Source organism: Xiphophorus couchianus, chromosome 19, assembly GCF_001444195.1.
Source record: "Xiphophorus couchianus chromosome 19, X_couchianus-1.0, whole genome shotgun sequence".
Taxonomy (NCBI): Eukaryota; Metazoa; Chordata; class Actinopteri; order Cyprinodontiformes; family Poeciliidae; genus Xiphophorus; species Xiphophorus couchianus.
In genome coordinates this window covers 17844086-17980438 of record NC_040246.1, presented here as the reverse complement: position 1 = coordinate 17980438, position 136353 = coordinate 17844086, and the positions used below count along the sequence as shown (strand labels likewise).

Sequence of the window (136353 nt, the reverse complement as noted above, 5' to 3'; positions counted from 1 at the left end):
AGGAACACTAGGAGGCAACGAAGGGCCACTAGGGGGCGGAAACTCAGAGAGAGCAGTGGAACCACTACGGGGAGACAGGGAGTCACTGGAAACACCAGGAGGCGGGGACTCGAATGAAGCACTAGGAGTCAGGGACTCGAATGAAGCACTAGAAAGCGATAACCCACTAACTGGGGCAGGCCATGCCACCAACCTGGACGCCTGTCAGCCAGGTGCCAGCCTGGCCACCTGGAAGCCCATAGTCACAGGGACTGAGGCTGGAACGGCGGCTGGAGCAAAGGCAGGAACGGAGGCTGCAGCGGTGGCTGATGCGGGCTCCGGGGGCGTGGGAGCTGCAGGAGCGGCAGCTGTCTCTGGAGCGAGAGGAGGTGCTGGTCCCGGAGACGCTGGAGCTGGGCTGGTGGAGCGGAAGTCCGGCTCTGGAGGCAGAGGGTCTCCAGCCATGAAGGCTAGAGCTGCCTGGAGTTCCTACTCCGCCTCCTGCTGTAGCCTTACCAACCCCAGGGACTGGAGTTGGTCTGACCATCCTTCCAGTACCAGGAGTAGCCTGATGGCTACCCTGAGGCGTCTGGGGGCGAAATATGGCTCTGCAACAATCTCTACAAAGTCTCTGATGTTAAATAATAAATCATCCCAATGCGCTGGGTCCATATTTGAGATGAAATTCTCCGTCAGCGGCATGCCTCACCATAGTTACTTGGTCGGGTCCTACTGTCAGGTTTAGTGGTGTGAGTGGTGGTGAGGCAGAGGCAGCAAACCCAGGGAGAGATAAAATAGATGATTTAATAGGATGCAAATCCAAAATCCAGAAGTTCAGAACACAGAGAAGCGGAGAGCAATGAACAACACAATCCACAACACAACTGGAAACTAGACAGACACGGAGGACCCGACAAAGACACAGAGACACAGGTGACATTAAATACAGTACACAAGAGATAATCGGGGAACGAGACACACCTAGGAATAATCAAGAGGAGACAGGACAACACAGAGGTTCAGAGACAAAGAAACTCAAAAACAAACACACGAAAGACTCAAACCATGACAAGAGGATTATTGTTCCAATTCCTTTCAAGCAAAAATGCCACTGAGATTTATACTGAAGTGGAGCTTTAGCTTATTCACATTTACTCAAATTACTATTTGAACCTTTTCAGGCAAGAGATGATGCATTAAAGACTTATCGACATTCTAAGCCTCATACTCAATTAGTTTGCTGCTGATTTTAGGACTGGAAATGCAATTAGTGATGGATTTCGTCAGGTAAAGGGCCTTAAATAAAGGAGATAAAATGACTACATTTATTCTCTTCTAATCAAAATGAGCAACATACTGAAACTCAGAAGCCAGACTTAAACTAGTTTTTCCTGTTCTGTAAGTCTGGTATTCCCATGGGTTTAACTTTTAAGAGGCTCATTGACAATTTTTTTTTTTTTTTTTTTTACAAATATCACCTTATTGTTTTTAGCTTAACAAAAACTACAACCACTCAGCACATTCAGTAACTTGAGTTATAAGTCCTTAATTCAAAGTTCAGTATAAAACAAAGCAAACTTACTTCAAACAGTCTTAAGCATTGAAAGAGAAGAATAAGAAACTCTCCACTCAAAGTGTGACAGTGAAACAGGTGAGCTGCTTACAGGAATGTCACCTAGAGGTGGGAGGAGGAGCAATGGGAACTTGTTGAGCTATATTCTTGACTAGTAGCCAGGGTTAAGTTGACTTTTTGTTTTTTGCCTGTGTCAAATTTTCTTTCTCTGATCTCTTTTAGGAACTTAGCATAAGTTCAGTTTTTTGCCCCGATTTTTCTCTTATGGCAATCTTAGAACGTTCGGAGTTCTAAGATTGCCACTTGCTATAATCGTAACCGATCCTCCGGTAGTGTGAGGTGTGTCACGACTGATCTGGTCCAGTCGGTAGAACACTAGGTCCACTTCGATCTAAAATCGGGCATATTCAGTCTTGGCCCGATTATCGCAGGATGTGTGGTTTTCCCTGACTGGGAGGGAGAACTCAGCCTGCGGTAGCCAATCAGAAAGCGCGGTGACGTAAGCACTAAGGGGAATCCCAAACTGCTAACATCACGCAACCGAGAGCCCAGTTTAGTGCATAGTGCAGCAAATAGTCTTTTATTCAACACCCTTTCTTTTTGTTACGTCTTTTATTGCTTAAAATGAGTCCAGAGACTTCACTATTGCTTCTACATCGTCATCCGTGTTTGCTTACTCTAAATTCACTGTGTAATTGATTTCACTGTTTAATTCTACAGTCAGTCTCATTGGCTTATTCAAAGCCAATGAGAGCTTAAAATGTATTCGGTCATCTAAATATGTCCATGTTTAATTATATAAGTGGTAACATGATTAACGCTTTCAGCATTATTACAATTCAAAGGAATTAGTACCCTAAAAATATTGCTGCACTTGAGAAATGGGTGGGTTTTTTTCATAGATTTTTATAGATTTAAATTTATTGTTGAATTGTTTTGATTTAACATTTGATGCTGTCACTCCTGATGGGAACTGATGCTGTTCATTGAAGTGGATGCTTTATGGTTGTTTTAAAATAACAAAAGGACACTGGACATGATTACACCAAGGAATGCTTATTGTACGATTTTATGATTTCACGATTTCATCATTTTCAGAATTTGTAATAAAAAGACAGAGTTTGGGGAAGAAAACAGCAGCCGATCCTTCATTCACTGAGGCAATTTATTAATGTTTCCAGGTTTTCCATTCAAAGGAAAGGTGAAGCGGAGACATCACAATAAACATCACTTGTTGCAATTGTTTCGATCCATCTGAAACGTGTAACAGTGATGTCTCCCTCACTTCTGTAGGAGACATCATCAGGTTTTGACTGCAGATGAGTCCTGAATAAAAATGCAAAATATCAGTTATGTAATGTAAAAAGAAACATAGCGTTGGTGAGCCATGTTCTACAAATGATCAGCTTTATGATTCACCATAAACAAATTAGTTAGGTTATTATTATTAGATCCCATTTTGCTATGCTTGCCCATAAGGAAAGCATGAAAATTGACTTGTGCTGCATTTTAGTCTTAAATTCATCTCACTGACTCTTCTTCAACCTCATACATTACAAACCTAGCTGGAGAAAGGATAATCTCCACAAGGCCTTAGTATAGTTTTTAAAAATAATGTTTAAAAAGTATTGTTTGACATTAAGTAGGTGTTTCCTCACTTCCACCTAATATTAGACCAACCTGTTGCCTTTCACTGTCTGTGCTGATTCTTCCTTGGTCGTCCTCTTTTCATGTCTTCTTCAAAGCTGAATGACATGAATTTTGTGTTAAGTAGGTTTAAAAATACAGCAGTCAAACTACAGAGAAAAATGAAACTTTAATTTTAATTGATATCCTTGTTGGATAACAGTTACTGATTGGACACTGCATCTGTTCTGATATATCACAACACCACTGCAGTGATGCTATCCTGAGTAAAGACATTTAAACTCAAGTGTCCCCCTGCCAAGTTCTATAACAAGCATCACCAACCTTTATGAGTCTACAGGCTGTAGTGACACTGTAGACTAATTTGTTTAATACACACATAAACTTAAATATTTATTTTGCTTTTTATTATCTGTTATATTATAAATAGGCCAATAACTACGCAAATAGTTGCAAGACAACAACAGCCATCTGTCATTTTATACTGGCTTAAGCTAACCTGAATATGTCGATAATAACATGACCTACTGTCTATCAACCACTTTGAAAAGCTTTTCTTCATCCCTCTCAACATCTTTATCCCTCTACCATTTTCTATTTTGCTCCCTGGATAGGTTTTTCTTTTTTCCTCTTTAGATCCCTGATGTAAAATAAACATTTCTAATTTAAAAGAAAATAAAAACATGCCTAAGTGTGTTCTTGAAGGGGTGCGTGCCTAAGCGACCTGCGTAGGAGAAGCGACGGGAGAGGAGGTAAAAGAGCGGAGGGGCGCCTAACTAATGCTGTTCCACTGTTGATCATTTCATACATGCAAACAGCTGTTCAATACAGAAAATGCCGACTAGAAAAAAATGTCCCCTCCCACATCGTTTTGGTGCCCACTCTAGTGCAGCGCCCCTATGTGTTGCATACAATGCATACCCACTTTTTGCACCACAAAAAAATCATATTGCAAGAGTAGATCTACTATAAAGTCATTAAAAGATGAGAAAAAAACATAATTTTAATAGCTGGTAACGCTGACGTTACCAGCTCAGCAAGTCTGGTTCCTTGAAATAAACAGTTCTTTGAACAATCAGCTCTAAGTCCTGCGACTTATGATTTAATTCTGATGTGTTAAAAGAGTTAATCTTCATAAAACTAGCTATATTCTTGTATTATTACAACTTTACTGTCATATTTAAAACAAACAAGCAAAAACAACTCTTGGTCTGGCCGTATTCTGTCATAATCAAGTAACTGTAGCTCTCAGAAAAAGGCCAAGACATACTGTAGATGAAACCTTTTTACTGTGATTGTAAAATGATATGCACTTTTCATCTCTTCTGACAAGCTGGAATATATCAATGTTGTTGCAAGTTTTTCACAAAAATATACCTTTTGATAACGGAGCTGAAAAAGTTGTTAAATAATTTTTATAAATTTTAAAACGTTTTACTGTTAGTTTAATAATTTACATGCCAGTGAATCATGTACACTTTTTTTCTGTTGAGAGTCCCACAGACTGAGCAGTCTTGATTAAATGTTACTGATTGAGTTAACAAACTAAACTTGGAAATTGTTTTGAGACTTAAAACAATAAAATGAGCTACTACCACACATTTCAACTGTTTTGATATTTGGGTCATAGAAGGTGGTCGTGATTAGTACAAATAAATTATTAAATATTATGAGTTTTGCAATAGTGCGAACATTGCTGTACAAGAATCTTGCCTCAGATTTAACAAGTTAGTCATCCATCGATGGATTTGTGCATGCCAGTTAGTCTTCCTACAAACATAAAAATTAGCGGATGTAAACTGCTAATTTACATCAGCCAATTAAAACGTTCTTTTTAATTGGCTTCCTCCTCTCAGTTTTTGTTCAAACTTAATCATCAATCACTCCTGATCATAATGGTTGGTGAATTGTGTTACCCTGGACAACTATAGGAACAATAACTGACTGAAAAGAATAGTTCTTTAGGGTCACACACTCATTTGTGAGGCCCGAGATCAACCAGATCAAAAACGTTAAACTTGATGTTGCAGGATTCCTAAAAATTCCTTCATTCTTTACACTTTTACTGTTTGTAGAAAGTTAACACAAAACTATTTCACATAAGAACACAGGGAAGTCTTTTAAAAGAGTCAGCTCATGTGAAAAAACATGCTAGCAAGAAATTACCTGCTAAATCAGCGTACATCAAATTAATTACAACTCACCTCACTGGTGAGGAAGGAACATTTGAACTAAAGTCAGGACTCCTCTCCTTGGAGAAATCTCTTCTGAAGGGCCGAGGGAGAAGTGTCTTATGCATTCTGATTAAAAAAAATGTTGGAACAGGTTATATAAATATCTAAGAACTTAAAAAGAAAAGTTAATGAAGTTAAGCTTGCATCCGAAAATATCTAGCTGTAAAACAACTTCATAATCATCAAAAAAATATATATTTATGCAACCTGGTTTATAACTAAGAACATTTATTCCTCGTTGGATTCTCAATTTTGTTTAAAATAAATCATAAATATGTGACAGAGCCAGAATTTCCAGAAAATAGTAATCCGTGGTCCTTTCATATACAGTACATATACATTACATATACAAAGACTTTTTCTATTTAAATGAAATTGTTTATTTTCTTGTAAAATGTGTCTGAAGAAGTGTTGGGGTAAAGGGTTTAGAAACAGCTCACCTGTTGGAAGGTGAGGGTTAGTTGGTTGGAAAATCACATTGACTCACAGTTAGTAAAAAGGTTTTTGCATGAATACTTATCCATCCATCCATCCATTCATTCATTCATTCATTCATTCATTCATTCATTCATTCATTCATTCATTTTCTTACACTCTTGTCCCTAGTGGGGTCAGGAGGGGTGCTGGTGCCCATCTCCAGCTAACGTTCGGGGCGAGAGGCGGGGTCACCTGGACAGGTCGCCAGTCTGTCGCAGGGCAACACAGAGACAGACAGGACACACAACCATGCACCCCCCCACCCCTCCACACACACCCACATACACCCACACGCACCCACACACACACGTAGGGAGAATTTAGAAAAGACCAATTAACTTGACAGTCATGTTTTTGGACTGTAGGAGGAAAACCAGAGAGAACCCATGCATGCACAGGGAGAACAGAAAGACCCCGGGTTGGGAATCAAACCCAGGACCTTCTTGCTGCAAGGCAACAGTGAAACCAACTGTGCCACTGTGAAGCCCTGAATACTTATATATACTTCAAATATTTTACTGTTCAGTTTATATCAGTTCAGATTAATTATGTAGTGGCAATCCCCTCTTAAGTATTCATACATTTCAGTGCAAATTATATTCAAGTCAGTAAAACTAACTCTAATACAACCCAATCATACAGTCACATCAGATGAACGCTGAAGTTATCATACAATGTAATTAAATTCAGTTGATCATTAAACATCAGTTAGTGATCTGTTAAAGGAATCACGCTGATTGGATCATGTTACACATCCTATGAGGAGACAGTGGACAGACAATCACTTTGAACCGTAAATACTGGTAAATACATTTTATGTAAGATGGTTTAAAAACAGAATAATTGGGAAACTGCCAGAGAACGTTTTTTGAAAGTGTCAAAAAAACATAAAATCCATCAATAAATCAATCAGCCCACAGAGATCCATGTTATTTAAATTTTACACAATCACAATCAGCTCACCTGTCTGAGGATGAAGTTTGTTCTGATCTGTCTTTGGACAAATCACTGCTGAATCCAATGATGTCTCCAGTTGATGGGTTCAGTGATGATTTGGGGTAGAGACATAAACTCAGTGAGGCATCACTGAGTTTAGATTTTGACCGCCGATGAAACCTGAATAAAAAACTAATGTTGAATGAGATTCTATAAATACTGGACAATCAATGTTATTGAAATGTAGAACTTAAAGATAAACTGGAGGTGCAGTACCTCAGATTTAGAAGAGTATCTGAGTCTAAAATATATTTTACTGGTAAAAAAAAAATCTTGTCAGCATTTAAGAATAATTTTATTATTTAAAGAGAGCTCTTTTAATTTCTGGTTTTGGTTCTGTTCTTTTAGGTCTCCAAGTTACTTCCTGTTAGACAACAATCTTCCACCTTTGTTTTCCTTACTGGACTAATACATTTTTACCTTGTTAACTCAAACTAGAGACTTTGTTATCACTAGTTTATAATAGTGATAACATAGCTATGTTGTAGTTCACTGAAACACATTAATGGTTTCAGACATGTAAATGAATCACAGTCATCAGTTGAACACATTTAAAAATAAAAATATGTCCATTAAACAATTTTAATTGTATTCTAAAATTAGAACACTTCTGTGACCTGTTTGTTAAATAAAGATGTAAAAATGTGTTAAATACTGGGAATTTATTGTTTTGTCTTATTTCTTTATATGAACTGTGTATGAAATAAAAGCTGTGAGAAGCCAGAGATGATCATCTGACCTTTCGTTACTTTTCTCATCCATGAGAAAAGTTGAATTCAACTGATGTTGAATTTTCATCCACATCTGCTCACATAGTTTCCTTTTTAATCTGCAGGGGAAACACAAATCAGTTTTCCACATGGCGGCAATAATCATTCTTTGGGTCAGATTTGCTGCAAAAAGTCAGTGTCAGCTGAATTAAGTCAGATAAGAGTTAGGTAGAGGAGACTGCTGTACTTCAACTATCAGTCCACCAGATGGCGCCATGAAACTGCAGGCTGCATTGGCAAACTGTGATACCTATTCCACAATAACTCAGTTCAACATCTGAAAGCACTTTATCCATGTTCACAGTATCAAACTCAAAATTATTCATTAGATTTTAGATGACTTTATAACAGAAAATCTGACTAGAAATAACTTAGATTTCATAGCGCAAAGAGGAGAACACTGTCTAAAGTTTTGTTATGCAATGAATATAAAATACTCAGAATTAAATAAATTATACCTTCAGACTAAACATTTCTTCAAAGGTATCTGTTACCTGGAATCCAGGAACACAAAACTCAATTATGAATCAACATCACCAGAAAATATGGCAGTAAAGTGTGTTTACCACCAAAGCATCATTAAGACACATTTGTCAGACATTTACTTGATATTAGACACTTTGTAAAACTTCATGAATAAATTCATCACAGCCTAAAATCTCTGTAGTCAGTTCCTGGTTATAAAAACACTTTCTGGTGCTGTGATCACAACTTGAAGCTCTTTGTGCATCATAATTCTTGTGGTTAGAGAGTTAGTGCCGACAAGGAAACATTTCAGTTGAAAACTTGTTCCTCCTTTCTGTAGCTGATGCGGTTCTGCAGCATTCTGTTCTCAACGGTTGTTTCCAGGACTCTGTTTTCATTGTTTATCTCAGAGTCATTAACTAAAATTATGTTCTATTTCCTGTATAAAGCTATCATTAACTTTCAGCATATGCAGTATATTTTTAAAAAAGCACATAATAGACCTCTAAAACATCTATTATATTCTCCATTAAAGTGCAAGTAGAATCAAACTAATTTCAACAGAGTCAACAGGAAGTTTTTGTTTTTGAGTTTTATGGTGAAACCAAAGGTTGAGTTCAAGATATTAGAAACATTAATCAGTTTTATGAGAAAACAAAATACTCATGATTTGTTAAGTTATTCCATATTTTAGTCAACCTCTGCATTCCTCTTCAGAATTAAAAAAACAATACAATATGTTAAAATAAGAAAGTGTTTTCTCCTTGAATCAGAAAACAGAATCAAACAAAAAGAGTTTGTTAAAGATAAAGTACAACCTAAAACCAAGCAAACTTACAGTTTGTTCCAACAGTCTTGTGTCAGAGACGACGTTATTGGCCACTCCAGGTGTGAGGCAAACAGATTGTGACACGATGAGCTGCTACAGGAATTTGTTTGTCACCAGTGAAGGAAGAAAACTGGGTAGGAGGAAAAGCAAAGGAAGTTGTTGAACAACATTCCCTAAGTTGTTTTTCTGATGGAAAACATCAGAAAAAACATTAGGCCTTTTGAAATACAACATTGTCTTCTTCATAAAGTGGGCAATAACATTGATTTCCCAACGTTCTTTTGAAAAATGCTCTAAATCTCTTAGACTTCAGGGATATTGTTGTACATAGTCCTTTACACAATTTATAGATTTTAATGCATTGTGGAGGGAAAGGTCTTGGCAGTGTTGCACAAATGTTTCTCTACTTCTTGATGGCATTCTTTGCTGTTCCATGGCAGATATGAAGCTTTGGAAATTGTATCAGTCTCCTGACTACTGGACAGAGAGATCTGTGTGATAGAAGCTCTCCGTGTACCAAGGTTTTGCCGTAGGCTAAGATGTGACTAAGAAAATGTCAGAAAATGCCTTTCTACAACAACTAGGCTTTGTTTGGTGTTCATAAAAAGTATCTTAAATGATGGAAGGTGTGTAATGTCTCCTTTAAGAAATGAGTTTGAATGTTAATTCCAAACACAGACACATTCACAGTTAGGAAAAAATATACATACTTATTCTTTGGTACTAATTAAACCCTTTAAATATCTTTTTTAAAATGATGTACCGGTAGTTGTATAGTTTTTAGATAATAAAGGTGGGAAAAGTTCAACATTGGTTTATCTTGGTGTCTCTGACGGCCACTCTCAAACCTTTCATGCATTTCATTTCACTCAACTCAATTAATTAAACACTTTGCAGTGTGATGCGCTTCCACTGATTTCCACTAGAGGGCAGCCTCAGACTCTGTCAGGCTGATGTCCAAACAGACCTTTATTGTGTCCACATCATGTTAGGTATTTCTAATTTCTATGTACCAACTATTGACAAAGAAACATTTTCCATTTAACAGATAACAGAAAGAAAGCAAACAGCAAGTACGTCGTTTCAAGAACACCAAGTGTGGTGAAAGAGTCGGCATTTTTAGCAGATGAAGGTTTATCATTACACTATTGAGATCAGATGTTCTGTCAGATGGAGCATCAAGCAAAAACCAAGCTGAGTTATTTCCTTTATAGCCTCCCTGTAGCTATGCTTCATCTGAGTAACCTCTGAATTACTGCTGAGCAGTAACTTTTTCTGTGTAAAACTCTACAACACAACAAAGATTCAACAAACATCTTCATTAGGGAACCATCTGAGAAAGATGAGGGATGATGAAGGTCAACAGCAGCAGGACTTTCAGCTTTGTGGTCACATTCCTGAATCTCCCACTCAGTCTGATCAGTAAACTCTGGGTCGGGTCAGAACCTTGATGAGCTGGACCTGCGGTGTGAGATCAGGTGTTTCTCTGAAACCTGTGTGCTGACTAATAAAACCTCAGAAATGACAGAAGGTGACGTTAAATTTTATATGTAACATTTTATGAGCAGCAATAGGAGCTTACGGCCACATGTTGAACTGAAATATAATGTGCTGCATATATTCATTATTAAAATGCTGTTTTATTCATGTTGAGTTGTTCTGATTAAATTGAGGTCACAGATGGACCAGGTAGTCCAAGAAGTGGTTCTGAACCTCAGGTTTTGTTTATACCTTATAGTTTTGAAGCGTGCTGGACCAGGAACAAAGTTTATCTCTACTTTAATTTGCCTTAATAAATAAATAATGTTATCCATATCATTGCTGACAATCTCCCTAAAGAGCAAGTTCTCCTAATATCTTACAGGACACAACAGACTTCAATAGACTTATTTCAGGAGTATTTTTGTTTTTATTTTGGGAAATTGATTTTTCACAAAATGTGGAATTATAACATTAAGTTCCACATTTGAAAATTTGGAAATAAAAGGTACCGTAACAGTTACTGCTAGACACTGAAACCAACAGTTTTTTATTGTAACACATCAGTGTGATACAAACACAGCATCTTTGGACAATGTCTAAACCACCATCTGTGAGATAAAGAGTGAAAATCTTTTACAAATACTTGGTGGAGGAAAAAACATAAAAGACAGTGACTTCTCTTTATGTTTAATATGAAACTTTATGTTTTGGTTTTCCAGGAAATGTGAAGTGGAGATATCACATAATGTCTGTGTGATTATGATCTGGTTCTGGTTGCTCCTCCTTTACCTCTGAGCCGGTCCAACCGAGCTGTGCTGCCATCTGGAGCTCAGTATTTGCCAAAGAAACAGAGAGTTTCCTCTCAGCTTTAGGAGCTGTCATTTTTTACCAATCTGCTACACAACAACTCCATAAATCAGGGGTCTCAAACTCGCGGCCCGCGGGCCAACTGCGGCCCTCGGGACGATAGTTTGTGGCCCCCGCCTTAATATGAAAGTTTAATGTTAGTGCGGCCCGTGAGTTTGATATAATTGGCACTTTTCAGTGTTGTGTGCGGAGCTGAACGAACTTACCAATCACGGTTGAGTATATTGCTCTCGGGGGCGGGACATCGACCAGGCCTATTTGCATTTTCTATTTTAAAGGTTTTATTGATAGTTTGATAGTTAATTGACAGGAAAGTGGGTAATGAGAGAAGGGGGAAGACATGCGGCAAAGGTCGCCAGGCCGGGAGTCGAACCTGCAACAGCCGCGACAGGACTAAGGCCTCCTTGTGTGGGTTGTGCTTAACCCCTGCGCCACCACAGCACATCCCTATTTGCATTTTCTATTTGTCATTATTTGCATGTAGTACATGCGCAATTTCCGCAGCCGCTCCCGCTTCACGTGCTTCAGCATCCAGTCTAGACCCGGAAGTTACTGATCAGTGTAACGTAACTAAGGTTAGGCGCTGTAACGCTTGGGTTGAGTTTAAGGGAGGAGAGGAGGCGGCAGATTCGTCAGGACAGTCAAAAACTCACAACCACACTGGTACTGGGAATTCCCCAGTGTTGTCCTTTAATAAATAAATACACTCTTCACCAACCTTACAAAGCCTGTTGAACGGCTGCTATATTATCAGACATGAAAATTGAGCAGCGTCCAAACAACCCGTAACATTACTAAAAAGTTAGGGAGCTAACATGTCCGTCTAGCACGTTTCTCCCACGCTTTCTACAGAGAAGCCGTGGCGCATACTTCTGACATCATTAGCAATACTAGAGTATCTTAAAGAGACACTACACAATTACGGCTGTTACAGCGCCGGACTACGGCCAAATATGGTAATAGGCAATCAGAAAGGTTCTGCTGAGGAGACCGTGTGTGTGAATGCGGCCCAGCCTCACCCAGACTCTACCTCCAGCGGCCCCCGGGTAAATTGAGTTTGAGACCCCTGCCATAAATGATCTGATGTTACACGTTTTAATATTTGGAGCTTCTTATCAAAAGCATTTATTGTTTGTGTTTGAATTGCTATTGAATGTTTGCACCAGTTACATAAAAAAATGTTTTTGGAGACAGACAATAACAGCAGCAGACAGAAATCTTTCATTCTTATTTTTATTAAACACTGTCACCATGAGACTCCCACTCTTCTACCTCCATTTTGGTCTGATTCCTGCACACAATCAGTATCTTCAGGAAGTACTTTGTATCTAAGCATTTCTGTCATGCAGCTTTTTACTGTAAGTGTAAATTGATTGTTTTGAATTTGTTTTTCCTTCTTCAGTATGCAGATGCTAATGAGATAACTTTTTTATCAGAGTGAAGCGGGTTTCCATATTTACTCAGTCACTTGAGTTAAATGACTTGTTTTATGTTTTGCTGTTTACTTAATTCAGCCTATTTGAGGAAACCTTCAGTCAAAAATAGATCAATTTACTTGGATGTCAGACCTCTTTATAAGTTTGATTCTGTCCTCTGATGGGGATATGTGGAAATGCAATAAAATCTGGAGTTTTGCTTACAGATGGAGCTCTTTGTTTCTTGTCACCAAGAATTAAAGAAGGAACAAAATAGTTCCTCTGATTGGGTGACGTCAAAAATACCTGCTGACACTAAAAACTGTAAGACACAACCAGGAGATTGTGGAATTTAAAACATACAGATACTTTACTGGAGTTTTAATCTCTGCTGTACATTTGAATGTTTTATAGGAAATTGTCTCCTTTAAAGTTACCAGAGAGGTAGACATTTTGAAGCATTTAAAAACTGATATCAATCGATTTCAGTCAGAAGATTTCCAGTGTGTCACTTTGGTTATGTGTTAAATGCATTTAGGAACAGGTAAGCAGAGTGCAGTGAAATTCATTTAATAAAATAAATTACAAAGTTAAATATGACATCTGGAGCATGACAGCAAGGTTATTAGATAATTGGCAGAGATGGGACACAGATATCCAAATCAGACAATGATTATAAGATCTACAATAATAAATATTTACTAACACTAAAGCTCCAAACAATAGACTTAAAGCACAAAAGAAAACAACAAAATTAACAAAAAACACATTATCTCTCTTTTGAGTCCCATGAGTCATGAATAATTGAGAGGTTTTTATGTTCCAACTTTGCTTTGGGCTAAGCTGCTTACAGGTGTGAGAACCAGTACAACCAGTAGGTGCAATTAAAAACCAAGAATCCAGAGATCAAGACTGGTGAGAAAAAGAAAAGTTAAAACTTTTTTTTTAATACAAACTAAACCAAAAGATGGAGCAAATGCTCAAACTAACAAAATATTTTCCTCTGTTACTACCTTTAAGACATTGATAGGGCTGTAACAAAAACCAACACATATCACACTGTTTACAGACAATGTCAAGTAATTAACATATTTGTATATCAACATGAGTACAATAATCTGCAATGACAAAAGGTTCTTGAAAAGTTTACATTCTTAATTAAAAAAAGGGTAAATTAGGGCTACTTGTTTGAATATTATTCATGAACTGTATTAAAAGGTTTCACTGCATCCATCAAGATCTTAAGGTCTAAAATAAAAAGAAATGTGTACATATCCTCTTTGTACACACTCAGGTCAACATTTTATTTATAGTTGCTCCTCAGAACGATGCTAAAACCTATCAGGAAGGGTTTGTAGGTAAACAGGGTAATGTCTGGCTGCACTGAACAATTATCTGGTGTGTTTCCCAACCGTATTCCTCCCCATGAGAACAATATTTGTTTTCAAAAATCAAAAACTCAAAATGCACTGTTCCAAATTATTATGCACAGCAGATTTTCTAAACATTTTATGGATTATAAAGAACTGCAAACGGTCATTCTTTGAATGTGCAGCATAAATAGGTCACATGTACTAAAATTAAAAGCTATTTCAATCAAAAACATCTTAACAGACTGAGTTACATGTTAACATAGGACCTTCTTTGATATCACCTGCACAATTATTAATCCATTGAACTTGTGAGTTTGTGGAGTTTCTGCTTGAATTTCTTTGCAGGATGTCAGAAAACTTTCCCAGAGCTGCTGTTTTGATATGAACTGCATTCCACCCTCAGATCTTCTGCTTGAGGAAACTCCAAAGGTTCTCAATAGGGTTGAGGTCAGAGGAAGATGGTGACCACACCATGAGTTTCTCCCCTTTTATGCCCATAGCAGCCAATGACACAGCAGTATTCCTTGCAGCATGAGATGGTGCATTGTCATGCATGAAGATAATTTTGCTATGGAAGGTCCAGCTCTTCTTTTTGAACCATGAAAGAAAGTGATCAGTCAGAAAGTCCATATACTTTGGTGAGGTCATTTTCACACCTTCATGGACCCTAAAGGGGCCGACCAATGATTCTCACCCCATGATTTTGGCCCAAAAAATGACTCCACCACCTCCTTGCTGACATCACAGCCGTGTTGGGATGTGGTGGCCATCCACCACCAATCCACTACTGCATCCATCTGGACCATCCAGGGTTGCACAGCTGTCATCAGTGAACAAGTCTGTTTGAAAATTAATCTTCCTGTACGGCTGGGCCCACTGCGACTGTTTCTGCTTGTGAGCTCTGGTTAGGGGCCCAATAGTAGGTTCATGCACCACAAGTCTCTGGAGGATCCTCCACCTTGAGGTTCCAGAGGCTCCAGCAGCTTCAAATAACTGTTTGCTGCTTTGTAAGGGCATTTTAACAGCTGCTCTCTTAATCCGATGAATTTGTCTAACAGAAACCTTCCTCATTATGTTTCTATCTGTACAAACCCATCTTTGTTCTGAATCAGCCACAAATCTCTTCACAGTACGATGATAACGCTTCAGTTTTCCTTAAATATCTAATATTTTCATATCTTGTCATACGGCACTACACTATCTGATGATTTTCATCAGCAGAGATCCTCTTTCCCATGTTGCTTGAAACCTGTGGCCTGATTAATAATGTGGAACATCCTTCTTAAGTAGATTTCCTTTAACTGAGCTCACCAGACAAACTAATCAACCAGCTCTCTGAAATTAATTATAGTGATTCAAAGAGCCCTGACACACAATACCATCTATAAATTTAATAGCACAACAAAAAAAATTATCTTTATGACACTTAAGTCCAATTTGCAAAATAATTTGGAATTACAGTGTATATCAGTTCCTCAAGATCCGGATTAGGATTATAAGGGAATTTGATGGATTATCAAAACACTGAGAAGAGAATCTTCTTTAATGGTGAATTAATTTGTTTGGTGGACTAGAATATTGCTGTTTTTCTTTCCCACAAACCAGTCACTGTTGCTATTATTTATTTCACTTTGTTCAAATGCGATTGTTAAATTGGTTCTGGCCTTAAATTTAACCTTGCAGTAACACTCAACAGAGAATCACTGAGGAATTGACTGACCAGAATCCAAACCCTGGATAAAGTTTTTCTCTGAATGTGGTGGAGAAGGTGTGGAGATGGATTAATTTACCAGAGGAGACTTTGTAAAAGGACAGAATGCCAGCAGGATAGTTCACAAATACTGCTACTATCTTTGTAATGGAAGAGGGGATGGAAATTTTGCTGTTATTGTGCCACACAGCGTAACCATCTTGACTCGAGCAGTACAAACTCCAGGATTGATTGTTTTTTCCAAATAAACTGTGTTCATTACTTTCTCCCCTACTGATTCTCTTGTAACTCAGAGAGATATTTACATCTCCACTCCACTGAACTTCCCAGTAACAGCGATCAGTCAGGCCATCTGCACACAGCACCTCAGGGCAACTTAATCTGTCTGAATGATAAGAATGTGTCTGAATCTTTTCCACACAGGTTACCTTCCTCTTGTTGTGAGATAGTTTAAGAAGTCTATTCATAGTCTCTGTGTTGATTGTGAGTTGATGGTAATCTGATGAAGAGCACAAACAAATTCAGCTGCGTTTATCGCATTGTTTATTGATTGTTTCATGATGGCTCAAATGAACAATGGGCTTGAAAATGGTTTAATGTGTACTGTTTTGCTGTCATGAAACAAATTAAAAACACACTTACACTTTTTCAGATCTGGTGTCAACCACCTTTCTGCAGCAGGCTCCAACCTGAAAGAAGGAAGAGAGTCAGACCATCACTCGTTTTGCACGCAAACACAGACCTTCCAGTCTCTGAAAAAGCAACAAAACAATATTTAGATAGATAATCTCTGAAGTCCAATCATGACCTCCTGATGGCAAGGTCAAAAAAGCTTTCTCTCTTTGAACGTGGTTGGATTATTCAGTTCCATAAGCAAAGCCTTTCACTGCATGCCATTGCTGCTGAGGTTGGATGCAGTAAGACAGCCATTTTCAACTTCTTGAAAGATCCTCAGGATTACAGAACAAAAAAAGTCAAGTTGTAGACCCTAAAACATTTCACCAGTTGTGAGCTGGAGGAACCACACGGGACGATCCTTATCCCAAATTAAGCTTGCTACTGGTTGCTACTGGCTCTCATAGATGCCATCTGATGGCATCTATGAGAGAAGAGTTTAAAAAACAAACATCTTCAAAGGCCTCATCTCCTTCAACTGCACAAAATTTCCTGTTTGGAGTTTGTAAGAGAGCACCAAACATGGGGTACTGAAAGGTGGAAGTTTTATTCTCTGATGAGAAGAAATATAACCTTGAAGGTCTTGATGGCTTCCAAAGTTACTGGCATGACAAGGAGATCCCACCTGAGATGTTTTATACATGACACAGTGTACAGGGCACCACCACGATCTGGGGGGGCTTTTTCCTTTCATGGAACAATGGAGATTGAGGTTGCAGAGGGGTCAAATTGCAGCTGACTATGTGGAGATGATGCAGGGGCATCGCTCATGTCTGAAGGCCATCTTATGTGAACTAATTATTGGGTTTGTCAACTGGAAATTCTGCAGTTCACAACGCTTGCCTGACACAGGAATTCTTCCACAGAATTCTCTCTGGAATTCTCTGGAATTCTGTGTTTCAGTGGTGATTAAATGCACCACGGAAACACACTTTTAGATCAGTGTGTTCCTCTGATCTAAATCCAATCAAGAATATTTGGGGCTGGATGGCACAGAACGTTTACAAAAATCTTCCAGACAGGTACACAAAGCCATCTTCACCACTTGGAGCAACATTCCCTCCAGCCCACGGGTGGGCAATCCAGGTCCTTGAGGCCAGTGTCTTGCAAACCTTAGACGTCTCCCTCGTCCAACACACTTCAGTGAAATAGTTGAATCACCTCTTAGGTGCAGTCAAGTTCTCCAGAGTCCTGCTAACAGCCTCATTATTTGACTCAAGTATGTTGAAGTAGGGACACATCTAGAGGTTGCAGGTGACTGGCCCTCGAGGCCCTAACCACATGGAAACACTACCATCAAGAATGCCGAAACAAATTTTTGAAAACAATTAACAATATGAAACTGTTATTTCTATTTTAGGGGGATTTGATTTTTTTTATTTTTTAGATATATAAATTTTTTGATCTGCTGATGAACAGTCTATTTCAGTTTAATGGTTGTTTGCAATACATACAAGTGACACTGGTGTCCTGTATAAAGCAAGGAATGGTGAAGTGCCTTCTGTGAGATATATCTGCAGCAAGATTGCTCATACCTGAGAGTTTCCAGTGTACTACTTTTACATGTTGACAGAATCTTCACTCCTGAGGGTTTGGGATGATTGTAGGCCAGGTCCAACACTTTGAGATGAGAGGGGTTAGTACTCAGAGCTAAGGCAAGAGAAGCACAGCCATCATCTGTGATCAGGCAACCTGAAAGTCTGCAAGCACACAAAAGAATACACATGGACTGATAAGGTTATACTAAACTCAACAATTCAATTAACAGATACTATTTTAATTAAATACGTGAGGGAAGATTATTAGATAAAGAAAAATTCTGAGAACAATAAGTAGATAATTTTTGGATCACCAGTTTAACAGATGGATTTTGTTTTGGACTATGTAATTTCCCTCTTTTGAATATTTCTGCACTTCATCGACATTACAAAAAAATATTACATCTAATAACCCAGATACAATTTATTTTTTAAAATCTTAATATTTTAAACAGATATTCAGCTAGACATGGTCATATTCAATAAATCTGAAATGCGTCTCGATCAGATTAAAAGTACTTTTGCAAAACAATAACCTTTAAGCAGGTATTAAACATACTTTTCATCAATATTTAAATTTTCTTTAAAAGTGTTTTTATTGGTCTGATGTAATATTCTAATCTTAAATGTTGTGTTTTCATTAGCTTCAGGAAATTATCAGGTTAAGAGAAATAAAGATGTTAAAACCTAAGTCTTTGTCTAATTAGCCTACATAATGTGTTACACTAGGGGATGGAGTTACTAAAACAATTTCAATAGCATTATAATTTATAGAATGGGTTTCTAGCTTGACAAAAATTAAAAGTTCGATAAAGGTTCTGAGTCAAACCTGAGAACTTCCAGTTTGCAGTTTGGACTCTTCAGGCCGTCTGACAGATGTTTTACTCCTGAATCATACAGGTTGTTGTCACTCAGGTCCAACTCTTTCAAAGAACAGGACTGAGAGCTGAGCACTAAGGACAGAGCTTCACAGCTTCTTTCTGAAAGGTTACAGCCACTCAGTCTGAAATAGAAAAACAAACACAATAAACACAAAATGTTTAACTTGATTTTTTTTTTTAAATGTGACCTTTGGACAACTGTATTTTTTTTTTTTTACAAAAGATCTTTTAATCTTTTGACTTCTAGAACCTTTCTTAAAGAAGCAGTATGTAAATGTTTTTTTGTTTTTTTTACATGTTTGATAAAACTGTCACTATGTTGTGACAGTACAATATGAGACAATTGGTGAATTTCTCTCTATGGACCTGCTGTCATCTGCACAAATTCATTGCTCTGTCAGAAACAACCAATCAGAGGAAGGAGGAGAGTCTTAATATTGGTATATATTTGAGATTGGGTTTTCTTAGCTTAGTAGAACTGGAAGGTGTTGGATGCAGAGGTGTGAAGCACTTTGTACAGCACCCTGGGACTCTAGAATAGTCCAAACATGTCCTATGAAATAATGAGACACACCTCTCTGTCTGGCAATCCAAGAAAAGTCTTTTGCAAGGAGAACAACTTTGGTGTGAAGGATTATGTATTTGGTGTCATTATCCTCAGGTGTTTGGGTTTCATCTGTGTTTGTACTTTGAGCATTTCCATATTTGGAGGTTCAACTTATTTCTCTCTAAGTGGATTCCTTCATATTTAGTTTATCAGTTATTTTTTACATTTCGTTTGATTAGAGTTTCACTAATCTCGACTTGAAAGCAAACCTTTAAATTTAATTAGGGCAACTATATCAAATTCTATTGTCAAGGACTGGTGTCCTGACCCAGTACACCTGAGTCAAATCCTCTGCATGCAGCCAATTCTGTAAAGTCACACTAATTACCTAAAAATTTGGATCAGGTGTGTTTTTAAAATAGACGCATCTAAAAGTTGCATAATACCAGTCTTCAAGGACTGTTTTTTATGTATTGTGTATGGAAAAGATGGCATTTTTTGCTGAACTGAAGGTTCATTTAGACAAACTCATAAAATGTAACTGGCTAATTAAAGTTCATAAGATTATTCAGAGATTGCTGGTCAAAATCAATTATATGTTTGTGTTTCAGGCTTTGTTAAAAATTAAAACTCTGACTTACTGATCCAGCAGAACTTAGTTTGTTTGGTTTGTTTTTTGTTGTCTTTTTGTAGAGCATCATTAAAGTATCAATATGTAAGTTTTAAAAGTACAACAACATTTATTTATGTATTTGTTAAAACTGTCAACCTGTTAGGATGGTATGAGACAGAGAAACTGTGAAAAGATTAAGCTCCTCCACCTCTTCCCTGAGCTACTATTGCTGCCTGAAGCATGCACATTCATTGGGCCTGGTCAAAAACAATTAAGCTAGGAGGAATGTTTTAGAGCTGTTAATCAACCTCATATATGTGCTGCTAAATGTGCTAATAGCAGAGGAAAACCGTTTATCCACTGCCATTGATATCAGTAACTAGCCTGAGCATTTATGTCAGACTCTTCTGTCAGAAAAAACTGTAGCGTAGCAGATCGAGGGGGAGGGTGTGCACACAAGAGCGATTGGTGGTGCTATTAACTAAAACTATGTAATAAGCACACAATTACAATAATACAAAGAATTCTGCAATTCATATTGTACTGTACATCACTTTTAATATTTACTTAAATGAGAAAAAAAATGTAAATCAACTAAAAATAAAATTTTCCTTGCTGGTGATTTGAATTTGACTGTACTTACAAAGCCTTGCTGGAAGCTTTGACCACAGACAGCAGCCTCAGAAGAGCGTCTTCTGAAGCAGAGTATTTCTTCAGGTCAAACTCATCCAAATATTTGCCTGATGACAATAAGAGGAAAACCAGAGCAGACCACTGAGCATTGGTGAGTTTATCTGTTGTGAGACTTCCTGAACTCAAGGACTGTTGGATCTCCTTCACCAGAGAAAGATCATTTAGTTCGTTCAGACAGTGGAACAGATTGATACTTTGTTCTGCTGACAAATTGTCATTGATCTTCTTCTTGATGTACAAGGGAGTTTCATGATTAATAGGTATGTTCATGACTGGGTTCTGTGACAGAAGGGTTTCGAGGAAAACTTGACTGGTTTCCAGTGAAAGACCCAGAAGGAAGCGGAGGAACAAATCTAGATGTCCATTTGAACTCTGTAGGGCTTTGTCAATAGCACATTCATGGAGATATTTTGGTTTTTGTTTCTTAGCTAGAGAATACCTCTTAGGAGGTTTTTGTTTTTTATCCATTAAATTAACACCAGAGTTGATGAAGGTCAGATGAACATGAAGAGCAGCCAGAAACTCCTGAATGGTCAGATGGACAAAGCAGAAAACCTTGTCCTGGTGTGGTCCTTTGTCTTCTATAAATATCTGTGTGAAGACTCCTGAGTACACTGAGGCTGATCTGATATCTATGCCACACTCTTTCAGGTCTGACTCGTAGAAAATCAGGTTTCCTTTCTGCAGCTGATCAAAAGCCAGTTTTCCAAGAGACTTGATTATTTTTCTGCTCTCTGAACTCCAGTGTGGATCTGTCACAACTCCTCCATCAAACTTGACTTTCTTAACCTTGGTCTGAACTACCAAAAAGTGAATGTACATCTCAGTCAGGGTCTTGGGCAGCTCTCCTCCCTCTTGGGTCTTCAACACATCGTCCAGAACTGTAGCAGTGATCCAGCAGAAGACTGGGATGTGGCACATGATGTGGAGGGTCCGTAATGTCTTAATGTAGGAGATGATATTGCTGGCTTTCTCCTCCTCTCCTCTGAACCTCTTCTTGAAATACTCCTCTTTCTGTGGGTCAGTAAACCCTCTAACCTCTGTCATCATGTCAACGCACTCAGCAGGGATCTGACTGGCTGCTGCAGGTCTTGTAGTTATCCAGAGGCGGGCTGAAGGAAGCAGTTTCCCCCTGATAAGGTTTGTCAGCAGAACATCCACTGAGGCAGACTGTGTAACATCAGTCAGGATCTCATTGCTGTGGAAGTCCAAATGAAATCGACTCTCATCCAGGCCATCAAAGATGAATGTCACTTGGAACTGCTCGAACTGACGGATTCTTTTGGTTTCAGCAAAGAATTGATGAACAAGTTCCACCAAACTGAAGTTTCTATCCTTCAGCACATTCAGCTCTCTGAAAGTGAATGGAAATATGAACTCAACGTCATGGTTGGTTTTTTTTTCAGCCCAGTCCAGAATGAACTTTTGAGTTAAGACTGTTTTCCCAATGCCAGCCACTCCCTGTGTCATCACTGTCTTGATTGGTTCATCTCTTACAGGCAGAGGCTTAAAGATGTCTTCAAGTTTGATTGTTGTTTCTGGGCTCTCTGGTTTCCTGGATGCTGCTTCAATCTGTCTGACCTCATGTTCTTTATTGACCTCTCCAGTTTCTCCTTCTGTGATGTAGAGCTCTGTGTAGATCTGATTAAGAGGAGTTTGGTTTCCTGCTTTAGGAATTCCCTCAAACAGACACTGGAACTTCTTCTTCAGAGACGATTTCAGTTGACGTTTACAAAGTACTTTTAACAGTTCTGAATGGAATGACAAGAAAAACATTAGTAATGGAAATATCATACATTATACACAAGATATAATGTATATACTATGTTATAATGTGCATACATTATGACATAATTTTTTTATACATTATGTGTGTGTATGTGTATATTAAATACGCACACACATATGTATACCCATACATACATATATATGTAATATGGTAAGAGATTGTACCGCAATCTTAAAAGATTTCTGTACAATCTCTTAAGACATAATTTCTAAGTACTGCAATGAAACTACACTGGCCTGCTTTTATGATTTTTTTTAGACAATTCATGCCCAATCTAATTTGTCTTTCTCTACTTGTCAGAAGGAATAGAATTTTTCAGACTTAGAAATTATAGTTGTGAGAATCGCACTTCAAATGTTGATTATTTAATAAGTATGTTTCTCTATGGTGACACAGACAACTCATAGGATTGACACGTCTGTGATTGTTTGCAACTATTAAGACTCCGGTGACTCTTACTGTCATTGTCCAAGCTGTGATCTATGTACATGAATATCTATACCAAGATACACCATCACATTAAATCATTGAAGAAATTTTCTTACTGTTCTCGAGACGATCAGCCAGCTCTATCTGCTTCAGTCCCCTCAGAAATTTCAGAGTTATCCTCATAATTGCCTCTCTGCTTTTCCTCTTCTGCTCCTCATCCGTATGCCCTAAGAGCTCTTCATCCTCAAATTGACTCCCAAATAATTTTGGGTGATCATGTCTCAGAACCTCCTGGATCTTCTTTAGTTCGTTCTTCACAAATTTGACAACATGTGATTCCAACAGCTGAAAAAGAATACAAAGTGCCGGATTTAGAAATGTTTGATTGTATAAAAACAGGTAAAAACCAGGAGAAAATGAGGAGAATAATTGCAGGTCCACTAATTTTAGCGTATATGCCTTCATATGCTGACAAAGCACAGAACACTGGGATAAGGATATGCAAATGTAATGACTTATCTCTGGCTATGCTATTTACTAAACTCAAACAAATTCCTAGATCTGTTTTAGCATCTATATATTTACTCTGTAGAAAAGTTGGTATAAGCTCCAATGCAGTGATGTCTGAGGTCACTGTGCCGAACAGGAGGCATATTTACAATTAGTCATTGTCTGTCAAGTATTTTTAACATTTAAAGAAAATAAAGTAAAAATATTTTTAAAAACTTAGAAACATCCTCCAGCAATGCCTATCTTGAGCTGCTAGATATCACTTTATGGTAGCACACTGTCATGTTTTGATTCTCTGCAGAAGCGTTTCTATAAATCCAAGAAAAGGTGATTATATTTTATCTGCTGCATGTTCCAACAATTCTGGAGGTAAATACGAAGGTTTAGAGCTTTGTTTTGATTAATCGCAAATGTTTTTTCTGTTGCGCTGTACCATGTTGTATACTAATTTAAGTTAATTGAATTCTTCTTCTTTCTGTTTTTATACCTCCAGCATAATGATTTTCTACTTAATTTTTCTTTTATGCCCACTGTGCTCTCCAATATTCTCCATGATGTCAACTTATGACTCACGGAAAATCCTCATTTAAATAGAGTGGTCTCCACCACTGTTGTTCCTGCAATCAATTGCACAGTGAATCTTTGTAAATCACATGCAACACTCTACTTCCTGTGCATACAATTCTCTTTCTTTGAGGAATTTACCATTTCTGATTCGGAACCTTTCCAGATCAGGCCCTAAATATCACATCATGGAACCAAATATCAGATTCAGATTAAATAAACTGAAAATCCACTGGTTCATACAGGGATCAAGAAGAAGATGATTAGAATAGCTGTGAAGTAGCAGATTTCTGCCTATGTAACTTTTACAAATGAGATCTGGATCTAAATGGTGTTTTACTGGGTTAAATAAAGGAAAGAAAGAAAAAGCTGATGTACATGCACAGACCATAAATATGGAGTCAAGCTCTATTTGGCCCTGCAGGACAGGCTGACAACTGGAATCCTCTGATTTCTGCTGGTCCAGTCTGCAAAGTAATCACAAAGCATTAACACATTCTGTCTGTTCACAGAAAGAAAAAAATCACAAGGTGAAGGTTGACAAAGACATATTGGAGTATACATTAAGCTACATAAGAAGATTTACAGGTCCTGGTCATTTTCATTGGAATTAGAAGCTTTCTAAAATGCTCTTATTTAAAAAAATCCCACCCCTTCCTTTTCAAGTGTTGTGGAGCAAAGTACTCAGAGCCATTGTGTTTTATGGACATAAGTTGTCATGCTGTACACAGGGTTTCTCCCAGTGCTTTATAAGTCTGGCAGCCCACCATGCTTTACCAACTCCCCCTTTTTCCTCCCCCGCCAGGCTAAGCGTTGTTTGTTTCATTTTTAGGAAGTTATAATTAAAAAAAAATCTTTTTTTTTTTCTGAGCCGGATTGCAAGCGTCCCTGTTGCTCACTAGGGGGCGCATTTGGACAACTAGTGATCCAGGCACACAATTTGAGAAAGACTGCATTAGGATAATAGCAATGTCTATGAGAAATCCCATTCTTTTCTAACAATCATCATTTTTGTTGCAACAACAGATTTGGAAGCAATTACTGATATGCAAAATCTTAAAGCTACATCACCATATTTAAACACTCACTTGTTTGATTCATATTTGCCCCAACAAACAATATTTAATAACTAACTTTGACCTGCCATGTTTACTTCAATATGGCTATGGTAATAACAGTAGCACAAAATATTTTTTTTACTGTTACAAAACAATAGTTGGTTACTGAAGGCAGCACTCTCACTAATGAGTGAATTTGTTTATACCAAAAGTAAAAAGTTTCCAAAATGGGGTTTACATTTTAGGTTAGCTCTGTTTACCTTAATGTCAACTTTACATGTCCAGTTATTTTTGCAAGGTATTGTCTTCAGGTCCTGTCAGCCAAATAATTATCTTAACATATGAGTCTTTGAGTCGTAAAATGTCTGGTTCTTGATTATCACACCTCACCGACTGTTACTTTATTCTTGGTTTGAGCAATTTCAGATATTCTTTTCCATATCACAAATGGGCTGTGTTGGCTGGACCTTGAACTCTCTTCCAGAACTTGCTTGACAAGTTATTCAAATCAAAGTCCCCAACAGAGTTTCCACCATTTGAGTCAGCACCATTAATGGGCTTAGATCTGCTTGTACCTCAGTGTCTCAAGATTTTATGCTAAGGATCTACAGCTCAAAATGTCAGTGACCTCTCCCATCAGAGCTAAGAACATGGTTTAGATTACTCTAAAGTTTTTAGACATTTTTGAATTATTTTTCAAATATTCTTTTTAAAATTCTGCACTCTCAATTTCAACAATAAAAACCTTAAACAATAAAATTTGTAAAGTTACATTTAATTTACAATAACACAGATCTGTTTGCAATGTTGTTGTTGTTATTTTTTTTTAGAGAATTAGTACCATGTTTGAATGGTCCTTGGGTGAGAGGAGGGTCTTTTTTTCTGTGGTAGTGACCACCAATTGATACTTAACCTCTTCATCTTCTGCAACTCTTCTATCATTTTAAACAAAAATGGCAATGAAATCTGTCTCTGCATTTCAGGAAAAAGACTTTTGCATCTGGTTTTAATTAAAATTGCTTTTGGAATCTGGACCAGCCTGAATTCATTGCATATGTGGACATATTGGACATATTTTCCTAAGCACTAATTTATAGTGTTCAAGTCTTACTAATGTACAGCAGTAACATTAGCCACCATGTCTATCTTACTTTTATTTTGGCACCTCTCAAGCTGATGTTAACCATTTATTGTTCTTCACTGGAGGCTAACTTTCCAAGAAAACTCTCTCCGTATGTTACACTTTATTGTGTTTTCTAACCTTGCTGTAATGTTTTCTATGTGCTTAACTGGGCACCTAAAGACTTTAGGAGAGTGTGGTTTTTGACATGAGTTACATGTTTTGGGTCCTACCCTGTTTTGCATATTTTGTTACTTTTTGTTTTCCCATTAACTGTTCCTTAGCTCAGTATCTTCATTGTGTTGCTTTTTAAATATGCACGGAGACACATTTAATACCAGCCAATTGGTATGGTTTTAAGATTGGACCAAAATGTAGACTGGATCTTGGATTGAATATGATGAAAGAATTTATTGCCAAACAATAGAAGACTTAGTAGAAATAGGTAAAGAACAGCTGGCTAAACCATACAGACAACAAAAGATCAAATAAACAGATAATAATGAAATAACATGGAGAATAATTGAAGAACTTGTGGGGAACAATGTAAACTGGAGAGGAGAGAGCTGTATAGGAACGAGAAGAAATAATCAGAGGAGAGAAAATGCACCTTGGGAAGAGAGCAGGCAGAAGCAAATAGGGAAATGAGAAAAAGCTGAGAAGGGGAGCAATCTGGCAGGAAGCAAGAAAGGTCAAAAACATACAAAGTGGAGAAAACTAAATAGGAAAGAAACCTGAAACTAATGTATTAAATAAATTCAAGAAATCAAGTCCAAAGCACAAACAATTTGAATAAATTAACAATGCTTTGAAAAGTCTTTTACAGTGACTCACTTTACATACTTTAGTTACAGCAGTCAGATTCAGCTTATCTCTTTAATAGAGACTGTGGGTCTGAATTAAAATTCATAATCTCATCCTCTGACTTGTTGCTATTACAAGACATGAGACTAGAAAAAAACATACTCAGAAAAGATAAAAAACAAACAAACTTTAACATCCAAAAAGCAACAAAAACAATAGTCATACTATGCATTTTTTTCTTTAATTTTTTCCAATCTGTTCAAATCTACAGTATATACCAATAATGTTGTGTTAAAAGGCCCTTTAAAAGGTAGAGATTTTGTTCTGTCTGAACAGCTCTCTGAGCATGGTGAATTAAATGTTTCACATATTTATTTCTTTTCATACACTGACTGTCTTTATGCAATATTCACCTTCATGAACAAATATAAAGAATGGAAACTTTGGGTTCAGAGTTTTGAGTGAAAGTAATTTAAAATATGGCACCTGGAAAGCTGAAAGAAACATTTTGGATCTTGTATTGGATGGATGGATGGATGGATTGAGTTTTGATTAGTATGTAGTGTTAATTGTAATGGTTATGTTTAAGGTTAGGAGTACGGTTTGGCTACAGAAATAAATCGAAATCACTGTAAAGTTCCTGCAAAGATAGAGAAACAAGACATGCATACATGTACACACAGACACACACGCCCACACATTGTATGTCTATCTTCACAAGAACTTTGCACTGACTTTCATTCATTTTTCTTTCCCTTCTGATGTCATGTCCCATTTCAGGAGTTTTCCTTTTTCGTCAATAGTCAACATTGAGCTTTTCCCAACCTCAGTTTCAACCACCACTACTACTAAGGTGTGAATTAAGTTTTGGTGAGGCAAGGCGGGTAAAGTGTCTTGCCCAAGGACACAACATCTGAGACGAACAGAACTGGGATTCAAATCGGCAACTCCCCGGTTAGTGGACAAACTCTACCACTGTTGTCATTGTCTGTTTGAGCACACATTAAACACTGGATGGAATACAATACTTTTCAGACTGATTGACTACATAGTTACAATACAACTTACTTGCTTGATGTAGAAGGTTGGTTTGATTCAAAATTTACAACATATTTCTTTGAATTGTGTCTTGAAAAGGACAATTGATTGGCTTCAATATATATCCTAGTTTAAACAGATGAAATGACATAAAGGGAAAAATCAGTTAATCAAGTAAAATTAGATCCATTATTATTGCATTGTGCCCCCTTGGTCACCTCAAGAACAGCAACAACAATAATAAGAATATGTTTGCTATACAGTATGTTCCTATCTACATACCAAGAATACTGTGTGATAATGACTGAGCACAACTATAGTTGGTGATCTCACCTCTGATCTGATCTCTTATGTTCTACAGTCTGTGTGGTAAAAACAGAAGTGGCTCCCTCTTTTCTGTCCTTCCTCTGATCCATGCTGGTAAATTCACAGCTACACCTCACACACTTTCACATTTCACCTGTAAAGGAAACATACATCAATTATTTGCACTGCCTGTCTGTCTGTCTGCCTGCCTTCCTTTTTTCCTTCCTTCATTCCTTCCTCCCTCCCTTCCTTCCTCCCTGTTAACCATGGCAACCCTACATTCTAAGAATTGTTAACATCTCAGGGCCAAATCTTATCTAACTCCTGGGACCTGGAGAATGCCTTCTGCCTCAGTAATGGACAAGCCTCAGCCCAAGTCAAGTTTTATTTGTATAACACATTTCAGCAACAGGGCACTGTTTTTTACATAATAAAATATAACATAATAACCAATTATGAAACAATCAATAAGTATTACATTTTGTCAAATGGTATCATTAAAATCATCAAGTAAATATAAATCAAATACATTGATCAATGTTCCAGTTAGTGTCAGTCAATGGCAAATCTCAACAGCTGGGGTTATAGCCTTGATTTAAAGGGACTCAGTGTTTCAGCTGTTTTGCGATTTTCTGAACCGTGTTCTAGATTTGTGGTGCATAGAAGCTGAATGCTGCTTCTCCTTGTTTGGTTCTGGTTCTGGGGATGCAAAGCAAACCAGAACCGGAAGACCTGAGAGGTCTGGAAGGTTGATATAACAACAGCAGATCTTTAATGCATTGTGGTGCTAAGCCATTCAGTGATTTATAAACTAACAACAGTATTTTAAAATCTATTCTCTGAGCTACAGGGAGCCAGTGTAAAGACTCTAGAACTAAGGTGACGTGCTCTATCATGCTAGTTTTAGTGAGAACGTGAACAGATGGATCAGCTGCAACTAATTGATTTTTAGGCAGATATGTGAAAACACTATTGCAGTAATCAATGCAACTAAAAATAAACACATGGATGAGTTTCTCTAGACCTTTCTGAGACATAGTCTTTTAATCCTAGAAATGTTCTTCAGATGATAGTATGTATGTTTGTTCTTGCATGTGACTGATGCTTCTATCTAAAGTAACTAACAAATGAGCAATTTTACTGCTGTCTACTTTATTGATTTCACATTCACATTTTTCCACTTTGAATTTATTCTGTTTAGTAGTTGAGACAAGTCATGATGCAGCTATTGTGGAAAATTACATAAAGCAGATTACCACCATCGCCTTGCAGCCAGATAAAAATCTGTTTTTTCTAGTTCTGCAAGTTTACTGTTCCTCTGGATCAAACCTTTGAGAGGCTACTGCTACAACTGTGGGATTTGGACATTGTTTTGCAAATGTCACATTGTGTTTTTAGCTTAAAAAGGAACCATAAACATTAAGCACATTCATTAAATTCAGATCAAACTCCTAATTTCAATTGTCAACATAAAACCCAAGCAAGCTTACAGTTTGTCCAATTGGTCTTAAGTGTTGAAAAAGAAGAATAATAAACTCTCCATTCCAGAGATACTCACAGATAAGCTGCACAGAGGAATCTGTCTGTCTCTAGTGATGGACGAAGGTAGTTTAACAACATTCCCAAAGTTGTTTTGCTGAAGGAAGTGCAGAAGGACTATTAAAATTCAAGAATTTCTTCTTCATTCAGTGGATAGTGGCAAAAAAACATAATTAGCTATGTCTAGTGAAAAGTTGGGTAATCTTCGATGCCATTATAACCTGTTGGAAATGTTACCGTGAGAATATTATTAGGACTAATAAACAGTTCATAAGGTGTTCTAAGACACAAGGCTTGAGATATGTATGTGTTATAACTCATAAAGCAAATGTATCAAACCACTGTGTGTTAACCACCAACATGAGTTGGTCAAAAATGACACAGTTTTAGGCTCAGATGAGAGCGTCAGGTGTCACACAAACCACCTGATTGATTTTGACATTTAATCTTTTAGTGAGAACCTCTTTGAATTATTTTTTCTCAAAGTTGCTTTTGTTGCTGTTATCAGTTGCTTTGAGAGTTATTAGTGTAAAGATTATGTATTTGGTTGAGAATCAATTGAGAACCTCAAAACATCCATTCATGCTTAGCTCCAGTGGTCAACAGGAAAGAAGCGAACTACGCCCTGAACAGATAGCCAGTCCATCACAGGGCAACACAGAGACAGACAGGACAAACAATCATCCACCCACACACTCATTCTTGAGAACAATTTAATTAATCAATTGATCAGCAAGTTTAATTTCTATATCTGGCATATAGATGCATAATATTTGCACTTCACACAGTCACAATCAACTCACCTCTCTGAGGATGAAGGTTATGATCAAGTCAATGATCCAAGTCCATATTAGATTATTGATAAATATGGGTTGTTGTTATGTTGTACGATGTTTTAAGATCTTGTTCATGTGTCGGTTTTTATCTTTAAGTGCCTGACACACCAAAAGGTCTCTGTATGACTCTGACCTAAAATGTCAGTGTTTGCCACCAAAGCACCATCCAGACACATTTGTCAGATCATTAGTTGATCTTACACACTTTGTAAAACTTTATGAATAAATGCATCACAGCCTACAGTGTTTGTACTCAGTTCCAAGTTATAAAGTCACTTATTGGTGCTTTGAGCAGAACCTCTCCATTAGAGAGAAAGTTCCAGCATACAAACATTTCAGGTGAAAACTTGTTCGTCCTGTTTGGTAGTTGAATGTGGTTCTGCAACATTTTGTTCTCGACAGTTGTTTCCAGGATGCTATTGCCATCTTGAAAAAACTGTACAATGTTCTTTTCTTCTGCTAAGCCACAATAAACTTTCATCAAATCCAATACTTTTTCAGGAAAACTTTAAAAAGCTATTATATATTCTGTCTATATATAATTACCTAGAAACATTCATTTTTAACACAAAGGAAGTTTTTGTTTGAGTTTTATAGTAAACCAAAGTTTGAGCTCCAGATATTAGAACCATTAATCACTTTAATCAAGGAAAAAAAAAATACCCATGATCGATTAAGTTATTCTAGTAATTCTCTAGACTCCTCTTCAGAATAGAAAAACAACACACTGTTTTAAAATAAGAAGGGAACATCAGAAATGCATCAGAAAACAGAATAAAACTAAAAGAATTAGCTAAATATAAAGTAGAACCTAAAAGAAAGCAAACTTACATTTTGTTCAAGCAGGCTGAAGTGTTTAAGAGGAAGAAATGATCATACACTTGAACTGCTTCATGGAATGAGGCAGAGTTTTACCCATGACTGAGAAAAGGCCGATAGGAGGAGCAGCGACAGGAGCATCAGGTGAGTTCTTACACTGCATTCTTAAAAGGTTTTGCATAACAAACATGTAGTAGGATTCTCTTGATACTTTTGAGTGAAAACATGGACAGGAGCATGCTAACTGCTAGGCTTAGTTAATGCTTGAGATGTTAGCTACCCAGTATACTCACTGAATCAATGTATTCATGGTTTTACAGATTCATTTAAGAAATTAGAATATTGTAGAAAGGTTAATTTATGTCAGCAACTATACATAAAGTTTTAATATTTTCAAGCCTTTATTTCTGTTAATTATGATGTTTTACAACTTACAAATTATGAAAACACATTTAAAATCGAAATATTACATCAGAACTAAAATAACAATAATAATACATAAATGTGGGCTTAATGTAATGTATGTCTAATACCTTCATAAATACTGTTATTTTCAAAAGATACTTATAATCTGACAAACAAGCTTTATGGGAAGGCATATGTTAATTCACTGAATGTGACTTTGTATCTAAAACTAAGGCAGCTCCCAATATTTGGCATTGTCATCTTTTTAAATAATACAACTCCAATCCTGTGAAACCCTGACATAGTCACTTTCTCAAGATGTGTCTGTTATCATTGAACCAAGTCTTTCAGCATGTCAGGCTCCTATAGGTTCTCATGGTTTCTAGGCAGGAATCTATAGGAAATCCAACATGTTTTAGACTTAGATCCTCCGTATTCTTTGTAACCTAAAGCCAACTGCTTGCAAGCCTCTTCCAGCTTCGATTCCTTCTGGGTCACTCCAAGTGTGTATCTTATTACTGAGACCTCGAAATATAATGAAACCCAATGTGTTCTTTATGCCAGTTCACATATAGCTTCTATGATGAGAAAAAGAAAGAGAAAATGTAAAATTGAACCTGGAAATAAGTAGAAGAAAGTAGAGAGAGAAAAAGTGGTCAGTTTGTCTTACAGCAGCCTAACCGGATTATGTTTTCTGTTAAATCTTTGTCAGTGGCTCAGTAGAAAAAGAAAAAGTTTCTTAGATAGAAACTAATTTGAATTTTTTTTTTTTGTGCCTAAAGACATTTGTTATGAACTGGTGCTACATAAAAACTTTATTTAAATTGAAATTTAAATAATACAATAATATCACTGATTTTATTTTTAGAAACTTAAATTAGTTGTCCACTTTTACGTAATATTAATCAGTGTTTAGGGGTTTTAGTCAAGTTGTGATTAATGTCGTAATATTATGCAGACACGATGGCTGTGGAGTTGTCCCAAACAGAACTTTTAATATCTGAATTAATTTGAATATTTCCGCTTGTCTTTAAGAAAAGACCCAACTTTTGACTTTTTCAATGCTTATATACAGCGCTATACAAGTACATTTTCTTTGCCTTCTTTGTACTTAACTGTTAAATGTCAAACCATTGAATTTGAATATTTATTCTCTTGTCACAAAAGCCTGACTTTAATCTGCAATAGTTGAGAAGATTTTGTTCAGTAGGAATACTTTTAATATTTTGTGAATATTAAAAGTATATGACGGGCTGCATTATGTATCTTTTCCATACAAGTGTACTTCCAAACTTTACACTTTTTCAAATGTCCTATAGAGTAAACAAGATTTATCAGCAGTATATAAGTTAAATATTATACATTCTTTAGATGCAGTCACTGATTTTAAAATGTCTCTCAGCGTTTGTTCAATAAACTCCACTTTGCAGTATGTTGCATTTTCACTGATTCCCACTAGAGGGCAGCATCGGACTCTGCCAGACTGATATAGGACAGACCTTTACGGTGTCCACATGAAACTGACTGAATTCATTTACAAAAATGTTAGGCATTTCTAATTTCTATTTACCAACCACCAACAGTGAATCACTAGCATTTTTTTAGATAACAGAAAGAAATCAAACAGCAAGTACGTGAAATCAAGAACACCAAGTATCTTAGGAGCACCTAAAGGAGTTGAAGACTGCATGTTGATTTGAAATATGGATACAGAATAAATAAAATCCTGCATTTACTTCACATGAAGCACAGAAACCTATTTACCTATTTACATTTTGTTTTATTTGATTTATGTTGAGTCACTCTAGTTAAACTAAGGTCACTCAAGGATCGTGTAGTCCAAGAATGGTTCTGAACCTCAGGCTTTGTTTATATATTATAGTTTTGAAGAGTGCTGAACCAGAAACACTCCAACAGATTGCAACAGATTTTATCTCTATTTAAATTTACTTTAATAAATAAAAAAATATATATATTCTCACGGCTGATAATCTCCCTAAAGGGTAAATTCTCCTGATATCTTACGGGACACAACAGACTTAGGCAACAGACTTGTCTCAGGAGCAATTTTAACTTTTCAGCTAAAAATGAAGGATTATTGGAGATAGTCAATCTTGGAGTCAAGAATTTACATATTTTTAATCACACTCATCTATTTCCTAATTATTTAACTAAGCAAACACAAACAAAAACCATAAACTATTGCACATTAAGTAACACTGTTTAAAGAGAATTTTTTTTATGAAGATCTGAACATTTGAGGTCCAGTTCATTAAACTGATAAAAAATGTAACTTTATAAGTCTCTATTAATCTATCTGACATTTTAGGAAATTTATTTTTCACACAATGTGGAGCTCTAACATTAAGTTAAACCTGGGTTGAAAGTTTGGAAAAGGTACTGTAACATTTACTGCCAGACACTGAAACTAACAGTTTTTTTATTTTAACACACCAGTGTGATACAAACACAGCATCTTTGGACTATATCTAAACCATCATCTGTGAGGTAAAGATTGAAAATCTTTTGCAAATTCTGGTGGAAAAATCACATAGAAGACGGTGACTTCTCCTTATGTTTAATAAGTAACTTTTTGTTTTGGTTTAAGTGGAGATATCACATGATGTCTGGTCTCTGTGTGATTATGATCTGGTTCTGGTTGCTCCTCCTTTACCTCTGAGCCGGTCCAACCGAGCTGCGCTGCCATCTGGTGCTCAGTATTTGCCAAAGAAGCAGAGAGTTTCCTCTCAGCTTTAGGAGCTGTCAGTTTTTACCAATCTGCTGCAAAACAGCTCCATAAATGATCTGATATCACACATTTTAATCTTTGGAGCTCCTAATCAAAAACATTTATTGTTTATGTATGAATTGCTACTGAATGTTTGCATCAGCTACATAAAAAAAGTATTTTCTGAGATGGACAACAACAGCAGCAGAGATTCTGGATGTTGTTCATCTATATTTAAAATATTTTTCTCTATGAAGTTAACTTTACAGTGTATCCTCTGTTTTCATGTAAAAACATCTTCAATTAAAGGAAATGACTGAAACCTGTCCAGCAGTTCTGGTCTCAGACCCAGATCGTTGGTTAAATATAGCTGCAGTACCATGTGTGTTCTCACTGCTGATTGGCTGAGAGCCTGCAGGCCGTGATTCTGCCCTACTAACCTGTTTCTGAGCCAGAAGAAACTCCAACCTGCTGAATGTTAACAGGCAAGATGAGGAGATGCAGCTGGAGGAAAAATACACCTAAACTGTTGTTACCCGCAGTTACAGGTTGGAATTTACTACTGTTTGCAACTTGTTGCTTTATTTTGAGCCATATAACCAAAAACATGCATAAAATTCCCCTTATTAGGTGAAAAAAAAGAATAAAGAAAGTATATATATATATACATCCACTTTTATGCTCTGCATTAAAAGAAAAGATTTTGTCCGTCTTTGAGCAACAGGGCACCTCTTGTCTGTCCTATTATGAGGAAATATTCTACATGGAGGAAATGTGAACATATGTAAATAGTTAAGTCTTTATCTGTCTGTGTCTCATTTGTTCAATTACCATCAGCTCCATAACCTAGTCAGCTGACATTTCCCTGATGATCACACAATGTTCTTCTGCAGAGCTGTTAAATCATTCAGAGTCAGAATAACACCAGAAGTCAGTAAGTGATGAATCAGAGACGACTGAGGACAAAACTGGAGCGAAATTCAAGCTGAAAAGAAATGACTGGAACCACTTGATTCTTAGAGACTGAAAACTTCATGAAATTTGACCTTTTTCACTTAAATCTAATTGTTTTCTGGAGCAAAAGCACCAGATGGCTTTAAATCTATTATCTCTGGTAAAGATGATGTTATCTAAATCTATTATCTGTGGTAATGGTGATCTTGTCTAAATCTATTATCTGTGGTAATGGTGATCTTGTCTAAATCTATTATCTGTGGTAATGGTGATCTTGTCTAAATCTATTATCTCTGGTAATGGTGATCTTGTCTAAATCTATTATCTGTGGTAATGGTGATCTTGTCTGTCCCATTGCTCTTTTGGGTTTGTCTCTGATCTGTCCTCTGAAAGATCCATCCCATCAAGACTTATGGTCCCTTTTCCTGACCCTGGTTCTGGTTCTGTTGGAGGTTTTTTCCTTTTAAAAAGGAATGGTTCCTCTCATTCACATGATAAAATCATCTTTATGCAATGAATCAAGCTTTCTTGAATAACTGATTACCAGTTGACATTCAGAGATTGTCTAAAGTTGACTGTATGTAAAATTAACTGGAAATCAATGAATCAAGTCTATTTGCTTAGCACATTTCAGCAACAAGTTAGTTCAAAATGCCTTACATTGTAAAACACAAAACAAAAAACCATAAAAACATAAAAATCATCAAATGGCATCAAATATTTTGGTCAATGTTCCAGTGATTATGGGTTGAAAACAAATCTAAACAGGTGGATTTTTAGCCTTGATTTAAAAGAACTCGGTGTTAAAAAGGTGAAAAACACATTTTTGTTTCATATATTGTGTTGAAGTGATTTATTCTGTGATTTTGCACCATTTAAATAAGTTTAATAGATCTGATAGTCAAGTTTAATTGGTTCTGTCTCTCCTGTGGCGGTACCAGAATGTTCTGGTGAATCTGATCTCCTCTGCTTGCAGCTGTGTGGGCTCAGCTGAACCGGATCCAGTTCTAAAACAGAACACTGTCCAGGAGAGTCTGGAGGCTGATGAGTGTCGATACGAGTCAACAGAACCTCCTTGTGATCTGGTTTATTCAGAGTCTGATAGCTGGTGCGGCTGAAACAGACAGAAATGTCAGAAACAGTTTAAAACCCTCCCAGATGAGCTGAATGGTGGGATGGTAGCTTCATCCTAGATTTAAATATTTTGAATCGTCCTTGACCTGAACAGAACGGGAAAGTTAACTGAAGCAATTTTTTTTGTCACTAATGTGTCATTTTCTTGCAGTAGAGTTCAAAACAGCTTAAACATTTTATTTAAAACACCTTCAAAGCATTAAGATGAAGAAAAATGATGTGGAAAATTCACAAGAACATTGTTTTAACTTAACGTAATCCTTCTGTCCCACCAATATCAGTTCTTTGTTTTTCAGCAGCACATATTGAAGATGGAAAATACTTTGTTTCATTTGCTCTTTTTTTTTACCTCATTCCTCTATATTGAAACAAGATGTGTAACAAGTTTATCAGAGTTTTACACACTGTAATCTGACACAAACTGTTCTCTTTGCTTCATACAAAACCACAGACCAAGACAATGACTCACAGTTTTCTGCCAGAACTTTGGTTTTTTGCATGCATTGTCTAAATCTTATCTGCATTTTTTTTCTTTTACAGAAACTTTACTGAAAGAATTAACACAAGGTGTGATTAATAATGACATTGGTTTTTGTAATTATTCTGATCTTTAGAATTTGTTTTTATACTTAAGGTTTGTTGTTCACTTGCTTGCATGTTCTGACTTTGCATCCAGATCTAAAACATAAAAGCATCAGAGCCTGACGTCATTTCACTGAACCTGCATATTCCCTGAATCACAACAACCTGAAAAGTAATTCTTAACGTTGTGATAACTAATTTTTTATCAGATGGAGCTAAAACCAAATTGGTTAATCTGTGTCAATAAAAGACCTACAAATAAACATATTGTGACCAAACCCTGGCAGCAGAAAGTCTTTAGAGACATAATGAGGTTTTATGCACATCAGCTGAGATACAAACAAACTTTGTGACCACTCTGTGCCTTGCTGTGGTCAGGGGCCTGCAAGAGAAACCGAACGCTTGTAATTCAGACTGACAAATCCAGATGCACACATACTAAGTTAGGCCTTCATATTTTAAAGTTATTTAAACAGAATCATACTTTTAAAGCCTGTGGAATCATATTTCTACTTCTGCTGGGATGGAAAACGTTTAATAGATTGAGCTCAACAGATTTGAGTCACTGAATTCAGAAAGTAAAACTTTTATACCGTTTATCATAGATTTTTTTCTTAGAATGATTGAGGTGTTATTTCTGTTCATTTTGATGGTTATCATAATCTATCAGAATATTAGAACAATAAGATCAATAAAAAGGGATTTTTATAGGACTACTGAAAATTATGTCCATGAACTGTGCAGTATGTGAGCTCAGTACTTTAGTGTGGGCTCCTTCTGCATGAATTACTGCATCAGTGCAGCGTGGCATGGATGCAATCGCTCTGTTGCTCCACTGAGGTGTGACAGAAGCTCAGTTTGCTTTAATAGCTTTTAGCTCATCTGGATTGTTGGCTCTGGTTTCCTCATCTCTTGACAACAATACATAGATTTGCAATAGGAATGTACGTTAGGACAGGACAATCTTCCAGAATCATAAAAACAGAAATTGTTAGGGTTTTCCTTTACTGTTGAAGATCTTATTCTGTTTTGTTCTTCATTCAGGCTTTATTCTCATTCCCTGCAGTGCATACATTTAATTTCCCGCTGTATTATTGAATAATATGATAAAACTGTCACTCAGACAGTAAATGCTGTTTTCTGGATTTGTTTTGTATTCCCATCATGTTTGTTTCACGCTGTAATATTAAACCAGAGCTTAACAATAACTCCATAATTACAGCCCGTGTTGTGTGAAGATCATTAAACCCATTTTGCACTGTTAGACTTTTAAGTTCTCACTATTGGCCCCTGTGTTGTTGCAGGGTCATTAAAATTCGTATTTATTATCCATAAATGCATAATTGAGCCATTGATTTTCCAGAAATGTATTTATGCTGAGTCTCAAACAATGTTTTATTGCTGATGAATCTATTAATTATAATATTTGCTGATCTGATGCTGCAGCTGCAGGTTTGGTTTTGGACTTTTGGACTGATAAATGTCCATTACCTGCTGCAGATAATTTCTTAACTATAACTGCAGCGGTTAGCCCTGTGGGTGTGTGTGAGAGCATCTTATGGTTCAATGCATGTGTACGTGTGGCTCATGCTCCGAGTGTGTGTGGGTGCAGGAAGGCGGAGGTGGATCTGGGGGGCGGGGCCTGGATCAGCTCCATCCCACCTCGGGAACACCAACCAGGTGCAGCGGCTCCTTCCTCCTCCTCCTCCCGGAGCTCGGTGGCTCTGAGCGCGGTGCAGAGACCGAAGAAGCCGCAGTGTGGAGCAGGGATGCGGGTGTGCTGATGTGAGCGGTCCGCTGTGTCTCTGTGGGCCGGCCGGATACCAGACTGCAGCCTCCTGCGGCCGCAGAGCTCCGTGTCCCTCCCGGATCCCTAAAGCGCTGTCCGGATGGCTGGACACCGCTGGGAGGACTGGTTCGAGCGGGAGGAGTTTATCGGACATATCAGCGACATCCGAGTGCAGAACCTGCAAGGTAGGAGGATCTGGGTCGGTACCAGGACAGTGGAAAGCGTGCTTGGGGAAGTTTAGTTCAGGATGGAGCATGGGGACCAAACAAGAGGAGCGGCGGAGCTCCAGGAGCCTCCTCCTCCTCCTGAGGGGCGCGCAGCTCCCCGTGCACAGTGCGTGACAAAGTTTGGAGGTTCGGCCCAGTGATGGAGGAGTTCTGGCCATTCTTCCAGACTGAGCTCCCTCCCCCTGCGGGTCCAGATCAGAGAACCAGGCCGGGACCAGGGCCAAAATAAACCACCAGGGTCCCACAACAGTAATCCGCTGCACGTGACCTGTTTACTAATTTATAAGCTATAGATCGATATGCGACCACCAGTGTGGACTGAAGGTATCCCTCCGCAGCGCATGGGCGGAGGGACTATATTTACATCAGGTTTAGTTTTAGAAAAATAAAATAAAAGCTCAGAGAACAAAAATAATTCAATATTTATAATAAAAGAATAATTTAACAGTTAAAGAAGCAGCAGAAGCTCGCATATATTAAACATCATTATTAATATTCATTTTAACAATACTTTTATGTAATTGACCCATCAGGTTAATACTTTTGTGAAATTTATTTATTATAGTATTTTTGCGTCAGTATAAAGCATAAAATCTTATTTAGATAAGAGTAAATATTTAATCTAGGCCTCATTAACTTCATAAACAATGTCAGGTTCCTTCAAAATAAAGCTGTGGTCCTTTCGGTATAAAATATTTGTCTGGTGATCTGATTTTCAGAGACTTTATTTTTCGGTGCTCAGCTGTCAGGTGCAGCTGACAGGTTTGTTTCTACCGGCTCACTTAACTACTGAACTGCCTTGTTTCGTCACGGTGGTTAATGCAGCTCAACAAACACAAACTGATTTGAAACTTTAATTGGAATCCAGGTTTATCTCTACTCTGTGGCAACTTGAATGTACAAATAAATCCTGATAATTTTAGACGCGTTTAACCTGCAGAGACTCCATCCTTTCTGAGCAGAGCCTCAGTCAGGAGGGGGAAAAACTCAGGAATCTGATTTCTTTATTAAAAAATAACACTCCTACGTTGGCAGGGATGAAGTTTGCTTCAGAGAAAACACAACGTGCTTTGATGAGTGTTTCACTGAGCAACTGTTGCTATGGAAACATACAAACTGAGCTTTCACACAGTCTTGAATCATAGAAAGTTAGATCATCTTAGAGATCAACCTGGAGTCAGACAGCATAACAAAGAGCTTTCTTTGATCCGACGTCTTGTTTGTGGACGTTACCTGAGCCATGCTGCGTGTTGAAGGCTGGAGTTGCACCCCGACCCCAGCACTGCCTCAGACGTCAACCCAGAAAGTTCAAACTATGCAGAAAATCTGCACTGAGGTGTTAAATAATTCTGCTGGACATGTTAGGTGCTTTTCTCTCTCTCCAGGTTAAGAGGATTTATTTCTTCTATCAAAAACAGTTTTTTTTAAATCTGTGTGTAGGTCATAATGTCCTATTTGGTGCAGTCTAGTGTCAGCCAATTGATATTACATCATTTTTGCATCATTGGAATTTGGCCAATTTCCTAATTAAGTGTTTCTCATTCATAAATCTTCCTATGTTAGTCATCAGAACTAAAAAAAAAAGTAGAAAACTCAGGCTGAAACAAAAGCTTTAAAATTTGTCTATAATAAAATTATTCAATTTGAAACAAAATCAGCTGAAGAATGTCCAATTTATATAACTTATAGATATTGTCTGCACTGCTATTTCTGCTGTTCTTACATGTTGGATCACCAGAGAAAAAAGTTTGAAACACGAGAATTAAAAAAACTCAGAGTAAGAAGATGTGGTTGTAACAGCCTGATAGACAACCACATTTAACATTTTGTTAATGTTACAACCATAAAACTCTGTGTACTTTACAGGATTTTAATACTAAGTAGTTCTATAGAGATATGGAATAATAAGAGCAGACCTAATTGGTTTGTTTACCAATTAGGACTTTAGAAAGTCACTGGTTTCAGTGGATTTTACTCTGTGGCGTCACATTAATGACACATCTTTTCGATTTTCTTGTAAAATATTTTGAAAACAGTTCACATAAAATTTGCATAAAATGTTTTGAAGTTTGTGTTTGTAGCATGACAAAAAGGAAAAACGCAGTCAAGGTGTGTGAAGACTTTTTGTCAGGTGTGTAATGTACGACATATTTAGTCAGATTTAGCTGCAAATCCAACATCTGTATTATATGAGCAAAGCTGTACTTCTGAGCCAAACTCGCGCTGCGTCATCCGTTAATCAACCAGCAGTTCCTGTGTTTACTTTGCCGCAACTCTTCAGTAGTCCAGTCTGTGTTCAGTCTGTTGTTCATCTCCTGGTTGATTCAGCACCCACAGAATAAAGATCACTTCTCAGTACTTAAGAACAAAGACTTTTCCATTTCTTATTAAAATCCAAATTACCTCCAGACATTAAATTTGATGCCTCAGTATGTTGTGTGAGTTTTACTTCATAAATAAAGAAGCAGAGTGTACATTTACAATGCTATAAATGTGGATTTGATTCTTTGTGAAGGATTTGCAACAAAGCTTTAGTTTTTCTGCAGTATTGGGTTATTGACTGGTTGATGATGCAGGAATCTGTATATTGATCTCATCACTTGTGCTTTCTCTGCACAGTGATGTGTTAAACAACACCGTGAAGCGATGAAGCAACATCTTTAATTGGTCAGTACCGTTAGGTTATAGCTGTATATAATTTTTGTAGCTTCAAATGAGGGTTTGCCAGGTTACTCAATGTCAGATGAAAATCTGGATCTGGTTTGATGGCTTGGTTGGTTTCAGTGCTGAAGTAAATAGATGCTGCAGTTTGGTTTGTTTCAGATTGAGCTCTGGATGTGTCAGCCCTGTTTGTAATCAGTGTTTTTCAATGGAAAAGCATCAGAATCCCAGGCCCGTTTGATCCAAACATCCCTGATCTGTTCCTGCGAACTCGGGTTTTGACGACTCCTCGCAGTGTGTCTCTGCAGCTCTGTGGGCTGAAGCATCTGATGAGTGGAAGCAGTGAGAACACTGACCGGGGGATTGTTGCATAACACAACGAGTCGAGGAAAAGATCAGAGCTGAACGCATCACACATCCCACACAGATCTGCCTCCCACCTCCAAAGCTGCAGGAACCGGAGGAGAAATCAGTATCCAAACCGAAGCTCACACTACGTAATGTTCAGATAAGAACTATCAGGAGAAACATTTGTGCATTTTAAAATTTTTTCATAAAGATATTAGAGCCATTCATGAATAATTTGATGCTCACAGCATAACCTTGTTTTGCTTGGAGATTATTATCTAGGAGGAAAAAATAACTACAAGTTTTAAGTCTGCAACTAATCACAGGGACAAACTGTTGTTTTTTTCCTTTAAGCAGGCAGTTAAAGCCTGAATCTCATACCAGCTACTTGCTGCCTCATTTCTCTGTGAGCTAACCGATGGTGTATGAAACCGCTTTAATGACTGCCTGGCACTAATTACTCAGGTAGGAGGAAACGATGCTGAAATAAAAAAGCAAAACATAATTAGAAAGAAAACCAAAAACATGATGCAGTAGATGTGCACAGTGGAGTGTGAGTAAACTGTGGCTTCTGAACGCATTGCTCCTCATGTTTCTGTTGAACTTCATGAACTCAAACTGGTTTGGGGTTTTTTTCTGATACTGATCTGTATCTTTTGACCTGTTTTGTTATTACATTTATCAGTACAGTGAATCTGATCCATGAGTTCAGCTGCATGTTTATTTTCAAATCATCTCTAACTGACTTATTGTCTGTATCGTGTCTAAGGTTTAGGGTTAGTATAGCATGGACGCCATTACATTTAGTTCCTTTAAGGATTTTCTTTGCATTATATATTTAGATGAGTTGTTTCATTGTTTTCAAAAAGGATATATTATACTGTTTCTTAAAGGGTTTGTCAGGTTAATACTTGAGAAGTTATTCTGTCAGATTCTTGCATTGTCTCCTCAGAGAAGTTGTCACTATTGTACGTTTTATTTTCTTTTGAGAAGTTGGTGCAGTACTTTATAAAACAGGATGTTTTCTTTGGTCTTGTTTTAAACTTTGATACATTATTTCTTTAAAAAGCTAGATTTTCAGCATAGAGGAGTTCTCACATTGCTTATTTAGTTCTTTAAAGACAGTAATCGATATGCCTTGCTGCTGAAATGTGCTATACAAATACAATTTGATTTTGATTTTTGATTAAATCAAAAATCCTTCTAGAAAGGAAGGTTACAATGTAACAGCTATGTAAAAGCTTTGTTTGGAGAAGCTGTTACATAAGTTAATTTCTACTGTAGAGAAGTTCTTACATTTTTAGAGGTGTTGTTACATTGTTACACTTCTTAGAGGAATTGTTACATTTTTAGTTTCTTCTTGAAGGATTTGCTACATTGTCTCCCAGAAGCGTTATTATATTGTTACATTGTATCATCAGAAGATGTTACATCAGTTACACTATATCCGTAGGGGGTATTATGTTATGTTTTATAGAAGTTTAGACATTGTTATAGTGTTTCCTTAGAGGAGTTGTTATTCTGCTTTTTTAGATACATTTTTTAATTTGACATTGCCTCCTTAAAGGGTTTATGCTTCATAAAAGGCTCTTTTTAGCTGAAATTCTCTCCTGTTTAGAAGAATTTCACTGATGGTGGTAAAAATAACCTTGAAGCAGAACATCTCCCACTCACACTCATTACTTCATCATCTGCTCCTCTCCTGTCAGATCTGAATTAGAACAAACACTTCATTCAGATTTTGACTTCAACACCGTGCTGCTACGAGTCTTATCACTATTTATCTGAGTTTGGATGAATAACTGTCATTTAAGACTGCACCGACCTTTGGATAAGTGCAACACAGTGATGAATAGGCTGGACAGTTAACTGTGTAATAAAGCAGACATATTTCCTCTGATTTGAAATTCTCCTGCAGCTCTTTGAGTTTGTTACTTCTTAGCTTTGTATCGTTGTGTTCAGAACCCGATCCGCCATGTGGAGCCTCTGTTGGTGGCCTGCTCCTCTGAAAAGGAAGATCATGTTCATCAGGTTCAGAGGCAGGAACACTGAGTTTTGTTTTTGTTTCTGCTGTCTGTGTGCACCCTCTGCCCGTCATACGTGTCCAAGCAGAAACGTGTCAGGATTCCTGCAGAGTTCAGTCAAACTATCTGAGCATGTGCAGAAAAAAATGATGACAACACAACTTTGATGACCTCACCTGTTTCGGACTATTGTTGGTGGTTCTGCGTTATTCAATTCTGTTCAAATCGGGTGAAGGCTGTTGGAAGTATTGATCTTTGATCAGACAGAAAGCTCAGAACTACAGTACAGACCAAAAGTTTGGACACACTTTCTCATTGAATTCAATGAGAAGGTGTGTCCAAACCTTTGGTCTGTACTGAATACAGACCAAAAGTTTGGACACACAGTCGTGTCCAAACTTTTGGTCTGTACTGTACATCTGAAACAGCTTGAATCAGTTTTCAAATGGCTCGAGTGAAGAGCCTCTTCAGGTTAAGCTGGTTCTGTTGTCGTCAGGCTGGATTCTGACCCGAACTCCTGCAGCCTGGTGGACCTTCAGAGGAATAAAGTGTGCTGAGTTTGTGACGGTGACTTCATTTCCCTATTTCCTACCCTAAAAATATCTCGGCCCTCTCAGAAAGGTCACTGGTCTCTTTGTGTCTGATGTCAGGACGTCGAGCTCACGGCTGGACTGGAATGCTGCTTTTTATGAGAAGCAGGTGGTTTCAATAAGGCCTGAGTGCACACACACACACACGCCCCCACGCGCGCACACGCACACACACACCCACCCCCACACACACACTTGAAGCTCTGTGAGGCCTTAGTCTTTGAAAGTACAAGGCAGAGCGTCGCTGAGCACTTCTTGTCAACGTTTCGTACTTTTATTTGTTTCCATGACAACATCTTGACAAGACATCTTAATTGTTCTTTTATTGAGCCTTACTCCTCTTCTCCTGTCTGTCCATCACTGTGTGTTTCTGACAGGAAAACCTGCCAACACTACAAGGAAGCGATGACTCTTCCATGTCTCTGTTTTTGTGCAGTTCAGGTGAAGATTTTCTTTTTTGTGAGAAATAACATTTTATGGCATTGTGACTTTTTTGTAAACACTGCTTGTTCTCGGCTGAAATTTAATTTCCGTTTAGGATTTGATTTTTCTTTTTTCAATTCAGTTAAAAGCCAAAAACAAATGAAAACCTCCTGTGTCGGCTCTGCTGTGTTTGTGCCGGTGTGTAGCTGGTGAGTTCAGGTGCTGTGGGATAAAAAAGGGAAGGCATCTGGTCAGGTTCACACTTATCTGGAAGTTTATTCATGCAGCTCAATGTTTAACTGGGTTCGTTGCAGTGGCGTTAGAGGTTAACTGTGTTTTTTACCATCTTTATCATGAAGCTGCTTTGCATTGGAACATGCAGTTCAAATTAATATCCTGATATAGTATGTTATCATTGTGAAACATGATCTATATGACAGTGTTTAAAATTTGTGCTTTATCTCTAATCATTTGGAATGCTTCAATGCAGCTATGAACTGTGAATCAGCAGGACCAAAGCAACAACATTTGAAATTGTTTTACCAGAGAATCCAACAGCAAATTTGATGATTTTAACCACTTCAGTTTCAAAACAAGCTGCAATGCATCCATATGTCCAAACATGCAGAAACGGTTGTAAAATGCAACCAACTTGCCCCATCACGCAGACCTGCTGCTGTTCATTAGATTGACAAATATATCTGCAAAATCAAGTCATAATGCAAATGCAAACCCCTCTGACCAAAAATCAGACCCCACAAATGCTAAACTGAGACAAGGCCACAAAATTATTTGCAAAACACATAAAACAGCTACATAAAAACAGCTGACACAATTTGGTAGAAGATTTATTGGTCTAAATAGTCTTGTGCTTTTTAATTTTAATTTTTTTGTTTGTTTTATATTTAGACTTTAGGTTTAAAATAAAACAACATAATGTACAAAGGAACTCTGAAATGATTAAAGCATTATGAGTCGATTTAAGGCCTGTTCCAAAAGAACTCTGGCCCAAAGAGGCAACAGTACAAAGATGAGACCAAAAGCTGTTATAAAAATCAGCCATTTTACAAATTAATACTTATAATAAATGAATACTGTACAAAGTGACTGGAAAATGCAACAGATTGGTTAAGAACTGTGAAAATCAAGACACAAAGCTTGGATGGTGACAGCATTCGTGAAGTTTGTCATCCTTTTGTCAGAGTAGTTGCCAAACGGGACCTTAAACCCAAGCAGCAATGTTCAAATGAACAGAAATCTCCTCTCTCGGCTTACTTCATGCTTGTTCATTTAACATTTCTTACTTATCAGAACTCCTTTTTCCAGAGCTGTTTGCCTTTACAAACTAATAACATGAACAATGGTTGCAAAGGCAATTAATAGCTGAAATTCTGTAACTTTATACATGTAAAGCAAAGCTCAATAAATCGACTCTGTCACCCAGCCTTACTACTGACTAGAGATGTGGCAACAAAACTAGGGGCCAATTTCCTTTGGATTCTGTAAGCTTGTAATTCCTTTTTTTTTTTTTTTACAAACTTGCATTTTCTTCTCTTCATATATACCTAGGAAAAATATCCTACTTAGTCAAAATGACAAGACCTTGAAGGAAACCAGAAATTTATATTTGTTATCAAAAGATTGATCAGTGTGCCCATACACAGACTCTGAAACTGAACTTTTAGATTTTTATTTTGGCTAACTGAAGTGATTTCTTCCCTTGCTGTGTTTTTGAGGAAATGCTCTGAGTCTGACCTGCAGCTTATATAAACCTTCACTACCTGCTCTGCTTCATCTCAGCCTGAAACGCTCATTTTGTGTCTGCAGAGGAAGTTCACCTGCGAGCGTCTGGAGCTGATCCCTTCGTATCTCGGAGTTTCCCCGTTTAATCGCTGTAACGAGCTGCTGCGGCTGCTTTTTGATAATGTGCAGAATGATTTTAGCCGCTGAGCTCTCACTCTGATCTGACCTGATCTGATGTGACGGATCAAACGGTTACCTTACGGTGACTGAAATTGGGCTGAAGCAGCTCGGCTTTGTTCCTGTGCTGCTTCATGGAGGCACTTCAGGTTCATTAACTTGTTTCATGTCTGATCTCTCAGATAAAGTGAAAGGAACAGAACATCATCAGAGGGAGGACAGTCCTGGATTTTCCTGAAGGTTCAGTCTGATCTTTAGATTTTATTTTCAGATTATTTCTGCAAAATCTGAGTTTTTCAGACATTAATTAAATCTGAAAGTTGTCAAGGTTTTTGATCTCAGCGTTTGATGAATTAGATGCGGTTTTTAATTGCAACATCTCTGAAGAGATAAAACTGAAACATAAACATTTCTCCCACATGCTGCCTCTAATTATGACTCTGGAAGCTTCTGTTATCTGTCTGGCGTTCAGCTCTGCTTCCAGCTGATGCTTCGGGTATTTATGGTTCTGCTGCAGGACTCCTGAGTCGGTTTATGGTTCTGATAAGGATCCATTAAAACGCAATCAGGATTAACTTGGAGCTTGCACTTACAGAGTGAGGCTGCTGTCAGCTGACAGGATGGAGTCACAACCTGACCTCCACAAAAAGCCACTGCAGAGACTCTGAGAGAGAACGGCATGTCAAAGACCTCCAGCACAGTTTGTGTTATCAGCTCACTGAACTTTGAGCAGCGAGACGGAGAACAGGAGTCGGGTTTTAAACTAGAGAGGAAGATGCAGCTCCTGATGTTTCTCTGTGGTTTCCGTAGACGTTCTGATTGACATAAACTGATCTGAACCCATTTGATCGGCTGAGGTTAAAGAGCTAAAAGTGTGTCACATCAATGTTTCTGCACTGAAACGTGTTTATGTGGATGGGAGTGCACAGTGATGGAAGCAGCTGATCGACTCTGTTAATAACTGACCGACTGCAGGAGTGAAACCGGTTCCATCCGACTCTGATCAGTTCAACATCAGTTCATCTTTCTGTCTGGTTATCTGTCATCAACTGTACATCTTTCCAAGTTTAAGCACTGTTACATTCATGTTTTAGTCTGTTTTTGCTGTTTATGTTTTGCTTTTTTTAGCTACCCAGATTTTTTTTTCAGGAATAAAAATACATTTTGGGATATTCGGGAGTCTGAAGTGGCTCTTGAACAGATTCATGTCTCTGAACAGATTCCTGATTGCTGGCTCTGAACACACTGCAGAACAAAAATCTAATCTAATCTAATTTCTGAATCTTAATATAAAGCTCTAGTTCAAACAGCAGATTTTTTTAACCTATAACAAGACATTTTCCCATAAGTGCGTAAAATCTGCCAGTGGAACCTTTTAGAAATATTTAACAATTACTGACTTGAAATAATCTTCTGTGACTTGCTAAAAGTTACTTATAAGCTATTTTTGTCTTATTTTAAGTGTAGTAAGATATTTTTACTAGAAATTAGACAAATATACTTGGTAAGATTTCGTGTTTTGCGAAATCTTACAGAATTTCCTCCGCTTGGAGGAAATTCTGTAAAGTTCTCTGAAACCAGGCAAACAAATTGAATTGATTGATTAGCAGCAGTGCATCAATAAAACTATTTAGTTTGGAGATATTTACAAATCAGGGCTTCAGCAAACTATATAATAAACCAGAAATCAAGAGACACTGAGTAGATCTGATTAGAAATACCAGCTTTGCATTCATATATTCTGCAGATACAGAGAGTCTGACTCAGGAGCATCACATAGTGAAATAATGAATGAAGTGACGGGCCGTGGAGTTAGAAACCAGTATGAGATGTGAGGGTGATGGGAGGGAAGTAGCAACTTTAACACCTTTGATTTAGACTTCACCATGTTTATAACATGATTATTTCAGTGAAACTTGTTCTCTAATAGGCGTTTATGAAACTCGGTGGAACACGTGAGCAGATGGAGTGATGAAGACTCTCAGCCTCCCTGTGAACTATGATCTTACATAACCGAGGCGACGCAGCACTGCAGTGTTCAGGAACACCCCCACCCACCATCCCATCCCTCATGAATATTTTACCATCGCCGCAGCTCTTCCTGCGACTCCTGCAGCCACATTCACACCTCCGCTCAGATCGTTTCTCAGCGGTGTCGCTCGTCATCTTTCATCTCTGAGTCAGTGTTCAGGCTCGGTTTGTCTCCGTGTGGGAGGACGTCAGGAAGAAGTCGGCTGCTCGGCTCTAATTGGCACCCAGGAGGAGAAACTCTGTGGCTGGGAGTCAGATAGTCCCCATGTAGGCAGGAACAAGGAGGAAGAGCCCTGTAATCAGAGACGTCAGGGTGAAACGTGGCTCACAGAGACTGCATTTAGGGAGAAATCACACCTCAGCACTGCATAAACTGGAATCAGTGGACATGGTTGTGTTTAAGGAGAGGTTTAGACCAGGATCAGACGTTTACACTGCAAAAACACAAAATATCACCAAATATTTTTGTCTAGTGAAGATATCTTTGTACACTTGAAATGAGACAAAACTAACTTACAAGTAACTTTCCAGCAAGATATAGAAGCTTATTTAAAGTAAGCCATTTCTTTATGTTGATTAAAAAAATACCAGTTCAACTGGCACGTTATTTCACTTATAACATGTGAGAAATGTCTTGTTATAAATAAAATAATCTGCCAGTGGAACTAGCAATTTTCATCATTTTTAAGAGACTTTTTACTTAAAAATGTTCCTTATCTTGCTGAAAATCTTGCTGAAAAATTACCTGCTCCTACATCTCCTTACTTGTAAGGTAATTTTGTCTTAAGTCAAGTGTACAAAGATACTTGCAGTTGAAACTAGACCAAACACACATTGTTTAGATTTTGTGTCTTTGCAGTGTAGAGCTCTTTGAAGGTTAACGATGTTAGGAAGACTCCGACTCGTATCGTTAGCTCGCAGTCAGACACATTAAACAGTCTGTTAGGGAACAGCTGGCTGGATTTCTGCTGTTTAATTACACGAACTCATGTTTCATCAGATTAAAGAAAGGATCCACTCATTTAAACTGATCAGGGTCAGGTTGTTGATGTGACTGATGGCTCTGATCTGCTGTTTAACTCCATGCTGTAGAGCTGCACCTGTTCCTGCCCGAGGCTAATAAATAGCCTCCATTATCGGATCTGATAACACAAACAAACATGGAGTGCAGCATCTGTAGGGCCTGACATGGTTGTTGTATTAACTCTGACTAACCCAGAGGTCAGGATGTGCAGAAGTCTGAACCTCTGGATCTTTTTCTGCTCCTGTTGATGTTTGAGCTGCTCCTGGTTTGTCCCCTCCTCACGCTGGTTTGCTCGGTTTCAGGACTGTAAAAGCTGCGCTGTAAAGAAATGTTCACTCTGATGTTTGCATGGCAAACAAATGAGCAGCAGCAGCTCTCAGGTTCACACTAAGCCTCATCTGTGAGATGAAGCAGAGACATCACGTGTTTCTGAGCAGGAACATTACATTTTATCTGACTGTGTCCTGTTTTAATGAAAAACATGCTCAGCGGAGACTCAGGTAACCTGCTGCTTTAGAAACCTTTATGCACCTGGTTTCTGCAGCATCACAGCATCAGCATAGAGTTGCATTTCATATAAATCTGATCTGCTAAGATGTTGTTTTGGCTTGTTTGTTTATAATAAATTATTTATTCCCTCTGAAAAACATAAAGGTCTAATCTGTTCCTGTCTCTACACAAACACCATTAATTAGAAATCTTTCTCCAGATGAAATAACTTGAAGTGTATCCTAAACACAAAGTCATTATTTACTGAACTTTCTGAATTTCTTGCTTTTTATTAGAATAGAACAGTGCATATTAATGAGCATACAATAGTGAAGTAAATACACAAAATTTAGGAAAATCCTAATTTCCATCCATAGTCCCATGAAACAAACACAACACAAAACCACATCATTAATTCAATGTCATAAAACAATAAAAACAGCAAACAAAAATTATGTAAGTTTGGGTAAACCTATTTTAAGATACCTACATCAAAGTGCTAATATCTTTCTACACAACATCTGTTACAAAATACTAACAAAAATTTAGTAGGAAATTTCTAAAAGGTGCTTTAATCCAAACATGGTTGGATTACTGACCAGCCATGTTTTAAGCTGCAGCTTAAAGGGAAAAAAGGTGGAGTCACACATTCCAGTCTTTATATCTGTGTTGCAAAGGATGGGCTGAAGTCTGAGTCTATAAATAAAGAAAAAAATTACATTTGACCTCAACAAGTTCAAATTTTTACTAGGAAACCATGGTTACAGAGATTGGAAGTCAAATGTCACAAAGTATGTAAAATTTGGGCTCAACTGTATCACAAACAGAAATATTTCCTAGAAACCATCCACGAGTTTCTCCACACGTCAATTCAAACTCTGTGCAGTGTTTTTTATTTGCTTTTGAATGTTGACCTGATTTGTTTTTCTTTCTGTTACTTAAAAAGAAAACATGATGTGACCGATTTCTTTCTGAACTCTGAGGCGAAACTGGAGTTGAAATCAGGTCAGATTAGTGAAAAGTGGTTTGGTTGTGAAAGATCTTAAGTTAAAAAAGGATCATCTCTGAATGTTCTCGCAGTAAAAACTGAAGGACATTTCAACAAAACCAGGAAGTTGGATCACTTCATGCAAATTGATGGATATTTAGATTCTTCCGGTTAAAAACCTGGATCTGTTCAGGTTCTGTGTTGCATGTTTCTGGTTTCAAAGGAAGCAGAATCACTGAAGTCGCTTCTGATTTCATCTGTGACATTCGTCAGCCGCCCTGCGGAGCAGATCCTCTTCTGCTCAGAATGCTGTTTACATCATTACAGCAGCCACAGCTCTCATTACCTGTTGTGTGCTGGAGGGGGTGGGACTGAGTCATTCAGGACATAAAAATGAGTAACAGGTGACTGCTGCCATGGCAACGCTTCAGAGCTCCTCCCATCACTTCCTGCTCTGTTGAGCATCAAGTTCCCCACTTTGAGAGAGATTTTAAAAAAAAAAACCTCCTGTATCTCCCAGGATCCATAAACATAGATTTTACATTCGAGCTGAAACATAAACTTTGCTGTGATTATGCAGTTTGTCCTGAAGCAACTCCGTCAGCAGCAGAGATGAAAGAGGACGACTGTTTCTGATCACATCAGCTGCTGTTTGAAGGAAGCTCAAATTTGAACTCTTAGAGATTTGATAAAATGCATGTGGTATGCCAGATATTCATATAAAATAAATAAAGGGACACATAGCATCTTTTTTTGTCGCTGTCTGACTTTAAATCAGACTAATCTTTTCCTTTTTAAGGTCAGTTATGATTGCCAAAGTTTTTTCCCTTTGCTAAATAGCAGAAAATGAGAGAGATATTATACTTTAGAGAATTTTATCAAGGTTTACATTCACAAATGTCTTCCACTAGTTTGCTTGAATTTTGACCCATTCCTTTTCCCAGAACTGGAGTAAATGATGCTGGTTGGAAGTGTGTGAACATCTGGCTTTATTAAATGTGACAACCCACTGACGCACAAACATGTTAATACGTTTACACCTTCTACTGTTAAAAAACACTGAAACTCTCAATTTTTCTCAAGAAACATGACATTAAAATCCTCTGAAATGCTTCTCCTGCTTTTCTCTGCAGTTATAAATGAATAATTTAATTATATTGTAGTGCTGAAATGCATCAGGTCAGAAGGAGTTTATTTAAGAAAAGTCACTGGAAGTTTGATTTTATCTTTAAAATACATCAAATAAAGACAATTTTCTTCTCAGATGGAACATTTATTAGTTGCTACATGAATCCACCTCTTCTGTTATATTTTATAGGTGTTTATCTATGTTTAGTGTGTAACAGTGAGCTATGAATAGAAACCAACCAATTTATGTCTAATAATGTCATAAAAAATGAGTCAGTGAGTGGCCACAGTTGTAAACATCCTGTCTTTGAGTGATGCAAGGTACAAAAATCTATTGTACCTTATTTTAGTGATGCAGAGAAATTATCCAATTTGTATGTTTCTTAAACAAGACGGAAGTGGAACAGAAATCGATAATAATTCTGTCTAATGTTACAATCTCTGTGTTGCCTTCACATTTCTGCAGCCTCTTATGCTCTCCCTGTTTGTGTGTTTCAGTGGAAAGAGAGGTGGTGCAGAAGAGGACCTTCACACGATGGATGAACCTGCATTTAGAGAAGGTCTGTTCCATTTCCATCTCAAGGAAAGTTTGTTTTATGTTCAACTGTCCCGAAACGTCAGCGTTTGTGTGAGAGCGCCCCCTCTCTGCTGAAGTGGGGGCGTGGGACCCTGAAGCTCCTGCATGGATGTCATAATGAGAAACTGCTGAACATGACCCATTGATGCTGTGTCAGCTGTAACTCGACACCTGCAGCCCATTTGTGTTTTATGGACTGATCTTTGAAAATGTGAATATGCAAACATGCAAAGTGAGATCAGCTGCAGGTTTCAGGCTGCAGGCATCAGCGGGAAAAGGAGATGGTCCAAACTTTAGCACACAGGAGAAAATCACTACATTAAAAACAACAGATATTTTGCCTACTCACCAATAAAGTCTGCAGTACTTTAATTAAACACATAAAGTAGTCAGAGTTGTTGTTAAAGGTGCATCCGTACATTTTATAGATCCAAAACTTTCATAGGGTTTAGCAAGTTTCTAGGTATCAATTTTGTTAATTTTGACCAATAAAATCAGGATTTAAGTCACTCCTACTTTGAAAACACTTTTTGTATTTTTCCAAGTTTAATAAATTAATTAGAAGCAGTTTAGGTGGCAACAAAGTTAGTTTTTGAGTACGTAAATGTTTCTGGACAGATATTGATAAAAAGTGTGGTTACTTAAAGACAAATAACTTCTGTTGTTGGTAATGTTTTCTATTTACTTTATTTTTTTTTTTTACGTCATCTGTGATAATTTTGCCCTAGATAAAAATAGAAAGTCTCCATTTACATCAACACCTGTGCTGAGAGATTTTAGAGCTTTAGACAATAAACTGAAATAAACACAAACAGGTAAAATAGAGAATTAACTACTGGAAAAAAATGTAATGTAAAGTTTGCATTTTGTAGCAGGTAACTGAGGGTTAAACAAAATATATATCTCTTTTCTTATCAAGTGTAGGACTATTTACATGCTGACAATAACAAGGTAAAAATATATTCCTGCTGTTCAGACAACATTAACTTCAATTAGCTCATATTCAGGATGATCAATAATCAGATTATGTTTATAGATTCAGATGCTAATGTCACGTTGGGTCGTTTAAACCTCCATCATTCTGGAGACTTTAATCATTTATACTGACCAAGTTTGACCTTTTATTTTAACTGTAAGCACAGAGTCCAATAGAGTCACAACAGAACATTGTTTCTGACCCAGAACTGAACAATGACTGTCTGGAAGGAGGCAGGAGTTACAGGGGAGCAGAGAGACGGGATGTGGGCAGAGTTAAACACTGCAACATTGTCCCGAATTGGTCCAAATACATTGTCTTATTTATTTAACAAAGTCCAAACTTTCATGCTGGGCTTGACTTGCCTCAGGATTCCCATGGATCAGTGCATTTGTATGTTTTTTGTGTCTGTCTTCCGAAACCCCCAGTTGACTGCAGTGGGTGGCCGTTCATAGTGATCCTGATGGAGGTTTCTTCCTGTTTAAAAAGTAGGATTTATTGTTTAGAATAAGGAATTGCTGTTAAGTTTGCAATTAAACGTTACAGTGTGGCTGTCCAAACTCTTTTTCACCTGGGCCAAAATCATAAAGTCAAAAGAACTTGTGGGCCAAAAAAAGAAGGAAAAGAAAGAAAAAGAAAATATCTTCTTTTTTTTTTTTGACCTATTCAACAATATTTTGTCAACCCTGAGTAATAAAAACAAGATTTAGGTCACTCTTACTGAAAAGTGTATAACCAAGTCTGAGTCATTAAAAGCAGATCTGGTTGCACCAAAGTCTGCTAAATACAGACGTGGTCCTAAAAAGCTGTTGTTGTAGACAACATTTTTTATTGTAAGGCTTTAATATCCATCCATCCATCCATTTTCTGTTCACCCTTGTCCCTAATGGGGTCGGGAGGGTTGCTGGTGCCCATCTCCAGCTACGTTCCGGGCGAGAGGCGGGGTACGCCCTGGACAGGTCGCCAGTCTGTCGCAGGGCAACACAGAGACATACAGGACAAACAACCATGCACACACACACTCACACCTAGGGAGAATTTAGAGAAACCAATTGACCTGACAGTCATGTTTTTGGACTATGGGAGGAAGCCGGAGTACCCGGAGAGAACCCACGCACGCACAGGGAGAACATGCAAACTCCATGCAGAAAGACCCCGGCCGGGAATCGAACCAGGACCTTCTTGCTGCAAGGCAACAGTGCTACCAACTGCGCCACTGTGCAGCCCAGGCTTTAATATGTTTGTAATAATTTTGCCCTGATTAAAAATAGAACATCTCCATCTACATTCTGTGCCAAGGTATGCAAATTTGTATCTTTTTTTAATTGCAATCGAAGGCCTCACAGAGACAGTCCAGGGGCCACAGTTTTACATTTCTGTGTTAAACTTTACTATAATATATAAATTATAGTATTTTATCATAACTAGACAATAATTGGAAAGTCTATATAACTTAACTGATTTGATTTCTGTACATAATTTGGATCAGTTTGTCTTTCAAAATGTCCTCAGGAGGCATGTTGTCTGAATTCAGATGAACTGAGGTCAGAACCTGGTTCTTGGAATGACATCACTTCCTATTTTGAGCCAGAAACCCAGCAGGATTTAATCGTTGATGTGTGAATGCCGGCTGTGAGCGTTGCAGGATAATTGCAACATATTTCTGTGTGTTCAAACGGAGAAGGAATATTCTTAAAAAAAGAAAGTGTGTTGGTTGGAATTGCAACTATAAAAATGTTATACAGCACGGCTCACAACCTTTGTTACATTTTTTGTTCCTTCAGTACTGAACCATTTTTTAAAAATATCCATTTAACTTCAAGAGAACCATTTCACCTATTGCTCTGGAGTTTATATGGACTCATGCATTTTAAACTCATTAAAAAAATGAGTGGAACAATGGAGAAAGTATCATTTTATTGTGATATTGTGGTTTTTGTACACATCATAATGTTTGTGTTTCTATGATGAAAATAATGAACACTTTGCAGCCTGAGTCGTTAGCCACTCCGCTGTGAGACAACACAAGCATATTTTCACTACCACAACCTGCCTTTTCTTTTTCTCTATAAAAAGAGATAAAAAATATACATACACGCACTGTTTCTTTATCCTTTCTTTCTTCTAAAGTTTATAAATTTAGCGTTGATGTGTCAAACTCCTGGTTTGTGCATACAATCTTGGCCAGCAAAGCTGATACTGAATCACGTTTTTTTATTTTTTATTTTGTTACTAGTACTTGCTTCTTTTATCTAATATTTTAGTTACTTTGTTTTGCAATATAATCTTGATTATCAATATAACAATTGGTATCTTTTATGTTGTAGGTGCAAACGCCCATAAGATTGCAACCCAAATATAATGTAAAAATCAATAAATCACAAAAGAAAGTTAAATATACAGCCATGCAAACAAAGACTGGCTCCCACAGTCTTTCCATTTTGACAGGAATGCAAGTTGATCCTGGAAACTCCTGCATTAAACAGATTGCAGCAATAAAATGTAATGAAATTGATTAAAAGTATAAATCAGTAAATGCAAACAATCCAATAGGTAATAAACAGACACGATTAGTTAGAAGAGCTGCCACCACATTTTCTTACGTCATACAGAGAAACACTCAGTTCTGCTCTGAATAAACGTTCAGAGGAAACAGAATCAGTGAAGTGAAAGTGATGCTGCCTGCTGACAAGCTGTGGAGTTATGAACTGTTGGTGTATTGATCCTCTGCAGCCACCAGCCAGTTAGTGTCTGTCTCTTTTGGGTGCATTTGTTGTGTTGTTTTGTTTTGCATTATGCTCTGTTGCTATTATTACTGCGACTCCAGCCTCTGCAGTCTCTGTCCTCAGTTTAGTTTGTGAACAGTGAGTCTCAGCGTCTGATTGTCTCTTTTGTCTCCCGTGACACAATAATCCTCTCTTCTCTCCCTCTGTGTGTCTGGCCTGCTGTCAGAGCTCTGACCCACTAATTAAACAATCAAGCACTTGTTTTCAGTCATCTTGGAACGTTCCAGCTCCTCAATCCTCCCACCCCAAACGGCCTCCATGTCCCAGCAGGTTCATGTCAGGGCTCAGTTTCTCAGGCTCCTCTCTCTGATGCAGTGATAATCTGCATCCATCATCACCTTATTAGTCTTCAGAGCTGCTCCAGTAGATACATCTGGACGTTTTTGAGCAGGACGTTTTAATGGAACCTGATTCATCTGCAGCTATGATGTTTAATTATTCAGTCTTAAAACCAGACTAATGGAGGATTTCAGTTGGCAGAGTTGTGACCTGCAGCTTAGACAAGTCAAAAACACGTCACCATAGTGACCATTAGACCATCCGCTCTGAGTTTGGACGTTTTATTACAAATAATTAAATTCTTTTCTTATTCTAAAATGCAACAACATAGCATTCTGTTAGTGTACATTTGATAATTTGTAGCAAAGAATGCATCTGCAGCTAAAAAAATACTTCTAACATCAACATGTGAGAAACGAATTCCTTTCTGTTTGACTTCTGTCAACACAGTTTAAGGCTGATCTGTTAATTAGTTTTTGGATTAACCAGTTAATGATCGGTAGCTGAAGGTGCTTGATAGGAGATATTTTAAACAGAATTTGCAGTGGTTAAAGCAAAACCTGTTCTGGGAGGAACATACTTACAAACAAAGGTGTTGTTCTTTCTGCAAAAAGCCTTTTTTGACTATTGTCTGTTAATCTGCTGCTTTATTAACTAAGGGAAGCTTGTAACTAATCAACTCTGCGTAGGCAAAATCAGAAAAACCTTCAACAGGAAGATTCAACCTGGATATAAAACATAAAGCCTATTTATCTTCTAAAGAAAAGTGAATTTAGTGCCTTCAAACAACAGTTGAGATGGTTTTCCACTTGAAATGTTTTGGAAAAAGATGAGGGTAGATATAATATGAGATGTTCAAATTTGACCTTAAATCCTGAATAAAAATGTGTCTCTTCACAGTGTGACCCACCGCTGCAGATCCAGGATCTGTTCCAGGACATCCAGGATGGATACGTCCTCATGGCTCTGCTTGAGGAGCTGTCCGGCTGCAAACTGGTCAGACTTTAATGTTTTTAATCATTTACATGTATGAGTTTACATGTAAACTCATGACGTCCTGGGCAGCTGTGTAACTGCTCTCTTTTTCCATCTCGTAGCTCCACGGCTTCAAGAAGTCCGCCCATCGGATTTTCCGACTCAACAACATCGCTAAGGTGCTGTCCTTCCTGGAGGAGAGAAATGTGAGTCAGTCTCTCAGAGGGTTGGCTGTTTTTAAGCTGATTCCTGTCGGATCTGCCAGTTTGTTAAAGCTGAATTAATGTGTTTTTCCAGGTGAAGCTGGTCAGCATCGATGCAGTTGACATCGCTGATGGAAACTCCTCCATCATCCTTGGACTCATCTGGAATATCATCCTCTTCTTCCAGGTACTTCCTATCTCCCTCAGCATCTTCATTACTTTCCCCTTCTTTGACCTGTTGTTCCCAGTTATGTAGGGGTGACAGACATTTTTGACATTCAAAAAGTCTAATCGAACTTCTCCATCTCCACCAAGATCAAGGAGCTAACGGGAAACATCCGGAGCCAGTTCCCCTCCTCGTCCAGCTTGTCATCCATCCCCACCAGCTCCGACTCCGACACGTCCTTCAGCAGCACGCCGTCAGAGGAGCGACAGTCTGCTGCCGCCACCATGAGGGAGAACAGCAAGGCCATAAAGAAGCTGCTGCAGTGGATCCAGAGGAGAACCCGGAAGTGTGTTGGCTGTAGAACAAAATAAAACCCAAACCGATGATGATGTCTGATCTGATCTCTTGTGGTCTCATAGGTACGGCGTGGCCGTGCAGGACTTTGGGAAAAGCTGGACCAGTGGTTTGGCCTTCCTGGCCGTCATTAAGTCCATCGACTCCAGCTTGGTGGACATGAGGAAGGCCCTGCTGAGGACTCCCAGAGAGAACCTGGAGGACGCCTTCAGGATAGCTCACTACAGTTTGGGAATACCGCGACTGCTGGAGCCTGAGGGTAAAAATCACAGCTTCACATATTTGATCCTTGACTCAGTCACTGTTTGCTGCTGACGCTGTGACACATTCTTGATGTTCTGATAAGATGGACTCAAACACCAAACAAGGATAAAAACAGGCTCAGTCACAATACACTAGCAGAGTTTACTCATGTTTTAAACCCGTTGGTCCGTCTCACTGAAGGCAACTAAAACTAGTCAGAAAACGTTTCCATTCATGGTTTAATTTAGTGTGAAAAGGATAATGAAACAGGTTTAACTTACTGAAGCAGCTCTGTGTTTACGAGATTTACCTGATAACAACCTGAGTAGGGAATGATTGAAACCATCACCTTGTTGGCACAGCACGGAAAGTTTGACCAGTCAGACAACACTGCAAAAACACAAAATGCTACCAAGTGTTTTTGGTGTAGTTTCTAGTGCAAATGTCTTAGTACAGTTAAATTAAGACAAAACTAACATACAGGTAACTTCTCAGTAAGTTAAAGGAGCTTGTTTTAAGTAAACAATTCCTTAATATTGATTTAAAAAGTTTCACTGCAGATTTTTTCATTTATAGCATGGGAAAAATATCTTATTATAAGTGAAATATTTTTTTAAATTCATATTAAGGAGTTACTGACTTAAAACAATCTCCTACATCTTGCTGACAAGTTATTTTTCCAAGTGTTCTGAAATATTTTCACTAGAAACTACACCAAAAATACTTTGTAAGATTTTGTGTTTTTGCAGTGAGGGGAGTTGCAGTAGCTTTATCAGAAATCAGCAGGTTGTATTCAAAGGGCAAAAATCCAGATTTCCACTTTTCACTAGACTGGCTTCAGTGAAACATCTTCATGGAAGTCCTTAAAATAGAGCAGAAAACAAAAGGTTGAAACTGTTACGTGATTGGTCACAGCTTTAAGGAAATTTAACCAGTCAAAGCAGTAAAGTAAGACAAATGGAACCATCAGCTGAAAAGGTCAACCTTCAGTCAAACCTGCATCCTGGTGTTATATTGATATTATTTGGAGCTTTATCAGTTTATTCTTCACTGGAAACAAAACCAGTTTGCTCCTGTTTTAACCTTTGTGCTGTTGTGTCTCCATCTGCTGATACAGAAGCAGGAATGTTTAACTGGTGCATCAAAAAAACCAGTTAGATCAGGAAGTTTGATGAGAGATTAGATGGTGCATATGTTATATATGCAAAGATTCTTTAAAGGTTTTCACACTTTTTCAGTACCTGATAGTAAATTCCTGGTTATTGGTGATAAACAGCACCATAATGTGTCCAGTATTTTAAATAATTGAGCTTTGCTAATTGTTTGATTTTAATGGTCTTTAAGTAGATCTTTAGTACAAATTTTGGCTCCATGATTAAAAAAGTGGCTAAGGTGTTCTAAATTGATTTTTGATGGTAAAATATATTATGTGTAAGGTATAAAAGAAGGTGTAAGATTAAGCACAGTTCATCTCACACCTTCAAAAAAGATTTACCCATTGATTATTGAGAAGAATGCAGATAACTTTCAATATAGAAATTTAAATTGAAACAGACAAATTAGTTTTAAAAAATGAGATGCCTATTATTTTGCATGCACTCTGCAAAGTTCTCCTAAGTTCTCAGGGCTCACCTTTTCTTTGGTATCAAAGAAATGGTCCAGGTATCAATATCTGCAGACCCCACACATTCTGGACACAAACTGTTTAGACTTTTACCTTCAAGTCAACGCTATATAGCACTATTTACAAAAACAGACAGTTTCTTCTCCCAGTTTGTCTCTTTGATGGAAACTATACTAACGAATTATACTCATGCAGATATGCATATTTACAAAAATACCTTTTATTCTCCAGCAAGTCTTTTTATATATTTATATTTAAAATGAGAGCAAAGTAGATTCTAAGTCAGATTCCTTGTTTTGTGGACAAACTTAGAGGTTAAAACTGATTCTGTTTTATTTTTCTGTGTAGACGTGACTATAAATGCTCCGGATGAGCAGTCCATCATCATGTATGTTTCCCAGTTCCTGGAGCATTTTCCCGGCACACAAGAGGTAACAAAATGTTACTCTAGATTTTTACAGGTTCTGATTCTGACAGAATAAAACTTATGAATATCTGTGTTCCCCTCACAGTCCGAGGAACCCTCCCAGGTGATTGAACGAAGCGTCTCCATGGGCAGACTCAACTTCCGTGACATTGACTCAGAGCACATGAGGAACGGAGCCCATTTCAGCAGAGTGAAGCAGCGTTCCTACATGTTCCAGAAGGACTCCACCCAACCTCCACCTAAACTCCTGATCTCCTCAGTGTCGGAGGACAGAAGCGTCTTGGAGCCGCGTTTCAGGGTGGCTGCAGCTCGATCGTGGTCAAGCGACGACATTTTATCAGACCCCCCCCACGCCGAAGACGTCTCCATCAGAGAGACCGGCAGCGACGTTCTGCAGGACTTTGGTTCCCCTCAGCAGTCCTTCACTCACTCACCCTCATCAGTACCAGAGTCGCTGATTGGAGACTCTGCCATCAACTCTCCAGACTCCTGGATGGAGGGGGAGCTGAATCCGGACCAGTTCTGTGAGAGTCGCAGTGACAGCTCTTTATGTGACAGTGGGACGGCCTGGGATGTTTACCGGGCCACGCCGGTGGAGGTGATGCCATACGATGAGGGATTTATCTCCTCCGTTGAGGACCGAGCTCCTGATGAATCCATTATTGAGACATACATTGATGAAGGGATGAGCTCTCTGGACAGAATCGATATGGAGACTGAGAGAAACCAAGAAGAATCGGAGATCACTGAGACTCTAAACCATGAATCAAACTTGGCAGCTGATGTTGAAGAAACCAAACTTATGGGTGTGGATGAAATTCCAGTGCAACAGGACGCAGTTCCCAAAATACAAGAACCTTTGGATAGGGTGTGTGAAACAGGACTGTACCGCTTTGATGCTGGAAATTTTGAGAAATCAGATCAGTTGAACCAGTTTGAGCCTTTCTTTTCCACTGAACCACCTGAAGAGATCCCTCTGATTAAACAGGATGGAGAAGGAAGCCACCAGGATGGACAGTTTCCTCCTGAGCAGACGCCTCAGGAGGAAACTGATTCAACTCCAGAGGATAAATTAGAGGAGCTGCATGATACATCAAAGAGTTTTAATGAAGGGAATGACTCAGCTGTTGAATGCCAAGATATTTTAAGGGACTTCTCACAGTGTGAGGAGACCAGCAGCTCAGAAACATCAAATAAACATTCAGTCAAACCAAGTCTGAACATTCCTCTGATCTCCATTACCAGTGAGCCAGAGGAACCGGATGAAGAGACAGAACCTTGCCCAGGAATACTTGATCAGGACGAACATGAAGATCAGCAGAGAAACCCAGAGGTCCAGAGTTTGCAAGGTCCGGATCCACCAAGCATTGTTTGCAGTGAGGCTGATGGACAAGAACCTCCAGAGATCCCATCCAGTTTGATACCAGGGAACAATAAACCAATGACAGACCCAGAAATTGAGTCTTTAAATGAACCAGGTGACCAGAATGGGGCTCATCCAGAAAGTGACTACAATGATAACAGGAAACAGGAGGAAGGGCTTCCTGGGAACCATTCTCTGGAAGATGGATGTGAAAACCAGCCTGAGAATCCTAACGGAGACGGAAAGTTTCCGTCTGATGGACACCGGGACACACTGACTGAAAGGGAGACGGAGGGCAGCCCACAGAACCTCCTGGACTCGTTTGATGGCTTCCAGAACGTTCTGGATGCAGAACCTCAGAAGCTGAACGGTCAGATAGGGATGCCGTGTTCTCCACCAGCAGATTTACCCAGAAACTTGGAGCAGCTGTCGTCTCACTTCAACAGACTTTCTCCCATAGAGGAGCTGGTCGGTGACCGGATTGAACCCATGGATCTGTTCTACCCGGACAAAGAGGAGTCCGTTCTTCCAGAACTTCCTGACTCAGACATGCAGAGGTGGCCTTCAGTTCTGAGCGTCTCTGCTCTCCAACCAGCGCCACCTTCAGACAGACCGGAGGACCTACAGGTGGACTTCCTGAGTGGAGGAGAGCAGGATCGTGTAAGATTTCTTTTATTTCTGATGGGTTCAGAGTCTGGATCATGTTGTTCCTTAAAGAGATTCTGGATGTCAGAAGCATTCAAAGAAAACAAATGTTTAAGGCTGCAGCTAACAAATAGTTATCAGTTATTCTGATGATTAATTGGTTAAATTTATTGGATAAATTTATTGGATAAATATTGAAATAATTTTCACATTCTGCAGATTTTTTGCTGCAGTTTTTTATATAAATGATTAGAAATACACTAAAAGATGCAAATAAACCTTTTGCTGTTTTAACTAAGAACATAAACATTTTATTGTGTAAAATTCAATCGAATTCTTGCAGTGAATGTTTGATCATTTGATGCATCTGCAGCTAAAAAAATACTTTTAACATCAAAATGTGAAAACTAAGACCTTTCTGCTTGACTTAAATTGATAGAATGCAATCTGTTGATTAGTTTTGGAATAAGCATTTAATAATTAGATTTTTTTAATTTTTATTTTTGAATTTGAACCAGATGAATATGAACCAGATGAATATGAACCAGATGAATCTAAAAAAATGCATCTTAAGAATTTTGGATAAAACGTACAGATTAAGTTTTTTTTTTATTTTAAATGCAAAATGTATATATTTATTTATGCAGTTTCGGTTTAATTACTGCTGAGAATTTGTTGTTTTTTCTGGAAATTGCCTTTTTTATGAGTCTGTGCACTCCAGTTAACGATTAATTGATTGCTAAATTAGTTGCCGATTATTTCAGTAATTGATTCATCAAGATTAATCAGATTGATCGTTTCAGCCCTAGTTTTATTATTCTACAAATGATCTAAATGATCAGGTCAGCTTCATAGTTTGTTTAGTTGCTGGACAAAATTCAAATGTATGCAAATGACTCTATGTGGGTGTGGTGGTGTTTAACAGGGAACTCTGAGTTAGTTTGGTAACACAGTGAACTTACTGAGCCTGGCAAAAAAGAAAACAGAAATAAACCAACCATATTTCTGATATTATTGATTATTTAGAAGATTTTAAATAGAAGTTATCTCCTCTGATTTGTTCTGATTTTCTCTATGATTTCTTCTGACTGATTTATTGTTTTGCTAAAGGCATCTTAACTTTTTTTTTTAACCAATCAGACGCCTCCTGACTCGCCTCTATCCCAGGAGCAGTGTCTGATGTGCGGAGTGACGATCGGCGCTGATGTTTCAGAAGCAGACAGCAAAGCAAGCTCTCTGAGGTAGGGCTTCTATTCTGGTACTGTGAGAACCAGACCAGACCCGAGGGACAGCAGTGGGACCGTTCTGACCCAAATCCTCTCTGTCTACTCACAAGTTCCCAGAAATGTATCTGAGAGGGCTGCAAGAATGAATCACTGCAGCTTAAAGACAGGAGGCGAGGATTATAGACGCTAATGTGCTTCAATTAATTCTTACATCACAGATTAACTGGGTTCCTGTTCTTCAGTTGGATTCATGTTTGTAATCCTGCAGACTGTCAGACATCAGACCTGTTTTTCTGACTCCGTCATGTTTCAGCTGCAGCCTTTTGGGTTCTGTAGTCATTGAAAGGGATTCAGTCTGCATCAAAATGCATGAATATACTGCAGGAATAAAAACATGCAGTTTGGGCCATATCTAGATCAAGAATATCCTGGTTGTTCCAGAATGTATTGATAAAACCCATTAAGAAACTGCATTTGATGACTTCATCACAGATTTTTTTTAGTTCTAATTTAGAAATTGTTTGATATTTGCGTTTATTTATGATGATAAATGTGGTAATGTGTTATAGGGTAAGGGTTAGGGTTATTTGGCACATCAATCACAAACAATAACTTGACATCAAGTACAGTAGAGGCAGCAGTGAAGTAAAAGTAAAAAATACTGCCACCTGCAGGTGGGAGTTAGCATCATCTGTTTAAACCCGATATTTTTGACAATTTTTGTGTTTCCCCAAAAGTTTGGGGATTTTGAATTTCTGAGAAACTTTTGAGGGTGTAATTGGTGTTATTTGGGAGTAAACAGATAAAAATGCTTCATTTGATTAAAATAACATTTAAGCTCACCATTGTAATGTTGAATAGGAGTTCCTCTAGAGTCTAGAGCAGGGGTGGGCAACTCCAGTCCTTGTGGGCTGGTCTCCTGCAACTTTTAGATGTATCTCTACGTCAACACGCTTGAGTCAAATAATGAGGTCATTAGCAGGACTCTGGAAAACCTGACTGCACTTAGGAGGTGATTCAGCTGTTGGATTCAAGTGTGTTGGACCAGGGAGACAACTAAGAATTGCAGGACACCGGCCCTCGAGGACCAGGATTGCCCACCTCTGGTCTAGAGGGCCACATTACAAGCTATGGCGGGCTGGATTTGGCCCATGAGCCTTGAGTTTGACACACGTGTCTTATAGGATGTTGAGTGATTTATGGTTGGGTAATTTTATTTTAGGTGCACTGCAGAAATACAAAATCTTGCCAAGTCCTTTTAATATAGTTTTTTAGTTCAAATATCTTATATATAAAATATAAATATAAAATAAAACAAAACTGACTTACAAGTAACTTTTCAGCAAGCTATAGGAGCTTGTTTCACGTCAGTAATGTCTTAATATTGATGAAAAAGTAATAGTTCAATTTTTCCCATGTTAAAAATAAAATAATCTGCCAGCGGAACTAATATTTTTTTATCAATATTAAGTAATTATTGTCTTAAAACAAGCTCCTGTATCTTGCTGAAGATTTACTTCTAAGTTATTTTTGTCTTACTTCAAGTGCAATGAGATATTTGATAAGATTTTGTGTTTTTGCAGTGTGGGGGATTTAAAATCAGAAGAAGAATGATATGTAATCTATATCTGCAACTTTTTGAAAAACAATGCATATATCAAGGGGATTGAGGATTTTATTGAAAACTTCCATACAGCTGTCACATGAAGCAACAGTGAACTGAATTTTCCAGTATCACAAGTCTAATTGAAACTGAGCCGAAGTGAAATAAATCCTCTGAGAGTTGCTGTAGCTCTGAAGGGAAATAAACAAGACGGGCGTTGAAGTCAATAAAACAGACTTCAAATTAAAGGTTTCAAGATTTCCTGATACTATGGTGTGTCTCGCTCTGTGACCTGACTGATGGATTCTGTGTTTTAGGTTGGACTCGGTCCACATCCCTCCAGTTCTTCGACACAGAAAAGGAGGTCGCCTCTCAGACTCCATGGTGAGTTCAATCCTCTGGCTTCTCCTCTGTGCCTTATGCCTGATGCCTTATCAATAGTAAATAACAATAATTATTTATGTCTGACAGGACAAACCGAGAGCTGCGCCCAGAAGAGCTGAAGCTGAAGACTCTGATTTATGGTGAGGACACCTCTTTTACATTCTGCACCACTCTGTTTATCTGCAGCTATTTAAAGAGATGTGAGCTCAGAGTGGTGTTGAGCACGTTGCACAAAAAGCAGAAGGAACAGAAATGTTGCAGCAGAAAGGGAGTTGTGGGATGTTTTCAACCCATTCTATAATCATCAAATTCATTTTGGATTATGGCTCAGAACTGCTGATTTCATTTGGACTGCATTCAAAGACTAAAATACCTGGGGATAAAAATGCACCCCTACAATCCATCTGATCCTAAATCTGAATTTAATCATCCTGTGGTTCGGCTTCATTTTCCTGTTCCAAACCCTAAGCCTTCTCTGATGAGTTTAAACATTGCCCACAATTATTTTGTCTTTATGATGGGAAAGAAATTAAAGATGATGATGGGATAGATTTACTTCTATCTTTCCCCCTGGTTTTTAATTGACTTTTTAACATTAAAGATGACCTATGAAGCATCTGGCAACAAAAAAAGAAAAAGATTACAAATGGGAGAAGTAAAATTAATAAATAAACCACCAAGAAACAATGAACTACTGTTTATAGACTGAGTCTGTAATATATTGGAAAACTTAGCATTATTGTGGTAATAAAAATATATTAGTTGTGAAAATCTTTATATTTGTGAGTGTATTTCCCAACACAGCTGCTGCTACTTTGTTTCCAGACTTCCTCTGAAAAGAAAAGAACATCCTCAGGCTTTACTCTAATCTACAAAAACCAGTGGGAACCCTTACCACTTAGAAATATTTTAAAAACGGCTATAAATCAGTGTTACAGACTGAAATGTGCTTCAGCATAATACTTTGAAACCTTCTTCTGCGTCTAAAGTCTGCAAAAGGTGTTTTCTGTAAAGCTCTGCCTGCAAAATCTTTTATCTCCAAATTTAGATATTTTTAACAAGTCCTCAGGGAATCTGTGTTGACTTTATTTTTCAAACCACTTCTGTCTTTTTTTGTCTAAACCCTGAGCCGTCTGATCCGAGTGAAGCGTTTCTGTGCGTGTTTTTCAGGTGGAGGGAGAACTGGGAGCTGTGTGTGCTGCTGCTGCTGTGGCTGCTGCTCTACTCCTTCATGGTTCTCCCACAGATAGACCTGAAGACGCTGCCGAGCCTGCTGCTCAACCGATAAACACCCACGCCCACACACACCCACGCACACGCCCCCACACGCACACACACTTACTAAAACACACATTAAACACTCTGACACTGACTCAGAGCTTAGCTACCGCCCTCCTCTTCATCACTGACTGCACTCCAGCTTAAATGAAGGCTTTTTATTCTTTCTTTCTGACTGAATTCATTTTGTTTTTGATTTACTTTTGTAAAAACAAATATATATATATATATATATATATTTGTGTTATTTTTGTGTTATTTTAATAGAAAATGTTCTGCTTTTATGTAAACAATGAAGTCTACAAATGTAAATTTACAGATTCATAAAGTTGGGAGAAAACATGAACCTGCTACTTTAAATTTTAATCACTCACATAGATCTAATCATCAGAGAGAGAATAAATAATTTTATGGATATTATGAAAAGTTTCTGCGTAACTGCCGAGAAAACATGCCGCCACAGGAACATTTTGTAAAAAAAAACAAATAAAAAACCCAGTAATTTATCAATAAAACTTTCATTTTCTGATGTAAGATATGGAAATTTAAACTTGAGTTAGTAATTTTTTTGACTGTTATAGCCCCATAAAAATGAATTATTACCAAGTAATTTTTTGGTTCATTTTAGCCACAGTTGCTTTATTTCTCAGTCTGAAATAAGACTTAGAAATTCAGTCTCATTTCATTATTAAGTCCAGACAGTTATTTTAACTATAATGCTGCCTGATGATGCAAAATATTTGGTTTTGAAATGCTCCTTTGCAGACATGAGCAGATTAACAGAAGTTTGGGTTTTGATGCTCCACCTTGGAGCATCATTTATTCTCCCCTGGTTCTCTAACGTTCTGCACAGACTCAGTGACATTTTGTCATTTTGCTGATCGATCAGCTGGTTCATTCTGAAGGTCTACGTCTGCATGCTAATGTGCAGAATCACAACGCTGTGAATTGTGATAAGTTTCTGTTGCATTTGCAGGAAATTTTACTTCAAGAAAACAAATATAAAGTCCTGTTTAAAGTTTTAGGTTTTTGCAAAGCTTGAACCAGGAAATAAATCGTGCATTCGGACTGAATCAAAGCCGGTGTGTATCAGGGGCTGTAACGCTGACAGATCTCTGATCTGTAAATAAAACACAATTACTGAAGATTTATGAAGACAAAGAATGTTAAAAGTTGGTCAAAGTTGGCTGTGATTTTTCACCCACATCTGAACCAGTAATGTATTCCAGTTTGTCCGGAGAACATTTTAAAGGGTCTTAGAGATATTCACACTCCTCGATATTTTCCATCTTTTGTCACATTACAAACACAAACTTCAGTGTGTGCAACATGGATCATCATGCATAATTGTGCATTGGAAGTAAGATTACTTGGTTTTCAAAGGTTTTTACAGAAACAATCTGAAAATGTCAGCGTTATCTGAGTTAATAGTTTGCAGAACCTTTTTTCTCTGCACTTAGGGATGTATGTTTGGGTTTATACCAGCTTTTCACATCCAGAGGCTGAAATTTGTGTCAAGCAAGTCAGATTGGATGGGGGGGTCTGTGAACATCTGTTTTTAAGTCTTGTCACTGATTCTCGATCTGATTTAGGTTTGACCTTTGACTAGGCCATTCTAACATATACTTTGAACTAAACGGTTCCATTGTAGCCCTGTTGTGTATTTATAGTCCACGTCCAAGTCACTTTTTCAATTCTAATACTCCAGTATTATGGACGACTTCATGTTGAATCCAAATGAATGAATGATTCAAATGAATCCATTTGAATCCAAATCCAAATCCAAATCCAAATCCAAATTACACCCACAAACTGAAGTTTGTGGGTGTAATCGTACAAAATCGGAAAAAGTCGAAAAGGAGTGAAAACATTTTGTTAATATACCTTGTGGCTGTGTGGGTTCAGTATCTGACCTGCGGCAAACAACTGTCTGAGCATGCTCAGTTTGTCAATCAGGAAATAGAATTTACCTCATGTTCAGAATGTGATTAATGTGAATGTGATCCATTTAAGTTTATTCACATAAGAAAAATGAAAAGGATTCAAAATCTTGATTTAATACAAGGAAAGATTTAGATTACAGCCTCATAGATGGATCCAGAGTGGCATCCTGTTTATTAAACCTGGAACATGTTACAGTTTCTGCTCCTTTACTGTGACTCTGGACATTTTGGACAAACATTCCTGTCACACATTTGAGACTGAACTATCATATAAAAGACTGAAGCAAAATGTAGATGATCAGTTCTAGATTTTCGTATGTTTGTGAAGTTTGATGGAGCCTTTCTGATGGTGCTGCACTTTGTAACGAAGAAATCTGAAGAAACAAACTGCCAAAGATCACGTTGGATACATTAACTCCACCAGCAGATGAACATCAGGTCACTGGTTTCAGCAGGATTTCGCATGTAGTGTTTTAGGAAACTGAGTGGGAATGTTTGGATCATAAGATAGGGGGAATGGATTCTTGATGTTTGGAACACTTATTATTATTATTATTTTTATTTTTTTTTTCACTTTATTTTAATCATTTCCGTGTGAAACCACCACCAAACACTGAACTTTCTTCTTCTGCTCACCAAGCTTCTCCCTGCAGCATCTCCTCCGTCCACTGGGTGGCAGCAGAGTGGCTGCTCATTGCAGTTTATCTTCATCACTACTGTGTGCCTGCTCTGGATTTGCTATTTACACACCTTTGTGCTAATTGTACACTTATTACTGACTGACGTCTGTAATCAGCCTCAACATTAGAACCACTTGGAGGAGAAATATTACACTTCCAGTCAGAGGACGATTCAAACATTCATATCCTTCCAGAACCCCCATGACCCGGCTCCAACACGACTCCTGCTCAGGAACGATTAAATGCAAAACAGACCGATCCGATCAGAGACACCAACTCAACTACCCTCAGGACCCGCAACATGCACAGCCAATGACTTACATATGTCTTGTTTTCATACTCTCTGACCTACTGAACATTACACAAACTGGTTTTAATCTTCTGGCTGTTTGTTGCACTGTTATTATTATAAGAAATATATGTAAGGATTTTGTAAAATTGTCAAAAATCACTGAAGTTCTGCATTTAATATTCTATTTTATTTGCATTTTAATCCAGCAGAAATCAGTCAGTGTGAGTGATTTGAGTATATTTTATGTATATTATTTACCTTATTAGGTTGTTACTGATGCATTAAAGTACCCCTAATATGGATATCAACAGATTTGTCCTTTTTATTTTGGTCTTCTGAAATGTTTTCATATTTCTGCAACACATTCTGAATGTTTGAAGGATGCTAGGTGGAGCACTAGAGAAACATATTGACCAAAAATATACGCTAGCAGTGAAAATGCTATTTCAATTGGTTGCTAACACAATTACTCAATCAAGCAATCACATGGCAACAACTCAAAATATTTGGGTGTCTAGACATGGTGAAAATGGCTCGGTAAACATCAGAATGGGAGAAGAAATGGGGTTTAGGTGACTTTAAAGGTGCATCGTTTGTGCAGGACTAGGTGGTCTGAGTAGCTAAGAAACTGATCAGAATTTTGGTGTAAACAATGTAAAAGCATGAATCCATCCTGCCTTGTATCAATGCTTCAGGTTGATGGTGGTAGCATAATGTGTGGAGAATGATTTTTTGAGATACTTTAGTACCGACACAAACATGGTTGAAACCCATGTTTGTAGCCACAGGCTACCTGAATATTGTCGCTAACCATTTACACCTCTTTAGAAGCGCTATGTCGCCATATTGTGATGACTACTTCCAGCAGCATAGTGCATTATACCACAAAGATCCAATCATCTCAAACTGGTTTCTTGAATGAGTCGCTTATAATCCAATGGCCTCCACAGTCACCAGATTTTAATCCAGCAGGGTGCCTTTGGGAAGTGACGGAATGGGAGATTCAAAACATGAAATGAGAAGTCGAACAATTTGCAGCAAATCTGTGATGCTATCTGGCCAATAAGGAACTTGTTGAATCTACAACATGGAAAGTGGTATAGCAAAGTACTAACAAGGTGTATCTACTGAATTTGCCTGCTAGTGTCAGCAGATAATATTTTTTAATTTATGAAAACAGCAAGTCTTTGGTTCGCTAATGCTGTCAGATATTTCTGAGGAAGAGAAAAAGTAGACAAAGGTTGTGTAGGATCCACACATCTAAACTAAAAAAAATGGGGTTGGATAGAGAATGATATCCAACATAACGCCATCAAACATTTGGAGATATGGGATGCTTAAAAATACTGAGAGAATATGTAGGTTAGTATTTAGGAACAATGCATAGTGTATTCAATCACAAAGATGATTTATGTTCCAGCAAACATGTTCCAGAAGAATTTTCCAGAGTTTTTAGTGTACACTATAGCGATATCAGAACTGAGTCTCTCCTCATCTGTTTTATGTAAAACACTTTGATGAAGCTGTTTGTGTCAAATGCTTTATTTATAAAGCAGCATGACACATCACCCTAAAATAAAGGGTGTGGCCGCTTTCTGATGGGAGTTCCACTGCTATAGAGTTTCTTTTTTTGTCTGAAATCAAAATAGAAATGGTTTTATTAGCTTGATGGTGCCATCTACTGACTATTGAACAAAACTACTGAGTGTACAAAACGATGACAAGCCTCTTTTATATCGTTCTCTTAATCTGTAATTTACTTGTTCTTTATACATGTCAATCAGCAGGAGAGGTGATGAAGTCAACCCACAAATGATGCAGTCACAGATCGTAATCACAATGCTAAAGAAAAGGTTGTGGAACCAGTTTGATGTCCTGATATGATGGAAAACAAAGAAAACAGCAACACCAGAGGCACCTGGATAATCCTCTATAGGGTGACAATGTCGGTCTGATATGAGAAATGCGTCAAGATAAAGAATCAGATGTTTAAAAAATATACTGAGGATGGCACAAAACAACTTTTTGTGTACTGAACAGTGCTAACAACCGTTCCACAGAGGAATCAATTTTAATGTAATTTTGTTTGAATTTGTCATATTAAACAACAGTGTATCTTCTCATCTTAATTTGGATGTTATGGTTTTTAATCTAGATCTATAGAGTTCACCTTGGAGGAGTTGTATAGGGCCCTGACATTAAATCTTTCTATTTGTCTCAGGGCTTAGTCCCACAGTTCAACAAGATGACTGTTATGTTCATTGGTCTCTCTGAACTGTCCTTATAAAACGACTGTGTGTGTCTATGTGTGTGTCTGTGTTGCCCTGCAATGGACTGGCGACCTGTCCAAGGTGTAACCTGTGCTTGCACAGTGACTGCTGGAAATAGGCCCCTGGCAATCTTGCAACATAAAGTGGGTATACTAAATGGATGGATGGTACCTCTGTAGTTTTTTTTTACTTCTACAAATATTAACTGCTATTAATTACAGTAGTTTAAATCATGTATATTTGCTAATCTTGACAGCAATACTAATATCATTAACACTTTTATTTAAACCACTTATTTTTATTTTGTGATTATGGTCCTTTTTTAAAGTTCTAACACACATAATTAGCACAGTTTATATATTGAAAAAAAAAACTTTTCAAAATACTTCATTTTTAAAGGAGCAAAAAATGTAATTGTGTCACCCTCGTTTTATCTCTGTTATTTGTAATCATTGTTGTTTTAAGAACCTTCGTTTTTATTTTCCGAGATATTTTCAGTATTTTAAGGCCTCCCACGGCCCTAAGTAACCTCTCTACACCTCTGGAATGTGCAGTTTCCGTCTGAGGCGGGTGAACTCCGTACGCAGGAAGCCTATTCCGGTCCACTTACGTAGGTTAGCGTTCGGGCTGAACAACTACGGCTGCGCAGATAGCGTAAATAATTTAGCGTAGCAGAGGCCCAGGTAAAGGAATTGGTCCCCCGTGGACAACTAGCCACAAACCGGGACACCGAGCCTGGATGGCAGCGAGGATTTCCACGGAGCCAGTTCAAATGTTTTTATTTGGGACAATTAGAAGCATTTAGCTCCACGGGTGAGTTTCTGCGTGTCTGTTCGGTGTTTCTGGAATATTCTGCGCTACACAGCGGCCCTGCTAGCTGTTAGCCCACTGACATGAGGAGGATGATGATGATGATGATGATGATGGAGGAGCGTGGCGGTGCGGGGCCGTCCCCACGCTGCGGGACTCAGGCCCTGCTTCTGGTCCAGTCACACAGACACGTCTGGTCGAAAGAAAAAACACCAATACGAACCGGGTCAGAACCAGACGCGGTTAAAACATTTTAACCTGCTAGCATTGCTAACATTCTCGACCAGGTTCGGCTGAGGGGTTCTGGGTCAGTTTTGGCTAAAGGCTAAAATCCCAGGTACCAGTTCGATTCCTGGTTCTGTTCCCGGTTTATCGAGGGACTCCTGGTTTGAGCCCCAGACCGGCTGGGGGCTCATCGCGTTATTTTAGGTTCGGCGGAACCCCCTGGTTCTGATCCCTGGCCAGTCTGAGCTCTGGCTGCTTTCACCTACAGATATAAATCTGTTTATTTCTGCCTGAACATCACTGATAGGTGACGTCTGCAGGTGAACACATTACTTAAACCAGGTGAATAGGAACTGAAAAGTTCCATTCATATCTGTTAGTGATCATTAATAATAGGGGTGGATTTTACTTAAATCCTGGTGCATCATATAGATCAGAAATATTCTGCACTTTTTCCACATATTGACCCAGTTTCTTGAAATCTAAATGAACCAACACGTTGTCAATACAGGTGTCCATAAAGTTATCCAAGAAACTCTCCAGCTCCTCCTATTGGGTCACAGGATATGTCCTTCCAGGGGGGATTCACCATATACAGTCCAGTTATCTATTGTCTATTCCCACTTATCCTTGCAGGGACATCTGGTTTCCATAACTACGCAGGTGATCCACAGGTCTACATTACTATGTCATTAGGAGACTGAACAGATGCTTGGAACAAATCAATGTGCTGTAACTTTCTCCAGCTGGACTGAAGCAAAACTGAAGTTATTATCTTTGGACCCAAAGTGGAATGATCTAGTCATCTGGCAGCTTGAGTTATTACAGCTAGAAACTACAGATAAGCCCTGAAATCTGGGTGTATTGATGGATTCAGAGATGAACCTCCATAGTCACATAAAGACAGTTACAAAGTCGGTCTTCTATCGGCTGAAGAACTTTTAATGTCCCAGCAGCAACCTTCCAGACCACTCAAGTCTTCTGATTCTGGTCTGCTCTGAATTTTCTGAGATTTTCCGTCTTATTAATTGTGAAACTTTTATTTCTGCAGTCAGAGATGCATGGCTGGTTAGTTCAACTTGGAAAAAAAATCCAAGAAAATACAAAAATAAACCAAACTGAGTCAGAATAATGTTTCCACACATCAGGACTGTGAAGATCTTTAGGGTCGCTGTAGGACAGCGATTTGACTAACAGAACATTATCAGTGTATAAGTAGTTCTATACTTATTAAATCTGGCTGCTGATTCTCATCATTACATAAAAAAGCCTGTAAATAATTAACTGACAGGACAGAAATAGTGTGGTTCTGACCGAGCTGCCAGAACCCCTGAGAGCTGGTTGATCTAACACAGCTGTGCTCTAAACTTCTTCATTCTAAAACAAAACGACGAGTTTTTGGGTTATTGATGGAGTCAACTTCATCAGGTCCTTTAGTGTCGTTGTTGTAGAAATAACCTGAAGTGTTGTGTTTCTGACCTTTTACTCCTCATTTTCTTTGCAGTTAGTGCAGATCTGCAGGATTCAGTCTGACTGCTGCCATATGATCCGTTCTGACAGGTGAGTTGTTCTGTCTAGAAATGCATTAAAATACTGTCTTGTGTCCGAATCAGGCAATTTTTCTGCTTAATCTGCTTCACCAGTGACCGCCTGATCTAAAAATGTCAAAGTCAAATTTTTTTCTCCGATCAGTAAACGCGCCACAGTTGAGGAGAACCAGGTTGACGGCAACACTCATTGTTACGTCAACCTGCATCCTTCACTGTCTTGAAAAGAATGGGACTTGGTTTTATCATTTCAACATTTGGACAGATGTGACATATTCATTTATATTGACCTATTAATTAACAATAGGTCTATGTTTTATCTTTTATACATTTACCATTTTGGACCGTTTTTAATTCTGATTGAATTGGATCTTTGACCTTAAACCAGGTCTAACATCAGTCTGAAGCACTGGAGCCATAACTTGTAGGAATCTTTACAAATGTTACTGACGGTGTTGTGGTAGCGCATATGTCCCATATTCTCAGCTTTTTCTTGGGTTCAGCTTATGCTCTGAGCATTTTTGCTGCATGTTTTACCATTTTTTTCCTTTCTGCCACTTTCTTGCTTGAACAGTTTTTAAATATTAGTCGGATAATTGTGCCGTATTAAAAAAAAACAGTGAACGGTCGATATAATACTAGCATGACACTGCTTCTGCTCTTCACATCAGTAATTTATGATCACTCATGGAAATAAGACTGCAGAAAATATTATGAATAGCTTTCTTATATCTTCTAAAACATTGAAGATTGTAAGTTTTAATCCGTGGACATGCAGTCTTATCACTTTAGGAAAGAGCTAAATGTTTCCTCCAGGCTTAGTGTGGCTGGTGTGTGTATCCCTGCTGTGACACACTGTGAGTGTGTGGAATATAAGAGGGTATATGTGGATGAGGATAACTCTGCACTGTGTTTCTGTTATGTCTGTTTCCATCTAAATGAAGGAGAGAATCAGGAGTTGAACAGAAATGTTACCATGAAGCCTAGATTAGCTGTTCTCTGCTCGTCAATAAACTCAGCTGTTACCTGTGAGTATCTTTCATGTTTAATCTGGTCTGGATTAATCTGGAATAAGATTTTCCTTAGGTTTTCATCAGCGTTCTCCTCTGTCCTGTTAGTGATCTTCAGTCAAGAGGGGAAGATGAAATGAGATAAGTGGACGTCTGGAGGAGCGCAGCCCCTTCACCTCCACCTCCAGCTCAGCTCAGTGAAGCATGGCAGGCCTGCAGCTCGTCACCCCTGCTACTTCACCCATGGGGCCCTTCTTTGGTCTGCCGTGGCAGCAGGAGGCCATCCATGACAACATTTACACGCCCAGGAAATATCAGGCAAGCCCTCTGCTACTTCCTGACTTTCCCTTAATGCAGTGAAACTCCAGACTTCGTTTGGATGCCTTAATGTCTGTTTGAGTGCTTTAATTTTCAGATATTTTCTTACACCTAATAAAAATATGTAGATACATTTTTATCTCAATGTCTGAACTCAAATCAGACCAAACCTTTCTTGTTTAGGTTTAGTTAGAATTGCCAAAACTATTTCTATTTGCTATAAACCAGAAAACTAAGCAAGGAGATTTTTTTATGTCATATTTAAGCATTTAATTGAGTAGGATTTTAATTTACCTTAACACAATTTGTTTGGATTGTTTAATTATTCCTAATGACTCAATGACTTATTGATCTGTTTTGCTAAACATTTTCCTACATTTTATATGTTAAACAACATTATTAAAATTGGATGATTTTTTTTTTTTGTTGAATTATTGTTTTGTTCTCTGGTCAGTCAGGTGTGTATGGTGTGTGTGTGAGTCATTTCATTCAAAACATGCTTTAGAATGTCAGTACTGTCACTAGAGATTATTAACAACAGTAATAAGTGAATTGAAACTGTCCTTTTTTTAGTTTGATCTTCAAAGTGTGGTGATGAAAAAGTTTAAAAACCTACTTTGAAAATGCTTGAAAAGTGCTTTAATCTTAATGTGGGATGTTCAGCATTCATGACCTTTGTACCTGACTGGTTTACTGTCTGTAGGTCGAACTTCTCGAAGCAGCTCTTGAACGCAACACTATCGTCTGCTTGAACACGGACTCAGGGAAGACCTTTATTGCAGTACTCCTAACTAAAGAGCTCTCCCACCAAATCCGAGGGAGCTACCAGGAAAATGCCAAAAGGACAGTTTTCCTGGTGAATTCAGGTAAACCAAGAAAACACCTAGTTCACTCATTTTAAGGTTAAAATCTGATTGCTTGGTTAACAGCGAATGACTTTTTTATTTATTTTTTTTGTAGTGTCGTCTGTAATTCAACAAGCGGCTGCAGTCAGAACTCACTCGGACCTCCAGGTGGGGGAATACTCAGACTGGAAGGAGGCGTCAGCTTGGTCGGATCAGAGATGGAGTCAGGAGATATCCACAAATCAGGTGCTCGTCTTTTACTGTAGGAAAAGCAGCTTCAAGATATTTTCACAGTGGGCTGTTATGAACATCATCAGACATATTTAGGGCTGAGTAATATGACTTTAAAATAAAATCTCAGATATTTTCATGCCAGATCCGATTTCCAATTTTAATAAAAACATTTTTCTTGCTTTCTTTTTTAAAAAAGAAATGACAAATGACAAAATATTTTCAAAAAGTGGCTATTATTTCAGTCAATTCTTCTGTGTGTCGTAGAACGGAGTATTAGGGCCTCTGAGATTTTTTGTTTATTATATTCAGAAAATTAGCTGAATAAATATAAAGTTTTACCAGAAAAAAACTAATTAAAATTAAATGCAAAGTTGAGTTAATGAGAAGAAAGCTACAATAAAATTTTTAGAATCTGACATGAGCACCTGAGTTCGTGTGGTTCTTTTTTCAAAATGGACTCAGTTGTTTACACAATTTTTTAAAAGTCCTGCTCTTGATAATAATGTGATGCCGATGCATTAAAAGATGAAGTATTTGTATAAAATCTTATCTGTAAAATTTATACCCAAGTATAACTTCACAAGGTGCTCAACATTACTCTTTTTATTTTTTTTATTTTTTGTGTTCTAGTTCTCAAAAAATAACTTTATTTGTGTAATATTACATCTTCATTCTTGCATTATTTTGACTTTATTCTCGTAATTAAAAATAAAAAAATCATGGCGTGGCCCTAATAGTCTGTCATAGAGTCGTCCAGAATTCAAAGTCCTAATATACAGAAGCTGTAAAACACGTTTGCCAAACAAAATGGCGGCTCTGGGTGTGCTGACATCACTGAACTATGGAGGAAAAACATCAGATTTTCCAAAAGTTAAATCTTCAAAAACTAAGATTTTGATTAATTGATAAAAACAATTTCTCTCCCAGCCATAGTTGTATTACTATTATTCCTTTCTTGCTTGGGCTGCAAAGCTGTTTCCGTTCATGCTGCTCAGATTCTGTCCTCTGATCAGTTTTCTCCTTCCTCAGGTCCTGGTGATGACATGCCACATCTTCCTTCATGCTCTGAGGAGTCAGATCTTACCTCTGTCTAAAATCAACCTGGTGGTGTTCGATGATTGTCACCTGGCGATCACAGAGCACCCTTACTGTGACATCATGAAGGTGAAGCTTCTCCCAGTAAGTTTAGCCACTCACGCAGGCAATCTGTGCTAACATGGTTGTTCTTTCTGTGTGTGTGCAGCTGTTTGAGGAATGCACTTGTGGACCACGAATACTGGGCCTCACTGCTTCCATCCTCAATGGGAAGTGTGACCCATCCGAACTGGAGCAGAAGATCCAGAATCTAGAGAGAATCCTGAAAAGCAATGCTGAAACGGCGACTGACCTGGTGGTCCTCGACAGGTGGGAATTACATTCATTGAACAGTTTTGCTGAGTGGGATTGGGCCTTATCAGAACTGAGGTTTAGTTTTATTGAACGCTTCAGGCACAATCAGAACTTACAGCCAAATCTTTAAAAGCTAACATTCGCTGCATGTTTCAGGTACACGTCTCAGCCGAGGGAAGTGGTGCTGGACTGCGGTCCCTACGTGGACAGGAGCGGCCTTTCATCCCGTTTGCAGGCGGAGCTGGATGAAGCTCTCCTCTTCCTCAACGACTGCAACATCCCGTTTTCCAGAGAGGACAGAGATCCCACATTCATCTCCAAACAGGTCAGACCAAAGATGTTTCTGATTCTAGTTTTGGTTCAGAAAATGAGAAACGAGCAGCTTTTTGTAGTTCTGGAACAAATGATCGGATTAATTGTGATGAAGGTATTATTGAAATAATTGTCAACTAATTTAATAATTGTCTATTAATTGTTAACTGGAGTGTACAGATTCAAAAAAACTAAAATTGCGGAAGCACATATTCAGAGCAGTAATTATAACAAAACTGTACAAAAAAATTATTCATTTTGCATTTAAGATAGAAAACGTTTGTTTGTAAATGTCTTCTGCGCAGAACTTCTCTTGTGGCTTCACCTGGTTTTGTAAGCAAAAAATATCTCCTATTAAGCACCCTTTGCTATTCAATTATGAATCAAATAATCCAAAAATAATAATCAGATCAGCCCGAAACTGTATTGATGCTAAGTGCAAACGGAATGGTCTGAGCTTCTCACATGATATTTTTTCGCTGCAGATGTATTCTTTGCTATAAAAGAACGCTATGTTCGTGCATTAAGGCAATAAAATGTAAATTTTCTTATTTAAATTTGTTTTTTGCATCTCTAATATGCTATAAATAATAAAAAGAGTTAAGTGGTTAAATAAAAAATGTGCAGAATGTGCCATTTTATTTTATCAGCTTTATTAAAATAATTGTTAATTGCAGCACTACTTTTTTTTTTTGTTGTTTTCTGGTTCCTTTTGTATAAACTGACCTTTTCTCTGCAGATCCTGAGCGATTGCCGGGCCGTGTTGCTGGTTCTGGGTCCTTGGTGTGCAGACAAGGCTGCAGGTATTATGGTGCGAGAGCTGCAGAAGTACATCAAACACGAACAGGAGGAGCTCAACAGAAAGTTCCTGCTCTTCACCGACACCACCCTGAGGAAGGTGCACGCTCTGTGCGAGGAGCACTTCTCCCCCGCCTCCCTGGACCTCAAGTTCGTCACGCCGAAGGTGCTGCGCTTGCTTGAGATCCTGCATGAGTACAAGCCGCTGGAGCGCCAGCAGTTTGAGAGTGTGGAGTGGTACAACAACCGCAACCAGGACAATTACGTGTCGTGGAGTGACTCAGAGGATGAGGACGAGGACGAGGAGGTGGAGGCCAAAGAGAGGCCAGAGACCAACTTTCCCTCCCCGTTCACCAACATCCTTTGTGGGATCATCTTCGTGGAGCGGCGCTACACAGCTGTGGTTCTGAACCGGTACGATCCAGACTTTTAATCTTTTAATAGTTTTCATCAATGATTCTCTTCATTTGCTTTTTCATCTACTGAATGAGACTTTGTGTATTTATTTGATCAGCTGAACAGCTCTTGCTAGGGCTGAAATGATTAATTGTGATTAATCAAATATTGAAATAATTGTCAGCAAATTTAGAAATCGATTAATCGCTGACTGGGGGATACAGATTCAAAAAAAGGCATTTTTCTTTTAAAAAATGCTCTTTTGGGCTCTTTGTTTTTTGAACAAAGAGCCCAAAAAACTCAACATATTCGCACCTGTAATTAAGGCACAAATGTAACAAAAATATACATATAGATTTTGTGATTTAAGATAAAAAACACAGTTTTCTGTAAATATGTTTGAATTCCTCAAGTGGTATAATTTAAGCTTCACCGGGTTCAGATTTACAAAATTTTAAGCTATAAATTGTTTATTTTCTTATTTAAATGAGCAATCAAATTGTTTATTTGCATCTATTAATGTATTTTTAATATTGTTGCTAAAATGGTCAATTAAAAATCCAGTTTTTTAATTTATTGATTTTCAGAATAATAAATGGATAAATTGCTATTTTTCTTTTGCTGTTAAACTCGTTGAGGACCAACATAGAACTCTATGTGTTTGTAGTCTAATCAAAGAGGCAGGGAAGCAGGACCCGGAGCTGGCTTACATCAGCAGCAACTTCATCACCGGCCACAGCATCGGGAAGAACCAGCCGAGGAACAAGCAGATGGAGGTGGAGTTCAGGAAGCAGGAGGAGGTATACAAACGTCTCACACCATGTTTGTTCTTTATTCTGCTCTGAAATCAGCAGAGCAGCAGGTGGAAACGAACTTTTAATCAACAATGTTTGGTCGGTTATTTAGAAAGTTGAGTGGAGCTGCACTCTTCAGATATACCAACCCCACACATGCAGAGACACACAGGACAGGACAGCTGCAGACTGCATCCAGAGTGGTGGAGGAAAATGTTTTTAAATAATAAAAAAAGAGGTCATTTTTTAAAAAGAAAATATAGTATTTATGTAGATGTTGACAGTTTACTGTTGTATGGACAAGTAAACTTTGATTCACTGGAGGTAGATACCCCAACTACGTAGACATGGTTGATTTTTTAAAGCAAAATAAAAAAAAACTGTCCTAAATTATTTGGTGACTGAATGACACTTAAAACTCTGGGAAAATAAATCAGCTAAATTTACAGTTAAGTTATTTACGAATAAAACAGTGTGGCTACTCACTATATTATTGACATCAAATCTAAAATAGAATAAGAATTTTTTTTTAAATGACGATGATTTATACTGGAACATTTCTATTAACTTTGAACTGTATATGTTATATATGACTTTGATACTGCATTTCATTTAGAAATTTAAATTTTTTGCACAATTAGAAATGATTAAAAGAAAAACCGATGCAACTTGCTGCACAAAAAGTCTCCACTTTTTAAAAAATCTTTCAATATTTCATCAAATATTTAACAGTTTAAAAACTTGGTGGTTTTGTCTTTTCTGTTGGCTCATCAGTCACCTCTGGGTATCATCTCCTCAGACGCTCGTCATGCATAGTGGCTCTGCTCCTGTGCTTTCTGTTCACTGTCACCCAACTCCAAACTTTGGACCAGTTGTTAAACTGTTTAAATCATACATCAAAAGTTTATATTTCACTGTCTATCACCAGAGAAAACCACAGTTGGAGATTTTGCAGGATGGTTGAATTGTTTGGAAACAATCAGAATTCAATCCGTCTCCCCTCCACCATCTTCTCCTTGCAGGTTCTCAGAAAGTTCAGAGCTCACGAAACCAACCTGCTGATCGCCACCAGCATCGTAGAGGAAGGCGTGGATATTCCAAAGTGCAACCTTGTGGTCCGCTTCGACCTGCCTACAGAGTACAGGTCCTACGTCCAGTCCAAGGGCCGAGCCCGGGCCCCCGTCTCCAATTACATCATGCTGGCCGATTCTGAGAGGACAAAGAGCTTCGAAGAGGATCTAACCACCTACAAGGCCATCGAGAAGGTAGTTTACATCTGATTTTAAAGCGATGAGAAGGAAAACTTGACGGTATTGTGACTTTCCCCGGAGCAGATCCTGAGGAATAAATGCTCCAAGTCGGTGGAGGCGGGGGAGTTTGAGGCAGACCAGAGTCTGGACGACGATAACCTCCTCCCTCCATATGTCCTGCGGTCTGAAGACGGGGGCCCACGGGTCACCATCAACACGGCCATCGGACACATCAACAGGTCCTCCCCTCAGGTCTCCATGGTTACCTCGGTTCTGAACAAAGAACTTGTGCTAAAGCGGTTTCTTTTGTTTTTCCTCTGGTTCTCAGGTATTGCGCTCGGCTGCCCAGTGACCCGTTCACACACCTCGCTCCCAAATGTAAAACTGTGGAGACGGGCGATGGACGCTTCCAGTCCACCCTCTTCTTACCCATAAACTCTCCTCTGAGAGTCCCCGTCAAGGTGCAGCTGCTTTCCTGCAGGTTCTTCTGCTGAACTTCAGCTCCACCTCTCCGTCATATTGATGTGTCTGTGTGTGTTCAGGGTCCCATCATGAACTGCGCCCGGCTGGCTGAGAAAGCTGTTGCACTGCTCTGCTGTGAAAAACTCCATAAAATAGGTAAACAAGTTATTGATTAATGAGTTAATCAAAAGGTCATTGATCTTATCGATTGACTAACAATGAATTTTCTCTGGCATCAAGAGGGTCAACTATCTTTCAAGTAACAAATAGGATTAACAGTAAAAACATGTTATTTTTTTACTGAATAAAAAGAAATTACACTATTTTAACATTAACTGCTGAAAACTAACATTATCTGCCATTTTAAATAGTGACTGAATAAACAGAAAATTGTGGGTTTCTCACATTATTAAACATTTTTATAAAATATAACAAAACAGGAACCTCTTAGGTTGCAGAATAGAAAAATAAAAGATGAAAAGAATAAAATATGTGAAACAAGAACAGAGAAATGTTCATCCATAAGTACTGTCTGTTTGCTCTTTAAGGAATGTTAAAGCTTCGCTCCATGAAGCGCATTAACTAACGACAGCCCTCAAAATCAAAGTTGTTCATCAATGGTGGCTCATCCTGTTCTGTACTGTATCGCAGGTGAGTTGGACGACCACCTGATGCCTGTTGGTAAAGAGACGGTGAAGTACGAGGAGGAGCTGGACCTTCATGATGAGGAGGAGACCAACGTCCCGGGTCGACCTGGCTCCACCAAGAGGAGGCAGTGCTACCCTAAAGCCGTACGTTCCCCTGCTTTCCGTTCGTCATAAATCAGATCTGGATTATAAACAGTGACGCTCCCTGTTCCTCTACAGATACCCGAGTGTCTGCAGGACAGCTATGCCCTGCCGGAGCAGACCTACTTCCTATATGTGATTGGGATGGTCCTTACCACGCCACTCCCCGATGAGCTGAACTTCCGCAGGAGAAAGCTGTACCCCCCTGAGGACACGACTCGGTGCTTCGGCATCCTGACTGCCAAATCCATACCTCGAGTCCGTCTCCGTCTGCACCTATCCTGGAAATATTCTCTCCTCCCTCTGGGATTCTGATGATTTGTGTGTCCATGGCTTTTGCAGATTCCTCATTTCCCGGTGTACACCCGCTCTGGTGAGGTGACCATCTCCATCGAGCTGCAGAAGTCGGGTTTCACGCTCAGCTCAGCCCAGCTGGACCTCATCACCCGCATGCATCAGTACATCTTCTCCCACATCCTCCGCCTGGAGAAACCTGCACTGGAGTTCAAACCCATGCTGGCTGACTCAGCTTATTGCGTTCTACCTCTGAATGTTGGTGAGTGCTCCCTCGCTCCTCCTCTTCCTCAGCAGTCACACACAGTTTGTGTCCTGTAGGGTGGGGCGATAAATTTATTTAATCGATTAATCTAAGTTCAAACATTTGAATCGCACTCAGAAATCATTCATTGCCTTCATTACATTCAGTGACTTGAGACGGTTGAGTCTACTGCTAGCTAACCTTTTTGTGTCTAACCTGGGTGAGTGCAAACATTTTAAATTCTGTTGTTAATGGTCTTAAAATGATCTTAAAAAGTCTTAAATTTGAGTTGGTGAAACCTGCAGAAACGCAGCTTTTCAAAATATTTTCTGTCATTTGTAATTTCTTTTTTAGAAAAGAAAGCTAGAAAAAAAAATCTGACTTAAAAAAATCTGAAATTTTACTTTTAAGCTGTATCACCTGACCTCATCCCATCTCTGTTGCTTCAGTTGGAGACTCTGACACTCTGGATATGGACTTTATGTTCATGGAGGACATTGAGAAGTCTGAGGCCCGAACAGGCATTCCTACCACTAAGTACACCAAGCAGAACCCCTTCACCTTCAAGCTGGAGGACTACCAAGATGCTGTGATCATTCCAAGGTACGCCCAGCTTTTCTCTGAGCGTTTCGCACCGAGCTGACGTGAAACGCTGAACAGCTGTCCATCGTTTCCTCCTCAGGTATCGTAACTTTGACCAGCCACATCGTTTCTACGTCGCTGACGTCTACACCGACCTGACGCCGCTCAGCAAGTTCCCATCGCCGGAGTACGAGACCTTCGCCGAGTATTACAAAACAAAATACAACCTGGACCTGTCCAACCTGAACCAGCCGCTGCTGGATGTCGACCACACCTCGTCCAGGTGAAGCTCTCCTGCAGCATTTGCGTTATGATCTTTAACGTTCCCATTTCTGACACATAAACTAATAATGATGCCACCACCAGTGTCAACAGTGGGAAAAGTGCCTTCTTTTTACTGTCTCTTATGGCTTGTTATAAACTGCAAACAGAATTTATGGTTTTCTTTCAATAACTGATTCCTTTTTTCCACCAGTGAAGCTTTAATAATCCTGCAACAGAACCCACACATGGTATATCTGTATGAACATCTCTCTGTTCCTGGGAAATTTATTCTTTTCAAATTTTAGTTTTCTACTCAGAAACTTAAGAGGTTCCTGTTTTGTTAGATTTTATCAATGCATCTGTTTTATGACGAGAAAACCAAAATTTTCTGTTTAGCATTTAATAAAGCTGACACAAAATCGTTATTTTAAATTCAGTATATTATGAAAGGTTTAGTCATTTATGTTATAGAAAGATGATCAGGCCTCTTAATACAACAGATAACTGATTTTTAATAAAATGGCAGCCTATCAGTGGTTTGTTACTCGATCTGTAAGATTAATCAACTTTAGATTAACTCTTTAATCGATAATCTGCATCAGCATCTTTTCTTGGCATATAGTTTTATAACCTAACCCTGATTTTCGCTTCTCAACAACATGTAGCAATCTTTCTGCTGAGAAACGTTGCAGCTATCAGGGAATATTCATATCATCCACTTTATCAAAATACTATTTGAAAGTAGAAACTCTTCAGCCTGGTCTCTGCTGCGCTCCAGTTGACCAGATCTCTGGTGTCCTCAGACTCAACCTGTTGACTCCCCGACACCTGAACCAGAAAGGGAAGGCTTTGCCACTAAGCAGCGCAGAGAAGAGGAAGGCCAAGTGGGAGAGCCTGCAGAACAAACAGGTAGAATCTGCAGTGTGTTCATCGTTTGTGTTTTGAAAGCTGTTCACCCTGATTCATTACTGTTCTGGTGTTAGATTCTGGTTCCGGAGCTGTGTGCCATCCATCCCATTCCCGCCTCCCTGTGGAGGAAAGCCGTGTGTCTGCCCAGCATCCTGTACCGCCTCCACTGCCTGCTGACGGCCGAGGAGCTGCGAGCCCAGACTGCCACCAAAGCTGGAGTTGGGGTTCAGACCCTCCCCCCGGACTTCAGGTGACCCAGCAGACCCGCCTCCACAGAACCTCACTTAGGTTTGATAGGAAAACGTTGAGATTTTGTTCTCGGAAGCAAATATCTGAATATCTCTTTCTGCAGCTGTGAGAAGGAAACTGGCGCCACCTGGTGTTCATTCTTTATGAATACTAAAAGGAAAAAATAACTTGCACATATTCCTCCCAGATGAACAGCGTCATTATGGATCAGGGTTGTGGTTTCGTGTGTTATTTAGAATGTCTTCCAGTTTCAGTGAGAGTTCTTTACAAGATTATTTCATTGTTTATTGCTTTATTGGTCTTTGAAAGGGCAAACTTTCATTATATTGCTTGAAAATGGACTCAAAACAACAACCATGTTGTTTGTCACAATAATTTCGGGGCAATTTATCATCCAGCAAACTGTTTTTCACTTTCTAAATTGATTTACTGAACTAAATTAAGTTTCTGATGATGTTGTAATTTGTTGAACCTGCTGTGATCGTGTAAGCTAGCAGCTGCTCCTGATCTGTGTAACGCCGGGTTGCTCCGTCTGCAGGTATCCAAACCTGGACTTTGGCTGGAAGAGATCCATTGACATAAAAACATTCTGCCCTTGTCCCGAATCCTGCAGTGAAGAAGATGATTGTAAGCACCAAAATCTCACCTTCTTAGCACTTCCCAGCAGTCACCAGGGGCCCCTCCCGGCCCCTGCAGAGGGGCCCTGCACAGGGAACCTAACAAACGGCACTACCGTAACGGACGACAGCCACAGAGACGAGCACCTTCACCAACATGACAGTTGCCAAGGCTGCGGCAGCAGCTCTGAATGGAAACACGACGCTACCTCAGTTCCTGCGCAGACGCCCCTCAGCTCCAGTCCTCCTCAGCCCAGCCATGAATGTACCTCAGGGAGGACCTCACACCACAGTAATGAAGCTACCTCAGACTGCACTCGTACAGCACCTTCCCCTGACCTCACAGCCGGGCCCCGGGCTGCGGACTCGCCCAGGAACCTGGGCCCCAACCCCGGCCTCATCCTTCAGGCCTTGACTCTGTCCAACGCCAGCGACGGCTTCAACCTGGAGCGGCTTGAGATGCTCGGCGACTCCTTTCTGAAGCACGCCATCACCACCTATCTGTTCTGCACCTACCCCGACGCACACGAAGGGAGGCTCAGCTACATGCGCAGCAAGAAGGTGAGACACGCTGAGGTCAGCTGCTGTGTTGGATTCCAGGAACCAGTTCACATTCTTTGTGTTCCGCAGGTGAGCAACTGTAACCTGTACCGTCTGGGGAAGAAGAAAGGGCTTCCCAGCCGAATGGTGGTGTCCATCTTTGACCCTCCGGTCAACTGGTTGCCGCCTGGATACGTGGTGAACCAGGACAAGAGCAGCTCGGACAGAGTGGACTCTGAGGAGGTTGGAGTCTTTTTCCTGCTGCTATGCACTGCAAAAACCCAAAATCTCACCAAGAATTTTTGGTCTAGTTGCTTGTGCAAATATCTTAGTACACCTGAGATTAGACAAAATGTACTTACAAGTAGTTTTTCAGCAAGATATAGATGCTTGATTGAAGTAATTTCTTAATACTCATGGCAGATCTTTTTTATTTTAAAAACAAGACATTTTTCCCATGTGATAAGTGAAATAACCTGCCTGGGGAACTTGTACTTTTTCATCAATATTAAGGAATTATTTGCTTTAAAAAAGTTCTTATCTTGCTGGAAGGATGCATGTTTGTTTTAGTGTTATTTCAAGATATTTGAAGTAGAAACTTGATCAAAAATACATGGTGAGATTTTGTGTTTTTGTGAAAACCCGCTTGTTGACCTTCTGGTTGACGCTTCCTGTCCCTCCAGGCGAGAGAGGAGCTGGTGTCCAACGGGCGATCTGGGAACGACTTTGATGACGAGGACAGGGACGACGAGGGTGAAGACGTGGACGAAGACGAGCTGATGCTGAAGGACGAACCGAAGGATGACGTCAACATGGAGGACGACTTGGAATACTACAAGGAGCACATCCGTTTCATCGACAACATGCTGCTGGGGTCCGGTGCGTTTGGGAAGAAGATCTCCATCAGCGGCTTCGGCCCACCGCTCAGCCCGGCTCCAGGCTCCTCCCCCTCCATGGACTCCTCCTATGATTGGAAGGCCCCCAAGAAGCCCGCCCAGCACTCTGAACAGGCGCACGGCGGCTCGGCGGCCGAGGAGTTCGACTACAGCTCGTGGGACGCCATGTGCTACCTGGACCCCAGCAAGGCGGGCGAGGAGGACGACTTTGTGGTGGGATTCTGGAACCCGTCGGAGGAGAACTGCGGCACCGAGCTCGGGAAGCAGTCCATCTCCTACGACCTGCACACGGAGCAGTGCATCGCAGACAAGAGCATCGCCGACTGTGTGGAGGCTCTGCTGGGCTGCTACCTGACCAGCTGTGGGGAGCGGGCCGCCCAGATGTTCCTCTGCTCGCTGGGTCTCAAGGTGAGATGGGGAATGTCCCACTGGGGAGTGTAAAACCTGAGGAATCAGTGGAGGAAAATATAGAAACACTGGGTCATCCATCAGGGTACAATGGCATAATTCTGAAGAAACTCTGGAGGAAAACAGGCTAAATCAGGGGTGTCCAAAGTGCGGCTTTTGCAGTGATGGTGTGTGATACAGATGGAGAATATTTGTTATTAATTAGGGCAAAAATATTAGAGACAAATTAAAATCTTACAAGAGAAAATGTTGGCTGTAGCACAAAGTGTTAGGGCTGCGACTAAGGACTATTGGAATAATCTATTTATTCCGATGATTAATCAGATAAAAAAAATGTGCACATTCTGCACATTTATTTGACCTTTTTATACAATATTAAACATACATTAAAATTTGCAAATAAACAATTACATTCCTTTAATAAGTAAGAAAATAAACTTTTATTGCCTAAAAAGCAACAGCTTGGCATTCCTTTAGTGTACTCTCGATCGTTTGGTACGTCTAACTTCCACATGTGGAAAGCTTGACTTGACATCAATGCAAAAGTGCTTAATATAAGTTTTTTGTATATTTTTTGTACAGAATTTAAACCAGGTTAGGTTTTGTTTTTTATATCTTAGATGAAAAATAATATTTTTGGCTTAATTACTGCTCTGAGTGTGTTCTTTCAGAAAATGTACTTGTTTTAGTCTGTATTCTCCACTTAGCAATTAAGCAATTACTAAATTAGTTGACAATTATTTCAATAATCAATTAGTCCAATTAGTTGTTTACTTCCTGCAAAGTTTCCAATACCCCTGCTTTTTGTCGTCCTCTGAGGACTACATTGCTCCAGCAGACTTTGATGCATTTAAATAAATGTATTAAGTTTGGCTTATTAAATTTTTAATTACTCAGAATTAAATAATCTATTATTTTTCAGAGATCTTTAAAAATTTGCAAAGCAGACCCTCTTACTTTTAATGAAGCAAACCTTGAAACCCTCCTATATTTTGGATCTAAAATAATTTACACATCTCTTTCCAACCAAATAATCGACTATTTTACTCATTTAATTCAAGTATTGCAACTTCGTTTATTGTTGAGTAGGTAAGAAAAGTGAGTATTTTGTTTCTGTTTTTTTCCCCTAAATATTCTTTCGCCTGTGAGTCAGTTTGACATGGCGATGTTGGCTCATGTGAAAGAGTTTGGACCCCTGAATAAACCAGATCAGTACGAAAAGAGTGCAAAACTTTCTAATCCAACTGTAGTCATGTGTTGCACTATGTTTCCCAGCATGCATTCAGTTTTGCATCACTTCCTTATTTAAAACTTGATGTTTCTCTGTCTCTCCTGTCGCTGTTGTGTGCAGGTGCTGCCGGTGCAGAGGGGGTCTCACACAGCGCTGCTGGTACCGGCCGTTCTGACTCCAGCCGTGGAGCTGATGTACGGCTGGCTGAAGATCCCGCCCCGCTGCATGTTGGACCATCCTGACGCAGAGCGCACGCTCCAGCACCTCATCTCGGGGTTCGAGAACTTTGAGAGGAAAATCAACTACACGTTTCAGAACAAGGCTTACCTGCTGCAGGCCTTCACCCACGCCTCCTACCATTACAACACCATCACAGGTCAGACTGGGATCACTGGGTGACTCTTTGACTCCAGCTGGGCAATAAATCAATTTTTTTTGAAGACTTTGAAGAATTTTTTTACATCAATCCACTCCTTGGGTTTCCATAGTTTAGACTGATAGCAGCGCACCCTTGGCGGCCATCTTGTTTGACAAGCATGTTTTAGAGCTTCTGTAGGTCAACTCTACGTTGGAAGTTTATATTTTAAGTTTATATTTTCGAATTATAAGAAGTCATAATATTGCTGGACTAAAGATGAAATATAAGATCTCCAACACAAGAAATAAAAAAATTAAGATGAGGAATGTTGAGTATCTTGTAAAAGAAATACTTAATAGTTTAACACAGCGTCAAATTATCATCAGCAGCAGGACTTGCAGTTGTTTGCACAATCGTCTTAATTTCAAACAACCACATGAACTGAGCTGGTCACATCAAATCCTGATAACTACGCTTTTTTCTCAATTAAACAACTTGTTTTTCAATTTTAAAATGTTAATTTCTGGTAGAATAGATTCTTTTTTCTCCTAATATGACTCTTCTCTTAAATAGCAGCCACTTTTTGAAAATATTTCTTACAATTTTGTTTTTAGAAAAAAAAATGGGCAAAAAATCTATTAAAATTAGAAGTCAGATCTGGTATAAAAAAAAAATCTGATGTTTTATTTCTAAACCATCTCAACCAGCCCTAACTCCAGCTCTCTTGTCTGTGTCCTCAGATTGCTACCAGCGGCTGGAGTTTCTTGGCGACGCGATCTTAGACTACCTCATAACGAAGCACCTTTACGAAGACCCTCGGCAGCATTCGCCTGGCGTGCTGACGGACCTGCGCTCGGCGCTAGTCAACAACACCATCTTCGCCTCGCTCGCTGTTAAATACGACTACCACAAATTCTTCAAGGCCATCTCTCCAGAGCTGTTCCACGTCATCGACGACTTTGTGCAGTTTCAGCTGGAGAAGGACGAGATGCAGGGCATGGACTCTGAGGTGAGTTCGCTTTACTGAGAACAGCGGAGGCCTGCAGCCAGAAACCCAATACAGGAACCCGCGTTATGTTCCAGAGGGTTCAGGACCGACAACAAGCCGGCATTTGGATTTAATTTGCCCGGAAATCAGTAACTTGGCACCAGATCTGCTCTGGTTGTTCCTGGGAAGGAGTTTTCTGCCTCAGGAACAACACAAACATACAAGACTGGGGGAAAAAAGTAGAAACTCTTTGCCTTATGTTGTTGTTTGACTCTGTTTCTTAGATTCTGAGTGGCTTGAAGTTTAAATCACAAAGTTGAGGGACATTTTCAGTCTGTTTCTGCGTCAAAATGTAATGAAACATCATTAAAACCACATTATGTAACCGATAGAAAATGTAATAAAATCCTTTAATTTTTTTACTTTCTGCCACATTATGTAATATTATTTTACTATTATAAAATGCAGATTTAGTCTTTTTTTTAAAAGCCCGACTTTATTACATTATTATATATTTTGCTGTTATCACATTACAGGCTTGTTAATTAGAGGCATTATTAGTACTAATTATGCCTCCAAATGTCTGTAGTTCCTACCAGTTTTTCTGGTTTAGTGGGTTGAACAGCTGCTTGTGTTTCCCTGCAGCTGCGACGCTCCGAAGAAGACGAAGAGAAGGAAGAGGACATCGAGGTGCCCAAGGCCATGGGGGACATCTTTGAGTCCCTGGCTGGAGCCATCTACATGGACAGCAGGATGTCCCTGGAGACGGTGTGGCAGGTCTACTATCCAATGATGAGGCCTCTCATCGGTGAGTCTGCTGAGTTCGTCTTTGATACGTCGGCTCGTTTCTGTCTGCGTTTCTCATCACTGGAAAATTTTCTCCTCCAGAGAAATTCTCCGCCAACGTTCCTCGCTCTCCAGTCCGGGAACTCCTGGAGATGGAACCAGAAACTGCCAAGTTTAGGTAAGAAAATCCCAAAATCTGGGATCTTTTGTGAGATTTATGGGAACAGCATATTTATGTAGTATATTCATGAATTGATTTTAGTACTGTGCGGACTAGGGGCCGTTAGTGGCCCTTGGACTGATTCTGTGTGGCCCCCAAAAAGTTCAAGACAGACACCAATGTGTCCTGACCGGAACTGATGGTTGATGCATAGGGAGATTTTTTATTTGTAATTTGAGTAAAATTATTTCCAAAATGTTCAGTAGAACTCAAAGTATTTGTCTTTTTATAACCAAGCTTTCTTAATAAGTACAACGTCTATCTGGAGACTTCAACTGAAATGCCGGCTTTGTTCATTTATTCATTTTGACTAAATGTTTCATTTTGAAACAAATTGACCCAAATTCTGTTCTTTGAAAATTAGAAACAAATTTGTTCAACTGAGCCCCAAAGAATTTGTAAACTAGATGCCTTTCTTTTAATACGACAAATTTATTTTGGATTTACAATATATAGCATCACTTCCTGCAAAAAATCAAGCTATTTTGCTTCCTAGTTTTATTTTATTGACTCGTCAATACTTTTAGCTCTATGATTTTTGCCCATGTGACAAAAAAGGTTTCGACACCCCTCCTACTCCTTAATCACCTGCATATTACACACTGTTAGTGCAGCCTACATTTAGGCCACGCCCCCTTACTTCCAATGCTTACTTCTCCTACTGAAACATCTTTTTAAATTGCATAAAATGAAGTAGATTTTAACAAACATCTCAAATTATATTTGATTGATGGTTTTAATATTTAATGCAAGTATCAAATGTATGTTGAAACTACAAAATATATGTAAAAACAGATGTTATTAATGTAAATCTTTGTTAAACTGAGCGTGGATTTGTTCTGTTCCCGTTCGCAGCCCAGCGGAGCGTACCTACGACGGGAAGGTGCGTGTGACGGTGGAAGTTGTCGGGAAGGGGAAGTTCAAAGGAGTCGGCCGCAGCTACCGGATCGCCAAGTCGGCGGCGGCCCGCCGAGCTCTGCGCAGCCTCAAAGCCAATCAACCTCAGGTCCAGACCAACTGAGCTGCCAGCTCGCAGCATTAGCACCTAGCGGAGAGAACGGCGTGGTGTTCCCGTGGAGACGCCACAGCAGAGCACTCTGAGCTCACATCCCGTTTGTTTTTTTCCCTTTTCTTTTGTTTGTTTGCGCAGACACAATCTTTCTTTGTGCTTCGTGTGATCACGAGTGCTTTATCGTCCCGGCCGAAGAGGTCAGGTGTGCTGCTGTGTCCGTGAGACGAGCCTCACGCTTCGACCCCAGAACGGACGAAGCTCGGTTGGAGCGAAACGCGGCTCTCTGTCTCCTCATCGGTTTGCACTTATTCCACCAGTTTTCTGAACAGTCACTCTGACACCAAAATCCCCTTTGTAGCAAAGCAAGAGAATATATCTGTAAACAAGAACTCCATGATGATGATGATGATGCGGCCTCGGACGCTAAGGCTTGCCCTCATATCCTGAAATAGGAATCCCAACATTCCCAGTTACTGTAGTTGGTCCCATGTTGCTGTGGCTTTTGTGGAAACGCGCGGTCGTCTTGGCAACGGATCTACCAAAGCTGAACCAACATGCGACGACGCTCTGAGGCCGAATGATTCCTGCGGAGTTTAGGATTTTATTCCCTCTGATTAATGTTGCTTCCTGCTAAATGTGGTCGATAAGCCCTGTTTGTTGTTTTTTTTGTTTTATTTTATTTTATTTTTTTCATGAATACCTCAGTTAACTGCATGCATCTCTCGTCTCCTTTCTGTTTGTTTGGTGCTATGTTTTTGTATTAAGCTTGAACTTCTCATCTTTTTTGCACTGTAACTACAATACCTCCTTATTTGACCTTTTGTTGACCTGTCGCCATGAAGCCTCGCCACCTTACGCTCGTCGGAAGAGGGGGCGGGGCCAAGTTAGCTGTTAGTGATTGGCTCCGTGCAGACGCATCATCAGTGTTGCTGCAGAGGGGTCGGGGGTCATCAGGCTGCACTCTGGGGTCCGTGTGGTTTCTACCTCAGCTCCGTGATGCCGCTGGCGACGCCCGCTGCAGCCGTGTTCCTCAGTGCCTTCCCGCGGGAATCCTCCACTCATCGACATTTGAGATGGACACGTTTATGAACTGTACAGTGTACCAGCATTCAACCCACTGAAGGGTAGGGCTGTATAGTTGGAAATGATCAGCAGCTGGAAATCAACGTTAAAGTTTCCACTTTCTGTATATTTAAAAGCAGATATTTTTCCCAATATATTTCAATGTTTAAAAGGTTGAAGAAGTGATGGAGAAAACGCCTTTGAATCAGGCGACAGACGGTTAGAAATCTGGACGGATCTGTCCGTTTCAGTGTGTTGATCTGCTCGGTTTTCAAGCCGCTCGTGTCGTCGTGGTAACCTCGCTCTGTCTCTGCAGCTCCTGCCCGCTCGTCGGCTCGGCCCGGTCCGGCGGAGTGCAGCCTGCGGTCGCCTCGGATCCGCTGTGAACTCAGACTGTAGAGAGTGAAATGTCTCGGTCAGACTCTGCATTCTCCTCCTCCTCCTGGCTCTCGTCGTTTCCTTTTTCGTTGTTAAACATGTAGCACAAAGAGCATTGCACTTGCCGCCATATTTTACCTCATGTCAGAGCGGAAGGGAGCAGGCGAAGGAGAAGAGGGAACCGCCGGTGTTGAACAGAACGTTCCTGCAGGTCGCCACCTGACCCCGCACTGCTGAGAGCTTATGTCAGAACCCGGTTCTGTTTGGATCAGGTCTCCACCCAGCTCATGCTTTCCTGTTAGATCTGAGTTAATAAAGTTGCTCAGTTTTGTATGAGAGAAACTTTCAGCTGTTTTTTACACAAATCGATGATCAAGTTTGACTGAGAGTTAGAACCACATTTGTCTTTCACTCTTTTTGAACTTCTGCGATGATTGATGTTTGTGAGAATCTACAGTTGTCAGTTTTGCTTTAGATGACTTGAACTTTTTCCAGTGTATTTCAGGAAGGCTGATTCTTCCTCCTCCTGCGTTTTCCTGTGAATTATTGATCCGGTTGTTGCTGGGTTGTTGTTTCTCTGAGGTTTTTTTTAAGTTGCCATCTGTTTGGGCGGTTAGGTGCCTCGGTTAACTGCAGTTTCTTCCTGATCTGAAGAGGTCTGATGGTGGTTGTTGGTGTTTCAGCTTCAGCAGAACGTGAATATTTTTATCAGTCCAGCACAACGCTGGGCTGCGTTCCTGGACCTCAGTCACTGAGCAAACTCACATCACACTGCAGAAACAAAATCTTACCAAGTAATTTTTATTTAGTTTCCAGTGCAAATATCTTACTACACTTGAAATAAGACAACTAACTTTCAAGTAACTATTCACCAAGATATAGGAGCTTGTTTTAAGTCGATAATTTCTTAATGTTTATGAAATATTACTAGTTCAATTGGCAGATTATGTCACATATAATGTGGGAAAAATTTCTTTTTATAAGTGAACAAGTACTTTTTTTATCAGTATTAAGGAATTACTGACTCTAAACAAGCTCCTTTATCTTGCTGAAAAGTTTCTTATATTTGTTTTTGTCATGTTCCAAGTGTATTAAGATTTGTGCTAGAAGCTAAATCAAAAATTGTGTTTTGCACTCCTGGTTTTAGTTTGACAAATTAAAATATGTTTTTATATAAACAGAACTCAAACTCAGATTATTGTTTTGTCGTTTCGGTTCTGATGTTCTGGAGAAAAGTGACGACGAAGCTCCATCTCTGAATAGTCCAGCTTCAGGATTTACAAGAGGGATGGAGAAGCTGAGTGACTGAGCTCCAGCAGAGGGCAGTGGTGGGCTGTGATGTGCAGCTGAACGGATCCGCTTCAGGTCCAGAGTTTTGGTTTTGGTTTTATTGACGGTTCTGAATGCAGAGGCTGGTCTGAGGTCAGTTCTAGCAGAGCTGGGTGTCTGTGCCGTGTTGGGGGCCGATCCGGGGTCGGTTCGCGGGACCGTCAGGAACATAACAGCGATCTGCAGTGGTGTACAGTCTGCACCTTATGGAGCACAGAGACCTGTACCATGTTGTTTTCTTTGGATGTTTCTGTTTGTGTAGCTCTGTATATCTCCAATAAAGTCCTGATCATCAGCTCGGCCTCTCTGAATTGATTATTCTCTACTGGAGGCCTGTTTCCTCTCAGGCGGCCGCCCGCCGTCTCCTCCTCCACCTCCTCTCTCGGCTCTGAGGCTCGTCAGCAGCACCAGGTTTATTGGCTCGGAGCGAGCAGCAGGCCGGGGCTTCACAGCACGTTTATCGGGCCCCGGGGACCGAACGCGGAGCGGCCCCGGCAGCAGGTTCATGCTCTGAACTCAGTCACTTCCCACATCTTCTTGTGCGTCTTTAATCTGGTGTTTTAGACGGTCCTGATGTGGTCACCGACTGACCCAGGTCAGCTGGTAACGGTCTGAACGAAGATGAGGAGCTCAGCAGCTGATCTCAGGTCCATGGAAAGAGGAAGAAAAAAATTTGATTGTTCAGTTTATCCAAACGCAACAAACAGCAACTCATAGACTGAATGCATTAGAAGTTTCTGATAGTTATTAGTTATGATTTAAAGACCTTACCACCTCTTGTCCAAACCTGGTTCTATTGAATCTTGAATAAAGAAGTTAATTCAAAAGATAAATTCCCATTTTATGGTTATTATATTAATTTATTTAAAATGTTTTTTTAGGAATATTTATTATTCAGAATACCTGAATAATAAATATTTTTATGTTATATTGCTGAGGAGAAAATGTTTTTAGCAGGTGCAGTAAAGTAAAAGAAACCAAACAGCCATGAAATTTAGCTTAACAATTATTTGAAAGGTTTGGCTAGTGAGGTCATTATTTGTTTGTGCTCATCAATATAATAGGGGTTAGATCTTTGGAAATTATTCTGAGAATCCTTCCCTGAAAATATGATTTGAAGGAAGGAGAAATGTATAAACAAATATAGAACATTTTACTAATGTCCAATGTTCCCACCTGTGGCCATTTGTTAGGGATCAGTACCAAAAGGACAAAATCCATAATGGAGTCTCATTTCTGGAGCAAAACGACTCTTAAAGAGGATAATGTTTGTAAAGAACACACTAACTAGCATTATGTGACAGGATAAATGTAAACTGTTGTCAGGTTACACAGAAACAACTAATTCAAACTGCACTGTAGCATGGCAGCCCGGGTATCATGACATGGGAAGGTTTACCTTTTTATTCAGAGATCAGTTTGAATACATCAAACTTAGATGTATTATGCTGAGAAGGAAATGCCCTTGAAATTAATGTTTTAACAAAACAACAACCCCAAACACCAACACCTTGGATCCAGACCAACAGAATTAATGTTAGCGAGACGCCAACCGAACCTCTGGACTGATTTAACTGTGAAGTTGTACTGGGAAATCAAACATGCCGTTTCTGAGGAGAAACCAAGAACTGCAGAGGAACTGGACTGAGACACCTGTTCACAACAAGTAGCAGTGTCACACAGAAGACAGTGTCTTCAGTCACTTTTCAGTTTCTGCAGTTAATGTGCGATTACCTCATTTTAGTAGCACTTTATTCATTTTTATCCTTCACTTTTTGTGAAATATTACAGTTTTGACAAATTTTTCTTCGTTTAAACAAAGCTAAGCTAAGAATGTTTAGCTTACATTTTTCTTTTTAAAAATGCTTTGAGTCAGACCTTTTACTTTCATAAACATTTATCTCATATAGAACTTTTTTTTATTTTATCTTTGTTACTTATAATAACATCGTCTCAGATAAACTTGTAATATTTATCTCACAGAAGTAATAAACCCTCACTTTTTCCAATATATGTAATAAAATGTAAAATAATCAGGAGTGATTAAGGTTTGCAGAGGGTTTAATCTGCCTTCAGTTGAACAGTTTTCTCTCCATGTTGGAGTTTCGGAGTTTAAGTTGACCTTCAAAGTCATGGTGTCCCTCAGGGCTCCGTTTGGGCCCCGTTATCCTTTGCTCATGAACAATAAGTGATGATTTGATAATCATGTTCAACGAATCCAATCAGTGTTTTTATGTCTTATCATTTCTTCTTCTTCTGTGGTTTTCTCTCATTTAGTTTCTCATTCGACTATTTCACTTCAGATCTGACTCTTTAAATTAAGTCGAGACATTCAGGGTTCTGGTAAAATAAAACAAGTATGAATTTGTAAACTTGTATATATGTAATGTATTTGTTACATATAAAATGTAAGTTGTTTTTTTTTGACGATTCTAAAATTTGTCATTGGTTTTCCAAGATTATTCCCTGGATTTTCCGACCTCTGTCCCGGCAGTGCCCTCTCTGCTGATGTTCACCAACGAACGCTGAAAGTTTCTTCACACTGACTGTTTAAATGAGGAGCGTTGAGGTGAGCAGAGCTTGGAGACGCGAAGCTTGACTGTAAACTGAAAGTAAACAGGGTCAAACTGGAGCAGAGAGGGGGTTTAAACTGGAGCTGGGTGGGTCACACTGGGGAGGCTTAATGGTGACTTATTACCTGTGCTGATGATGTGCAGACTGCTGCTGTGTCACATGAGTCATTTATTCTGAGCTGGAAAAACAAAGGAGACCATGAACCCATGAGGTGGGGAGGGACAAGAAACCAAACTGGTTTTACTGCGACCCGCTTTAGTCAGAACTTTGTCGTCTTGATAGATACGAGCAGCAGCAGATTATATGTTGAAATGTTCAGAACTTCAGCTTTTCTCTTTGAACCGCCTGAATCCTTCTTTTTATATTGTCTTTTCTCCCCTCCACCTTTATTTCCTAAACTATTTTCTCCTTCTCAATATTCAGTTTTTCATATTTAAAACTGCAGTTGTCCACATCAAGAAGTTTTGAATTTCAATTAAATTTCAGTGGAATATCGATGCAGCATATTCAGATTAGATTTTAAAAGTATTTAGCATTTTCATTTTTTTTGTATTATATGAGCTTATAACCCAAAAAACCAACAGGATATTTCCTTTACTTTGATAATAATGTATATGTATATATTCCCTGTTTCTGAGTTTCCAGACATAGATTTAAACAGATTTGATATTTTTCAAGTTTTGCTTTAAAGATTTTATCTGCCCTTAAAGCTGCTCTTATAAAAACAATCTCATATTCTTTTCATTACAAAAATAAATATCTAAAAATCAGAAATTCAAGACTGTCAAACCATTTTTTAAGTCTCTTTAGCTTCCATCATATTTTTAGTTTAAAAAAAAAATTGTCACAGTTTGTAGGTTTAAATATTTTTATATATAAAATATATATACAGGTGACAGACTTCATTACCTAGATATATATTTTTCCCTGCCTGGTTAAAGGATTATTTGAAAAATATTCCTGTCAATCATATAATATGCATCAAAGCGAAAGGTAAGGAGAGAAGTTGGACTACTTGTTGTCTTAAAACGATGCTGGTTGAACAGTTTGGTCAGTCTGTTGGAGAAAAAAGAGAGAAAAACAAACTTTTAATGACCCACTATTACAACTCATCTGTAACAGAAAAATGAAAAAGGCATTTTTAGCTGTTTAAATTATTACATATTGCAATAATTATTAATTTGCAATAATAGAGTCAGATTTGTTCAGGTCAGCCTGGACAATGTTTTCTTAAGGGGAGTGAAAACCTTTATTTATCAACCAGCTGCAATTTAAAAGAAAGAAAAACATTTTGCAGTGTTAGCATGAACTTTTCTGCTACCAGACACAAGCTGACTGTGTTTCTCTTCCCATGTCACTGTTTTATGGAAATAGTTAAATATTTTTTATTTTCTGAATCATTATTTCAGGATTAAACAAAGTCCACCTGAACACCGACATGATGATGCTGCCGAGTGTTTATCAATAATCTGAATAAAATTTTCTGGCCTAGTTTTTTTAATCTTATTATATTTATGTTTTGCAACATTCTGATATCATCAGTAAACTTGCATCCTGAGTTTTTATTTCCTGTTTCTTTAAACTTTTTTTCCTGGTTTGATTAAATCCAGCAGGAACCCTCAGATTTATTTTCCTCCAATGTTTTAACTGAGTGCAGTTCAGATGCTTTATATTTACTTTTTAATTCTCCTCTGATGAAACATTTTCCAGCGTTGATTAGAATCAGTCTCACAGCCTTGGTAATGCATTCATCCTCCTGATCTAAAGGACTTTTCATTCTGTCTCCTCTTATTTGTGTCTCTGCTGATGTTTTATAGACTTCATCCTCTGGTTATTTTCAAGCTTCCAAGTTTCTCTAATGTCTGTGCAAATGTTCTGAGCGCTGGGTTTTATTTCTGTTCAATCTTTTGTCCGATTCCTTCTGGGCTGAGCTGGTTTTAATGTCTTTTATTTGTCTGATTCAGGTTTTTGTTGAGGGGGAAATTAGAATCAAGCTGCAGCTTTTGAGCAGATGATTAACACGACGCACCCTCCTCATCTAGCCGCCGCTGCTGTTGCTTTGTTTGCAGGTATCACCTTCCTCGTCCTCCTCTTCGGCCTCGGCCCGCTTCCTCTCCGTTTGATGAGAAACAAATATTGAAATGAGGTTTGGGAGCCGGAGGCAGCGAGGAAAACAGTGGGAGAGGAACTTCGTAATTAGAAATATCATTTCAGCTTCTGTCGGCCTATTTCTCCTCTGCATTACATCGTCTGCAGGTAAATTGGTGGCTGTACTCCCGCCATGATGGTAATGAGCTGTGGTTAGCCCCCACACCACATCTCTCTGATTTAACCATAATGAGAAATATGCCATCAGTGGTGGGGGGCCAGACCGAACTGGAGGGGGTGAATCACTGTGTAAAAGTATGATATTAGGTGGACTGATGGGCAGAGACGCTCCAGCACAGGAGTCAGAAAAAAACCTTATTATGCAGATAATAATATAGGAAGAACATCTCAGCCTTGGTGTTAGACTGCAGGCTGTCACTGCATCGCAGCTAATTAGGTGTTTCACAGAAACCAAATGTGATCTCCTCCCACAGGACCGGCCTCATCTCACAACTCAGACATCCATTACACAGAAATATGTGTCCATAAGTTTTTTTTTGTTGTTTTTTTTCTACTGAAGACACTCTTCTGGTTCTGTTTAACAGCTCAGACCACCAATCGTGCGGTAACAACTTCGTCTGAAAAGTGAAGAAAGTTGGTTTTTCCTCCTCCTGTTCTGCGGTTTTATTCATCAGGGCAAAATAAAAATCATCTGCTCCTCAGCAGGTTCTAATTTAAGGTAGATATGATCAATAATTCAGAACATATGTCACAGAGACGTCGTATGTTTAAAGATAAACTAAGCCAGAATAAGGAAACAGTCAAATTCACCTTTCTTGCCTCTATTGCAGTCAATAGTTTACTTCCAGTTCACTTTTGACTGAGAAAAGAATTGAAATAAAATATTATTTCAGATCAGGGGAGGAGAAATTTTATTGATATTTCTTTAGATCTTTATTAGCAGTCCAGGACATCTGTGTGATTTTGGCAATTATAAACTTTAAAGGAAAAAAGAACTACACGTGGAGTTCCTCAAGGGTCTGTTCTTGAAGAACTTTTATTTGATACTGTATCTTCCCTAGTGAATTTTTTGGGTGAGAGAAGGGAGGATACACCCTAGACGGGTAGCCAGAACGTCATAGGACACAGACATATCTAAGGACAATTTAGAGAGACCAATTAACACAGCAGTCATGTTTTGGACTGTGAGAAGAGGCCAGAACCCAGAGAAAACCCACACATGAGTGGATTGAACCCAAACTTCATGCAAAAAGATCCCAGGCTGGGAATCGCACTCAGAACCTTCTTGCTGCAAGGTAACAATGCTTGAAGAGTTAATTTTTGTCATGTAGGACCTCTGCTCCTTTCTGTACTTATAGAGCATTTTTAATTACTCTGTGTATAAAAAAATAAAAAATTTCCATTTCCAGATGAGCTTGCTGTTGTGGTTTGATTCCCAATTAGATTTTCAGTAGTTTAAATTGACAGCAGGAAGCAAGATGAGCGCTCCTCTTTATGAGGTCTGCAGGTTCTTATCTTTTATATTCAGTCTCAGAAATGATTCTCAGAAATGATTTTTTTTTATATATATAAAACATTCAGATCAGACCTAACTATGTGGCTCAGTAAGGCAGGCTGAAAACTGTAGCGACAGGCACAGCTTGATTTGCACTGTCACATCATCTGCATTTTGCCCTAATTGGACCTGCTGCTACTTCTTTGGTGTGGTTGAGTGCCTTTTAGTTAATTTTATTATTATTATTGTGTGTTTGTGTATTTTATTTACTGTATATATTTGACTTTTTGCACGGGAGTTGCAATAGAAATTTCGTTGAATCCTGTTCAATGACAATAAATGCTATCTTATCTTTGGTTTTCAACATAGCTGCTATGTCTAACACATCCACCAGATGGCAGTATTTGTTACAGACTGTCCCTTTAACATGAGTCATGAATTGGATCAGGAGGAGAGAGAAATGAGAGGAGGTGCAGATCTGGGCTCAAACATGAACATTGAAGGTAAACCTCTGGAGTCTGGAGGCTGTCGGTGTGGCTGATGATGCTCAGATGAAGCCATCTGTCCAGATGTTGCAGCGACATCGATACGAGCAGCGATGAGCCGCAGCATCTCCTGGTCCAGACAAACTGCAGCTGCGACCATGAAATCAGGACTTACTGTAATTAGGCACTTTGAAGCGGAGATTTAATACCCAAATCTTCGTCTAAATACCAGGGGATCGGGTACAACTTGATGATAATCTGATATGCAAAACTCAGCTCTCTGTGTTTTTCCTTCTCTTCGTGGTATTTCGGTGCGGTCGAATTGAAGCTGGCTTCCATTTGGGCTGTCTGTTCAGCAGCCAGAGAGAAATACTGTGGTGCAATGCCCTCAATTCCTATTTGTAGGAGAGAGCCCAGAATGACACATGCACTTCTTGAAAGAAAAATGAGAGTTTGAGTCTAATATTACACTGTTATTAGGAGGCTTTTTAACCCTCCTTCATGTGCACATGCAGCCTGTTACAGCTGCTCCGTCTAATCTCTTCAACTTTCTGTTCACTTGTTTAGCTTGTTGCTGGTGACTTTCTGAGCTGTGGTAACTCTGAGTAATGGCTTGGACAAGAGGTTAAACTCTCAGACAAAAATATGACAAAAGTGAGCATTAGTTTACGATTGAGACATGTTGAACTTACTATGCTGTGACTAAACTAACACACAATTTCCCACCGTATGGACTGCAGGACTCCAGCTCTTCTTCCTCTTCTTCTCCAACCATTTGAAATGTATCCGTGATACTGAAAAATAACATAAAGTTGCACTGAAATATCTGATTTATGGTAAATTTTATGAGGGGGGCATAATTCCAGGAACACATTTAATTGAAATAGTAATACAGTGAATTGAAATAAAGATATCCATTACTATTAGCCCTCATTTTTCAGACACTTTTTTTTCTTTGTGCCATTTGTTAGAATAATTATATTTTGTTATCATTCTTACATAAGTAGTTACTAGTTTGTTTTTCATTTAAAGGTTTAGTATTCACACCCCAGAGAGGAAGAATCTGTTAAACCGTGTGAAAGACAAACTTTGCTTTTCCCTAAACCTTGAAGCTGCAGCTGTTTATCACAGGATACTCCTTAAACTGCTTGTGTGTAGAATGTAGTTCTTCCTTGTTTCAGAATAGCCATTCTTTGATTTATCACTCTCCCACATTTCACTCTTGACTCCCTTCTTTCTCCTGCTTAATAAAAAGACAGGCTCTGCTGCAGGGAGTCAGAACACATGGTAAACAGCTTGGAGAAGTGGTTTCTATGTTTTCTCCTTCTGCAGAAGCTTGGCTGAAAACTCATAAACGTTGTCTGTGATTCTCTTTTTATGTAGGTTTGAGAAATACCGATCACCATTACACAATGTCTCCATCCCCTCTATGACATTTGCTGTGGCCATGCAGGAGCGTTAGAGCTGCACAATATGTGACCGATATACAGAGTCTATGAATCCATGATACTGGAAATATGATAACCTTCTAAATATTGCATCATCCAAGCAGTCGTTTCAAGCTGCACACATGAAAACTTTCATCTTGCTCTAACGTTTGCTCTGAAGGTTTTGTATTTGTATCTTTTTCTCTTCCTGTGTATAAATTTGGACTTTGGATATTATGCAGTTCATAGATGCACTTTTATTCTTTTAGAAATCTTGCTTTATGGATTTCTTCTTACCTTATTTAATATTTTGTGGATGAGTCGGCTGCATTACCCTGTAAATTTTATTTATTTATTCATTTATTGATGAAAATGACCCAAACTTGCTTGTGGCTCTTCGGCAAATATTAGTTAAATTGAAATTTCACTCACTCCTTTATTCATCTCTGTATATTATGTACATTATGCTGACTATGGATAAATTATGGAGCATCTGTTCTGTTTCTACAGCTTTTGCTACCAATTTTACAAATGCTACTGTTTACTATTTTGACTTATTCTGTCTTATTCTAAATATCTTTGCTGTTGCAACTCAGCAATTTCCCACAAGGACTTGACAAAGTACATTATTCTATTCTATTCTATTCTATAACTATTGAAGGTACAATATGACCCCTCAGATTTGAGACAAAAACAAACTCACTTGGACCCCCCCACCATATTTACAAAAATTATTACTTACCCCAGCTCTTTCTACTGCTTCACAAAATAATTCATTTCAATCAACTTATATACTAGAATAACCATACAGCTAAAACTAGACTCACTAGACTCACCTACAGCAACTCACCGCACAGATCCACACATAAACAACAAACTGCTGAAAACTGGACAATGTCAGTTCCATCGACATCTTTAGTTTGTGTGATTCTGGTTTACCTGTGCCAGTGCTAGTCATTCAGTTGAAGAAACCTCAAGAGATATTATTAAACTGTAAATCTGTGTAAAGTGTCTCTGCTGGAAAAAAAGTGAAACCAAGGAAGAAGTTGATGTTTTTCTAAGTAAAATACTCCACAAACTGTTAGAATCAGTTAAGTTGACTTGAGTTGCAAAAGAGAGAGAAAGCCGTTTCCCACTAATGGATCATTTTCTGTTCTGTGAACTAAGTGGTACCCACTCCTGCCCTATTTGTTGTACTATGTTAAAAAAGCTTTTGATCCCCCTGGACCAGTACTGAGTTGCAGTTTGAAATGTACAGTATGAATAGGTGGATGTAAACTAACAAACTAGGCAGAAACGGTTGGAAACTGGGTTTGTTTTGGATGGTTGTAGTCAAATTGTTTTTGAAAAAAAAAAATTCCTGATAACTTTCCTCTCATTGTTTGCTTCAGGGTCTAGAACAGAGCTGGATTTTTGGTAAGCAGCAGTGTAAGACGAGACGAGTGATGAGGAGGCAAATGCTCCACAATAAGCCTCAACCTCAACCGTTCCAAATCAACAACCTCACCAAAAAAGTTTTAAAAAATTAGCTAAGCCTTGCTACCCCCCCAGTCCTGTCCATGTTTAATGAAGCTGAGAGATATTTATGGCTGCTCTAATCCCACCCTGACCAGCTCTGGAACTGTTTTCCTGCTTGCTCCTTGGATATTACTCACTAACCCAATTTGCACTTGCTGTATGTAACACACACCAGTGTGCATAGGGAGGGGCTGCACAGGTCAGTGGCAGGCTGCTGCATGCTGGGGAGTGAGGGCGGAGTTGGAAGGTTGAATCTAAGCGGTGGAGGTCCAGAGTGCGTCACCAAACGGGCATCTGAGGAGTTCAGGGGGAGAACCAACAGCAGAGCTACTGTACCTGAGCAGGTAACGAGGTGTTGCTGGAGTCCAATTCCATCCAAACTCCTGAGAGGCGTCATAAACACGGAAAAACCGAGAATTAACTGATATCTGAGAGCAAACAATAACACGGCTGGAACAGATGACGTAAAGGCATTAATGTTTGAAAAACAGTCAGAAATTTCTGTTGGCACAGAGGGAGCTGATTTAACATTTTATTCTCTGCTATAAACCGAATATAATGAACATAAATGTGTCCAAACAGCCAGAAGTCACAAAGCAGATATGAAGCAGAAAAAAGTAGTTAAACTGCAGCGAGGAGAGACTGTTAAAGAAGGTGAAGTTGGTAACGGAAGTGAAGAAAGGACTCAGTCTGATGGAAATATGCTATAATGTCATATTTTAGTACATCTCCAAAGCAATGTTTGAATCAGAAAATTATTATGCATTAATAAATTGAGCAGGAGAACAACAGTAGTTTGTTAAATTGTTCAAGGATCCACATTGAGAGCCTTCATAAGAAAATGGGGAATAATATTGACCAAAAAGTCAAAAGGATTGCCTTGAGACCTTCCAAAACCCTCCGTTAAGTACAAAATTAAATTAAAAGATTTAAATCCATGTAAGACACAAGTCAGTTGTCAGGTTTTTAATCTTCTAATGTACGGTAATTTGCTTTAAAGAGAGACCACTGAATGTTTGAATGGACCTGAAAATTCAAACATCTACTTGTGATTTTGTGGATCGGCAATTCAACTGTTCTGTCTATATAAAAGAAAAATCAGTAAGTAAAACTTAATGGGAGAATGAGTCCACAATAAACATTTTGGCAACCAACACTCCCACCAGACTTGCAACCAACTACCAAACTCTTTATCTCCCAGCAAACAACTTTCCTAACCTTGAAACAACCGACCAACTCTTTAGCTCATCTTCCAACCAACCACACCTCCAACACTGCAACCAACGTTTCTTTTTTTCAGACTCCAGAAATAATAACTGCTTTTCCCAACCATTCAGTCTATAAAACAACCAAACAACCAAATCATCTTCCAGCCAACCAATCCTCTTTCCTCCCACAAACCAACCTTCCAAGACTTAGACTAATCCATCAAGCAATCCTCTAACTACTTTTTAAACCAACAAATCCTTGAACCAGTCAACTCTCCTACATCACAACTATCTTTTCAGCTGAACAAACTCTCCACCTTCCAATAATTCTGACCCTCTAACCTTCAAACAGCCTCTCTCTCACTAAACACTCCTCCAAGTAAGGATCAATTGGTCTCTTTATTCATTTAATTAACTTTTAATAACTTAATATTGTCTTCAGGAATGGTTCTGCAGGTGAATTTTTATATAAGTATTTTATCATTTGTTTTCCAGTATCCTTTCCTATGTGCGTGCAGTTTAATAAGTATTTCATTTTGTTGCATTTTTTTTTTCTAAAAAACATGTTTGTCTTTGTGATTTATGAGATCAACCGTAGGATATAATTTAATGCAAAACAGAAAAAAAACATCCAATGGAGAAAATTGCATTTCATAGAGATAGAACAAGAAATACAAATTCAATACAGAAAACTAAAGTTACACATTGCCCAAACCAGACTTTAAAATAAATAGTAAAGCTGCTTACATCCAGCAACAAAGGATTTAAAGTAAGTCATTTCTAAAATTTAGTTGTTTCATAATTAATTTTTTGACAAACTCCTGATTGTTGGATTCAAACTGATGACTTACCAAAACAATTTTAGGGAGTTGTACAAATGACGCCCTCTGCTGGCCAAAAGCTAAATGTTTTAAAGTACAGAGTTTCTCTTCCTTCGGGGGCCAAAGATTTCAGTCGGAGTGCTCAGTTTTTGAGACTGATGAGCTGACGTTATGATTCACCTGTGACACTGAGTGACAGGTGTTTGGACCTCTAACGAGTCTGGAAACTTTTTGTTGCTTGGTGAGTCTCCAGCATTTTCTGTAAGCATTCTCTGAACCGTACAGAAATCTGCATCTGATGTGAAGCTTGAACTCTGACCCCTTTCAGACGAGCATGTGTGATGTGAGGCGGAGCAGAAAGGTGAAAGTTTCACACCTGAGCTGTCAGGGAGCTGAGAGGTCAGGGGGCTTGGACACGACACCGGCCTTCATGTTGCAGACCCCTGAAAAAGCCCAGAGCCCCTCTCTGTGGACTGTTGGTGCCACTTCAGACGTGCTGTTTATTTTCACCGCTTCACACAGGAATTTTCATATATTTCATCGTGCGCTCATTTTTCTGGGGACGCTGAGCGTTGTTTAAGGATACTTGGGCTCCCTGGGCAATTATTGTGTCAGGAAGAGTGAGCTTAAACATCTGTGGCCCCTTCAGGGAGATTTAGCTGCATCAGAATGGCGCTGTGTAAAAAAACCCTCTGATACGTGGCTGAAAACAAGAAGAAAACCCTCTTGTTTTTCCTTGTTTTCTACTCTGGTTTTTATCTCCCAGCCTTTTCCACACAGAGCTACAGACTGAGCCTGGATTAGCATCATGAGCTGAGAAATACCCCCGATTACCCCCAAACACTGTGACAATTTCTGGGCCGATCTCTCTTTGTTGGAGCTGAGAGTCAGTCGAGCACACATGGGCAGTGTCAGCCATAATTAGCTTTGACAGGGGCATTTAGTGGTTGTAATTCAAATCTAATTCAGAACATCTTAACCCTGAAGTCTGTCAGGAGGCCTGAAATGGTCCCAATCAGGGCTACGTTTGTGTGGCAGCGTGCTGATGTGTCAGGGAAACAGAAACTCTGATGCAGAGATTCATCCTACAGCTTCATGCTTCACACAACATCATCATCTCTGGCTGTGGAGAAAAAAACACAAAGCTAATCTCAGATCAGTGATTTAAGCAGGAATTCGCCAAAAAACTCATCTTCAGTCAATTTTCTTGCCACATTTAGGAGCTGAACTTTAACCCTAAACATCTTGTGTGTGTCCAGCTGCCTGCAGCATAAACACACCTCAGAACTCTGCTTCTGTTTTCTGTAAAGTACAGGCGATTTATTTATTCTTCCTTTATTTCACCACCAAGGGTCCTTTGAGAGCTTTTCTTTCAGCATGGTGGCAGAAAACCACCAACAGCTTCACAGAAACCATAGACTTCACTTGTTTGTGCAGATTAAAACACCATAGAGAGATATTCAGAAACACATTTCACCTTCAGTTAAAAACCTGAAAAGGTTTAACTTCAGGGTGGCACAAAGGTCTGAAACAAAGCTGTTTCTGAAGATCATTCCAAACTTAAGCAATATAAAATTTTCCAGCTTCGACCCAATTTAGGCTTTAATTCTACTTAAGAGACTTATCAACAGAAATAGAAGATTGACAACTGATTTTTTCCCCCTTTGGACAAAGACTTTTAGTTGAGTAGAGCAACCACAAAGTTGGCAGCAAAGTACTTCCAATATGATCCTGGGTTTGTACCAAATATGTATCAACAGGCATTTGTGGTTTGAAGTGAATTTGCGTCAATACAATATAAAGGGTTAACTCAATTGTTTCTCAATTAAAATATAGTTCTGCTGTGTGAAGGAGGGCGTCATCAGTGTAGAAGTGTCTCAGTTCAAATCAGGTTCTATGAATCAAAGCAGGCTGTCATCTGCATATTGTCGGATTTTGGTTGTTTTCAGGCACCGTTTCACTTAAAAATTTCTCAATTCAAAAGAAGTTCTGCTGTATGAAGGAGGGTATCATCTGCAGAGGATTTTATTTTGCTTTCTCTGTAAAATGTATAGTCTAAAATCGTATTAAAGTTTGATATTCTGACGTCCACTTGTGTTTCAAATTTCATCTATTATTTTAACTGGCATGGTATTTTTTGTAATTGGTGTAGTTGATTGAGTTTTAATAATATATGTGTGTGTGTTTGTCAGTCATCCATTGAAAATTGTGGCTGTAAAGACATAAGGATACTGGAAACCCTGTGTTTTTTATTGAACTCAGTTCTTTGGACATCATGTTCTCATTGCACAGCATAGAAAATGCCACGGCATGAGTCTGCATCTGATCCTGTTTCGGGTTCATGATGAAACGGACAAAAACTCATTCCTCTGAGATCATTTCAAAGCCATTTATTTCCCCTCAAATCAGATCCTGAGTGGCTGACCGGCATCAGGCCTTATTTGTTAGATTCAGCAGACTTTGACCTGAATATCAATCTGGCACTTAGTGATGGGGAGACTCAGTTATCTCCCCCGCTGCTGCTGGAAGGACCGACTGTAAACATGATGGGGAGATTAATTCCGATTATCAGGTGTCGGGGCCCCTCGGCTCCCGCTCCTCATGTTTTCTCTGCGTTTGGGGCCTAATAAGGAAAGCAAACAGAGATATTTCAGCTGCTTTGTTGCTGATGAGGAGGAGGGATAAGGAGCAGAGGAAATGGGCCTGGAGAAGTGGGGGCTCTCTCAGCGGCCTGGCAGGAGGCAGAATAACAAATGAGTTATTCTGAGGATTTGGCTAATCATCTCGGGCCACCGCTGCCCCGGGACAACTGGACACATCGAACAGAGGAGGCGGGGAGAGAGGGAAGCCCAGCACTTGAACCATGGACCCCGAGCCCTAATTAACGGAGGGCGCAAATGAAAAGCAGCTGGAAATAATTACATAATTAAAGTGCCTTTGGGGGGAAGAAAAGCATAATTTCTGCAGCCATCGTCATAAATCTTGTGCTGTCTGACTCGATGCGTTTAAGGTGAGCTTTCCTCCTCCAAGCAGGTTCATGCGTTTCTCCCAAAAACACAGGATGCCTTTGTGTTGCTCGCAGAGGTGGATCCCTGTCTGCTTCAGCAGGATGAAACTAAAAATATCCAAACCAGGATCCACGCTGACCCTCTGTCAGGTGACTGATTGTGCTGAGCTGCTGTGCTGAAAGTTTACGCTACGCTTTTACTAAGTGTAAATGTGTATGAGCCATAAAAAAGAGAAAAATCAAGCTCAAAGGCAACATTTGGTTTTACTTTGGATAATTCCTGTGAAACTCAAGTCCGACTTTTAGCTGCAGCCACCAACAGATGAGCAATTAAGCAATTAGAGCCATTTGACAAAGTAAGCCATAAACACCTCGGCGTGCACAGAGAGCTGGCCCAGCACGATCCGGCCCCATCTTTTGTCAGCCGCTCGGGGGGATGATTAATAGTTTAATTTCTGAAAATTATTTAGACACACAAATAATTTGATCCAACGAGGAGCTATTAGCACATCTTGTAACAGACGAGCTGTGCTGATGAAAGCCTTAATTTGTTTTTAGAGCACTTACAGGGGTTAGAAAAGCCACCTTCCTCCCCATCATCAATCATGTGTCACTTAGCAGAAGTGTTACATTATGGCAGAAATGCAAAAAAAGGGCAAGTGAAGAGCATGCCGCCTGACAGGAGGCTCTTTGAATCTGAGCTCCCTGTTTTCACTCTAAAGAAAATTACAAGTAGCAGTCAGCCGAGGATTTGTCCTCTGTGAGTGAAGGATGGCACAGACAGCGGAGTGAGAGGGGATGGTGAGGGGAAAGGTTTCTGCTCTCCCATTCAAAACTAGTAAAAAAAACAACTCAGAAACATGACAGAAATATTTGAAATAGTACCGAAAAAAAATATAAAACTGCACACAACTGACATTGATTTATTTTGCATTAAACCGTTTGTTTATCCGGGTAAAATATATCTCTGAAGGTATTTTTGTTTTTAAATATATGTACACAAGACAGACATAACTATATTTAGGCAATCACGAAATTTTTTAACAGTAATAAATATTGCATTTTGTTATATAACTTTTGTGTACATACCTTTCTATTTAAATATAGATGGGTGTATGTGTTTGAATTTTGAACCCACCCCCCCACAATTTATTAGTACAAAATACAGTATCATTTTTATAAATTGTATTATAATATTTGGTTATTTACAATTGAAACCATAAGTTTATATACAGCAAATAAAAAGAGAATTTTTTTTTCTCACTGTCTGCAGTCAAATCAGACCAAACTTCTCTAATTTTAGTTCAGTCAGGTTTGACCCAAGTCATACAATTTAAAACACAATTATCCCTGAGGCTGACCAAATGTATGTAAACTACTGAATGAAAAGAAAGTTAACAAAATATCTGTAAAAACTGCTCTCAATATGTTTTCTAATATTTGGCAAATAGAAATAATTTTGGTAATTCTGACTGACCAAAAATGAGAAATTTGGTTTTATTTAACTTCAGACAGTGAGAGAAATAAAAACCTATATTTGTATTTTTATTCCCTGTGTGTAACATTCTGGTTTCAAATGTATTTATTTGTGTATTAATTTATCGCTACACAAATAATTCAATAGAAAAAGTAAGAAAACAAAAAAAGACATCATATACCCACAATTGAGCAGAATATGAATTAAATCCAGTGCTATTCACTGTTTGTCTATTCAAAACAGAAATCTAACTCAGGTTCCTGTTTACCCTCAATGATGACATTTAAAATATAAATGTATAACAACGGGGACATACAAAAATAAGAGTTTGTTCTTTTTATATATGCAGTGCCATTAAAACAAAAATCTACAAAACCTAAAAATGTTTTTTAAATTAATTTTACATCTGTTAAGTACTGAGTGAAATAAATATTTTAGTCTTCTCTTTTGATGGAACTCTCTTGTTGCATATCCGTCCTCTGGTAGAAGATGACTTTTCATTTTTGTCTCGCCTCTGAAATGTCTGTTGAGTCGAGCAGGGGCCCCGTGCAGACGGAGCTGCTTCTGCACCGGCCTCTGAGGGGCCACACATGAATCCTGAGGTTTTCTGATCCATTTACGGGAAGGATAAACCTGTGGAAGCTCGGCTGCTTTCTTCCTGAGTGGGTACTGTGATTGTGAGCTGACAGCTGTGACAGGGGGCCTGACATTTTACTCATGGAAATGACGGTCCTCCACCACCATCAGTGTCACATCGGGCTCTCTTGGCGTCCATCAGCGGCTTTACGGGAGCGAGAATAAAACCTGAGAGGAGAAAAACATGGTGAAAACGGATGTTTTTGATGCCGGAGTGGCCGTGCGATTGGCCTGTCAGCGGCTGGGAGTGACATCCATGTGATTACCTATGCATTAGAGGGATGATGAGGCCTTACAGCTCAGAAGGTTTTAAAAGGAGCAGAGACACATGAAAGCAGCGAATGGACGACTGTTTATCTGAAGCTTAAATATTCCAGCTTCCATAATACAGGCTGAAATGTGGGACTGCAGCACAAAGACAGCTCTGCAACACAAAAACACTTTTTTCCATTAAAATGGAGAAACATATATTCAATTTAAACACAAACATTTTTATAAAATTAGCCTAAAAAACACATTTTTCTGATTCATAACAGAACCTTGCAGAACTGACTGGATCGCTGAGGGAGTTGGAGTAAAATCAATGCAGATTAATGAACATGTGACCAGGATGTGTAGCGCCTGCTCCTCTGATAGGCAGACAGTTTGGAGTCCGATTCCTGACCTTTGAACCTTTACCGCATGTCATCTCTCCTTCTCACTCTACCCATTTCCTGTCTAAATCTCTCCACAGAAGCCAATAGAAGAGCTATAAAATCTATGAATAAATATACGTCTTTTCCTTTTTGGCTAACATTTTCACTTTTGCATGCTTTTATATTTGTTAATTAGTGATCAGATTAGTGAATGCTAAAATTCTGGATCCATCCACCATCCAACCCTTACAGATTGTCTTAAGATGTGGATATTGACTGAAAGAATGAGACTCCAGATACAGTCACTGAAAATTAGCATCCTCTGATGGCTAGTCAGTTTTTATTTGGAAATCAGGTGAGCAGCTGGCAGTAGAGTTTCTGCTTTTCTACGTTGAGTCAGCTGGTGTGGTTCATCTGCTCCAGACTCCAGAGCTTTCCTTGGGAAAATTTCACGACAAATGGAGACCCCAAGGCAGACTTTGTGGAGTGGAAAAGAAAAAACTTTAATTGGATATGATAAAGCTCCAATAGATAGATTTCACTTTTCAAGAATTAGTTCGTCTTTTTTACAGGTGATGTATTTATAGTAGTAGCCACAGGTTGGAGAAGATGAAGTTTGATCAAGATAAAGTTAAAACTAGGCTTTCAAATGTAATTTTAGTAAATCCTCTGAAGAAGAAAAAAAAATAAAATGTTTACAGCTTTATTTAGTAAAATACTACATTGAATTTTTTTATAAATTTCTTTTATTCACCTCAAGCCACTTCAGATAAAAATCTCTTTTTTAGGGAGACCTGGCAAAGAGGTACAATGGTGTATAGCATATAAAATTATATACAATAATTGAAAGGTACAGACAATTAAAACACTGTAAAATTCACAGAAGTACAGAGAAAATAAAAACTACCAAAAATGAAATGTAGAACTAAGATTATATAAAATGATTTTAAAGAGTTTATGAATAGCATTTACATGCTTCAATGAAATAGTTTTTGAGAAGAGTTGGAAATTTGAGTTTTAATGACTTTTTGAAATTATTCCAGAATCAAAATTCAGCTTAAGAAAAACTGACTTTGTGGCTGCAAACAGAGTTTCCTTTTGTGTTTTGCAATTTTCTTTAGTGGGAAATCTATTCTGCTAGTTTGTTTATGTTTAATTCAAGGAAATAAGCTTTTGTCAAACATTGTGGAGCTTTTAAACACACAGCAATAACATTATTACAGTATAAAAGTTTGGCTTCAATTTCAAAAAACTAACAAAACATATAAACAATTTCTCAGAGCTCAATCCCACGATTCCAGATACTTTTTAACAATATTTTGTGCCATTCATTTGCAATGAGATCTCCATCTACACATTTGGATGAATGGATGAATTAATGTACAGATGGATGGCTTAGAGGTATAACATCATAAAACTGATGTGATTTGGTTGAAGCCATACTGACTGTAATGCCTCATTTTTTCTGGCAGTGTAAATCAGAGATCATTTTGATCTTTCATCATCAGAGCTAAATTCATATATATATTTTAAACAAGAATAAAAATCTCTTTTGCTGCAGAAAGCTGCAGAACCCCCAGTCTTATATAGAAAGTCAAGCAGAAATAATTCTCAGCTCCATCAGTTTTGTTTGAACCACGTCCAGTTAAAAATGTACTTTAATGATTTGGAAATGGTTGCTTTGTGTTTTTATTTCTAACTCTTCTGGAAACGGCCCTTTTAGAAAAACAGCATTTCTTTTATTAATTCCCTGCTGTGCTTTTATTTCTCTGGTCACAAATCACAGTCGCTCTGTATTTTCCTGAGATAAAAAAATGACGTGCATTAAGTTCATGATGGAAAAAGGGATTTAGTGTTGCATGAAAAAAAACGGAGCTCTGGTTTCCAGCAGACATGTGATAGCTCTCTCCGGGATTTTTTTTATCCACTTAAGCAAAGCTTTTCAACAAGCAGAGTTATCAGTGATAGTCCACACATCATACTCGTACGCAGAGTGGCAGGAGGGGGTCATTCGCAGGCAGCATTCATCAGATGCCGGCTGACTTTCTCCTCATAGTCACTTCCAAATACCTCATTAAGATCCCTCCGTCTTCGGGACATTTTCACTTGTTCACATGTGTTTTATGAATTAGTCTCTGTATGATTTGTTGGCTTCAGCTTCCCGTTAAGCAGCAGATTTTTATGAGAGGTGTCCTGGAAGAAGCAGAAAGCAGCAGCGTTAATGCTGTCACGGTTAAAACCTCAACGCAGACGCTGAAGAGGCCGACTCTTGGCTGTTTCTGACAGCCGGATGACTGAGTGAGAGCAGACAGAATCATGTTCAGCCATCAGTCAGGTTGTCTGTGGATCAAAAAACACACCAATGTCTGGGCCGAGCCATCACTCTTCACCACGGGATCTGCTCTACCTCACATGAAAACTTCTATTGTTGGGAATTAAAACGTGACCCACTGAGGGAGGAGTAAAGGCAGAGAGGAGCGGAGTCAGGAGGGGGCTACTGACACAGTCCAGGCCCCGGCAGCCTGAGGTTGGCTGTTGGTTTTATGAGGAGTGTCTTTTTGGAGCAAGGTGATGACCATGACCTCAGGCATCAACCAAAACTGCCTGTCAGTCTTGACTGAGGGCCAACTTAGGAACACAATTATCTGGTTTTTGAAACAAGGATTACGGATCAAATAGAAACGTCACATCATCTGATCCTTCCTGTCAGACCCGAGTGAGGGCAGCATCAAAAACTGAACGTTACAAATCAAACAGAACTAAACACTCAGCTCTTCCTGCCTGTAAGTCCTGGCTCAGGGCAAAGCCACAAGCTGAACATGATACTGCCTGCCTGTCCTGAATGAGAGCAAAGAGCCCACATGTACAGCTAATTTGCTAGCTGAACATTTTAAATGTAACAGAAACAAACCCTTCAGCTGATCTCGCCTGTCAGTCCAGTGTCAGGGCAAATCCTCAAGCTGAACTTTATAAATCAGACTTGGATAGGATTGAACTCTGCCTGGAAAGCTTGTTCTCACCTCCAGGCATGTTTCTCGTTTTGTTAATTCAGCTCACATTCTCGTAAAGCTCTTTCACTCAGAAGGTGTTTGCCAAATCGATGGTGGGTATTTGGATTGGAACGCTCCACCAAGTGCTGCTCTAGTTTCTTCTTTTCTGCCATTACAGCCACTTATTTTCTGATGGGAGCACTTTGAGCCTGCAGTAACAGGCTGAAAGGCTTTTTCTCTCTGAGCCGTGAGGTTCTGTGTGGGCAGTTTGTTCTGTTGACACCGTCCACGTCCAACCTCTTGACAGAAGACAAGACTGATTCAGACTGACAGTAAACAGATGATCTGAGTTTTCAGGTTTAATCCGGGTATATTTATCGGTACGCTTCATGTTTTTTTACTGGAACCTGTAGGTTTTACAGAGTACAGCAACTGTTTATTATCTGCAGCTGCCTAACTCCATATTCGTTTATGGGATGGTAAGGATCTTCTTCCACTAACTGTCGTATTACATCTGCAATGGTGAACTCAGTTCTGCAGTAACAGCTGTAATGAGACCTGCTGTAATTCTTTGTTCAGAGGTAGGAATCCAACAGAGACAAGTCGAATTACACAGCATGCCGCCAGAAACTGAGCAGCTCAAATATCCAGTTATCCAGACACACCACAGATCCTGCAAGGATGTAGAGACACACAGATCAATCAGAGGAGAAACTGACTCTGGAAAAGCACAACATGAGTTAGTATACAGGAAACAGCTAGAGAAAATGTTAAACTCTCCACTGAAATATTTTTGTGTTTGGTTGATTATTACAAGCTGATTAATGGTCTAGAAAAGTGGAAAATACTCTTCTACTGCTATAAATGTTAATTGGCACTTCTTGTCTTTTGCCAGTTATACATGGGATTCCTCAAGGCTCCATTGTCGAGTCATTTCTGTTCAATATATACGTCATACTGATGGCACACTACTTTATATATTTGTGCCAGCTACATGAACACAGTCCCTAACAGTCATTTAAAGTGTTGATAATTACAACAGTCAGTATTATAAAAAGAAAAAAGGTTAGCAATCATCTAAAAACAACAGAGCATATCAGAAACTTAGGAGCAGCTATGGAATCAGAACTAAATATTAATGATCTGCCACTAAACTATATTAAAACAACATAATAATTGATTGGGGCTTTATGACTCTGGGACCCATTGTTTAAATGTTCTTGTGAGAAAGCTGTAATAAAGCTGAGTGAGTGTACATCAAGTGTGGGGTTCCTCAAGGCTACATTCTCAGACCAGCTGAAGGAATACAGTAGAGGAGATGTGACTCCTCTATATTAACTAGAATTTCATTCAGCTTCGTAGAGAGAAGACAGTATAGTCAGTATACATACTCCTGACAATTACTCCTGCCTTTTAGGCAAGAGTCATTGCCTTTTAACACACTTTTAATTAGTTAAAAGTGCGTTAAAAAGTTATAATGTCAACTTTGCATTATAAGGTAAATAGTGACATTTTTAATGCAAAGTTGCATTAAAACTTGCTTTAAAAGTCCATTGAAATGGTCAACTTTGCATTAAAAGTATCATCTACAGAATGACACTTCATGACAGGCGTTGTTTATGACTGTCATTTTAATCTTATACACACCCCGTCAAATAAAGTGTTACCATTTTTTGTTTTTATTTGAGGTGTCAATATAATATTTGAGGCTGTAAAAACTTTTGGTTTTGCCGTCTTGCATCATAATCTACATCTTATGTTAAGCAAAAGTTGGACACAGAGACATCTTTCTCTAGCAACAAGACAGTTTTCTTATGTTTTAAGTGAAAATATCTTTGTGGTACCAGTACTTTTCATCAATATTCAAGAATTACTGACTCAAAACAAGCTTGTATCTTGCTGAAAAGTTACATGCAAGTTAATTGTGTCTTATTTCTAAGATTTTGTGATTTTTCAGCGCAGCTTCTCATTGAGCATCCCAACTTGTTGCCAAGTCCGATGGGATAAACAATCCATCAAATACAGTTCTGTACCATCCAGGAACAGACACACCGCCTCAACTGGCTCCCTTCAGTGTAAAAGAGGCACCTGTACCCTGAATTGCCCTCCTGGCCACAGAGGAAGCTCATTTCAGCAGCAAGATCTTGTTCTTTCTGTCACAATCCACATCTGAGATGATTATTGTTCCGATCTTTTAAACCAGTTTCCTGACAGTTTTTGTTGCTCCAACAATAGTTTATCTGATTGCAACGGTCAGAGTGAAGACCTCCTGACTGTTTTTGATCACAAAGATCTCTTTCTGGATGACAGTTGAGAGTTTTTTTGCTTCCTCCAATCTTCTGAGCTGTGATGATTGTATATTTGTGTTTGTACCTGCCAGTGAGTCAGTGGGTGATTGCATCACTCTCAGTGGTTTTCTGATTTGCTCAATGACAGAGAAACACAGCAGTAATGACCTGTAGGAGCTGAATGCTGTTACAGAACCAGTTTGTTGTTTTGTTATCTGTATATTGAAACTCCAACATGTGGTGCTCCGATCCTGGGATGAGATATTTTCATCATCTCTTGATCTAAATCTAGAGAGACAAGGAGAACTCTCTGATGCGGATTGAAACGAAATTGGATGAAGATGATCCTGAACTGCGGCTTTTAAGAAGGAATGCATGTTTGTCTCTTCTCAGGCCTCATCAATGCTAATGCCTCAACCTTTGTGCCCTGGAAAATAATTCAGATGAAGTGGCTCCACTTTGAGCTGATCCGTCCCCTCCCATCCCCGTTCTGCTGATTTGTAGGTAAATCATGGCTGTCAGTGTAGTAGCAACCCTGATTAAAGTTCAGGGCTTTAATAGATCATTTTAAATAACCCCCAAATTGCTCCGCTCTCCCCTGCCGATCCACCTGAACCCCTGCCCCGAGTGCATGGCAGTTTTCAGCCGTCGCAGGCCGAGCCAAATCCAGCCTCGCGGTTCCTGCCTATTCCCCCAGGATGCTGCGCTGCAGGCCTACACCAACATTCTCAGCTGGGTTTAATCTGCTCTCAGACGAGCCGGCTATGAGAAAATGCGAAGGGGAAAATGGCATACACACACACACACACTCACACATATCCATGGAGAAAGCTGGAAAATCCTGGACAGTTAGCATGCACGGTTAAGCTGGAAGCTGTCCAGGAACACCCCGGTGTGCACGCAGACGTGCACCGCAACCAGATTCCCTCCAATTAATAGTGTTTAAGCGTTCTAATCACACTTCAGCACATTAATCCTATTTTCTGCGAGCGAGCCGTCGGAGCTGACCGGCATGTGGCCTTTTTACTGCCACCGCAGAGCAGATGAAACCCAGAAGTGGCTGCAGGCGTGTGCGTCAGCGTGCACTCTCCCTGAACCTGGCCTTTCCTCTCCTCTCCTCTCCTCCCTCTGCAGAATTTATAGAAAGATGCTGATGCCTTCACTCACACAGCGTCCCTGCAGAGTTTAATGATTACCTCTCTGAGGTAATTGAGGAAGTGCACGTTTTCCCCGCTTTGCTTGATTATGCCGTGTTATTGCGGATCGTGTTGTGTGGACACAGACTCGGTATCTTATCAGTTTGACGTCCTGAGTCGCCAAGGCAGCCAGATAATTTGTGTCCAATCCATCTGCCGCAGCAGCGCCCCCGGAGGTAGGTCACGACACCGTATCTGAAAAACATGAGCAGAATCACTTTTCACCGCCTCCTTTGGGGCCTAACAGAAACACAAAGTTCTGGGATACTCTCAAACTGGCACCAGCCGAGGTGTTTAGCGCCCCCCAGGGTTTCTCCTGGAAAGTCCTTGAAAAATCACAGATCTGACTTCAGCTGGAGCTCCTAAAACGCTGCAGCCGGGGGTCCAGTAAAAGGTGCTGCTGCACTGATAATTGAGCCGTGCAAAGCAAACAACGTGTCAGAAACAGTGTTTTAATGGCCACTTTGTGGGAGCCGCTACAACGTTCAGAACACATTAAGCTAATTGAGTTTTAGAGGCGAGGTGAAGCTGGCACCGAGTGATGCTCACGGAGAGCAAAATAAACAAAAGAGTCACTCATAGGAAAACAAATGAGCTGGAGGCTGAGTAAACTGAGTGACATCACTGCGAGAGTTGGGGGGGGGAAATGATGTAATGGGAGCTGCCCCCTCTTTACAACAGCCGTGGTCAGTCTGACACGCTTTAATTAATCACGCAATAATTAGTCCGCACAAATAAAACTGTTGTCTTTGCATGACAAGCTCTCCTCCTAATGTGCTGCTAAACATGATGTTGAGAAAACAGGATTAATCCAGAGGAAGTGGGAGGAGAGGGAGAGTTCAGAGCTGCTGGACTGCTGCAGAGTGAGTCAGCTGCAACAATTAGTGAGTTGAACTTAACTGGGATGAAAAAGAAATCGGCCTGAAGGAACTCAGTTTATGTTACCTTTTGAGTCTAATGGCTCAAAAGGTTGAAAACCTGAAACCTTTTCAGTCAAGTCAAGATTATTTATTGAGCACACTCCATCAGTAAGGCAGTTCAAAGTGCTTTATATGATAAAAAAATAATACAATAGACATTACAAATAAAATGTAAGGAGAAGTAATAAAAAGTCGTAATTCATAGGAGTAATTTATGCTTCAGTTATCATTCGTCAAAGGCAGCTCTAACAAGCTGTGATTTAAAGGAATTCAGTGTTTCAGCAGTTTTTCAGTTTTCATGAAGTTTGTTCCAGATTAGAGGAGCACAGAAACTGAATGCTGCTTCTCTGTGTTTGGTTCTGGTTCTGGGGATGCAGAGCAGAACCAGAAGATCTGAGTGGTCAAGAAGGTTGACACAGCAAATCCATTCTGTGATTTATAAACTAACAAAAGTATATTAAAGTCTAAAGATATGAGGGCTTTATAAATGGCGTGATGTCTTACAGCTTGTGTGATCAGCAGCTTTCTGGATCAGCGGTGCAGCTGTATGATTGACCTTTTAGACAGACCTGTGATACCACTAGCTGTACTTCTAGTCACCATATAATCATACAATTTCGAAAATAGATTTGCTTAATGGAAACTTGCCAAGTTTGAAGAAACTCTCGTCTTTTGATAAAAAATTTTGAAGCGGATGACGTGTTTCTTTTTTGGCAATATTGAAATTGGTTTATTTTGCAAAACTGCAATAGAAACACTTTTTTGCTTCACTCGAGTCACATGATCAAGAAAGGGATGTTGCCACTGGCACGAACCACGAAGATGATGACAACAGGCAGTAGTTGGAGGATCTTTTTTGTGTAAAACCATCGCGTGAACAAGCTTATTCACATGTGATTTTAATTGCGTTTCTTATTTAGTGGAAAAGCTGCAGTTGCAGTCAGTGAGTCACTGTAACCGACTGGGCTTCATGGATGGATGGAGAATGAGGTCTACAAGCTGTTTTGGGTTTTTCAGGTGATGTATTTTTGCTCTTTAAGTAGAAACAACTAATCAAGCCATTCACAAAGTCCAAATAATCTGTGCCCTGCTTTTCGAAATAAATTTACAATAGATAAATGCAATTAAATACCTTAAGTACAGAAGAGAAACATTTTTTAATGCCAGGTTGAACATTTAGCAGTGACAGATGTCTAAATGACCATGAAACCCAGATGGAAACAACCCATGTCGAGGTGAGGTAGAAGAGTCTCACTCCGTCTTAAAGTCTCAGAGAGAAGCATCTGACTCAAGCCGACAGTCATTATGAGGATGATGTATCTGCAGTTTCTCCACTCTGACTCCTTGAAATATGAAAAGCCTTAAAGTGGGCTCCATTTTCCCACTCAGTGTGGAAAATACTTTCCCACACAGTCTGAGAATGACTCTTTGTTTCCTGCTTTTTTCACAGCTGCCACTTAAAGCTGTGCAGAGTAAATAAGTTGGCAACAAGGAAACTTTGCAGGCGCAGAGTGTCTCCTGCGGAGGGCCACCATCATCAGGTCGTCGCTGTGGGAAAAAAAAGTGCATTCACACGGATTTCGCTGGAAGGTTTTTACCCAGAAATATGTTGGACGGGTATACGATGTGATCCAAAGCTTCAGCTGAAGCGGAGTGGTGTAAGATAATAAATGTGAGGAGTGGGATCTTCCTGTGTGGTGGGTGGTTGGTTTCCAGCTCAGAAGAACCACGTTTCGTCTTCAGTTTCAAAAGCAGAGCACTTCCCTGCTGCAGTCAGCATGCGGCCGCTCTGCTCCGGTCTACCATCAACTCTCCGTGTGGCCGGCTGCAGTTGGCAGGCCTCTGTCCAATCATCTCCACATCATTTCAGGCTCAGCTCAGTTCAGAGTCTCCCAGCGAGTGGGGTGAGAATGAACGCTGCGTCTTATCGCAGAAGCTGATGAGAGCAACCTGTGAGATCATTGCACAGTTGGAGTTTTTACAGCTGTCCAGCCAGCTCCACAAATCAAACTTCTCCTGCCTTTATTTAGTCTGATTTCGCTCCAGAAATTCAGACCTACACTTACAGCCTGGCTGGAGCAGAAAACAGAACCCTGAGAGGTGAAGGTAACATGGAAAACTCAGAAGCTGGCAGCGTCTCTGTCAGAGCTGACGGACTCATCACCAGGTGAAGTGCTGCTCATGTAAATAGTCCATCTTATTTTGCTTCACAAGTATTGATAGACAGCAAAATGACTGAATCCAGTGAGTTGACATCTGACTGTCCATTTATTTAGGCAAATAAAAACCTGAAATGTTGTAGAAGTCAAAATGAACCCAAATGTTGTGACCTGAGAGGTTTAGTTGAAAACAAACAGCATCATGAAGTTCCAGGAACGCAGCAGGAAGGCCGGGATAAAGGTGTGTGAAAAAGTAAAACTCCTCATACCACCGCATAGTCAGTAATGACATCTTCTATTTTCTTTTCTGGATAAATTTCTTCTCACCCTGTTGAGTATTTTGCAACAAAACCCTTCGATGGTTCTGTGATCAAACCTAAATATCTCGACAATCTCAGGAATCTGCCTCCCTCTGAAATATGTTTAGTTTGTTTTGATTGAATCTGTTAAATTAAAGAGAAAATATGTTGGACATGCAATGTTCTTGTTAAAAGATCCTTAAAGGTATAGCTCCACTTTTTAATAGCTTGATTTTATCTCGCATCTTTTTAAATGGTGACAATGCTGCTTAATTAACAAAATATCGTGACTCCTTCTGATTTTTCCTGATTTAGCCGAGAAAATGAAACAATCTAAATTGTGCAAACAGACAAAGATTGAAGTAAAAAAAACTGAACTGGACTAAACTGAACTGAATTTAGTTGCTGTGTTGTCATTGAAATCAATCCAGTTTATTTCTAATAATTTTATTCTTTCATGTGAAAAACATTGCACTCCTTTTTGAGTCACATTGATTTTTTTAAGCAAAAACAAGACAGAGGCACATGAACCGACTGATGGACAACTTTTTAAACTCGCAATTGTGTTTCTCTAGGTATTTTTTAAAAAAATACATTACTATGATCAACAGGTTTTTGACAGATTACTCAGTTCAGCTTTAAAATAGGAAAATGTATTCTGACAAAATTCATAAATCCATGTCATACAAGTTTGTTTTAATACTTGCATGTGTAATTTATTACAATCCTCCTCAGATTTCAAAAGAGAACGATTTTAGGTAAATAAAACTCTGGTTTTAAAGTCTAAACAGTCCAGAAGGAATGCTTTTAAAGCATTCTTTCCCTGCTCAAACATTCATCCCTATCCACTATTCCAGTTGTGTTGACGTCTGAGGCCTCCCCAAAGTTTAAAGCTCTGAGAAATAATTTCTCCCGAACATGTGAGGTTGCAGAGAAATCCTTCTGCTCGCAGGTTTGTGTGTTTTATTTCTCCTCGCTGCTCTGACGATCACGCTCAGTGCAAACAAAGCGAATGCAAGTGTGGCACAAGGAAAATGCAAACGCAGTAACTGGGACCACATGTGACGAATATGAACCAAACGATGGCGTCTGGCAGGAGGCATGTCCGTGTAATTCCCTATCTGCAGTACAATCTAATCCAGCCGAGGCCCAAGCCCAGAGTTGTGCGGAGAGAGCACGGCCGTGCACGTCTGTGTTCACACGATAAACGAGTAGATTTCTACATCCACTGCTGACACGCTGTTATTAAATTCTGATGTCTGAGCTGACCTGAAGTCAGAGCTAAAATGCATTTGGTGCTTTATGGAGGAAGATGGAGGTGGGAATGACAAAACCCCATGTGGCTGACTTCCACATGTGGCTGACTGTTACAACTTTTACTGATTGGCTCTTTTCAGAGTGACAAAAACATTGTTCTGGGTATAAGCTTATTTAAGATTATTGTTTTGCAAAGTGTTTTTTTTTTAACTTGCAGCAGAATTTTGTTTTATCACAGATTCTGGTACAATCGAAAAAGCCATTTTACCCTTAATCCAGCGGAATAACATTTATTTAGGACTGCAATTGTTACCTGATCTGAAAAAAAGATTTATTTCTTTTTTTAGATTTAAAAAAAGAAAGATGGAGCGATTTTGTCTTATTGTATGTGTATACCAGTCATAGGAGGAATACCAGTCAGAGGAACTCTTCTGCACTAAATGGACACTTTATCCTGGATGAAATGCAGTTTTCTATTTTGACCTGAAGTCAGAGCTAAAATGCATTTGGTGCTTTACGGAGGAAGATGGAAATATCTTCAAATATTTGCAGAAGAAACTTGAAAGAAAATACTTAAAAGGATTTTGTGGTTTTGTTATCAATGTCAATGAGTTAATTTTTGTGGTTGTGTCTGCTTTTATTAAATCTGTCTTGGATTCTTCTTAATCAAGACAGAATTTTTGTTTTTGTGTTAATATATTTTTTTACTCAAGTGAGTCTATTACTTTGCTTTTAAACAAAGATTATATAAACTTAGTCTAAGCACATCAACACATTTTGTGTAGAATTAAAAAGAATATGTTGGTATGACAAAAGAATAGGAATCTTTGGAATACAACTTTACATTTCGGTGTCACTGAGCACAGTTTGAGTTTCACTGCTCATTTCCATAAACTGACATGTATGAATGGTAATGTTTGTATTGATTATGTATTAGGTCGCCTCGGACCTCTCCCTCCTCATCAAAGCCAGCTCTTTCCCTCTCTATAATTATTTTCATCTGGTCGAAGCTGTTAAAGTGCAGGTTTCATCAGCCGCTATCATCTGTCACCTTTCAGAGGGTGTGGAGGTGGAGGTAGGGGTGTGTGTGCGTGTGTGTGTGAAGGGGGGGGTTCTTCATGCTCATGAACATTTCAGCTGCAGCCACTCAAAGTTTGTACACGAAGCCAGCAGAGTTCACTGCAAAGACCTGACCAGTTTCCTGCAGATCTCCGGGCGTTCTGCTGGGGCTGCTGCCGTCAGAGCGCCCTCACACTCCTGCAGGGCACAGATGATGAAGCTGGTGAAACACTCGAAGCTACACTTCAATTAATAGGAACGGTCTGCAGGCCATGATGAAATGTCACATGGATTTTTTTAGGAGGAAAATACAGAAAAAACTATAAGCTGCTGTTAGAGCCACTCAGAGATGTGACACGTGATCTATCAGTTCTGATCAACTGATCTACATATTGATCAGAACTGAATACGCTGTATGTCATTGTACCTAAATGAATTGGTCTCAAAATCTATGAAAGATTTCTCCAAAGGACGAATGCATCAAGCATCAATCCAGTTAATTATACTTTAATAAAGCTGGATGAGAAAAACCACCAGGAGAAAATCATGGATGGAATAAGAATATATTTATTTTTGTTCATGTACGGTTCCAAATGATTTAACTAAATAGTGACATAAAGGACAGAGCTTTGTTAATAAGAAATACAATTTTCAACATGTTATCTAAATTAAAGGTTTAACTTTTATCAAAAATGTGTTGCTCTTTCAGAAGCGACAAAAAGGATTTCAGATTAATTTTGAGTGCTAATAACTAATACTAAATTGAGTGGAAAAGGAAGGAAAATAATAATAATCAATTTTATTTCTAATGTGATTTATATGTCAAATTGAAATCTCAGAGTACATTCACATGCTCAGTGCTCAGTTACTTCAGGAGCCAGCAGCTTCCGGGGTAGGAGTCATCACAGTGAGCTGATCAACCAATAAGAAGCAATTTTGGGGAAAAATGAGCCACATTGCGCTAGACTGACGGAAAATAGATTCTGTTTCTTTTTTTCTTAGTTTCCAGAATGTAATTGTTGTGTGTGAATAAAAATACATCTCAGAGTCATAGATTAAAACTTTAATCAATAGTTCAAGTTAGTTTAATATCATGTGAGGTATATTTTAAATACTCCAAATAGACCCACTCAATAAACTAGAATATTATTTATTGATTTTAGGAACTTTATCACTACGTAAAACACATTATGTGTATTAACTGCAATCAGATGGATGTTTGAGCCACTTTTTTCTGTTAACTGTGATGATTTTTCAGTTAAAGTTAATGAAAACATGACATTTAAAATGAGAAAATTAAAACAGACCATTAAAAAATGTATACAGAAGTTTAGCCTTAGTTACTTTCTTAAAGTCTGCCAGTTTTCACAAGGTACTTGTGAAAACCTTATTGGAACGCATACTCAAATGATCTAGTATGATTAATAATTAAAACACAAGTAAAAAAAAATATTTAAACTTATTTTGGGGTAACCGGGTCCTGACATCATATTTAGCGATTCTCTGCAGGTGATGCTGAGTTCCTGCTGATCCACATTGAGATGAGTAAGTTGAGGTCATTCCTGCTTATCAGGAAATTTTCCTTTGGATGTTTTCCAATCACATTCCACTGGAAGAACCTGGAACTCAGGAGGAAAATAAATTATTTCCTAGAAACATTAATGGATGAATAGATGGATGTTTCTAGCTTTTTATTGTTTCTATGTACACATGCATGTAAGTTTTAAGTGAAGATTGTTTTAAGATTTTATTGTGTTTGCTTCTGTTTATTAATCCTCTTCGTAAAGTTTACAACATGTGAGCTAATAAGACTCAGTAGACCCAGAACCAGATTTTTTACACCGTGTTCAGATAAGAATAATGTTAAATATTATGCTCCATGTGTGATTTCTGCCAGTTCACGCCAGGCCCTCACATATTGGTGGTTTCAGATCCATTTCAAACGGAGCCCTCACTTCTGGACTGTACCAGCGCCCCCTGCAGGTCGGGTGGTGCCATGGCAGCAAGTTGGATCAGAAAACACAAAATCTCTGAGATGGCAGAGTGACTCGGACCACCCAAAATGATTAGATATGCTTTAGAGTTTGCCCTGGCTCTGATCACACACACACACGCACACACACACACGCACACACACACACACACACACACACACTACCAGATTCTTGCAGGTTTTTTGCTTCTTGTTTATTATCTTTGCAGAGCAACGACAAAGCTGCAGCTGATGATGGCGCTGCAGCTCTGATCCAGATCTTCTACCAGAACCAAACGTTGTGGTGATTGCTGGAGAAGAGCGGAGTGTGTGATGTGTTGTGAGAGCGATCACTGCCAGAGGAGAAACAGCAGAGAGTCTGAATCCTGCAGCTCAGCAGCTTTGTGAGCTTTAAATGCCTCTGAGGTTCAGTCTTTCCAATCGCCTAACTGTCCTCAATCTGATGGGTAATTTTCAACCACAAACACTCTCTCACACATATGTATGCTGTCAAGAGAAGTGGAGTTTTGATGACTACACTGAGCCCTCTGTGAAAACTGAGGATGAAGAATCTGCATCTTCACATCCCAGACGAACCTCTTCTCTTTCTAGTGGATGAGGACGGCGAACTGCAGGAGGGTGATGGACTCCCAGCATGTGAAAGGTCTGACCTCGTGGAGGGGGTGTCAAGAAAATCCGAGCTCATCCCACTTCCCCATGCTGGAGATTTTAGTTTAACAGTAATAATAAATAAAGTTATCTTTAAAATGAATCACTCAAGTGACATCTAGGCCCAACAGTAGACTTAAGTGTCAATAAAATAAATCTAGTTGTGTGTGTTGTTTTTGTCTCATGCAAACTTTGCTTTAATTCTACTTTTTTCTATCTAATCATAAAAAATCATAGTCAGTCAGAGAGAGTCATTAAACAGGAAAAGCAGGTTTCCTGGAAAAAGAGGAAGTTTCCAGCCTGCAGATTTATAAAAATAGCTGAGACTATTTTAAAGCATGAAAGTTTTAAAAAATTAAATCTAAACATTATTAGTAATTGGATAAGATTCAAAGTAAAATACTTATATGAATATTGGTTTACTTGTAATAATACACTTATATTTGTGGGAACTACAAGAAAAACAAGTAACTGTAACTTTAGTAGTAAATAATTAGAATCATGTATTATTCTTGGTTTCTTTTCAGAAAAACATCTGTAATAACTCACATTAAGATCATAATAAGAGTAACTAATAAGTAATGGTTATAAAATTATAAATGAATACTAAATCAGAGAAGCTAAAGAAAATAAATGTGATATAAATGTGATTTTGACATTAAATTTGAAATGGTGTAAAAAGGTGTAACTGCAATTAAACATCACTGATATGTTGGAGGTAGAGAGTAGGTGAAAGGTTGTGCAGGCAAGGGACACAGGAGGTTGAGCAACCCTGAGACATTGGCACAGACATCAGGAAATGTCTGTAAGACAGTGATGGATATGAGATCATCTGTCTAAGCAGACAGCAGGCGCACCAGGGGGGTGGATGAACCCTATATAAGGTGAGTGCAAAAGAGGAACCGTTCGTTGGATCCTCCGGGCAGCTTCGAGCCAAGATCGAGATGGACAAAGAACTCTGCAGCTGAAGAAGAGCCGGGGCCACGGAGCCGGAGACTGTCCTGCACATGGAGACCAACCCGTCTGGCCCACAACCTGTGGCTTCGAATCGCACTTCTCTCATCGGCTGGGTTCTGACCCCAAAGACAAAGATGAAGACAAAGACAAGGAAGAAGAACTAGTGCCTTTTTTCCTGCCAGCACAAAGTCCTGTGTGACCTCAGCATCCATGCGGAGAAGAAGCTCATCGGACCTGCGGAGATCCTGGCCTTCGCCGATCAACATCTTCCTCCTGCTGCCACACCTTCTTCATCATCAAGCCAGGTCTGGGGTTCGAAACGCCAAACTCCGTCCGTCTCTCTCAAAGGTTCCCTTTTTTAGTTCTCAGTGTCAGCAGTAGGGAAAGATAGACTAGATGATTGATTTTACTTATTTGATTATTTCTGCTACTGAATTAAGCTGTACTGACCCTTGCAAAAATGCCTTACTAATAAAATATTTAGCATAAAGAAAATCTAAAAGATGTTGTGGACATTCAGTTAATGAGTCACCTTAAAGTTCTTTGATGGTTGTAAAATAGCTGTGATGTTTGATTCTGGAGAGGAAGAGGTGGAAAATGTTTTTAGGCTGCTGGTAGCCCATATTTAAAACCTCATCCTTGGGACTCGACCGAGTCACTAAAACCTACCTGGTTCAATAACAAATGCAAGTTGCAAAATAGAGAACGAGCGACCGTTAACAGGTGTGCTCTGTGAAACTAGTTGGCTGTAGGCTGCTCAGTCTGGCTAATTCACAGGGGGAAGAAGGGTGGGACACCTGGATGTAGGCCGTCAGATAACCAGGCGAATCGTTTCTCGAAACCAGCTTAAACAGAGTTTACTTCAGTTCTGGACAGGGTAAATCCCAGCAGATTTAGGAAACTCAACGGACCCGTTAGACGGAGAGCTGGTAGCACATCTCCCCTCTCAGAAGAGGAAGTATGAGAGTGAGAGAGTAGAGACAGAAAGAAGGGGGGGGGTGTTGCGCAACAACAATGCGCACACGCACGCACACACACACACACATGTACTATAACTGTGAGAAAAAAATACAGAAAGAGGCTTTGAGTTTCCTAAAACATAACCATCTTAGAGGGATTTTATAATAAGTGATAAAATAATAAATTGGATCAACCAACATAAATTTTCCAATAAAACACCATACAAACACAGACCCGGAAGAAGTAATGTAATGAGTAGCAAAGAACGTATAACTAATAGCAAAGTTTAATTAAATATTATTTTACTAGGGAGCCCCTCGAGATTAAATCTCTTTTTCGAGGGAGAACTGTCGGAGTTAAAACAAACAATTTGATTCATTATAAGCAACGTAAAGCCCTTATTCTGGTGGTACACTGGAAATTCTGGAAGTTTCCAGTGTTTCCAGTGTTACCTGAAAACACTGGAAATATTTTCTTTTTCCAATTTTAAATCAGTAGACTGCATTTAGTCCACCCACACACCCAGATTTGGTAAGAACAGCGCTGGAAGTCAAGCTTGTAAAGCCTATTTGATCAACCCTACAAACTTTTCATCTACCTATTCATTGTTTTCCTCTAATCGAAAATCCTTTAGAGATAGTCACAGGTCAAAGTAGGAAACTCAGACATCTCAAAGTCTTTATACCATTAAAGGGAATCACAAGGAGTTCCCAGGACAGAAAGCATGCATAGTCCTTCCAGTGTGTTCTGTGTGTTTCCTCAGAATGACCTCTCAGTTGGACATGCCTGAAAAACCTCAGAAGAGAAGCTCATGAGATGCTCGTGTACGTGCTGCTCACACCCTCCCCTTTCCTCTCTGCTAAGCTACGGCTTCTCCTAATGAGCAGAGCCTATGGTGACTGGTAAGGCCACAGAAAAGCAGTTTTTCTGGAATGGTAAGTTGTTTCTCCACCATTAGCTCAGTAAGCAGTGCATACATGAGCTTGATTGATAGTGCTAAGCCCTTCCTCCTGGCTCTGATTGGTTGTTTTTGACTGAGAGCGGCACATTTCTTCAGATGCACTGAGAGGAGGTGGAGGAGAATGATTTTTTTCACAGATAGTCTGTGTCATATTATAATATCACAACATGGTGACAGGTTTAACAAACATGTAAAAAGATTTTAAAAAGTTACATATCCCAACTTTAAAATCGCAGTGTTGTCAGAAGATGCAGAGAAGCATGTTTGTAGAGGTCACCAACTTTCTGGAGAGTCAGTAGCTACAAAGCTCCAAACTTCACATGACATCAGATTAGCTTTATTAATAACAGTGTGCAGGTTTGCACTATGTGCAATAAAAAGCGTTAAATGCAGTGGTGCTGCTCAGAAGAACCTTGTAGATGTTGCTGCTCTTTTTTTAGAAAAAGATCTAATTGACGATTGGTTATCTGTTGAACATGTTTCTCTGATAAATGTTAGTTACTTTATCACCATGTTTCCTTATTTTCTTGACTTTTGTTGTTGAATTCAGCTTCTATACATCACATAAATGGACTTTAAATGCTAAAACAATGGATCCTTCACAAACCCAGCCTTCTATAACAAAGCCCTGACGTCTACAGCTTAAATACTTCATTATCTGCTGTGCCGCCCCCTTATGCAGCTGCAATCGTTTAAGCTCTTTGTGTTGTTTGTTTTACAGCCTCCTCTATTGTCAGATTAGTGACACAGCAGCTCATTAGTTCCTCCTCATTGAGATTTGATCAAACCACCGCATGGGCTTTAAGTCAACGGGCTCGCCTCTGTGTTTCTCCATGGAGTCTGCATGTGTTTGTATCTGTAAAGATACACAACAGAACAGCTTCAGGAGTTAGCGACCGGATACACAAACCTGAAGAGTGATGGAAAACAGCACAGAGAAACAACACAAACCAATAAGAGGGATATTTGATACTCAGGCCTTGCCAACCGTTGATTTTCTAGAATATTGACAGTTTCTGCAACAAAGCAGACCGAATCTCTTTAACAGCCCACAGAAACTTTATCCCAGGGTTCCCCCTCCTCTAAGAAGCAGGATGCTCGTATTTCACCCCTGATTTAATAGAAGCAAAACAGGATGGATTTGGGGATATTTCATGTATCAGTCTCCTCTTTCATTGCAGAGGAAATTAAAGTGAATAGAGTTGAAAACATGCATTTCTTCCTCGTCGTTTCATTATTTCTCAGTCTAAAGCCAGCCAGGATTCATTCTTCCCGTTAGGACCTCATTAATGTGCTGAATTCCTGACTGATCCCTGCTGCTGGATGTGTATTCGGCTGCAGGTGTAAACATGAGCTGAGGGGTTAAACCAGTTTTTATTATAACACTAAAAGCATTTTGTGTTGTGTGTGAACAAAGTTTATACCCAACCAGACTTTATCAGCTCCATAGGTCTCATAAATATGCAAATGTGACCCCATGACATATTATACTAGGTCAAGTTTTTTAAGTAACATTAGATCAAAATGCAGATGTTGTGAAATACCATCCAGGTCAACCCTGCTTCCATTTATCAACTCTAAATATATCCAGGTGAAATCCAATGCACTGACCCGCTTTAGTTAAGTCCTGATTTCACCATGATATTGTCCTGGATTTATCTGAGTTCCTTCTTGGTGTAATGCAAAACACTTTGTGATTTTTTTTTTTTTACCATGAAAGGTGACATACAGCGTAATCCTGATTTCATGACAGTTTTATTCTGGTTTCTTCATTGCTGCTTCTGGTTTGATCCCAGTTTATCCTGCTTTTATTTTAAGTTTATCCTTGTTTCTTCCAGAGAGGTAAGTAGGAAGTATTTACATTTACTCAATTACATTTACTTGAGTAACTTTTTGGAAATAAATTACTTTTAAGAGTTGCTTTACTAAATCATACTTTTCAGTCTTACTAAAACAATGTAACGTTATTTTGAAGGATCGTTACTCATACTTGAGTAAAATCTCCAAGTACTCTACTCACAGTGTGTAATTTCACTGAATGAAGAACAAATATTCTTTAACCAAAAATTCATTTGTCACTTACCGGCAGATTACACTTCCAGAATTTGTTATTTTGTCTTTAAAACACATTAATTTGTTCTGATATTATTTTGATTTTTTTTTTTTAAGTTTCTTCTGACTTTGTCCTGATTTTACCAGTTTTTTTTTTGTGTTTTTTCCCTGTTATTTCTGGACTTGTTCTGCTTTTATTTAGCTTCAATGGACACATCCATTCAAATTAATTTTCTGTTTTGATCTGGGTTTATCTGGTTTTTCCCAGGTTTTATTCTAGTTCAGCCTGATTTTCTTCTTTTTTTTCTCTCCTGCTTTTTTGATAAAATGTTGATGAAATGAAAATCAATTGCAGTTGCTCTTTGAAATGTCCATTTCCAAGCTCCGTTAAGGCAATCCCTTTGTAGAGAAAAAAACATTCTAAAGTAAAGTTGAAAACTTTTAAAACACTTTTCTTTCCTGGAGTAAACAGCGCTACAAATCCCCCCAAGGTCAGTGAAAACAATTTTCACAGAAGTAACAAAAAATAAGAGCTCTACATCCCTCATCTAGGATGTGGCTTTTATATTCAAAGTTAAAGCTGAAAAAAGTACAAAACGACTGGAACAATAAGAGAGGAGACTAGAGATATTTTGCTGTAATAAACAGCACAATCAAACTGTTAAGCACGGAGGCGAATGATGATGAGTTGGGCTCCTGCTGCTGCTGCTTCAGGATTTGCATCCCTTCTGGCCTGATTCATCATCAGGACAAGCAGCCATAACACAACAGAATGACTGAAACAGAAAATAATTTAAGTGTTGTAATGGTACAGTCGAAGTCCAGACCTAAAATTGACCTAAACTTGATAGGAAAGGATGGAGGAAGGCTCAACAGAAACAAATGTCTACAAACATTAATAAATTGAAGCAATGCTATTAAGAAAAACATCCTTTAAAATAATTATTGAGAGTTACTGCTGCTAAAGATTGATCCCTGCTTCACTCACAAATGTCTTTTACTAATAAAAGAAAACAACAAGATTTTTCTGCTGTTCTCTCATTTATCAGACGTTTCTCCTTCGCTTTGATGACCGAGTCTAAGAGAGAAATATTTGTTGTTCCAGTTCAGGCTGAACTTTCTGTTTGCATCCACCGATGCTGTTTTGCATTACAGCATCTGATTGTGAAGGACATGGGTTGGAGTTCGTGGTTTACATCTGCTGCACATCTCTCTCGTTTCCTTTCCCTGTCCAAAAAAAAAAAAGAAAAAAAGAAAATCCGTTGTTGATTCCAAGTTGTGTTTATCGTTGTATCTCCCAGATTTTTCCCATAAATGCACATTAAAACAGTATGACATTAACCAGAACATAACCCAGTGAGCTGCTTCCAGGCTGTGCTTATTGAATTACCCGACCTGCGATAGAAATCTGCAGCAGTTATGTGCCAATAACAACACACTGAGAGCGCTCTAATTGAAGAGGCTGCAGTCAGGGTTGAGTAAAGGTTTTAAAGCATTACCAGGCATTGTTTACCGCAACAGATACGCTCGCTGTAATGAAGTGTTCTGTCGATTTAAGGCATGGAGGGCTTTAAAATGCATCTGAAGGGAGCTGTTAAATGCCCTTATCCTGAAGCAGTTGATAAATATGTGCAAAATGTTTTTTTACTTCCTCCAAACATTTTTCTGTGTGATTAAGACATTGATTATCTGAACCCGGCTCAGATATTAAATTTTATGCCGAGGCTCCCTCTGAGGCACCGAGAGGAAGGGGGAAATATGGAAGTTGACCCTGGAAACTCCAGGGAGTCGTGGGGCCGAGCTCTGACAGTTTTCAGCTGCAGGGGAATGTTAATATGTATTTCCAGGATTACTGAATTATGTATATGACAAGCGTCTGGAGGAATGCTGCAGCTTTATGAGCGCAGCCTGGTCATCTGCATGCTCCAGTTACTCCTAATGATGGTAATTATTACAAGGCTTAACTGTAATACAGGATTGATTCTCAGGCTCCTGGATAACCCCTCATGCTGGCACACTGCTCGTACCCCGGGGCCCCTCCTCAGCTGCCCCAACAAAGGCCACGTTGAGGCCCAGGAACAGCTCTCAGTGGGGTCTTTGGAGCCGGCTGGCAGCCCGTTTCTGACGAAGGTTAATGCTCGGACACATAAAGAGCGGATTAAGAGCTTGGCTCACACGACTAAGGAGAAAATTGAAAGTTTGGAGGGAAATATGTGGCTAATTCCATTCTGTCAACAGTGGATATTAAAGTTTTTAGCTGCTATGTCAAATTATTTGTACATCACAATGGTGGCACTGTTAAAATCCGCTTTAATTTCCAGGGGCAAGAAGTGATCGGGGAGTTTAATTCTCATCCAGAGT

General features: G+C 39.0%; 3 protein-coding genes across 4 annotated transcripts; 2 read left to right on the top strand and 1 right to left on the bottom strand.

Moving 5' to 3' along the window:
- Positions 1–15522: 15522 nt before the first annotated feature.
- Positions 15523–28493, bottom strand: LOC114134452 (NLR family CARD domain-containing protein 3-like). Its single transcript, XM_028001074.1, has 8 exons — positions 28411–28493; positions 24446–24524; positions 23100–23328; positions 20716–22516; positions 18861–19034; positions 18029–18193; positions 16461–16507; positions 15523–16317 (listed from the first exon to the last, which is right to left on the bottom strand). The coding sequence occupies exons 1-8, from the start codon at positions 28491–28493 to the stop codon at positions 15797–15799; spliced, it is 3099 nt and encodes a 1032-aa protein (XP_027856875.1). The 3' UTR covers positions 15523–15796.
- Positions 28494–39080: 10587 nt separating this feature from the next.
- clmna (calmin a) lies at positions 39081–68622 on the top strand. The gene is made up of 13 exons (XM_028001533.1): positions 39081–39354; positions 53521–53582; positions 58541–58636; positions 58738–58821; positions 58913–59005; positions 59134–59330; positions 59404–59597; positions 61554–61636; positions 61718–63655; positions 64781–64881; positions 66787–66853; positions 66941–66993; positions 68024–68622. The coding sequence occupies exons 1-13, from the start codon at positions 39270–39272 to the stop codon at positions 68139–68141; spliced, it is 3171 nt and encodes a 1056-aa protein (XP_027857334.1). The 5' UTR covers positions 39081–39269; the 3' UTR covers positions 68142–68622.
- Positions 68623–73975: 5353 nt separating this feature from the next.
- Positions 73976–96318, top strand: dicer1 (dicer 1, ribonuclease type III). 2 transcript variants are annotated; one of them, XM_028000404.1, is made up of 30 exons: positions 73976–74129; positions 75856–75911; positions 76843–76926; positions 77017–77226; positions 77930–78092; positions 78187–78317; positions 79335–79469; positions 79549–79709; positions 79851–80019; positions 80746–81218; positions 81868–82000; positions 83017–83259; positions 83329–83483; positions 83573–83705; positions 83787–83862; positions 84358–84497; positions 84573–84752; positions 84837–85050; positions 85482–85635; positions 85715–85897; positions 86682–86787; positions 86862–87037; positions 87575–88214; positions 88284–88436; positions 88877–89497; positions 90849–91104; positions 91827–92095; positions 92720–92882; positions 92963–93038; positions 93936–96318. In XM_028000404.1, exons 4-30 carry the CDS (start codon positions 77113–77115, stop codon positions 94099–94101), a joined length of 5583 nt encoding a protein of 1860 aa, XP_027856205.1. In that variant the 5' UTR covers positions 73976–74129; positions 75856–75911; positions 76843–76926; positions 77017–77112; the 3' UTR covers positions 94102–96318. The 2 variants fall into 2 exon arrangements, with proteins under 2 accessions (XP_027856205.1, XP_027856206.1); XM_028000405.1 differs by having other exon boundaries at positions 76996–77226.
- The last annotated feature ends 40035 nt before the right edge of the window (positions 96319–136353 follow it).

Coding starts and splice junctions, on each gene's coding strand:
- LOC114134452 (XM_028001074.1), bottom strand. CDS start 28,493: ATGGATCAGAGGAAGGACAGAAAAGAGGGAGCCACTTCTGTTTTTACC. Junction 18,194..18,860: donor TGCAAACTGGAAGTTCTCAG/GTTTGACTCAGA, acceptor GTGTGCTTGCAG/ACTTTCAGGTTGCCTGATCA. Junction 16,318..16,460: donor GACACCAGATCTGAAAAAGT/GTAAGTGTGTTT, acceptor GCTCTTCATCAG/ATTACCATCAACTCACAATC.
- clmna (XM_028001533.1), top strand. CDS start 39,270: ATGGCTGGACACCGCTGGGAGGACTGGTTCGAGCGGGAGGAGTTTATC. Junction 63,656..64,780: donor GTGGAGGAGAGCAGGATCGT/GTAAGATTTCTT, acceptor TTAACCAATCAG/ACGCCTCCTGACTCGCCTCT. Junction 66,994..68,023: donor GCTGAAGACTCTGATTTATG/GTGAGGACACCT, acceptor CGTGTTTTTCAG/GTGGAGGGAGAACTGGGAGC.
- dicer1 (XM_028000404.1), top strand. CDS start 77,113: ATGGCAGGCCTGCAGCTCGTCACCCCTGCTACTTCACCCATGGGGCCC. Junction 80,020..80,745: donor CCACATTCATCTCCAAACAG/GTCAGACCAAAG, acceptor TTTTCTCTGCAG/ATCCTGAGCGATTGCCGGGC. Junction 83,706..83,786: donor CTCTGAGAGTCCCCGTCAAG/GTGCAGCTGCTT, acceptor GTGTGTGTTCAG/GGTCCCATCATGAACTGCGC.